The 126,293-nt window shown below is 42.0% G+C and overlaps 2 protein-coding genes across 4 annotated transcripts; one reads left to right on the top strand and one right to left on the bottom strand.

Moving 5' to 3' along the window:
• Positions 1–28,208: 28,208 nt before the first annotated feature.
• Positions 28,209–45,461, top strand: mthfs (5,10-methenyltetrahydrofolate synthetase (5-formyltetrahydrofolate cyclo-ligase)). Of its 2 annotated transcripts, none has more exons than XM_038693634.1 (3): positions 28,209–28,337; positions 33,284–33,548; positions 44,876–45,461. In XM_038693634.1, the coding sequence occupies exons 2-3, from the start codon at positions 33,338–33,340 to the stop codon at positions 45,100–45,102; spliced, it is 438 nt and encodes a 145-aa protein (XP_038549562.1). In that variant the 5' UTR covers positions 28,209–28,337; positions 33,284–33,337; the 3' UTR covers positions 45,103–45,461. The 2 variants fall into 2 exon arrangements, with proteins under 2 accessions (XP_038549562.1, XP_038549561.1); XM_038693633.1 differs by having other exon boundaries at positions 28,209–28,548.
• Positions 45,462–54,705: 9,244 nt separating this feature from the next.
• On the bottom strand, positions 54,706–118,125 carry minar1 (membrane integral NOTCH2 associated receptor 1). Of its 2 annotated transcripts, XM_038694295.1 has the most exons (6): positions 117,755–118,125; positions 117,518–117,668; positions 116,276–117,173; positions 104,708–106,153; positions 78,300–78,563; positions 54,706–58,325 (listed from the first exon to the last, which is right to left on the bottom strand). In XM_038694295.1, the coding sequence occupies exons 3-6, from the start codon at positions 117,110–117,112 to the stop codon at positions 58,128–58,130; spliced, it is 2,745 nt and encodes a 914-aa protein (XP_038550223.1). In that variant the 5' UTR covers positions 117,113–117,173; positions 117,518–117,668; positions 117,755–118,125; the 3' UTR covers positions 54,706–58,127. The 2 variants fall into 2 exon arrangements, with proteins under 2 accessions (XP_038550223.1, XP_038550221.1); XM_038694293.1 differs by having other exon boundaries at positions 117,518–118,125.
• Between the last annotated feature and the right edge of the window lie 8,168 nt (positions 118,126–126,293).

Below are 126,293 nucleotides of genomic sequence, written 5' to 3'. Positions count from 1 at the left end.
TTAGTAAACGGGGCGGCTGTGGCTCAGGATATAGAGCAGGTTGCACGTTAATTGGAAGATAAGCGGTTCAATCCCTGGCTCCTCCAGGTTACATGTCGAAGTGTCCTTGGGCAAGATACTGAACTCTGAATGCGATGTAGTGTAAGTGCTTTGAGTGGTCGCAAAGACTAGCAAGGCGCTATACAAATACAGAGCATTTGCATTGCATTAAAGGTGTGTGCGAAACATCACCAAATATAAATGAGTATACAAATTTAAAGCCTTACAGAATTTCATGTAGCTTATATCACATTTACGGCCATGACTCTGGGTTTCTCTTGTGTTTTCTCTGCGTCCCATGAGTTTGTCTTGTATTAAACATAGTTAAAATATTTACTGAAATGTGAAGGACCATGTTAATTGCCATTTGATATGTAAGAGAATCAGATTCAAATATCAGACTGTGTTTTCAGAGTGCAGACTGCAGCATACGGCATGACATTCTTACAAAGGACACATTGATGGAACACACACACGCGAGGACTTGCAGCTGGGCATTTGGGGCTAATAATGCCCATTTCTAAAGGAACACCTTCTAATAAGTAGTATGTCTGTTTACACAAGATAGTCTGTTGTGTGACTGCAATAAAGTTCAGTTTTTTATAGTGTGATACAGGGAACATGGCGCCCAGGTTGTTAGCGATGTAAACAATGATGTCAAACAGACAATTTATGTAAATGATGGTGTCAAAGGTAGGACAGATGAAGAACAGAAAGGTGGGCCTTGTAATAAGGTCAACATAAGGTGGAGAGGATATAGAAATTAGAAGACCAACAGACATCTGGACAAGCTGAGGGTCTTTCTCAAACATGGTCTCTCTCGGGTATGGCACTGCCCCCTTTCTTCTGGCTTATGGCTGACACACCTGCCTCATCAGATCAGCAGCAGCAGTATATTAACGGTCCTTCAGCCACTCAACACCAGATTGTTCAGTCTACTACGCCAGTAGTATCTGTCAGGATAACTCTTGCTTACTACTTCTGTTTCACTTGTTGCATGATACCTGTAATTAAACTCTGCTCTTCTGTGCTCCAGAATCATGCTTACCTGCCTGCCTGTTTCTGAATAGTTATGGTTTAAGTTTTAATTGGACTTTAATTTACTTTAATATTTGTAACCCACAGAAGACAATCTACAAATGTGTACAACGATGCGCAAATATTTCACTATCTGCAAATGTGTATTTTTACATTTGTGATGTGTAAAATCATATCCACAAAAATGAGTGATGTGTACACACAAAACTGTTTTTACACATTTGTAGATTACTTCCTGTGAATTTGTGGGTCATGTTACATTTGTAACTTCCTTTTTACACATTTGTGTTATTATGTACAATGTGTACTGCAGAGATCTGTAAATAAATATATACACAAATATCACACGATTTGCAAATACACACAATTAAATCTGTTCAAAGATCTTTTTATTTCATATACAAAGTGTGATTTATGCATTTGTGGATCCATTTCTACACACAAAACTGTTTTTTCACATTTGTAGATTACTTCCTGTCAATTTGTGTTTCACATTACATTTGTAAGTTCCTTTTTACACATTTGTGGAATTTTGTCCACTCTGTCCCGCTGAGATCTGTAAACAGAGATTTGGAAATTTGACAGTAATTGAATAGCTACACCAGCAGGTGGAAACAGCACATTCTCTCCCATGAACTGACAGGAGATTCACGGCACTAGCTAGCATCATCCTCATCGGTAGAGACAACAAGGAAAAAGACAGTAGCCTTGTTTCAACCAGCAGCAGAAAAATAAAGTAGAGATATAGAGTAGAGTCTTCTTTTAACTCAACACTCGTGATTCGGGATCGGGTTCATCCTTGTCCTCTCAAGGTAAGTCTTGTGCAGTTTGCTAACTTTGAGTCTCCTGTGGTAAATTAGCTGTGTAATGTTAGCAAACGTTACATGAAACAAGCTCATATTGAATCATTTAGTTCACCTGGAGAGATTTTATGATTTTCACAATAATTGGTTATTCCCTCTACAACTGGAGTTAGCATACCAATCACTTATATAGCCCCCATTTACCGCAGTCCGGTGATCAGTTAACATTTAGGTATATAGTGATAAAATCAGTAGCCTAGGATAGTTTGACAGATGTGCAGAATGATTATTATCTTAGTGACAGTAAACCATGATGTCACCAGTGTTGGGCAGTAACGCGTTACTGTAATAAAATTACTTTTCCCAGTAACTAGTAGTGTAACTAATTACTTTTCTAAAACAGTAATAGTATTACTAGTTACTAAGGCAAGTAACGCTGCATTACTGTTACTGAATGCACCATCTTTGACGTAAATCCACGACTGTGCTGCAGCTCAGCGGCACCAGACTTTGTTGTTAATGTCCAGTGTTCAAAGGAGAACGAGGGGTAGTGGCAAAGAACATAGTCCTCTATTGTAAACTGTGACCAGCAGAAACGTTAGGCCTAGGCTATATGCTTTGTAAAAACCATAGGTCTACTCTGCTGCTGTTATTCATATATTAGTTAAAAAGTCTTGAGACTTCTTTGTTTGTGGGTGAAGGGGGCTGGTAGTGAAAGCACGAGGGATTCGGACTCCGTTGAAGGACAGAAGCTGGCTTATTTTTGGAAAATCCTCCCTGTTGTGAGAAGCTGTGTTCAGCGGAGCCCTGATCTTTGCTCCGTTCCAGAAAGAAAAGGAAAAGAACTTACACGGTGAGAAATGAGTAGATAATTGAGTGAAAAGATAAAGAGAGTGAGACTGAACAGAGTGAAGGAAGTGTCTTAATTCTCGCGCCTGAGTGATTTGCATGACCCTCTGCCCGCTTGCAAACTGACAAGGGGGTGCAGAGTGGGACTGGATCAAAGTGGCCTGCGGACAGATGTTTCCTGTTTTTTTTTGTCCGAGGGTTTTTGGGGTTTCCAGCTCATAAGTTAGGTTTGCAGCGCGTAGCCTCAGACTTAACCAAACTCAATGGACCCAAATATTGCTATGGACCCGAGTACTGACTTACTAGAGAGAGTAGACTATGGCAAGTGTCAGAGTAAAGCGAGGACTGTGTCTGAATCCACTCCAAGATTACCTTTAGCAGTTATGAAATTGATGAGTAAAATATTAGACATTAATGGGACAGTTTGATAAGTGGGTTGAAACGGGTTTCCTGCAAAATGGAAGCTTTTGCTGAAACTTTTGAACAAGCTAAAGACATGTTTGGAGAGAAAGGAGAGCAGAAATGCAATAGAGCATGCAGTCCTGTCCAGAGGAAAGGAAAAAGTAAATTACCCTGCAATTCAGGTGGGTAGGCTATAAGAAGACAAACATTGAGGCTAAGGGCCCGTGTCCACCAAAGCGTTTTTCAGCAGCTGAAAACGCCAGCTGCTCTTCTGAAAACACCCAACAGGGAGCGCTAGCGGGCGTTTTTTGAGGCGCAGCGTTTTTTCCGACTGCTTTTGTTGCTATGATACATAAAATCCATGGAAGTGATGTTGCAAGTAGTTCTACCATTCATTAGACATTGGTCTACGTATTCCATAGCTAGTTGGAGCTCGTTCTGTCTGTCACGTTGTCTGCAGTCAGCCGTAGCTCCCAACCAGACTTCCAGCACACCCCAGCTGGAACCACCTGATTTATCCCTAGTTCCTATCATGACCTCGGAGAGGTTTTCAGCAAGCAGAGAGCATTGTCCCTACCCCCTCACTGTCCCTACGACTGTGCAATAGAACTTCTTCCTGGCTCTCCTCTGCCCTCTAGTTGGCTGTACAACCTTTCTAGACCTGAGAGAGAAGCAATGGAAAATTATATCACTGACTCTTTAGCTGCAGGCGTCATTCGCCCATCTTCCTCTCCAGTGGGTGCTGGGTTTTTCTTTGTTAAGAAAAAAGACTCAAAGCTCTGTCCCTGCATTGATTAACGGGGCCTGAATGATATAACTGTGAAAAATATGTATCCTCTACCCCTGATTGAGTCCGCCTTTGAGCCCTTGGGCCACGCCACGGTGTTCACCAAGTTGGACCTCAGAAATGCATATCACCTTGTTCGCACCTAGTTATGCCTTTTGGACTCACCAATCCCCCAGCTGTGTTTCAGGCTCTCGGGAACGACATTCTCAGGGACATGTTGAACCATTTCGTCTTCGTTTACCTGGACGACATTTTGATTTTCTCTCGGAACATGGAGGACCATGTACGGCATATAAGGTTTTTGTTGCAGCAATTATTGGAGAATAAGTTGTTTGTGGAAACAGAAAAATGCGAGTTCCATGTCCCCTCTGTGAGCTTTCTGGGATTCATCATTGAGCAGGGACAGCTTAGACCGGATCCATGCAAGATCAAAGCTGTAACTGAGTGGCCTATCCCTTCCTCCCAGAAACAACTTCAGCGTTTTCTCGGATTTGCCAACTTCTACTGGAGATTCATCAGAGATTACAGTAAAGTGGCTGCACCTCTCACTCAACTCACCTCTCCCGCGGTCCCCTTCCACTGGATTCGTGAGGTGAGCTCAGCATTCAATAAGCTTAGGCAATTATTCTCCTCAGCCCCTGTGTTGGTGAACCCTGACCCTTCTCTCCAGTTTATTGTGGAAGTTGATGCATCTGGTACTGGTGTGGGAGCGATACTTTCTCAGAGGTCCCCTCTAAGGATTAAATTACACCCCTGCGCTTACTTCTCCCGTCCCACCTGTGTTGTGGCTGCTGCCTCATGGGATATTGAGGCAGTTGTGAGGAACGCTCCACGTGCACACCCAGTCCCAGGTAATGCTCTTCCTAATCTGTTGTTTGTGCCCGATCCTGTCAGGTCTCAAGTCCTTCAGTGGGGACTGTGGCTCAGGAGGTAGAGGGGGTTGGCCATTAATCGGAAGGTTCAATCCTGGCTCCCCCTGGTTGCATGTTGAAGTGTCCTTGGGCAAGATACTGAACCCCAAATTGCCCCTGGTGGCTGTTCCGCTGGATGGATGTGTGTGAATGTTAGTTTCTGTTTGAGCACTTAGGCTCAGTGTATGACTAAAAGCGCTTTGAGTGGTCAAAAAGACTAGAAAGGCGCTATACAAATACGGATCATTTACACTCTTCCAGACTCACCTGTCTAGAAGACCAGGTTTCCATCGCACCCTCTCTTTCCTCCGTCAAAGATTCTGGTGGCCTACTATGACTACTGATACCAGAGCTTTTGTGTCTGCATGCCCCATCTGCGCTCGGAGCAAATCCTCTCACCTGCCACCTTCTGGATTGTTACGGCCTGTCCCTGTCCCCAGCAGACCGTGGTCCCATATTGCTGTAGATTTTGTCACCGGCTTACCTCCATCTGAAGGTAATACAGTCATACTCACCATAGTCGATAGGTTCTCTAAGGCCGTACACTTCATTCCCCTCATTAAGTTACCTTCTGCTTCAGAAACTGCTGAACTCATGATTCAACATGTTTTCAGATTGCATGGTATACCCCAGGACATTGTTTCTGATCGTGGTCCCCAGTTTGCATCTCAGGTGTGGAAGGCTTTCTGTAAGGCATTGAGTGCTTCTGCCAGCCTTTCCTCAGGATATCACCCACAGACTAATGGTCAGATGGAGCGGACTAACTAAGACCTGGAGACAGCTCTGAGATGTGTTACGACATGCAATCCCGTGTCCTGGGCCAAACAACTAGCCTGGGTGGAATATACGCACAATTCCCTATCTAGCTCAGCCACAGGTATGTCCTCCTTTATGGTGATGTTGGGCTACCAACCCCCTCTCTTCCCAGAACAGGAACAAGAGGTTGCCATCCCATCGGTCCAGGCTAACATTCGTCGGTGCCGGCAAGTGTGGAGAGAGGCCCAAGCGGTTCTGGAACGGACTAGGACCCGTAATCAATGTTTGGCTGCCACCGGATCCCTACACCTACATACACCCCCGGACAGATGGTTTGGTTGTCCTCTTCCACTAGAGGTGAAGTCTCAGAAGCTGGCACCCCCGGTATGTTGGATCTCTGTTTGCTACACCATTTGCCACTCCGCCTGCCACGCCAAGGCCACCACTACTGGACCTCTATTCAACCACGCTACCTTTGCTCCCGCAGACCAGCTCCAGATCGTTCGCCGACACTATTCCACTCATTGTCTATATTATCATTAAAACCCTCTTCCGAACCTCACTCGCTGTCTCTGTCTGCTCCTGAGTCCTAACTGCACCGATGTAACATCAGTGATATAAAAAGAATTTACACATCTAAATTACATCTACACATTTTTAATTGTTAAATGAAGTATTTAACAATTAAAACAATCAGATTTTTTATAATGTATTTAGAATCGATGATTATTGACCCACTGTAGCTTTTTCTGTATTTATTCTTAATACTAGGTCTAATTAGTAATCTAATAATTATTTATTAATTATTATATATATGTATATATTATAATATTAATAATTACTTATTTATGTATTATTTATTTCAGGTATCTATCAACAGGAGATTCATTCAGATTGATAGCTTATGGTTACAGAGTGGGTTACTGTACAGTGGCAAGAATAGTGAAAGATGTGTGTGAGGCAATATGGTCTGTCATGGTCCAGGAGTACATCCCTTTCCCTGACCAACACTTCAATAGACTGTGGAACTTTCCCAACTGCCTGGGAGCAATCGATGGAAAGCATGTTGCAATACAGGCCCCATCTTCAACAGGGTCCATGTATTACAACTACAAAGGAAACGTCTCCATCGTGCTCCTAGCAGTGGTTGATGCGCGCTACCTTTTCCGGATGGTGGATGTTGGGGCTTACGGGAAAAGCAGCGATGGTGGGACTCTCTCTACCTCCGTGTTTGGCAAAGCCCTCAACCAGGGGATGCTTGATCTGCCAGAGGATGCACCTTTACCAGGTGCAGAAAACCTCCAGCCTGTGCCACATGTATTTGTGGGTGATGAGGCTTTTCCTCTGAAAAGGCACCTTCTCCGACCCTACCCAGGAAAACAGCTTGACAAGGAGAAGCATGTGTTTAACTACCGTCTCTCACATGCCAGGAGGATGATGGAGTGCACATTTGGGATCCTTGCTGCCCAGTAGAGACTCTACCACAGAGTGCTTGGTGTCTCACCAAAGGTGGCAGATGCAGTGGTGAGGGCTACTTGTATCCTCCACAATTTCCTATGCTGGGAAGAGGCTGATGATGACTTGGAAAGAAGGCATGCCCCCCTGCCATCAGAGCCTCAGCATCCCATGCAGCCCATTCAGCAAGTAGGCAGCAACAATGTCTCTAGGGAAGCAATGGAAGTTAGACTGAGGTTCACCACTTACTTATCCTCTCCTGTAGGCGAAGTTGCATGGCAGCATTCTTTAGTCTAATGCCTCCAATGTCCAACACCACCTTCAGGACTAGCATCAGGACCACCACCAGGGACGTGCACAGGGGGGTTGCTCTGGTTGCCCGGGCAACTGCCCGTTTGCCTTTCCTGACTCAAGTTGCCCTTCCGACTCGCCCTTCCGAGAAAAAAAAATAAAATAAAAAAATAATCGCGATCGCAAAGCCTCATTCACTTCCATTCGGGCACCGAAAGTGAAAGTCAGTAGGGGAAGGGCAAACTCTGTTTAAGTGGCTGCACTGCTGCAGCGCTGCCTGCACGTCAGTCGATTCTGTTCCCTACCGGAATTCCTGTTTCCTTCCTTTATGCAATCATACTACAACAAATCATGCGTAGTTTTGCCCAGTTACCATACGTGATACGTACCAACAGAAGTGAATACGAGCTAGAAGCGCAACTGAATGTACGGGAAGCCAAAAGGTTAAAAAAGGATTGTATTTTTTTCCGAAATCTAAGCGTTTTTTTATTTAATATTTTATTAGAAGCGAGTTTTCCCCATCTGTCAATTCAATCTAGATTATTTATTTTCAAATAAATAAAAAAAAGGAAAAAAAAATAAAAAATAATAATGATTAAAAAAACAATAAACAATAATATAAGGAACTCTTTTTCTCATATGTATTTTGGTGACATTTATATTGTTAATACATTTTGGATACTGTGTTTAGTGCCTTTTTTCAGGTCAGAGCAACTGCCCTTCAAAATTCCTGTGCACGTCCCTGACCACCACCATGAAAACTATCAAAAAGGCTCTTTTAAGAGCCACCCATAACCTCAGAAAGATTTGCGGATTTAGTGGAAAAGTTTTCATAATCGAATAAACAAATAAATATATTGATAATAAATAATACCAAATCAATTATTTAAAATCATTATTTATTTAAGTCGTGTGTATAAGGTATGTAAGTGTTTTACTGATGACCAAATTCTGCTTCAGGTAAAATTTGTCTGTGTGCAAAAGAAAAGAGTGGAGGAGAGTACCAACAAATGCACACCAAATGTCTACAGAGAATGTATATTAAAATATCTATAAAGTCGTTTTTTCCCATTTTGAGTGTCATTTACCAAATTCTGAGTGCGAAATAAATCACGAGTCCATATAAATCATAAGGCTTTAAAAGTTAACTGCAGATAATTTAAATAATAATAAGTAAGCAGATTTCCACATATATTAAAATGGTGCATAAACAGAAAAATACATTAATAGCTAAAAGCAGTAAGTGTCTCATGCTTTTTTCTTGTACTTGGTAAATACATTAAATAATAAAAAAAAAAAAAGTATTCTTATTTTACAAATCAGAGTAGCTGAAGTGCAGTATATTTTAAACTTTGTCCAATATCCAAATTTTAAATGTATGTGAGTGTTTTACTGATGGCCAAATTCTGCTTCATGTAATTGTTGAAATTTTACTTTAACCTCTGATTGGCTGCGGGGAGGAAGGCGTCTCAAAGCCCCAGCTAAACTTAAAAGAAAATGCTCCTCATCATCGGGCTTATTTTCCAGGGCATTCAGGACACAGCGCTGATACTCAGACACAACTGGCTCAGCCCTTCTCTTTGGAGTATAACGTGCAGGTCTTCTGGGTGTGCAGAGTGGCAGTTCATCAGGGGAGTCAGGAGATCTGGGCTGTGTGGCGTTGGGTCTGGGTTTGGGTCTGGGACAGGGGCTCTGATGAAAGTGTGCTGTCATCTGTTGTCTGTTATGGAGGACCGATCCTGACATATTCAGAAATAAATACAGAAATAAATAAATGCTGTTTCAACAAAAACGATATTCAGGGTTAAAATTCAACCGTGGTGTTGTGTCGGGAGATGCAGTGACTTCACCAGCGGTGAGTATTATGAATAATACATGTAATCTGTTAAACTATGAGGAGATTAAATGTCTGTTAGCCGCTAGGCTAATTTATGTAGTGCTAACATCATATAGGCTAAAGCTCTTAAGCTGGTGGTGGTGACTAACAAATAAACTAATCTTAACAGCTAACAAACTAATCTTAGCTATTAAGCCGTGTTTTATGTGTGGTGGTGAAGTCAATTTAAAGTTAACTTTACTGCACTTCACCAGTTGAAATGATTTAATGAAGGCTAACGTTAGTTACTGTACTTCTATGTTACACAGAAAACACAGGAGGAGGCATGCGGAGAACATAACCATATTCTTCAGAGGAAAAGAAGAAGGAGAAGAAGGAGAGCAACAAAGAAAACAATCCTCAAACAATAAAATAAATTCCTTTTATATTTCTCTGCCTTGTTGTTTATGTGTACATACAGAGGAAGAATGTGAGAACAGCACACATTTCATCGTTACTGTGTGTTAGAGCATGGGAGAACAGTGGATACTTTTAATACAGCCCACACCCCTAATACTGTGTAACTATAACAAGTAGAGAACGATGTTCTTTCTTTACAACTGTCTGCATAGCTTATTCATATTGTGTAATGAATGAAAATAAATAGGCCTACTAGGCTCCTCTCTACTTTGACATTTAAGATTAGCTTGTTTGATCCACCTTCATACACATGTGACATTACTGTACAACTTGAGGAAGGTGAGTTGTTTTCTGCTCCAGCCTGCCTAAAAGAAAAGCGTTTTTGGGATTAAATGGACTTTATTAGCTGCTGCAGTGCAGGATGAACTCAGAACAGACCCATTTCTCACCTTATTATTCTAAATCATGCAACGAAGAAGAAGAAATGCATAATAAATCCTGGGACAAAATCTGTCCACAAATACTGTACAGCATGTAGTCTAATGAACAAGACTTGTGTTATAGCTGACTTGGGCAGTGAAATGTTTAATTTTTTAATTCATGTGGTCATAGTTGTCCACAACTCAATTCAGAATATAAGAAGAAATGTTTTATACCACCTCAAGAGAACTTCCTATCAGAAAGGTAGGAAGGTATTTCAAATGTACAACTGCAGTACTTAAATCTAAGTAAAGTAATTTCCCTGACATTTTTGTGTTACTTTACTTTTAATAGACGCATGTAACAGGTTTTATACTTCCTGTGAGTATAATCCAATCAATCTTATTTTCATACTGTATATCCGTTGTGTAATTTGATAAATTGTGTTGTATGTCGTGCTCGCATCTCAGAGAAGACTCTGACTGCAACATGCGTCTTTGTAAATAGAGAAACAGACTGAATTTACCATACAGAATTGAATACGAGTGCACTCCAGATTTAGCTGCAGCCAGCTGACCATGTGCTTCTCCCTATACCGCAGTTCTGTGTCCATGCATGCAGCAAACTGAAAGCACTGTCTGTCGGAGCGTCTACGTGAAAAGAGAAGGAAGACATGGCTGGTAGTATTGTCTTCAGAGTTGTTAAACACCTCAGCGCACTGAAGGAAGCCATCTGACTGTATGAGGAGCAGCTTGTTGATGTCTGCAGGCAGAGAAGGCCTAGAGCTCTCCCATCTGACTGGTCCACCAATAGGAGAGAAGATGACCCCTTGAGACACAGCCCCTCCTCATTTGCATAATGAGGCAGAAATGCATACAGAAATGTAAAAAGGACAGGCAGAAATAAATACCATGGGTGAAAATAAATAGAGTAGAAAATGCAACGCAAGAATAAAACAGACAAAAATATTAAAACACACACATAAATAAATACATTTAAAAAAGAAGTAATTAATAATAATAGCAATATCAACTTCTCCTCCATTGTTGATGAGCAGTCGATGAACAAAAGACACTGGCGTCAGAAAAAAACGCTTTGGTGGACACGGGCCCCAAGGAAAGCTCGGAACTGACAATTACAATATTCATTTAGGATCTGATTAAACTGATTAATGATGACTGATGAAAGAAATCACAAGAACAAATCAACTGATTATTTCTTATTTAACTGAGGTACACAAGTCACGGAATCCATTCCAGCTGATCCAGTCCTGGATTCCGCTCCTCCTCCTCCAGTATGCTCCAGTCCCAGATCCAGTCCAGTAAGAAGAGCATGCCATGGGTGAAGCTGCTGCTGAAATATGACCGGGCAGCAACAGAGAGATGAGAAACCAAGAATTAAAGACCCACTGCTGGTGCAGAGAAGGAAATGTGCTCCGGTCCAGTAAAAGTCAGATAAAGAGACATTGGCTCTCCCTCCAGTTACCCAGAGAAAGAAATGCCAGGAAAAAGAGGAATATTGACATTTAGGACATTGTTGAAGCCACGGCTCACGTGACCAGCTGACTGAAACATTTGACAGCTCCACAGACACAGCTGGAGCAGTTTGGATAAGGTTGTCAAAGAGTACGGCCCACAATGACTGAGATAAACACAGCGATGAAAAAAAAATCAGATCAAGCTGGACTTCCTCAAGATCAGCATAAAGATAAGATAAAATGTTCCTTCTTAATCACCATCATTATCATCATATGTCACTCCAGCTAGACAAGAAAGAAAGCAGTTTGTAGTATGCTGAGTACAGCAAAGGACAATGCACAGTCCAGAATTAAAACTGGACTAAGTTCTGCCCGTATGATACAGGCCAGCATCTGAACAGCAAGACCAGGCTGAATCATGTAGGACTCTCCTAGTCCGCATGACCATATCCTTAGGACTACAGCGGTCTGAAACGAGATGCAATGAGACCCTAAATGTTCTGAGTGTTTGTGTAGTCCAGAAACTGCTGCTGGAGAAAGGAAGAGTTGTATGTCACAGCATGGAAGACAGACAGCACAACAGAGTATGCTTAACATACAAAAGATCAACACGAAAACAACTGTCAAAAGAAAATGATTGGTGCTGTATCAAGCCATCCTGGTACGAAGAAACGGACAGTACAGGGGGAGAGGGCGAAGATAAGGGCAAAAGTGGACATTGGAAAAGAGATTGTGCACAATTTCTAAAACAGACTGGCAAGAAAAAAAAAGGGAAACAAATGGACTGAGCTGGAGGGGGAAGGACGGACGCTAGTGACAGGATCCAGCAAACACACACTGGGTGAGTTACAACCTCTCACAGATGAAGTAAACATCTTAAACACATTGAAACTAAAATGAATACCATATTAAGATCTTAGTAAGTAATACTAAACTTGAACATCCTGTTTGTAATGAATACTGAGCACAAAGGGGTTGGGAAATTATTAGAGCAACTGTTAATTTGTTCAAACCTAGCAGGTGACATTGTTTAAAACTGCCCAAGAAGAGGGGCAGATATGGTACAATGTGGTGTGTGATATTCCGATTTTGATGAAACATGACAAAACACTTTTGGTAATCACTGGGAATGGGGAGAGAGGGTGAACTCTAAGGCAAACACACACATGCATACAGACAGCCCTGCTGCTGCATGCAAGGGGTAGGCAGAAACACACACACAGACTTTTGAATAGATTTCACTGCACAGTAGTCTACACAGGTCTGGGGGACACATGAGATTATAGACAAATAAATTATTGGCCAATAATTTAGGGACAGTTAAAGAGAAATAGACAGAGAACAAGGGCTATTTTCCTTATTATTGCAACATATTATCTGGATACAGGGAGCTGCCGCTGTTGTGTTGTTTCTCTTTTTTCCCTAATTTGAGCTGTTTCAAAGGGTAGTGACATGGGTAAATCAAGTGATTTGGAGCTGGAAGGATGGGGGGAGATGGGTTCTTACCCGGAGTCGGCTGACTGATGAGGCACAGTGGTTGTGTCCGAGAAACGGGACAGCAAGGGTGGTGATGTAAACAAGCTTGTTTTGACACACGTTGCTGTGGTTCTGAGTACCGGTGAACTAGTTCCAGTAAGATCTTTTCCATACACCATGGGTAGACATTCAAATCCATGACAACCCAGAGTTGAGACCAGGAGGCAGAGTCGCAGTCTAACACACTTCTCTTCCCTTCTAATTCAGCAGTTACCCACCCAAAACCCTACGCAGAGTCACAGTCTAACACACTTCTCTGCTCCTCCATTTCAGGAGTTACTTTGCTAAAAATCCTTTAGTGACGGTGTCTGTCCCCCGACCATCGAAATTATTTAAATCAAAGGTAAACAGAAGAGGAGCTGTGCATAAAAACCTCATAAAAATTAAAACCACAAGAGCAATAGTGCACGAATAGGAGAGTTAAATGTGGACTCTTAAACATCAGATCTCTCTCTTCTAAAGGTGTACTAGTAAATGAACTAATATCAGATTATGATTTTGATTTATTTTGTCTTACTGAAACCTGGCTGGGTGATGGAGAATATGTTAGCCTAAATGAATCCACCCCTCCCAGTCATATTAATACTCACATTCCTCGAGGCACAGGCCGAGGAGGTGGAGTTGCAGCTATCTTCGACTCTAGCCTACTAATCAGCTCTAAACCTAAACCAAACTATAACTCATTTGAAAGTCTTGTTCTTAGTCTTTCACACCCAAGTTCGAAATCACTGCAACCAATTCTTTTTGTTATAGTGTACCGAGCACCTGGTCCGTACTCTGAATTCTTATCTGAATTTGCAGAGTTTTTGTCAACTTTAGTCCTTAAAACGGACAAAGTTATTATTGTAGGGGATTTTAATATTCATGTGGACGTTGAGAATGACAGCTTTAGTACTGCGTTTATCTCTCCGTTAGATTCCATTGGCTTCTCTCAGAGTGTTCATGAACCGACTCACTGTTTTAACCACACCCTCAACCTTGTTCTGGTATATGGCATTGAAAATGAACATTTAATAGTGTTCCCACAGAATCCCTCTTTGTCCGACCACTGTTTGATAACTTTTGAGTTTGTATTGGTGAACTACACGCCATTGGGCAAAAATTTCTATAAAAGATGTCTGTCTGATAGTGCTGTAGCTAAATTTAAGGATGCGATTCCATCAGCTCTAAATTCATTATCAAGTCACAAAGTAACGGAGGACTCCTATGCTAATTTCAGTCCCTCCCAAATCGATCATCTTGTTGATAGTGCTGCAGGCTCGCTGCGAATGACACTCGACTCTGTAGCCCCTCTAAAAAAGACAATAATAAAACAAAGACGGTTAGGTCCATGGTATAATACTGAAACTCGCAAATTAAAGCAAATATCGCGGAAACTTGAGAGGAATTGGCGTTCCACTGTTGAATATAGGCCTGGTATACATAAGGCCTAAATGCCTAAATACACATAAGGCCTAAATCCATAAGGCCTAAATCCTAGATTGATTGCATAAGGCCTAAATCCTAGATTGATTGTTAGGTTCTTTTTTATATTTATACACATTATCAATGGTTTGCAATATGTTATAACTACTGAGTGTTTCACTACTGAGTATTCTTTTAGTGTGAAGTCTGACTGCTGAGTGTTTAAACTACTGAGTGTTTTACTACTGAGTGCTTACTACTGAGTGTATACCTACTGAGTGTTTAAAGAGTGAGTTTAAACTCATATTTTATTCTTATATTCTGTGTGTTTATCATACATTATTCCTATACTCTGTGTATTCATGAACGTGTGCTTTTTTAATGAGCAGAGGAGCTGCTCAGGCCGCGCAGGCAAAACCTAGCCAACCGTAACCCGCTCATTAGAAGCAAGGCACATGCAGAAAGTCACGTACGCCAGGGCTGAGATCATCGCGAACTGAAGCCAAGAATGAGATCATGACATGTTGTGATTTATGGCGCCTGGTACGGCTAGGTACTGCATGCAACCAAGCTCTGCGCTGCTGAAAGTTAACTTGTATGAGACGAAGCACCCTCATGGTTGGCATTGCTAAATCATGTAATTGTTCATTGAATCACGTTATACATGTATGAAATATGTTATTCCTTATTAATTCTTTTAAAAAATACGATTGTAAGTGTTTAAGTTTTAATGGTGTCAAACTATGCCTGTATAACTTTTAAAAAAATACGGTGGGACTGAAGTTGAAACATATTGGTGGATTTTCTAATCCAGTAATGTAAAAAATATAAAGAGAGATAAATGGTAACAATAATTACATATAATAACAGCTAAAAAGTGGAAATTGTAACATTAATGAAAGGGTTAATTTGGTAAAACAGTACAAGAAAAAGGCCACTAGATGGCAGTAGAGGATAAGAAATCCACCAAAGGGGAGGAATGGTCAGCGAACACCATAGGTGGAGTTAAGGAGTAACGCCCACCTAGAAGGAGGAGATAAGGAGGAGTTAAGATGTAACGCCCACCTGAAGGGAGGGACAAGGTGGAGCTTAAGGTGAATATAAGGCGATGTTCGCTGACCACCAACTCGGTTCCATCCTGAGACCTGCAGGGATGTTGCTCGGGTTTATCTGTCCTTTATTGGAATAAACTCTTTTGCACCGACTCTTGACCGTCTCCAGTGAAGTTTTTGACTACGCAGTTTTTTGACTAAAGAAGAAATCTAATAGAGTAATTTTATTGAGTTTATTACGTTGGTTAGGGTAGGGACCAGGTCTTTTACTGGCCCGGCCGGTCCTTATTTCCGACCCGACAATTGGCGAGGCCAGCCAGGAGATTGAGTCCAGAGGCCGAGAGTTTCTGACCGGGACGGACAGCCTGTATCTGAGACACGTGGCCACATAGAAAAGGTAAGCAGAATACCTGTTTAACCAAAATTCTGCATTTTAACTGTGTCTGAATACGGGATTTTCCGCCCAGGTGTGAATCTTAAAGTCTCCTCAATCTTGAACCTAGAATAAATTTTGAGTGCAAAAAGCAGTAAATTAAGTATAAAATATTTTACTAAAAGACGAAATTTGGATTTTAATGGTGAATTGAAACTAAATAAAGAAAGAAAGTAAACGCTGGGGGGTAAGAGTCGGTGCAAATCTAAATGCAGGCAAAATGCAATAGCAGCTAAATTTGCATGTGTGTGTGAACCATGGTGCGGAATATGTCTATGTCAAAGTGTGTAAAGCTAGTAGAATAGATGCGCTTTTTGTGTTTAATTGTTTGCTTTTAAGGGTAAGTAAAATAAGTGTTTTCCAGCCATCATTGTGAATACCGCTGTTTTTAAAAATCGCAGCACTTCGACTTAGTGTCGGGGAGCTTCGATCCAATCAGAACAGGACTGCATAGGCGTAGTGAGCTGATGAAGAGATAAGAATTTAAAGCCATTGCGGATACCGCTGACTTGGAGAAGTGCAGAATCACAGCTGAGTGCTGGGGTGCTTCACTCACTAGGTCAGGGCTGACATGGGCAAGTTGGCTAATAAATAGTCATCACATGGCTACCGCGAGCTTATATCGCAGGATTTCAACTGAGTGTTGGGGCTCTTCGATGGTAGGTTCGGACTGAACGGGCAGATGTACTATAGCACGTTACCGCTAGGAGCCTAAATAGGACTGCGGCAGGATAGGAGAATAAAGCGTGCTTAAAGAAGTGTTACGCGCTCATGTTGAGGAAGTGAATTGAGTAGCGATTTATAAAGACAGATTTTGTGTTGAGGAAGTGAATCATTTCTGTCTAAGCCCTCATGTTGAGGAAGTGAATTGAGAGGCTATATTTATGTGTAAATTGGGCCTGTGTTGAGGAAGTGAATCAGGTCCACCAATTTGGAAATAAACCTAGGCAGAGTAAATTGAGTCTGTGTTGAGGAAGTGAATCAGGCTAATTAATTTGGAAATAAACCTAGGCAGTGTAAATTAAGTCTGTGTTGAGGAAGTGGATCAGACTATTCAGCTGAAAGCCTAGGTAATGTACATAAAAATCAGAAGCCGGCAGGAGATAGGAGTCAGAAGGCGCACGTGCATGTAAATACTGCTGAAATAGAATAGGTAGAGTGAAAAGGGTAAAATATATACTTGAAAATATTTAATCAATGTAAAATTAAAATTGAGTGTCTGAGAGTAGTGAAAGGCGTGTAAAATAAATGATGTCTATATATTAATTTGATTAACTAGTGTGAAAAAGTTGTTGTGAGTTAACAATTAAAACTTTGTAAATATTATTAAAGGCTTCTGAAGCAGCGATACTGATTAAATATTTGTGAAGAGAGGAATGCTGATAGCTAAAATATCTGTGGAGGAGAGATAAAGTGTATGGAAGAGGGAAATAGCAGTGAAGACGAGCTATTTTTGCCAGAACACTACACACAGGAAGGAGATATAGGAACACAAGGAATAAGAACACATTTTTGGTTGGAACGAACCTGTAAGGATGAGGATGGTGTAGAGCAATGGCAAACTGAACAAGAGATAAATCAGAAATTGTGGCAGTTGACAAAATTCATTAATTTGGCACAAGTGCAGGACGAGTTTCCTGACGTGCCGTGGAAAGAGGTGATACGCAGGTGGTGGACACCAAAGACACTTGCACTGGTGTTGGAGCGATTGTGCAATAACCCTAGTGCTACTGTAGCCATACCTTTAGGTCCAGCATTGGGACTGCCCGCAGGGTATGGTATACCAGGGCGCAATAGAGTGACCTCAAATCCACGACTGAGCTTCACAATAGTCCCTAGGAGAGTTAACTGGGAAACAGGCAAATTTGGGTGCATTACAAAAACACCAGCAGGAGACGGAACGGATAGATTAGAATACAATCCCACAAGGGAAAGGAAATATAAGCCAGGAGCTACAGTAGATAAGATATGGTAACGATAAAAACTAAAGACACAGACGAGGAACCAGAGATACGTAGAACAGCACATAGTGTAAGACAGGGCTATATGGGGGCAGGAATGGTGAAGGAACAAGGGAACGCAACTCCAATGGGAGTGGTGATAAACAATCACCCAGATCAAAAAGAATTTATTGAAAAATGCATGAAAAAGTGGCATGGGAGAACGAAAGGAAAACTAAAGTGGCCTTTACAAGGCACCTTCATGGAAGCATACTGTGATGAAGTGGCAACAAATATAAAACACCATAAGTCCAGAGACACAAGTGAGAAAAGAGAAGGAAAGCGTGCAAGGGAAAGAGAGGTGTTAGGTTGGTTTAAATTTGAGGGGTATCGACACATGCATAAAGATCAACCCCCCAAACCTCCACCAGCAGTTAAGAAAGTAATGATAGAACAGGAAGTGAAAACAAACCAGGGACAGCAGAAGGCCACTGCACCTGAGTGGTCAGCCAAACCACCACCGCCTTATGCCCCAGATAGTCGCACACCTAGGACAGGTATTTATCCAGTACTAGAGACACTTGAGGGAGGGAGAGACAAGAAGTAGAGGGAGAGCTGCAGGGAAAGTTTACAATGACCCTTACCAAGCAGACTCACAACAAAGAAAAAGACAGAGGATGGACTGCTAATGCTGAAGAAGATCAACAAGAGAGAATGACAGCAGAAGAGATGGAGAATGAAGAGGGAGGAGAGATGGACTGGTGCCAAAGAGAGCGCACGCCTAACCCTGCAACGCTTCATCTATTGGGCAAGGAGTCCCGAGGAACAAAACCTCAAGTTTCTCTGAGCATGAGTGGAGATTCACAAGGAAGAAGAGACAGAGAAAACTACTACCAAGAGGTGAGAAGAGAATTCAAGCCTGAAGTAATGAACAGAGTGGATTACTGGCTAAAGGAAGTAAGTGCTCAGACATCACCAAAGAAAGAAAAATGGGAACCAGATGACAGCAGCAGAAGACACACCAGCAGAGATACAGCTGGAGGAGAAGAATACACCCCACTCAAGCTGTCAGATTTGCCAATCACAACAAAGCAACAACAACAGGAAAGGCTGAAAAGACAACAAGAATGGGAACAGGCCAGCCCCAAGACACGAGAAGAACGCATGAAGGAAATGAAGACACTGGATGAGACCATCCGTAGAGAGGAGGAGGAGTTGCGCAGGCTGGAAGCAGAAGAAAAGAGGCTGCTAGCACAGTGGGACAAAATCCGCAAAGATTCAGACAGAGTACTAACAAGCACTCCACACACTGTGAGAATGGAGCTGAGTGGCATCATGACAACCGAGAGTCCGACACATGCAGAAGCACAAAAAGTGTTGGAGAACGTGGAAACCAGAGTGCATGAAATGACCAATCGACAACTGCAACAGATTAATGGCACTAATGATTATGTAAAAGTGCTAAGGAATGGAAGAAGAATTGTACCCACAGTTCCCAAGAAGAAGCGATCACGTGCTACACATATTCCTCTGCTAGAAGAAGAAGAAGAGGAGGAAGAAGAATATGAGGAGGAAGAGGAGCATCATCGTGGACTCATGTGCCCACTGATAACAAAGGCTCAAGGACAAACGGCATATGTAGCCTGGGGATTCGCTGACATGGTGGGATTAGCCAGCAGACTGCCAGATCTAACTGAAGGTGCCAATAAGTGGATCACAGCACTGGAAGAGAGTACAGCAGGAGTGACACTGGCTTTAGGAGACATCAAAGCCCTATTGATGCATGTCGTGGGGAAAAATGCCACGGAAGACATCATGATTGCAGCAAAACTACCTTTGGTAGTGAAAGGAAACATGGCAGATGGCATAGGCTTCAGTGGACATCGGACTAGAGTGTGGGCTGAGCTGAGAAGAATGTATCCGGAGAAAATGGATCCATCCAAACTGGATGGTGAAAGGCTGAAGGACGATGAATGTCCAACTAAGTTCCTGATAAACTTCCAGAAGAAGTGGAGAGATGAAACTGGAAGTGCTTGGAACCCCAATGACACCACGAAAAGCCTGTTTAAGGTGATGATAAAGAAAACCATGCCTCCAGAGGTCCAGAAGCGACTGGATAATGTGGTTGGGCTCATGAAAATGGAATGGCCATTGTTCTCTGAACACATTGTACATCATGTGGAAAATTGGAGAAAAGAAAAACAAAGAGAAGAAGAAGCCAACAAAAACTTGGCTACCAAATTGACCCAATTACAACTGAATGAATTAACTAAAGCAAAGAAGGAGAAGAGCAAGACACAAGCTCCAATGGTGACCGCAGAGTTATCTCAGCCAACTCCTCCTGTAGTTGTGGCACCGCAGGCACCTGCAACGACGCAACCAATGACACTAGCACAGCCACCACAGGTACCCCCAATGATGACACAAGGAGGTGTGCACCCTGTGCCACCTCAACAAGGGTACACGCCACAACAAGGCTACCCACAGCAGGGTTACCCACAACAGAGCTATCAGCAGCGAGGAAACTACCAGCCGCAAGGAGGCTATCCACCCCAAGGAAGCACAGGAGGATACCGACCGACCGATACAACCGATACCAGACACAGCAGAGACCCAGAGGTGGCCCAAATAGACGTGGAGGATGGAGAGGCCCAATGGGACCATCACCGATGCGTCGCACACAATCCAATCCACAGCTGAACCAACCACAAGGGGCGTTAAACACTTGCTGGGGATGTGGAGAATCTGGACACCAGCGACGAGACTGCGAAACCCATCCTTGGGAAGGGCCAACGTACGGATGGCAATAGGGGAGCCCAGAGGAGCCTGAGGGGGAATTAATAGGAATAGCCATCTCATCACGACCACAAGAAGAGCCTACCATGACAGTTACGATTTATGATGAAGATCACCAATTTATGGTAGACTCTGGAGCCACATACTCTTGTATTGGAAAATCCGGCTCAAACCTCCCCCTCTCAGAGTCATCAGTAAAAACAGTAGGCTTCTCTGGGAAAACACAAATAATACCTTTAACACAGCCGGTACCAATGAAGATTGCAGGAAAAACTATTGTGTCACCATTATTATACTCTGACAACACTCCAATGTGCCTGATGGGACGAGATTTACTCTGTCAATTAAAGGCTCAAATAATGTGCACCCCAACTGGATTGCACATAGAGTTTCCAGAAGATCACACAACCTGCAGAGTGGCAGAACACACTGCAGGGATGATGCCCCTAACCAAATTACCAGAAGAACCACACCAAGAAGAAGTAAAAGAAAAATACAGAGTCATGCCCAAGGTATATTGGATTAAACTTCAGCTGCGTTCCCGGCAGCAGCAACTATGGGAAGCACAGACGACAAAAGCACATCTAGGAGAAATTGGCAGAAAGCCCCAGCTGCCACTACATTGCACCCTCCATTATGATGAAAGACAGCAACACCAAGATTATGAAACCTTATGGGATGAAGTGATCAACAAGACTCTGCACTATCTGACAGTCCAGAATGTGTACATAGGACCTCAAGGAGCAGCGGCTGCTGTTATCCTCCCACCAGAACTGCAAGATTGGTTCGCAGTTTCGGACTCTGTCCCACATGTGACCTTGCTTGTGTCAGAAGGTTATGAGTCGCATGATTTAGGACCTATGGTTAAGGGAGCATTACAGATACCAAACTGGACACAAACACATGATGCAAACACACACATTTCCTCAGATAGACAGTGCATGAGAATAACACTGACAGCAGTCGATGAGGGAATAGCAGAAAAAGTGATAGTTGATAGGGGACCACAGGATAAGAAACTGCCTCTATTAATGATGGTAACAGACAGGCACAGAGCATTATTAAATCAAGTATCTCAGGAACTATGGTCAAAACACAAAACAGATGTAGGACTAGTCAAGTCAGCACAGCCAGTAAAAATAAAACTTAGAAAAGACATCACATTGCCATACCAAAGACAATATCCACTGAAACAGCATGCTTTGGAAGGAATCAGACCTACAATTGAGGGTCTGATGAAGGCAGGGGTCCTGGTCAAAACACAGAGTCCCTGTAACACGCCGATCTTCCCAATTAAAAAGCCACATTCAAATGATTACCGATTGGTTCATGACCTAAGACAAATAAATGCCATTGTAGATGCGGAAGTACCTGTCGTTCCGGACCCACATACCTTGCTCTCTAACATCCCACCAAACACGCAATGGTACTCAGTGATAGATTTGTGCTCAGCATTTTTCAGTGTGCCACTACACCCAGAGTCACAGTACTTGTTTGCTTTCACATTTGACGGTCACCAGATAACTTATAGCCGTCTACCACAGGGTTTTGTTTCGAGTCCGTCAATCTTCAACAGAGTACTGGCACAAGATTTACAACATCTAGAGGTAGAAAGCACTGTGATTCAATACGTGGACGACATTCTCATATGTAGTTCATCAGAACAACAATGTGAGGAGGATACCATGACGATATTGTCAGCATTGGCCAAAGGAGGGCAAAAAGTTAGCAAGGACAAACTTCAATTCTGTCAGATGGAAGTAGAGTATTTAGGTAGAAAACTGAGTGGAGACAAGAGACTGATAGCCAACTCACAGATAGAGGCTATAGCTAAGATACCAAAACCACAACAGTAGGACAAATGCTCTCATTTCTAGGCATGGCAGGGTATAGTCGCTCGTGGATTTGCGATTACGCAATAAAAACAGCTCCATTACGAGCTATGATAAAGCAGCAGGTCAGGCAGTCAAATCAGCCCAGTTATACTGGACTGAGGAAGCCGAAGGAGCCTTCCAAGCACTAAAACAGGATTTGCGTTCTGCTCCAGCACTGGGCAATCCAGACTATTCTAAACCATTCCACCTGTATGTAGCTGAGAGATCAGGGTTTGCGAGTGCCGTGCTAATGCAAGACACACCAACAGGTAAACAACCACTGGCATATTACAGTACAAAACTGGATAACATAGAGATGGGACTGCCACCGTGTTATCAGGGATTGGCAGCAGCAGTTTTTGCATTCCAAAAAGCTTCTTCCTTGACAATGGGACATCCAGTGATTTTGTATACGTCTCATCAATTGCATGCTCTGCTCACCAGTCCTCGATTTGTTCTAACCCAAGCTAGGAAAACAGGATACGAAGTCATCCTATCTGCACCAGAACTCACTATCCAACGGTGCAACATAGTGAATCCAGCAACACGTATGGTGCTGCCAGTAGATGGAACACCACATGACTGCATACAGGTAACAGACACGTTCATGAGAATACGCGAGGATTTGCATAATCAACCAATCCCAGCTGATTTGACATTCTTTGTTGATGGCTCTTGTTTCAGAGACGCCACAGGTAATCATGCAGGATATGCAGTGGTACAGCTAAACAAAGATAATACCTTACAGACGTTCAAACCACCAGTGTACCTCAACCATGTTCAGCACAGTTAGCAGAAATCAAGGCTCTAACAGCAGCCTGTAAGCTGGCAAAGGGAAAGCGTTGAATGTATACACAGACTCAGCTTATGCATATGGAGTGTGTCATGTACATGGCAACACTTGGAAACAGAGAGGGTTCTGCAGAGCAGATGGAACTCCGGTGATACATGGAGAAGCCGTCTCTGCATTATTAGAAGCAATCCATGAACCAACCGCAGTAGCAATTATAAAGTGTCCAGCACATCAAAAAACAGACACTCTGATAGCTCGAGGTAACAACCAGGCAGATGAAGCTGCTAAACGAGCCGCAGTAGGAGAAGTTATGGGTCCAATGGTAGCAGTTGAGGATTGTGAACCACTTACAAATTTGTCATCTCTCATTGCAGCACAAGAAGCAGCTGACGTGTATGAGAAGTCCATGTGGCTAAAGAAAGGGGCCAGACAAGTAACTGAGGATGGACCCCAGAAAGGATTATGGAGGGGTCCACATGGCCATTTTGTGCTGCCTATTTGTTTAACACGCTTTGCTATAAGGAACGCTCACGGACCAGATCATTGTTCCAGGGGACAGGTACTTAGGCGCATACAGGCAGTATGGTGGTCACCTTATCTGGCAGCCACCGTAGATAGAACATTGAACGAATGTCAGGGTTGCGCTCTTTTCAACACAAGAAAGTCATTCTCAGCCCCTCTGGCTCACATACCAGCGCCAGATGGTCCGTTTAGACATCTTATAATAGACTATGTAGACATGACAGAGAGGGTAAACAGAATGAGGTATATCCTAGTAGTGGTTGACAGATTCAGTAGATGGATTGAAGCAACACCAACCGCCAGCCCGGACTATAAGTCAGTGGCAAAGTTCTTATGCAGGGAAGTTTTTCCACGATTCGGCTTACCAGACAAGATCAGTTCAGACAACGGACCACACTTCGTAGCACAGGTCATAAAGACAATGCTCCAAATGTTGGGCATTAAACAAAGATTTGGGTGTGTATATCATCCACAATCACAAGGGACAGTGGAACGAGCTAACGGAACTTTGAAAGCAAAACTAGCTAAGATAATAGAGGACAGCAGAGGTAAGTTAAAATGGGTAGATGCTCTTCCGCTAGCACTAATGGCAATGAGATCGCAAACTAACAGAATAACGCATCTAACACCGCATGAAATGTGCACTGGGAGGCCAATGCCTGTCCCATACTTGAGAGGTCCATATGAAGGGCCATCTCTTGAACAGTTAGAAAATGAGTTTTCAAGTTATGTCCAGCATTTAACTAGAATCCACAGAACTATCTTCCAACAGGTCAAAGGAGCCACTGAGGAAAGAGACGCTGCCATACCAGAGCGCCAACAAACAATACGCCCTGGTGAGTGGGTGTACGTCAAGGTGTTCAAAAGAAAGTGGAACCAACCCAGACGAGAAGGCCCATTTAAAGTTGTCCTTGCCACACCATCAGCCTTAAAAGTAGAAGGTAAGAACGTTTGGTTCCATCTAAACCACTGCTGCAGAGCAAATGAGCCAGAAGGAGCAACTGAGGCAGTCAGAGGAGGAAGGCACACGGGATCCGATGGGGACGGTGACACCGCCCCGCAGGGAGCTAGACGATCCCAGAGCCCAGAGGGAGACAGACAAAGGAGCGGTGAGCCCGCCCTGCAGGGGGAGAGACGATCCGACAGACTGGCCGCCAGACGGACCAGCATTAGACGAACCAGTGACAGCGCAACCAGTAGTGGATCCTTACCTCCAAGAGAAGATGTCACAGATGCAGATAGTACACCCCTTGATTCAGCAGGACAGTCAGGATCAGATAGAGACATCCATGAATCAGAAGAATCAGGTGACTCAGGTTCAGAAGGAGATAGAGCAGAACAAGGAACTGCAGAAACCCAGCCAAGCTTATTACCAAGTCCCTACGCAGACACAATCCCAAGACCAACACCAAGCCCAATCACAGAGTCAGGACCAGGGTCAGATTCAGGTTCCAGTACAAGAGCAACCCCAAGGTCATGTACAGGTTCGGGTACATACGCAAGTCCGACAGAAAGCGGCCCAGAACAGGACATGAAACAGGAGCAGAAGGAGAATCAGGTTCAGAGCGAGACAGTCCCTATGCGAGATCAGAAACAGAACCCGAAGAAACAGACCCAGAAGAGGGACAGACAGAAACTCCAGGACAGACAGCTGGTGATGTGGATAGCAGTGACAGCAGTCCTAGTGCTACTAGCATGTCAGATTCCAGATATGATTCCTCAGAAAGAGAACGGTCCCCCGAGACAGGGACAGATGATTGAATGTGCACTAGCAGTAGCAACAGTAGCGGTGCAGGAAGGTAAATGGCCAAAAAGTGACAAACTAAATTTGACTTATGTAAGAACAACCACGCTAAAAAAGATTCTGACTCAAGGACCAGGAGGTCACATATTAGAAAACCAGCCAGCTAATAAACAGTGCGAAGCTGAAGGAGTGGTGGCGATAACGGCAAGCTGTAGTTCCAACAGGTGTACAGATGAAGTAACAGGAACAACTGTAGATAGGCAACTAGCCCGAAAGCTGATTAAGTCCCAGCCACGCCAGCAACGAAGGGGACTGACAGATGATCAGCCAAAAGCAACGTTGAGGCCTAACAGACGACAACCCAGGGTATTACAGAAGACCAAGTCCAGTATACAACAGACTAGAACCACACCGAGAGTAAAACCCATGATACAGGGAGAAAATATGTTTCGTCAATGGCTACAATATTCTGCTCAGCAGGTTAGCTCTCAGTCCTGCATAGCCTGTTACAATGGCAGGAGAGTCCCTCAAATATTGCCCATAAGTTTTGATGCGTGCCAACACCGTAATGATTGTTTTGCTTATTGCATGCTAAGAATGATGGCAAAGAAACTTGATGGATGGTCACAGAATAGAACTAATTGTCCATCCTACATGGACCCTTTATTGGAACATTGGGTACCACAGACGGCCGTCAGAAATGAAAGCACAGTATTCCCATTTTGCATAGTAGATACTAAGACTATGATGGTTAACGGACCAGACGCTAAAGTACAATGTCACCGCAAGCGAAAAGTAGAGAATGGCAGATCAGTACTTGCACACGATAAATGCGATACAACTGCTAAAGCTAAGTTTCAATGCCAACAGGTGGTGACAGATTATGCTCCATTTAGAGTTCAGCGAAATCAGAGTGATGCTGACATCCCCATACCGTTCCTAGGTGGAGGCACGTATACAATGGCAGACGTTTTCTGGTTATGTGATGACAGCGATCGCTTGAAAGTAAAGCTGCCACCACATTGGACTGGACAAAGGACTTGTCTCTGTACTGGTTTTATTAGATCTTAGTGCTGCATTTGATACCATTGACCATGAGATCCTATTGCAGAGACTGGAACATTTCATTGGCATTAAAGGAACCGCTCTAAGCTGGTTTAAGTCCTATTTATCAGATCGATTTCAGTTTGTACATGTTAACGATGAGTCCTCCATGCACTTGTAGGGTGCCTCCCTCCCCTCTCTCTCTCCTTCCATCCCTCTCACTCTTTCTCTGTTCCTCTCTTGCCCCCCCTCTCCCCCCAACCGGTCGAGGCAGATGGCCGCCCACCCTGAGCCATGGTTCTGCTCGAGGTTTCTGCATCTTAAAAGGAAGTTTTTCCTTGCCTCTGTCGCCTAGTGCTGCTCTTGGTGGGAACTGTTGGGCTTCTGTAAATAGCATCATAGAGTACGGTCTAGACCTGCTCTTGTGGACTTGAAGCTTCTAGAGAAGAAGAAAGAATGGAGTGAAAGTAATGTGGATAATATTGGATATTTGGTTCAAGATTATGTGAAAAGGAATTATTATAATTATATGCTATTATTTACTGATGGATCAAAAGATCCAGGGACTGAACATGTAGGATCAGGAGCATACACACCTGAGTTTGATGTAGTTAAAGAATTAATGATAATTTATCTGTATATACAGCAGAAATGGTTGCTATTATTTTAGGGTTACAGTGGATAGAAGAGGTGAGGCCTGAGAGAGTTGACATTTGTTCAGACTCCACTGCAGCCCTGTATAGTTTGAATTCCAAAAAGACAGTAAGAGATGATCTGTTGATTGAAATATGTACAATAATGCTGAGAATACAAAGAGCTGGAGTTGATGTGCAATTTGTTTGGGTCCCTGCTCATGTTGGTGTTCATGGGAATGAGAAAGCAGATGAGACTGCAAAGACAGCGTGGAAATTAAAAAATGATGAAATAATGCAAGTTCCCTTTGGAAAAGGAGAGGCCAAATCATTAATTAGAACAGCAGTGAGTGACGTATGGCAGATAAAGTGGGACACAGACACTAAAGGGAGACACTATTACAGCATACAGAAATCAATTAAGGTGAAGGGTTTCAAAGGGAAATGTAGAAGAGATGTAGTGGCTTTTTCAAGATTAAGGTTTGGACATACTGGGTTAAAATCAACGCTTTATTTAATGGCAAAATGTGTGTCTGATAAATATGTAGTTTGTAATGTTCCTGAAAATGTCGAGCATGTCATCATGAAGTGTAATAAATACAATTCTGAGAGAAACATCTTACGTGACAAGACATATGAATAAGGACGGGGATGGAATTTAGAAGGGATTTTAGGGATGAGTGAGGAAACAAAGGAGTGCTGCAAAGCTCTCTTTAATTTTCTCAAATCTACAGGATTAGATCATAACATATAGCCTTTTGTTTTGTTTGTTTGTTTGATTTAATTTTGTTTGTTTTGTTTTGAGTTTTGTTTTCTATTTATTTATTTACCTTTTGGTGCACTGAACCCCCTGAAGTAAACCTTGATATTACACACTCCGGTACAGTAGGTGGCGGTATGCATCTGAACATGTTGGTTGCGACCCGCCATAAAACCCAGAGAAGAAGAAGAATAACCGCTGGCTTTTTTTTTTTGTATCGATGTCAACACCTTTCATGTGCTGACATAACTTACGTGTTAATGTTTAGCTCCTGGAAAGTTGCATGATGACATAAAAACCCTCAAAACGCTATAACATTAGAGTCGAAATCGCTTCTTCCACAGTAAGTTAGCCTACGGACAACCAGCACAACACACGCCACAGAGCTCGGTAACTTAAATCAGATGACAACGTTAGCTTGATTCAAAGTTTTTAAAGGCAGAATGGCAGCCTTGCGTACAGCAAAGACAGCTTTGAGGAAAGAAATAAAGCGACGGGTTGCTGCACTGAGTGACGAGGAGAAACAACGACAGTCTCTAGTCATTTCACAGAAGGTAAGGAGAAGATAAAGCCAGTTTGAAGATTTTGAAACAATTACTTGTACAGAGTAGGCTGTTGCCTTTGCTAGCTTTGCCGATGTTATGCAAAAAACATAGATTTTTGTTCCTACCGCCACGTTTCCAAATAGAACGCCAAATTCCAATATAACGTTTTACAGTTCCCTGCCTTGGATATGGTTAAAGACACATTTGAATGTGACAAAATACTTTTTATAAATTCATAGGTTAAGTTTGATAAGTCGGCGTACACCTAGTGCTGCATGAAGCTCTTACTTAAGTTAGATAAAGTTTGCTTTCCTGCGGTCTTCCAATAACGTATCGGGAAGCACTGAAAGTTGGACGTTTATTTAAATAAAGTGATTTTGGTGTTTATAGACAATGCCGAATAGATACGTTTGTCCAACTATCCTTACCAAAATTTAAAGTTATTCCCTAGTAGTTACATAACTGCTGATAATCAAAATCATACTTAATATGGCGGTTTTTTAAATGGAGCTTGGCCTACTGACACTCAACATGCTCCTTATCGCCACTAATTGGTGTGGGCTGCCTTTATTCAGGACATGCCAAGAAACGGCCCTGGCCAAGACATTTGGTTCCAGTGGAGTCGGTGTTGCGCAGAGTCGATTGCCCGCAAAGCATGCCTGTCTATGTAGATGTCGTCATTGGCAGCAGAGACAAAACGTTGGGGTTTTTTGATAACCGCCACTAGATGGCGCTGCGCTAGCGAGACACAGGCCAAAAAAGTAGTCACATCAAATTAGAGGAGCTGAATGAAATGTTATGCTGTAAAAAGAGATACAGCTGTGATTGTGTGTTCATTTTGTTTGCTGTCTTGTAAGTATTACTGATACAGAAAATACTGGGTACGTACGGGGTACAGTGCTGATCAACAGAGCTGAATAGTTGACGGTGTTGGGATTACGGTGTTTTTCTCAACTGTGATGTGCTACCAAAAATATAATATTAATGGATATTAATGGATGGATGCAATAAAAACATAAACAAGGATTTATTATGCATGTCTTCTACTTCATTGTATGACTTAACGGGTCTATTCTACGCTAATTCAGCACTGCATCAGCTAAGAAGTGGTACACTGGAATAGAAAACAACCTTACTGTTCTCAAGTAATAGAGTTATGTATGATTTATTGTCATTCTTTTAATTATACAAGATGAAAGAAATGCAGGCAGGTATAAAAATATTGAATGTTCTCCACTTGTTACTCTGTATTTACACAGAAACAACAAGGCAGTGTCAAGAATTTCATTATCGCAGAAATACCCTGAAATATTGTTTTATGAATAGGGGCAGGTCGCCCACCCAGGGGCAGACTGGAACAAAAATTCAGTCCTGGCACTGTAGCCACACGCATCCCCACTCACGAACACACATTGACTACTTAGGCTACATTTGTGTACAGATGGTGAAATAATATAAACAGTAGGCCTACCATATGTAACATTTAATGTATGTGACTAGCACATAGGGCTGGGCAATAAATCAATAATTATTGCAATACAATTTTCAACCTATAACAATATAACAAATGTTCAATATATCAACACTAAAAAGTTAGATTTTATTCATTTGAATCATGAACAAATTAGCACTACATTTTTCTATTAAGATGTTTATTTTATTGAGGAAAAGGGATTGAAAAAAGATTTTACTTATTTTTACTCAAGCGTATAAAGAAAAGATTTTGTCTTAATTGTTTCGAATGTTCTTCCTCAGATTTGTTAAGTGATCCAATGTTTGGCAAGTTTTTGTCATGTTCTGATCATAAAGAACAGTTTAAAACCACAATTAACCATCTGGTTTCTACAAAAAGCAAAAATCACCCTTTTAACTTGAAAGAAATAATGATTTGACATTAATCGTGATAATTATCGATTGAATGCTTTGAAATTTTTTATCGCGATAAAATCTTTGGCCATATCGCCCAGCCCTACTGGCACATAAGTGCACACGTTTAACAAGTTTATACATATCGTTAAAATAATGGCTGTCCATCTGAGTATGGTATGGCATCTGTGTGCTGTCTGTCTAAGCAGTTTGTCATTCTCTACTGTAGAGTTAATTACAAACCCAACATTTGTGTGTCACTGTTTTCTACAACTACCACACTCCTGCCTCTGCTAGGCCTACAGTAGCATCCTTACTAGAAGATCTGGGCCCTGTTTCAGAAAGCAGGCTTAACAAACTCTGAGTTTGTCCCTGAGCTCTGGGTTGACTTAGCCTGAGGTGGGAAACTCTGAATTTTCGGTTCCAGAATGGCTGATCACAATCAGTTCAATCAACTCTGAGTATGTTGAGCCTGATTGAAGCGTGTGCATGGGGATGAAAAAAATCCATCATCAGTGGAGCGATACTACGATTCACCATGACAACGGGTAAATAAAGGCAGAGCCTCTATTTTAATCGGGTGGAGCTAGAAATATGAATGCGCGCCAACGCGGACCCTGATTGGCTCTAAAACAAAGGAGTGGAGGATCAGTGCGTTAACATTTTAGGCTACTATCCAGCGTTGCTCATTCATCATTTACCAGACTGGAATTTCCTTAATGAATGATAAAGTGCAACAGCCCATTACATTCTTTTTAAATAGGAAGGCTATATTTATTAGGCTGTAACCCGATGGGATAAAATGCCGGTGGTAATCGGCTACCTGATTATATAATAGGTAGGCTATAGATCAAATATATGACACAGTTTACTCGTGAACCTGTGATTGTAAAGTCACAGTCACACCCAGCAAGTTAGCCTATTAATTATTTTTTGCAGTGGAAAATGTGTCAATAGGTTTTTAAAAGTTTTAGACGTCTATTTTAAATTAATAAAATCTTGCTCATTTTGTATTTTATTAATGCTGTCAAAACACATGATAATTACGAATGTTTCAATCAGTGTGACTACAATATGAAAGATTACTGTTCATTGATCAGTTTTATAGGTTAGCCTGCATATTAAACAGTGATTACTGCAGTAATGTAGCTCACAGTAAGTGTTTTCAGTGCGACTGTCTACAGAGTCACAGCGTTAAAGATGGACAGATTTTATCCACGATGTGCGAAGATCTGTCCGACATCGATGACAGATTGATCATAAAAGCGTCATGTTCAAGATCATGTTTGGGTAAAAAACTAATAGCCGATCTAACTGAGATTTAAAGTTTTTAAAGATGTAAATGCGTTCAGATATGTGCTTTGATATCGACAGAATGAATGAGGAAATGAAACGGCGTGTCAGACAGCCACCTCAGGCTCCGCAGGAGGGGAGGAGTCAGAGAGAAACTGACGGTTTTCCAACTCATCCTGTGAACCTGTGAACCTTCACAGCATCAGTTGCCAGAGTTACTAATCTAGGGATTATCTGATCTCGCTCTGTGTTTCCCTCATCTCAGGTTTAACATACTCAGAATTTTCACATACAAAGAATTTACGCTTTCTCAAACGGGGCCCTGGGGCCTGTGACTGTACTGATTCCAGAAACATCCTAGTTAATGAACACAGTATAGGATTTAAGCATAGCAGCAAAATCTTTTCTCGCACACTGCTCTCAACATTGGACACATGAATAAAAACAAGTCTGGTAAATGGCAGAAGTAACATGAAAATAATTTCAGCTACCTGTATTTTCCATGTTTTCTTCTTACCTCTGCGGCACTAGGCTGTTCTGTCCTCAGCTGCAGCTTCAGCAGCCGAATTTTTAAACCTTTCGAAAAGAGGTAGTTTAATTTCAGCACCGTCCTACGGTCCATTGGGGTTTTCTGTTCTGACAAAACTTTACTGACAATCAGCTTGTGTTGCACTTTCTTTGATGAGGTGTTTAATATTGACTGAAGTTCCCAATTTAAGTAGCTTAACCTCTTGTTGGGTTGGTCAGCCCATCTCGGGACCAGGTCAGCTGTTGCCAACTGGGCCCAATGCTTTATATTTATTATTATTAGACATATTGTAATTATTAGGCATATTTTTATTATAACCGTAGTAAATGTGAGAGAACCTCATCTTATGCACCATCAGCCTGTAAAAACAATTTATTTATATAAATTCAGTGTATCAATTTCTATTTCTAGTAGCTTAGGTTATGTATTATTTAAGCATTTTAATTCTACTTAATTTTCTACGTTTATTTTAACATTTACCCACTAGCCTACTTGAATCTGCGCTCTTTATTTTAGGATTTATGATTGGGCATTTGGCATTTAGGATTTAAGAAAGGCCATATAGGATTTGGCATTGGGAATTTAGGATTACGGATTGGGGATTGTATGCAAATGAGGAGGCTTGACCCAAAGGCTTGATAGGGTTTGAAAGGGCAGGGGTGCAGAGGCACCTTATGGACATCAAGGGAAGTGACTGCCGAAGTGCACACTGCAATGAAGCCAAACAGAGCAACTGAGCAGGGTTGGAGGGAGGAATATAATGTATAAAGCCATAACTTCCACTTAATGAAAGCCTTAAATCAAAAGTGTGAAATTCTGAATATCAAATGCCGTAATTATCTTTATTTCTGACCCAATAATTCCTCTATACGGCACAGCAGCAAAAATCACATGCAAAATTACAATTCCCACTAATAACACGATTCATATCGCAATTGCAATATCTACCAAAATAATTACAATGTGATTTTCCTTTATTGTTTTTTTTTTTGCATATCATTCAGCCCTTTTTTTACAGCTGCTTCTGGCCTCTGATTATGTATGCATTTGTTTTAGCTCTTCAGACACCCCAAGTATGCGTCCTGTAAGCGGATTGCAGTGTTTCTCAACATGGATGATGAGGTGCGCACTGAGGAAATCATCAAAGACGTGTTTAAATGGGGTAAAAGCTGCTTCATTCCCAGATATAAGAGCAGAAGCAGCCATATGGACATGTTGAAGCTCAGCAGTCTGCAGGACATAGAGATGCTTCCTCTAACATCTTGGAACATCCGACAGCCTGCTGAAGAGGACAACAGCAGAGAGGAAGCACTGGCTACAGGTAAGCATGTAGACTCTCTCTCACACACGCACACGCCATCATCTACAGCAGGGGTGCCCAACCTTATTTGAATCAAGATCCACCAGTTTTATTTAATATGCACACAATGAACAGAAAATAATCCAGATGAAAAAATAAATTAATAATAAATGAATCTGCTCAGCCAAATGAATAAATGTAATGTAGTTCTCTGAGTTGTATCTTAGTGGGACCGCTGGCACTGGGAGTAGGCAACTAGTTTCTCATAGTCAGGCCAAAAGGAGCTGGTTGCAAACCTCAGGCAGGCCACAAGGTGGTCATCTGTCATTGTGAAGCTGTACTTTGACTTAGTGATCTTGAGCAAGTTCAAAGTATCTTATCAGAGTTTGAGAAGCGATTTACTGACTTTGCATCTGTTGAGCCTATTGCTAGCTATCTGTATTTTCCATTTGGTACAGGTATTGATAGATGTAGATTGCACTGCCTCCAAAGTAGTATTACTGTTCCACCTGGACAGCTCTGCTGTGGAGAATTGAGATTCTGACACTTCAAAATGACTTTGAAATAAAATCCAGAGCAACACCTGGCATGAATGCAATAAAGCAGACCCACCCACCAAACGCCCTGCAGCCTGCCTGCCCCCCAGAGTCCTAGAACTGTATGTAGTGAGACATGATCGAAGGGGGGAAGGTGAAAGAGGTCATAGGGAGGCTAGAATGGTCCAGCATTCAGCCCTGTCCCCCACCCCCCTAGGCAAGAGGATGCCAGGTCCCTCCAAGCCCAGGGTTTGGAGCAAGAGCTCCTCCCCAGCGCACAGACCCGCCCCAGATCCAGAGATCCAAACCCCCGAACCACAGGCCCACACACATCCCCGAGGCAGCTCAGCACAGCCCCGACCCGCAGCCCACCAACCCCCCCCCCCGAAAGCCTCACCACCACCCCATCTCCCCTTCCCCTATCGGAGCAGGCACAAGCCCCCCCCCCCCCCCCCCCCCCCCAGAACGGCCCAATAGCCCCTAGGGCCCAGACCCACAGCCCCACCCACACCCAGGAAGCAAGGCCGCCCAGGCCAGAAGCCCACCAACCCCAAGTCCGTCCCTCCCCAGCAGCAAAGCACCCTTCACACACACACCCACTGTCCCCAAAGAAAAGAGACAGCAGTCACCCCGCGACAGCAGCAACAGGCGCTCAGCCCCAGGAGGCCACCAGATGCACACAGCCTCTAGGACCTACCTAGGGGTGTGAATCTCACGGCACCCTATGACTCGACCCGACCACGATCCAGAGGGCTGCGACGCGACCAAAAAACAACCCTCGATGCACCCCAACGCACAATCCTCCCCCACACAGGATCTCCGGACAACCACCAAGCATCCAATCAGAGCACCAAAATCCAAAAGATCCACTCCGCAGTGGTGGCGCACCGAATACAGGGAAAACACCGGTCCTCCCGTCACGCGCATGCCCCAGACGGCCCTGGCACCACATAGTTTTCTTGGCGATGGATAAGGCAGTGAGAAGCATGTATGATGTGTCAACTTCTATACCAATGTCACTTTGGTCCCCCAGCACGCAGAGCGATGGGGAAAATGGGCCGGGTACCTTTGCCATATTGATAGGTTTTCACATGTGTCTTCTGCCAGAACTTTTGAACAGGTGAACATTGTCACATAGCATGCATGTAACTATCAGATATGTTACCTGAGCAGTTCCGGCAGATGTTTGACTGCATAAGACCCATTCTGAACATCCTTTGTCCTGTATAGTATGTTCTATGGAGAGTTTTATACTATAAGTTGTAGATTGGGATTTGTAGCTTTAAATGTATTTAAACATATCTGCATTCAGAAGTTTTGGTCTGGACTAATGGATAGATCGGTCTCCCACTTTGAGAATGGGAGAAAGATTGAACCGTCTGTTTTCAACAGTAACATATTTATTTTTGATAATAGTTTTGGGGGCAGGAGTTTAAGAAAGTCTGTTATCATTGAAGGTAGATCTCAGTCCATTATGTTATCCTTAAATCTTGCCTGCATTATGGATTTAAACTGTTGATATTCAAAAATGTATTATTGCTTATTCCATATTGTGCCACTAGATCCTGGAATGGAATAAAGTTACTGCCCTGCATTACATGCTCTAGATGTCTTATCCCTTTTATCATACCACACTGGGGAATTTAGTGTTATCTTGTTTTGCAGGATGTCAGGATTATTCCAGATTGGAGTAAGTCTGCATGGGATAGTTGAAGACCTAGATATTTTGAGAAATTCCCACCAGGCTGCTTATATTAATGCTTTTAAAGCAGGTATGAGGTTTGATGCTGGAACTGATGAATGGCACATCAGAAATTTTTATTTCTTTACAGAATGTTTGTTCTATGCCCATCCATGAGTGGTCCGGGGGGCTTTGATTCATCCATTTTGAGATAGATTTTGGTCTATTGGACAGGAAGTAATTAGAAAAATTTGGCAGTTCTAAACCACCACAATCTTTCTTATTTTTCACAAAAATGTAGAGATGTTTGAGTCCACTGATTTAAACCAGACAGCAGAGGGTTGGGTGGGTAACATTGAAAACAGGTAATTGATTTAGGTAGGACCATCATTTTTATGGTGGAGACTCTTCCCATGAGTCATCCTCTGTTGATTTTAAGTAGAGGCGTGTAGTTTAGCCATGTCAGTTCTGACAGCCTGCAGGAAATATTGACACCCAGATATTTAATATTCCCAGACTTTAGCGGTGTGGTAGATATACTCTGGAAATCACACATTACAGGTAAACTATGGATTTACTCCAGTTAATGGAGTAGTCTGAGATGGATGAGAATTTATCTTTAAGTGTGATTGTTTCAGAAAGAGAAGTTTGTGAGTTTAGGAAGAAAAGTAATACATCATCTGCATAAAGGCTCATCTTGTAGTGTACATTTTCTGTTTGAATTCCTTTTAATATTTTTATTTTGTCTGATGGCTCTATAAAAATAGTGAGGGAGACAGTGGGCAACCCTGCCTGGTACCCCTCTGAAGACTAAAGCTTGGAGAAGTATGATTATTTGTCCTGACAGAATCTCTTGGGAACTGTATAAGAATTTAATCCAGTTAATGAAAGAGTTTCCAAATCCAAATTTATGTAAACTAGGGAATAGAAATTTCCTATTTACCCTATCAAATGCTTTCTCTGCATCTAAAGAAACAACTGTAGTTTCCAGGTTATGAATAGTGGCATAGTCTATTAAATTAAGTAGCCTGTATTGTTGGTGGAGTGCCTGTCCTTAATAGATCCTGTGGTGTATTATACCAAGAGTGACCTTCTCTAGCCATCTTGCTAGGGTTTTGCAGATGTTTTACTTTTTAAATTCGATCAAAAATAACTCCAGCAATGCCGTGTTCTATTTTCTATTTTGTGTTGTCCATGGGCTGATTAATCAGCCTGTGCCATCTTCCCCGAACCAGTTATCAGCCAGTAAATGCAATGAGATTGTTGAGTTTTGTTGAGACAAAATCAAAACAATAAGTAGCTCTATAAATCAGCATGCACAAAACATAGTTTTTTATCCAGTTGAAATGAATGAATATCTGAATTTGAGAATATTGTCCTGCATCTACTTGCTGTCTAGACCCTTTACCTACAGTGCTATTCAAATAGTGCTCCAATTATTTAGGTAAAAACTACTCTATTTCATCTGGCCTTTTCCCTCAGGGTCTAAAAACAGCAGTTATTAAACCTGTACTAAAAAAGGGCAATCTAGATTCCTCTGTAGTCAATACAGATCAATATCAAACATGCCGTTTGTATGTTAGGTCACTGAGAAGATTGTTTATCAGCAGCATAGTTTTTTCCTAAGACTAATGGTTGGTTTGATATCTTTCAGTCTGGATTTTGCCCCAACCACAGTACTGAGACAGCATTAATCAAAGTGGTTAATGACATTCGTCTTAACTCTGACTCAGGTAATTTATCAGTTGTAGTTCTTTTAGATTTAAGTGCCGCATTTGATACTGTTGACTATTCAGTTTTATTAGAAAGACTAGAAAATTGGATCAGGCTATCTGATACAGTACTTTGCTGGTTTAGGTACATCTACATGACAATGATTGCTTTGTCTCTATTGGCAATTTAGTCTCCCAGAAAGATGACATGTGGAGTTTCTCAAGGATCAGTCCTTGCCCTTTCTTGTATACACTTGCTACCTTTAGGAAAACTTTGGCGGGAAAACAACATGCCCTCTCACCCTACAGCCCTATTAATTCCCTATGCCACTGCATCTCTGTTAAATGACTGGATGTGCCAGAACTTTCTCCAGTTAAACACAGACAAAGCAGAAGTAGTTGTTTTTGGTTCCAACAAAAATTAGAGAATTAAAGAGGTGGTATTATGCTCATTTTCAGGTTCAAAATCTTAATTAGGGGTTGTACCAGAACAGGTTTAATTTTCAAAATACACCATATTTTTGTCATACTGCACATTGCTGCAGCTCCTCTTTTCACCCTATGTGTTGTACGCTCCGCTCTTGAGCTACAGAGTGATGCATCTTACTTGTACAAAATCTTTGTTGGGAGTTGCACATGCGCAGTTCCCAGGTAAGGACTACTAGCCAATCAGAAGCAGAGACGGGCGGGTCGTAAGAAACAAGGTAGTGTAATCCAAATCAAAGCCGCTTCAGACTGCGACGGTAATAGCAGATGGTATAAGTTACTCACAAGTCCACAATAACACAACATCATTGTTCCACATCTTACCACAAACCACTACAAAAATCACCATATTTCAACTAAATTTTACATAAAAATTGGCCAAACAATTTGAATGTTTGCTCAGTAGCTTTCACATCAGGTGTAACATTAGCATTATAGTTATAACTTTAGCTGTGTTAGCCAACATTTACAACAACTCCGCACTTGAACTTGTCTGTGAAGTTCCATTGCCGTGTTTATTTTAAATACAATTCACAACCAATAAAGCATACTTACAGGTTTTGATTGTGAATTTCCAGGCCCAAACAGAGTCGGAGTTGCATCGTCTTTTAGGACTAAACATTGAACTGTTGCCAGTGTTCTGACGATCTATCGCAAATCGATAGACTCGACTCTACTCGGCCCTGCTCTGTTTTCCATTGCAGATAGTACCCAGAGATAGTATGTAACTTGTCGTCATAGCGATGCCACACACAACTGCCGTGACGTAATGTTCAATGCGACAAACACCAGCGATCCACACAGCTTTCTCTTTTTTAAGTTAAAACATTTCAACACTCCTCAGAATGTAAAGACAGATAAGCGGTATGAAGCTGTGTTTTCCTCTGCCGTTGTTGCTGCAGCGGTCTGTGTGACGGCGGGAGCAGAGGGCTCTGTGAGCGGGCGGCTGGCCGGCTCGCCAGCTCCTCCCGCAGGTTGACACAGGCTTCCCCCGCAGCCACTTGCAGAGCTCCTCAACTACTGAAATATTCAAGCACATTTTTGTTCCGCCATCACTTCTCGTAAAACTGTCAATATTCGAAATCTACACAGCTGATCTCTTCTCACCTCAAAACTTCTGGATTTAGTGACTGGAAAGTGGATTTAGTGATGAAATTACATATGAAAACTGTAAAATATAAAACTTTCTGTTGCTGGACTGTCTGGTGCAGCAATGATGATGCAGTGAATAGTGAATATTCTCTCTGACCAATCAGCAGTCCGTCGCGTTTTCACGTTACATTTTAGTATCCCTCAGCTCGGACCTTTGGAACCTCAACCGAGGTAAGGTGATACAAAAAAAAGTACCTGGAAGCAGGTACAGGTACAACATTTCTACAATGGAAAACCAAACAAAGGCGAGTCGAGCCAAGTCGAGTTGGTACTGTGCAGTGGAAAAGGGGCTTAACTAAAATCAAAGGGCCTCCTCAGACTAACTTGGTTTGAGGGCGTGCCTGACCCCGCTAGCCACTTGGCAAGCTTTATGACGCGTTTTCATTGTGATGTCACATTGTAGGAAGGGAAACGGCTGGGCTACAAACAAGCTGTTTTCAAGCAGTTCAGAGCAGAGCTTTCTGTGGGAGATGGGAACCCCTTTGGGCTGGACTTTGGGCTTTTTCACTTTGCAAACCTGTTACATGCACAAAAAAGAGATAACTCAATAAAAGAGAGGGGAAAAGCCAAAAAGCAGAATACCATCTCTTTAAGGCCATCGACATCTATGCAGCCTTAACGTCTTATCTTTTATTGTTTTATTTAGTTTCTTTATTTAGCTGCTTATTTTATTTCTTATATTTTATTAAATTTTAACTAGGCTACTTCTGTTGCTCCCTTAATTTTTATTAATTTTAATTCTTTCCATCATATTATTTAAACATGTAATGTTTATTTTTATGTAAAGCACATTGATTTGCGCATGTGCCTTGCCTTGCCTTCCTTGATAGAGGTTTTTAGCCAGTTGGCTAAAACCCCCGGATCAAGGTTGGGCTTTTTAAGAAGAGGTTTAATTACAGCTACTTTAAAGGGCTGTGGCACATATCCTGTTAATAAAGACTGAATAAAGATTGATCATATCTGTTAAAACAGTGCTGACTAAGGATAAAGCAGCCTAGTGAGGATGGGGTCTAAGAGGCAGGTTGATGGTTTAGATGAAGAAATTATTGAAGTTAATTGGTAAAGATTGAGGGAAGCAAAGCAGTCTAAACATATATCTGGTTTTACAGTTGTTTCTAAGGTTCCTGAGTTTGCGCAGGGCCTTCCTGTAAGTTTTAAGACTATCTTGCCTAATTAAACAAGAATTTTCAAGTTTGGTGGAAAACCAGTTCCTCTCAAGTTTCCGTGATATTTGATTTAATTTGCGAGTTTCAGTATTATACCATGGAGCTAACCGTCTTTGTTTTATTATTTTCTTTTTTTAGAGGGGCTACAGAGTCGAGTGTCATTTGCAGCGAGCCTGCAGCACTATCAACAAGATGATTGATTTGGGAGGGACTGAAATTAGCATAGGAGTCCTCCGTTACTTTGTGACTTGATAATGAATTTAGAACTGATGGAATCGCATCCTTAAATTTAGCTACAGCACTATCAGACAGACATCTTGTATAGAAATTTTTGCCCAATGGCGTGTAGTTCAGCAATACAAACTCAAAAGTTATCAAACAGTGGTCGGATAAAGAGGGATTCTGTGGGAACACCACTAAATGTTCAATTTCAATACCATACACCAAAACAAGGTCGAGGGTGTGGTTAAAACAGTGAGTCGGTTCATGAACACTCTGAGAGAAGCCAATGGAATCTAACAGAGAGATAAACGCAGTACTAAAGCTGTCATTCTCAACGTCCACATGAATATTAAAATCCCCTATAATAATAACTTTGTCCATTTTAAGGACTAAAGTTGACAAAAACTCTGCAAATTCAGATAAGAATTCAGAGTACGGACCAGGTGCTCGGTACACTATAACGAAGAGAATTGGTTGCTCTCTCCTTACATCCCTCTCTCTCTCTCTCTCTCTTCTCTCTCTCTCTCTCTTTCACTCTCTTCTCTCTCTCTTTCTCTCTCTCTCTCTCTCTCACCCCAACCGGTCGAGGCAGATGGCCGCCCACCCTGAGCCATGGTTCTGCTCGAGGTTTCTGCCTCTTAAAAGGAAGTTTTTCCTTGCCTCTGTCGCCTAGTGCTTGCTCTTGGTGGGAACTGTTGGGCTTCTGTAAATATCATCACAGAGTACGGTCTAGACCTGCTCTTTTATGAAAAGCGCTGTGAGATAACTGTTGTTGTGATTTGGCGCTATATAAATAAAATTGAATTGAATTGAATTGCAGTGATTTCCAACTTGGGTGCAAAAGAACAAGGCTTTCAAATGAGTTATAATTTAGTTTAGATTTAGAGCTGATTAGTAGGCTAGAGTCGAAGATAGCTGCAACTCCACCTCCTCGGCCTGTGCCTCGAGGAATGTGAGTATTAATATGACTGGGAGGGGTGGATTCATTTAGGCTACAACTGCAGGCCAATGTGACCCAAATCTGTATTTTTATGCCCATATGTGACTCAGATCTGATCTTTTTATGACAGTGTGAACAGGCCAAGTCACATGGAATCTGATCTTTTCCAGTTCAGAATTGAGCTACTTCCATACAGAGGTGGGACCAAGTCATCGTTTTTCAAGTCCGAGTCCAGTCTCAAGTCAAGGACCAGCAAGTCAAGCCCAAGTCTTAAATTTTTGAGTTTCGAGTCCTAAAAAAGTCATAATGTGCTCTTCACCAAATTTAAAACCATTTAAAAAGTTTTTTCAAGTTAAAAATAAAACAATGTATTGAATGAAGCATTAGTGTTCATGTAGGGCTGCTAATTATTTTAGTCAATATTGAGATCACAATTATTTAACAGGATTAATCATTGCCTTAGGAAACAGTAAACTATTGAAATGTAATACTTTCTTTTTAAAAACTAGGCATTACTCCAAAATCCCAAATAGCCCATGAAATAAGAACAATTATCCAACATTATTAACTTGAAGCAGCATCTAGTGTGCAAGAGGACAACAGCAGCACAGTTTCCCCCAAGTTGACAGATTTGGGTGAGGGATGGGTCACTGAGGGGGCTGTGTGTGTGTGTGTGTGTGTGTGTGTGTGTGTGTGTGTGTGTGTGTGTGTGTGTGTGTGTGTGTGTGTGTGTGTGTGTGTGTGTGTGTGTGTGTGTGTGTGTGTGTGTGTACACGGAGGGGAGCAGAGCAGGTGAATTATTCGAGTTGACGAAGTTACGTTACAGAACGCTGAAATAAAACCGTGGTGTTTTGTTGGGAGATGCAGTGACATAAACCAACGGTGAGAAAACTATAAATTGCTCTGACGTTAGAAGACGCAGACACAGTGGAAACCGATCAGGTAAAGCAACACTGAACACACCTTTTAGGGAGGGCCTCAGCTGTGAAGGAAAGGGGTGCGTTGGATTTATAAAACAAAATGAGTGTCGCTATTATTGTTTTATCTTAATTAACTTGTTTTTTAATTGGTGGAAGCAGCTTCACTGAACAGCTGCAGCAGTCTCTCTACACTGTTTTGACCTGACCTTTCTTTTCTCCGTGAGGTGGAGAAATTTAGAAAGTTGCGTAGCGCTGCGTCAGGCCCCCAGCTGTTGTGCATGGATTAGCCTGTGCGTAAAATTCATCCAGCCAGAGGGAACGATCACGAACCGTTCACAGCGCGCCAGTAGTAGGCCTACTACACAACCCATTGTAGATACCGGAGATGGAGTGGGTTGCTGGGGGGGACAGGGCCAGGAGATCGCACAACGGCCAGGTGCGCTTCGGACGGTCGGTGATTTTTCCCTCTTGCTGGATGAAGCCACACGCTCCAGTCTAATTGAGCACCGCGCTATGTTGATGCGCTGCGCAGTTTTTTATATCATCATTTATATTCGGGCATGGGGAGTGTCAAGTCACGAGTCATTGCTGTTCAAGTCAAAGTTGAGTTGCAAGTCTTCTTTGATTTTGTCAATCCACCAGACACGGAACTCTCTTCTGAGTTACGTGCTTGCTACTTGTCTGTGGGGACACAGTGGGGAGAGAGAGAGAGGGAGGGTGTGAGTTGTGGGGCAGTTGCATTGTCCAGCGCCAGAAACGTAAAGAAAAGAACAGAAAGTTGTGAAAAAATCAGATCTGGGGAAAAAATCGGAATTGAGCATTAAGGCCTGCAGTCTGAACGTAGCCTTAGGCTAACATATTCTCTATCACCCAGCCAGGTTTCAATAAGACAAAATAAATCAATATCATAATCTGATATCCAACGAAGGTTAAAATCAAGGGCAACTGGACTTGGTTGAAGATACTGGAAGACGTTTCGTCCCTCATCCAAAGGACTTCTTCAGTTCTGACTGACTGGCAGGGAAACTCAGCTATTTAACCTCAGTGGGGTCGTTGGCCCGGGTCATCGATACCGCTGGTTCGTTAGTGTTCCTGGTTGATGTGATGACAGTCGTTACGGTCGTTAAGACTACCTTTGGCCAAGACTGAACGACCATCGTTGGTATCTTCACCTGAGGCCAATAGGTTACGCTTGTTGAGTTTCCTGGGAAGTGATGAAAGGACAGCATTGTAAGTGGGGGATAAGTGGTGGCGTAGACCCCCTCCCCTGTTTAATAACGGCTTCTCGACCCTGGTGTAGATGGCTTCCTTGACACCTCTTTCAAACCATCCATCTTCTCTGTCTAAAATGTGCACCTGGTGGTCCTCAAACGAGTGTCCTCTGTCCTTCAGATGTAAGTAGACTGCAGAGTCTTGACCTGAGGAGTTGGCCCTTCTGTGTTGAGCCATGCGTTTGTGTAGTGGTTGTTTAGTCTCCCCAATATACAGGTCTGTGCATTCCTCACTGCATTGAACCGCATACACTAGATTGCTTTTCTTGTGTTTGGATGTGCGGTCTTTGGGGTGTACCAGCATCTGTCTTAGTGTGTTCTTGGGTTTAAAAAACACAGGAATGTTGTGTTTGTTGAAAATCCTCCTGAGTTTCTCTGATACTCCAGACACGTATGGAATCACAATGTTGTTGCGTTTGACCTTCTTTTCCTCCTCCCCTGTAGTTTTGTTCTTGGATCTTGTGGCTGTTTTCACAAAGGTCCATTTAGGGTATCCACAGGCTGTAAGTGCCCCCTTCGGGTGGTTCTGTTCCTTCTCTCTGGCTTGGGCGCTTGTTGGTATGTTTTCCGCTCTGTGGTGCAGTGTTCTCATGACCCCTAGCTTGTGCTCCAGTGGGTGGTGTGAATCGAACAGTAGGTATTGGTCTGTGTGTGTGGGTTTTCTGTAAACACCAATCTGCAGGCTCCTGTCCTCTTCAATGTGCACAGCGCAGTCCAGGAAGATCAAACTGTTGTTGTGAACATCTTCTCGTGTTGTTACTGTCCACAGAGTTGATGTGTTCTGTGAAGGCTCGCACTGCTTGACTTTTAATTTTGACCCAGGTGTCGTCCACATATCTGTACCAGTGGCTCGGTGCTGTTCCTCTGAAGGAGTTCAGGGCTTTGTTCTCCACTTCTTCCATGTAGATGTTTGCCACAATCGGGGCTACCGGTGAGCCCATGGCACAGCCATGCATCAATAAGCCATCAATTAAAATTTTGAAAATCGATTTGTGAATCAATTCACAAAGTCCCAGATATATATCTGAACTCTATGGAATTTATCTGGTCAGCCTGGAGTACATGTTCTCCTTAACCCTGACACATCTGCACACCAACCTTTGATTATGTCAAAACAGACTTCCTCCCTCCAGAGATATCTTTAGACATCAAATATATAGGTCATAGTATCTTGGAAAAGGTATAGCTGTCCATATTTACAGGCAAAGGCAAGGATTTCCAAACCTTCATCACTAATTTCACCATCTGCTCTCATTTTCCAGGAGGTCTGGACCTGATCCTGGTGCCAGGCCTGGGTTTTGACCGGCTGGGGAAACGTTTGGGAAGAGGGAAGGGCTTCTATGACACCTACTTGGGGCGCTGCATCAGACAACCCAAGGGAAAGCCCTACACCATTGCCTTGGCCTTCAAAGAGCAGCTGTGTCAGGAAATCCCTATCGACAATAATGATGTGCTTGTAGATGAAGTACTGTATGAGGATGAAGAGTAGATAATCAGTCACTAGTCATGCTTCAGGCATTCAGAACTGGCTATATTTAAATGGCAAGGTCAGCCATAGGTTTATCCTTGTCTTTCCATTGAAAGATAATCAACTCTTTTTCACTGCAGACAGCAGAAATAGCCACATGGAACCAATAAGACTAATGGTGGTCCATTGAAATGGCATATTGGACTATTGCCGGTATTATTTCCATCTGGGGTTTTCCTGCTTTGACTTGATGATGTGAGAGCTATTAAAGGCAGGTTTTGCAAACCGCTAAATACCTGAAATGAAGAATTCACTTACAAAAAATATTAATGGACAGTTAAATGAAAATAAGTGTAAATAAAGTTATACTGGGAAATGCAGTGTTTTATTCCTGACAATACTGTATGTGGAGCAAACTTGTGACTTGAACAGGGGAAACCTCAGCCCAGAACTCCCCAAATACAGATACAAAGGCAAAAGACCTTAACTTGCCAGTGCAGAACTGACAAAAAGGAAGGAAAAATTTAATGTTTTTTTGTTGTCCAGCCAACTAAATTGTAGGCGGAATATTGGAATTGCGTGACTTCTTTATTTTTTTAATTAACTTATTTATCTCTACAAGTTTGAGCTTAAAAATTACCTTTGACCCTTATTCTGAAGTTAAGGTACCCTGCCTTTGCACTGTCTGCAGAATAAGGGTTCATGCCAAGGCAAAAGGCATTAACTTACATTTGATTGATCACTGATACTGTAAAGAATCAGTATAATGATAATATCTATATAAAATCTATAGATATTATACTGATTCTTTACAGGCTTAATTTAATACAAACATGAATATAATATAGCCTAATGTAAATAAGAATTAATTAGTGTACTTTAAGGTCACAAAGGTGCATTACCATTTCACATATCATTAAGACTTATTTTATAATCCCATTGTCTTATAGAATTGAAACAAAACACTATTTCTCTTCCTATTTAGGGCCCAAGCACGAACCGTGCGAGGTCCCTATTAAAACTGAAGGGATTATATATACACTGCTCAAAAAAAACAAAGGGAACACTAAAATAACACATCTAGAATGAATGAATTAAATAATCTCATTAAATACTCCTTTCTTTACATAGTTTAATGTGCTGACAACAAAATCACACACATGGAGGTCTGGATTTGGAGTCACTTAAAATCAAAGTGGAAAACCACACTACAGGCCGATCCAACTTTGATGTAATGTCCTTAAAACAAGTCAAAATGAGGCTCAGTAGTGTTTGCGGCCTCCACGTGCCTGTATGACCTCCCTACAATGCCTGGGCATGTTCATGATGAGGTGGCGGATGGTCCTGAGGGATCCCCTTCCAGACCTGGACTAAAGCTGGACAGTCTGTGGAGCAACGTGGTGTTGGTGGATGGAGCGAAACATGATGTCCCAGATGTGCTCAATTGGATTCAGGTCTGGGGAAAAGGGCGGTCCAGTCCATAGCATCAATGCCTTCCTCTTGCAGGAACTGCTGACACACTCCAGCCACATGAGGTTTAGCATTGTGTTGCATTAGGAGGAACCCAGGGCCAACCGCACCAGCATATGGTCTCACAAGGGGTCTGAGGATCTCATCTCGGTACCTAATGGCAGTCAGGCTACCTCTGGTGAGCACATGGAGGGCTGTGCTGCCCCCCAAAGAAATGCCACCCCACAGCATTACTGACCCACCGCCAAACCGGTCATGCTGGAGGATGTTGCAGGCAGCAGAACGTTCTCCACGGCGTCTCCAGACTCTGTCACGTCTGTCACATGTGCTCAGTGTGAACCTGCTTTCATCTGTGAAGAGCACAGGGCGCCAGTGGCGAATTTGCCAATCTTGGTGTTCTCTGGCAAATGACAAACGTACACAACCCCCACCTGTGGACGTCGGGCCCTCATACCACCCTCATGGAGTCTGTTTCTGACCGTTTGAGCAGACACATGCACATGGCCTGCTGGAGGTCATTTTGCAGGGCTCTGGCAGTGCTCCTCCTGCTCCTCCTTGCACAAAGGCAGAGGTAGCGGTCCTGCTGTTGGGTTGTTGCCCTCCTACAGCCTCCTCCACCTCTCCTGATGTGATGGCCTGTCTCCTGGTAGCGCCTCCATGCTCTGGAAAATTTTCGTATTTTATGGGTTTCACACATGGGCATTTAAAAATGGCTTGCTTTGAATTTTATGGTAATTTTTGGATGATTTACACACTCCATACTTTAACGAACTCCTCCTAGAGAATTAGTCTGACCAACTTCAGATTTTCGCTGTCTAGTCTAATCCCACTTACTATTAAAAGTTGTATAAAAGGTGAATTTTCGTGAAACCGTGTGCCCGTGGCATGGCATCCAAAATCAATGATTCGCCATGAAAGAGGAATTTGTTGTAAATTTAGTGTATATGCTCATATCTACATGCCAATAGTCAGTTATAGTCATAGCACCAAGTGCTATGTTGCACCACAAAGGGGACACAGGAAGTGATTAACACCTTTGTGCAGCATCCGAAGCGACTGGCAAATTCACAGCCACACCAGCAAAGCTTTAGAATCTGCAACACGGCCGCCTCTACCTGCTTGCAGCTTTAATTCTTTTTAGTCATACTGCGGCCTAGACGGTAAGTGCTACAGATACAAAACTTACAGGGTAGGTCCAAACCACTGCACGTACCTCAGGACTATTTCCTATTGGACTTTTTATCCCACAAAATCGTGAAAACTAAAAAATCTATTTAAATGAACTCCGAAACGGCAAGTTCGATTGGCTCCAAACTATGCACAGACAATCTCTGGACTAAGCTGATAAAGTTTTGTAGAGGAAATTTTGATCCGACACAAAATGTCCCAATTCACATTGACATGAAACTTTAGCTGAACGCTAAAAACAGGAAAGGATGTCATATCTTGGGTTTGGAATGGCCGATCAACACCAAACTTGGTGACCTTATGTGCCATGACTTGCTGAGGGGCTGTGCAAAACTTGATGCAATCAGCCCCTAGGTGGTGTTTTTTTACACAAAATATCTGTTCCTCTATAACCAAAAGTCGCATTGACATGAAACTTAAGCTGAATTGTTCAGGACGGTCTCCTGACTCCAGGCACAAAAGTTGACCCAAATATGCCCATAGGTGGCGCTGTTATTGCAGATTAAAGATGTTTTAAAAAGCCCATTGACTTAGATTAATTTTAAATCTCCATAACCACAAGTCCAATTGATACCAAATTTGGGTCATTTGATCCCCATGGGAGCCTGATGACACCTGAAAAATGTGGTGCAATGCACCCTAAAGGTGGCGCTATAATAGAAGCTGAAATACCATGGGAAAATCCTATTCATTTGAAAGGGATTTTGAACCATTCACATTTTGCCTCTTAACTACGCGCCATTACATCACACATTCATAAACCTTATGTCTACGTGTTTGGAGGATACTGTCTATTCCTATGGTATAGGACACGCCTCTGTGCGATAATGTTTTCATTTTGCAAAGTCGCGAAAACTCAGAAACCTATTTTAATTAACTCCTCCAAAGCGCTAAGTCCGATCAGCAGCAAACTTGGAATGGACAATCTCTGGATCAAGCTGATGAAAGTTTGTAGAGGAAATTTTGATCGCCTCAAAATGTCCCAATTATAAGCCAAGAAATGTTTGTGAGAAACGCTAAAAACAGGATGTGATGTCATATATTAGGTGGCCGATCTACACCAAACTTGGGGATCTTATCTGGCACGCCTTCCCGAGGGGATGAGGACCGCAGGTACTGTAACTGAGTGTAGGGATGGAGTAGATCTGTGAGGTACTGAGGTACAAGTCCATAGAGAGATTTGTACGTCAGTAGGAGGATTTTATATTTGATCCGGGACTTACCTGGCAGCCAGTGAAGCTTCTTCAGGATGGGAGTGATGTGAAGTCCAAGTTTTGTTTGGGTGAGCATCCTAGCCACAGAGTTCTGGACATACTGGAGTCTGTCAGTAGCCTTGCTGGGCAGAGGATACCGTTACAATAGTCAATTCGGGAGGTGATGAAGGAGTGGATGAGAGTCTCAGCTACAGAGTTGGAGAGGCACTGTCAGAGTCTGGAGATGTTCTTAAGATGGCAGTTTTGGTAGTGTTTTTGATGTGCTGTTGGAAGGAGAGAATGGAGTCCATGATGACGCCCAGGTTGCGTACTTGAGGGGATGCAGAGATTGAGCAGCCATCCACATCCAGTGTGATGTCCAACCATTTTGAGAAGTGACTGTGGGGCAAACAAACATCAGTGTAGCAGTGGAAGAGGAGTCCATGTTTCTGGATGATCATCCCAAGAGGTAGCATGTAGATATTGAATAGTAGCGGGCCAAGCACCGATCCTTGAGGCACGCTGTGTGAGACTGGCGCCAATTCAGAGCAGATGCCCTTAAAGTTGATGTATTGTTGCCTGTTGGTGAGATAGGATTGAAACCAGGAATACACAGTACCAGTGAGGCCAATGAGTTCAGAGAGGCGAGTGAGAAGAATGGAGTGGGAGACTGTATCTAAGGCTGAAGAGAGGTCGAGAAGAATTAAGATGCTGACATGGCCAGAGTCAGCTGCCATGAGAAGGTCATTTGTGATTTTGATGAGGGCAGTTTCTGTGCTATGATGTGTCCCTGAAACCAAATTGAAATGGCTCGTAGAGGTTGTGATTTAGCATATGATGGTTGAGTTGGGCAGCCACAGCTCTTTCCAATAACTTGCATAAGACAGCGAGGAGTTGATGACGTTGACATGCCTTGACCAAGGCAGTCGGCATTGGATCCTGTTTGCCGGTCGTGGCCTTAGCTTTTGACACTAGGTCAAGAACTTGAGCTGTTTTGAGCGGGGAGAAAGAGGAGATGCAGTCCTGTGATGTGGAGACAGTTGAAGAGTTCATGTCCAGCAGCGGTAGTGTGGTTGGGTGTGAGTAGCTGGACAGCTGCAGTTCCTGGTGGATGGTTTCTACCTTTTTCTTGAAGTATTCCAGGAACACTGGATCATAGGCCAGCAGCGTCAGATGGTTGAGGAGGGTCAGGTGGGCAGAGTAGGCGGTTGATAGTGGAAAAATTTGTTTAGGTTGATGTTGTTGGTTGCCAATGAGTGTCGAGTAATAGTTAGTTTTCGCTCTGGACAGAGCATCTTTGTAGGCTCTTAACATGGTCGTTGTAGGCTTCCTGGTGGACAGTGAAGCCAGATTTTTTATAGTACCTCTCCAGCCTCCGCCCTGTGGCCTTCATGAGGCGGAGTTCAGCAGTGAACCAGGGAGCGGGACAGGAGAAGGAGACAGATCAAGTGATGAGGGGGGCAAAAGGGTCCAGACTACGTGACAGGGCCAGGTTGTTGTGATTAACCAAGTCATCAACTGTGCAGTTTAGGGGATAGCTGATAAGATGGCCTGCAAGGGTACAGGATAGTTTAGGTATGCACACTTGTTTGATTGCAATATGCAATGGTCCTTTTCACACACTTCCTGTGTGTGTGCACAGAAACAGAGAACATGACGGCAAGGTGATCAGAAATAACCAGGTCAGCAGTTTGTAGATGGGTGGGGGTTGTACCTGTGGAGCATACCGGGTTCAGTGTATGACCTTTACCATGTGTAGGGCCGTTGACGTGTTGTATAAAATTAAAGCAGTAGTGACAAAAATTCAGCAGTGTAAACATCACTGGAATCAACAAGGATGTTAAAGTCACCAAGTAGGATGGTAGCTGGAGATGTGGGGCAAATCAGAGCAAGAAAGTCATAAAGCTCAGGCAGGTAGCAGATGACTTAAGCGGGCGATAGATGAGGACCACTTGTAGCTGCAGAGGCCCAGACACTCAAATGAAGAGGCGTGTACTGGAAATTCTTTTATCTGGATATCTGCATGATGTATAACAGCCAGTCCCCCACCATGTCCAGAAGTACGGGGCTTTTGAATGTAACTATAGCCTTGGGGGGTAGCTTGGTTAAGCACATGAAAGTCCATTTGGTTCTGCCAAGTTTCAGTCAGACACAGAAAATCCAGTGTCCTGTAAGTTATGATGTCGTGTATGAGTGGCGCTTTATTATTTAGTGAGTGAGTTTTCAGCAGCATAAATGAGGCAGACTTATGGACAGATGTATTGGCATGGGGGATGACATCAACAGCCTGTTTCAAGGGCCATAGGTTAAATGAATGAAGGTGCGGCTCACTCTGATGACATCATCGCTGAGTAGTGATACACCAAATCACAGGAGTAGCCTGGGATGTCTACTTGTAAACAAACTTATATCGGGCATTCCTGTGCACATGACTGAGAACCTTCACAGGCTCTGTGTGTATATTGTGTAGGCTGACCCCCCAACTATCTCCCTCTTAATGGCTATTTTTCTCTCTCTCTCTCTCTATCCCTCACCCCCAACCGCTCGAGGCAGATGACCGCCCACCCTGAGTCATGGTTCTGCTTGAGGTTTCTGCCTCTTAAAAGGAAGTTTTTGCGCCTCAAGGTTGGAATTGTTGGGTTTCTGTAAATAATATCTCAGGGCCAGACCTGCCTGTTTTATGAGCGCTATGAGATAAATGTTGTCGTGATTTGGCGCTATATAAATAATTATAATTGATAATTGATGCATTAAAACTATCTGCAGCTAAACAATAGCAAATCAGAGGTATTACTAATCTGTCCACCTTGCGCAACTGAAGTGCTCAGATACAAGCTGGGTTTCTTAATTCCCACACACCTCGCAGAAACGTAGGCGTTATATTTGACTCTAATCTTACATTTGAAGAGCAGGTCAAGAGCAGGCATGCAAACTGGTCAGGGGTAAAAAAGGTGAGAAGGATACGCAAGCAGAGAAACGTACAGAGACAGAGGCAAAAGGGGTCTTCTTTTAAGCTTACATGTTAAAATAACGTGCACTCGTCTATGGCAACAAGAGAAAGATACCGACACACATGGGCGTCACTTTGTGTTGTAAAGTAGTGGGGACATAAGGGCTCAGATTAGGGATGTGATTATACACTTAATTTATGACATTTGGCGATCCACCATCATAACTGGTGTCACAAGAGCGAGATGTGATGAAAATATTGAGCATTAAACACTTTTTCGTGCATTCTGGTGACATTTCCTGTCCTGCCTTTCCGACATCAATTTATGATGAAAACGTATTAGTATTACAGAATATAATGCAGTGCAGCTCTCAGGCATTCTGTGTTGCTTCCACATATGTTTTTCCTGTAGATCAACTTTTCTCATGTAATATCTTCCCTGCTGAATTAGCACACATGTAGGCATGATTTAGTCTTTCCTCCTCTTTTGTCTTGTTCACAGGGAGAGAACGGAAAATTTGGCCTAATAGAAACTGTGACAAGAAGTTACTGACTGGTGCTGCACGTTTTGGGGTCATTTTATAATTAGTAGCTTGTTTATTCTTACTTGAAAATTCAAATAAACCATTCTCAAAGCACTTTCATTGGTTCTTTGCCGTTTCATTGTAAGTTATTTTTCAAATTTTTTTTTTAACAAACCCTTTCAAAAAGTGACAGGGACATGTCCCCAGCGTCCCCAGTGTAAACCACACAGATGCCGACAAGTTTTATCCTGTTGATGTTAGCCTACATTAAATCTAGGTTGCTGTCACTGCTCTGAACAACTAACATTACTGGTTAATAACAGTGGGCAAAGTTTATTAGCTTTAGCTTAGCAACATTACTGGATCTGACAGGACAGTTAACATTGTAAGCTAGTTTACTTCTGTCTTAAATCATGCTTGCTTTCCGACGGACAGCTCGTTTGGCAGTCTTTTACTGTCCTCACGCAGTGTAGCGGACTAGAAAAAAGACCCGCCATATGCTGCCTCTGATTGGCTGTTGGGTGCTAGAGAGGAGAGGACTCGATAAATAAAAATAAATTAGGGCAGGCCTAAACCCTGTCTTAGCAATGACCGAACCTCCTGGATCAGAATTCTGCTGCCATGTTTTTAATGGGAATTAACAAAAGGGCAGAAGAACATTTTCCACAAATAGTTCATGAGACAGGTGCCAAAGAGATGGCCTGTATGGAGCTGCAAATGAACTCCCACACACTGTCTAATTTGCAATAATACATTTATTTATGACATTTCAGTGATAGTGATGACCTTGATCAGGCAAATGGTTTTTGACAGCCATCTTAAATAGGGAGTGGCTGTAAGTCTGCAGCCACTCACTTTCCCCACGTGCAACAGGAAGGCATAAATACCAAACATCAATTTAATATATGATAGTCTCCAGTGTCATACGTATGGAGCTAGAAAAGTCAAACATTTGTATAGTAATAATCATAAATGTACCCCAAAAGGCTTCCATTAAATGGGTAGAGTACTATAAAATCAATGGTTAAAGGCCACCCAAAGGCTAAACGATAAGATACATTCCCAAATATTGCAGGTGAACCTGTAGGGATACATTTAGATAGCAAGTGAAAGTCAGCATCAATAAATAAATAGAACCCTTCATGATAAATACAGCAAGGCCTCACAAAAATGTAAATGAGCAAATGCTACATCAATCTATACATATGTTAAGTAACAATGATCTAATTTATCTCAACCCTATCAAGACTACATACATTAAATTATGTAGGTAGATTCTACACGCTCCAAGAGGTAATTGCATAAAAAAGCATATTCAGCAGGTTACATTTGTGGATGAACTTAACATAGCATATAGAAAAAGTCAACACCCATAATAAATGTACTTAGAACCCTCCACAATACTACATGCGACAGATAAATATAACAGTCATTAAGGCCTCAAAAAATTCATGCATCAATGCATACATATATAAATGGACACAATCAACAGGTCACATTGGTAAATGAACTTGATAATATATGCACATATTCATATGTATCCAGGACTTTCTGGAGTGGGACAAAGAATCCCTCTGATTAATCTTTAATACAAAAAAGACATACAGAAATCAATCTATCAATAAAATATACAAAAAATCTTCAGTATAAGGGATCGAAGGAAAATGCTAAGAAGTCTTTCATTGTTCAGTCCCCTAGGATCCCATGTTTGAAGAGTATGACTCCAGTAAGCCTCATGCTGTTTGAGTAGTTTGTCATGGTCACCAGCCCTAGGTTGGTAACCTGTTTTGTACCACAGAAGTGATGTGAGCATCATTTAAAGTCATATCTGCAGGACAATCCAGATAGTTTCTGCGTATTGTGCTTTTGTGCTCACTGATCCACTGTTCAAGTTTTCTGGTGGTTTTCCATCCCAGGGTGTCAAATAACGATGGTGTGAGAAAGCCTGAAAAAGCATCAGTATTTGACACACAATGTACTCTTCAGCATCCATATGAAATGCCCTGGGCTTACTTACTCCAATGTAACTCATTTGTCATCTGAAACAAAAAGTCAGGGTTGAGTTGTAAGCTACATAACGTGACATATGTGACTTATGCCACGTTATTTAAACCCAAATCACAATCTTTATCTAAACCTGACCAAGTAGTTTTGGTGTCTAAACCTGACCAAAACCATGACCTTTTCCTAACCCTAATCAAGTAGTTTTGGTGTCTAAACCTACCCAAAACCATGATCTTTTCCTAACCCTAATCAAGTAGTTTTGGTGTCTAAACCTACCCAAAACCATGATCTTTTCCTAACCCTAATCAAGTAGTTTTGGTGTCTAAACCTACCCAAAACCATGATCTTTTCCTAACCCTAATCAAGTAGTTTTGGTGTCTAAACCTACCCAAAACCATGATCTTTTCCTAACCCTAATCAAGTAGTTTTGGTATCTAAACCTACCCAAAACCATGATCTTTTCCTAACCCTAATCAAGTAGTTTTGGTATCTAAACCTACCCAAAACCATGATCTTTTCCTAACCCTAATCAAGTAGTTTTGGTGTCTAAACCTACCCAAAAACATGATCTTTTCCTAACCCTAATCAAGTAGTTTTGGTATCTAAACTTGACAAAAACCATGATCTTTTCCTAACCCTAATCAAATTGTTTTGGTGTCTAAACCTGACCAAAACCATGACCTTTTCCTAACCCTAATCAAGTAGTTTTGGTATCTAAACCTACCCAAAACCATGGCTGATGTAGGCTGGTATGGTCTAGACAAAGGGCTTAATGAAGTCCACAAATTTTGACAATGCAAGTATTAATTACAGTGTGCACTCCAGGGAGGATCTATCAAACAGATGTTTGTTTATTCATTTTAATGGCTTTTATCCATTTTTGCAAATTAGTTCTAAGTAGTATGATATGTGAGAGGTAATGTTTTGATTTGTTTTACACAATGGTATGAATTTCAAGTCGAGTTTCATCCTTCTGCCATCTGAGTCACAATTTCTCATTTCTCTCATCCAGTTAATGTGCATACACATGGGTCAAAGTTTCTGTGGAGGGCTGCACATTTTCCTGTTTGTTTTTTATAAATCCCAAAGTTTGCTTAGATAGTGGCTTCTGCCTTCTCTTTGTGCCTACCCAATGTTTATAAATGACCCTCCCCTCCACCCGATGGAGTGTAGACAGGGGAATGAAGTGGAATTCTGCTGGGCTTGAACTGGACCTGAATCTGGAGGTGAACGTGGTGGAGGAGCAGCAACTTCGCACTAAAATGACAGCTGATAGCTGCAGAGAGGAGATCCGATCTAAAGTTTGACACCGACTACATAATTGGCTGATGGAGATCATTGCAAAATCTGGTTGGTTTAACTAAAGAGTGAATGCCTGTAGTAAGCTGATTAGAGAAGTGGGAATAGAGAAAGAGTTGTGAATGAATGAAGCATAAAGATAGTCCTCCTTGTTCCGAAACAATGATCTTGTCCCTTACCTACAGATTCATTCATATGCAGATATCTGTTTATAGACATAACTGAGTTGCTGCGTGTCCACGGCTGGTGTCCTGTGCTTCTCAGTCTGGTTTCTTGCGGTTGTATGATAAAGAGGGATTGCTCAGTGCTTCGTCACTGGTGAATGTGAAATCACTTTCCGCAGACAAATTGTTGACATGGCTGACATGTTCTCTATGGCGGTTGGATGTTTGTCAGTGCGCAACGCTAGTCCTCCTTAGTCCTAATTGTTGGGGCCTTCTGAATGCATAGGCCCCTAGGATTGTTTTGTTTCTCCACTTAACTTTCAAATCTTCAGAAGGCTCCATGCCCACCATTCAGACAGCAGGGAGTAAAATTCTTTGTATCTTTGTCTTCGCTGGAGAATTCAAATGTAGCTGCACAGTTATGCAGTATTTTGTTGATCTTTCAAAAGGAATTTATGATGATGTAAGTTTAAAAAGGAAAACATTGCTAATAATTTATTTACATTTGTCTGTCTTTCTTCTCTCCCTCTTCTCCCACTTCTTTGTAATCAGTATGAGCATTTACTCTTCAGTAAACCAAACAGATTTCGCTACAGTCTCCATCAGCCAATCATATCGTTGCTGTCAAACTTTAAATCTGTTCTCCTCTCTGCTGCTGTCAGCTGTCATGTGATGATGGGATATGATTGCCAAAGACTCTCTACATTTCTCATCTTTATTATGCACATGTCAATAAATATTGTTCACTCTTAATGAAGTCTCTCCTAATTGAAGTCTCTTGTATATGCAAGTAAATAGTGCTGAAGAAAAATGACAGATCTGCTGTGAGTCAAAACAGAGGAACACTTCTATTTCATAAGACAGGTGCGTAGCAGGACGAGTGGATCAAAAGCTGCAGTTTGATTATTGTTACTCGACATATGTATACATTGGTGTAGTGTTTGGACATTGGAATTTTGGTGAGGCCTTGTTTTATTTATTATGAAGGGTTCTATGTATTTATTGATGCAGATTTTTCACTCGCCATGTAAATATATCCCTACAGGTTCACCTGCAGTGTTTGGGAATTCTTTCTAAAAATGCAGTTTAACCTTTGATGCTTTGAGCATATATTTTGTAGTACAATCAGGGTAGGGAAGTCAGAAAGTGTTGAGAGATTGACTACCCCATCACTGTGATTTGTTGACAGTAAGAAAAATATAGAAAGACACGAGCCTTATCTTTTAATCTAACGTGCGCAGGGTTCTATGTATGTTAACCAAGGGGCTACTATTCTATAGTGAGGCTAAACTAGGGGTTGCTAGGCTATGGCATGGAAATGGATGGGCTACGGAAATGTTTGAACTTTAAGGCATTTAAGGAGACTGCAGCAGTGAATGGATGGACAAACCCACTCTGTTGCTCTATTTAGTTTGTGCTACCTAGCTCAATCAATAGTGCTGAGCCCATACAATTCTCCCAGGTTAGCCTCACTTGTCTACGGTGATGCAGAACTCCAAGTATTCACTGAGCAAACACAAAAAGCAAATCCACTGTTTCAGGAACAGCAGGTATGTGCTGTTGGCTGGTTATAATTCAAATCATTCCTTTCCAAGTAGGCTAACATAATGAATACATTCAGTTTGGCTGTGTAGTCATACTGTGTCTGCAATCTATGTACAAGTATACCTCTATTTCAACTTAAGTACTTCAATATATTTCTACTTAGAAAAGTATGTTGCACAAATTTCATTACTTAAAATGCTTGCTGTTATTAAAGAAAGATAATAAAATAAAGATAAATTTTCACATTCAACCAGATAATTCATCAAAAATAACTTTGATTAAAATACACTGTACAGAAATATTACGAAAAATAAAAATATCACACTGTGGCTACAATAACAAATCCAATTTCATTCAATGGTCATCTGCTACAGACAGATAATTAAATCAATGAGCTTCCAACTGTCAGTTTTGATTTTTATAACAATACAATAATCTACACCTGTTAAACCAACACATATACAGTATATATTATGCACTTGCTGAATTAATTTCTATTGTACAATAGCTGTCCTAATCATTCTTATATTGGCAAGAAAGACCACCAAAAGTACATACTGCTTTTAAAACAAACAAAAAAAACTCCAACTGAGTCCCACTACGTTCGTATTGTCGGTAAATCTGCTGTACACTTACCTAGTTCACAAACAGAAAAGAATGCAGTATAAGTGTACCATTCATTAGGCAGGGCCACTCCATCCTGGTTCGCTCATGTTTTCATGGTGCAAATAGGAACCACGATGACCAGGATCACAGTGCAGGTAGCGGCTGCGATCAAGGCCATGATCTTACACACCTTAGCCCTCCTGAACTCTGCTTCTTTCTTCTTGAGCAATGAGTCAAAGCCTGGTGTGTAGATGTCCTCCATCCAGTAATCCAGGTTGTTGGGGTTTTGGGACTCCTGGGTCTGATAAAACAAACACTATGTAAAAATGATGCACAGGTCTGAGAAAGGTTGCATTTCATCAAGACAAGACAGTTGGCTACTAAGAAACAGTAACAGATGCACTGCCTGATTTCATGATATTGTTCAAGAATATAACATTTTGACCAGAGGAACCAGGGTGAAAACATAGGACCCAGGTGAAAATTTTACTTGACACTACATTAGTTATTGGGGGTTTTGAATTAATGTGGGAATTAGACCATTTTGATATAGGTAAATCCAGGGTTGGGCAGTAACGCATTACAGTAATAATATTACTTTTCCCAGTAACTAGTAGTGTAATGGATTAGTATTTCCAAAACAGTAATATTATTACAGTCACTAATCCGAGTAACCATGACTGCACGGCAGCTCAGCTGCACCGGGCCTTATGTAGTTCAAGTCAGCTATTAGCCAAAAACTTAAGAATGGAGAACGAGGGAGAGAGGTGTTCTTTCCATGTTGTTGTTTTTCAAGTTCCTAAGTTTTCACATTAAAAGTGCAGCTGTAAGGGAAAAAACCCTCCTCTACTGTAGGTAGTAACAGCATGAAGTCTTAACTTTCAATGACAATAGCTTAACAGCACTAGAAAAAATGGCAAAGTAATAGCAACTTGAATTAGCGAATGTAAACAGTTTCTGTTAGAAAGCGACAGTTAAAGCAACAGATTAGTGAGTATGACATGTTTTTCTGATGGAATTAGTGCAGTGTAAATATACCGAGTAATCCCAGGCTTCATTAGCAACCTCCCTTTATTCATTTATTAATTACTTTACTTTTGCCAATGGATATCAATAACAACAAGGGGATTCACTGAATGACAGTAAATATAAACAAGAAATGATAAATGCTTTGAAAGGAGTAAGTTATCTATCATTTTTAAACACAAAAAGTGCTAACGAGAAGAGTCAGCAGAGGCATGAGAGGAGTCAATGAGTGACCACTAATTCAACCAAGGATAACATATGATGCTGGATTCTTCCTAATCTCCCCCGTCTCACACCACCAACTCTCTCTCTGTGCACTCTGTATTGTATTGACTGCACTTTGCACTCTGCATTTTGATGAAAAACTAGTGACAGGACACAGGAGCTCTTTTTTGTTGTTGTGTTGTTGGGGTGGGAGCATTTTGCCTTAATTAGTCTGGGACAGGAGAGAACTGATGAGGGACAATATACAACAAAAGTCCCTAGAAGGAACAGAGCCTGGCACATTGCTGACTACACCGTCTGCATCTTAAATGCCTAGGCCACCAGGATCCACAAGTGGGCTCTTTTTCAAACTAAAATTAAGGCTGACTGAGTTATAGAATTTCAGTGAGCTATACATAGGCTATATCTCCAAGTCAATAAAGTGTAGCTACCATTTTATTCTTTAGCAGAAGAGTGTAGAAACCTTCTTTGGAGCCTGGTTGTGATGAGAACATAGTTACAAGAGTCTAAACCCACAAAAGAACCCGGCTCTGCAACAGAGATATTAAATGATGTTTTCCAATCTGCTCTGTAATGGCTTTGTTGAATACAGTGCAGAAAAAAAACATTCTTCTTTATAAGGCATCCAGCTATATATGTCGGAGGTCACACGCCTCTGCAGCAAGTAGAGGTTAAGTATCTTGCTCAGAGACACATTGATGGCTGTATTGCAGTAGGAATCGAGCCCATGTCTCCCACACCATTGGGGTGCCGATGGTGCAGTGACTATTTTGCACTCGCTGTCTACTCCCCTCCTGGAGGTGTCATGGTTCTGACTGTTTTTTGGAACTGTATTACAATATCACCTTCAAAACAAAGCTATTTGCTGTTGTTTTTGGCTGTTTGTACTTGTGTCCTGTGCTTTTGCAACCTCTATGGATTGAATAAGCTCCTGGTGTAAACCTTCCTCCCACAGTACAAAAAATTATTGGAAACATCTGAAAAGTTTGCACTGCTTGCAATAATTAAAACAAAAGATATCACAGGTAACAGGAACCAGGAGAGATGGGATGTAACACTATAGAACTCACCCCCCCAACCCCCACAACAAAACAATACCATAATGTATTGAAGTTTCTGTAGGACCCCTCCTCCCTGCAGCTCTGGCTGACATGTCTTGGTTTGAAATCTCACGTTCATTATGCATCAATCAACAGTGGTCATCAATGGATGCTCTCATTGTTAATAAGTAACATTTTTTCTCTTTACTTGTAAATAAATTTTGGGATACGTAAGGGGAGAGGCAGCACTTGCATTACATTTCCTCCTTAATGTACTCGAGCCATTAGCTGTACCTACTTAACCTTTAAAGAGTCGCAGAGGGCTGAAGCCTATCCCAGCTGACACTGGGTGAGAGGCGTGGGCATTGCAAATCAGTTGTATTTCTGTGTAAATTGTTGGAGCCGATATGATGGTTCACTTTCTGTGTGCCAGATTTCCTAACAGTGTTGGATGTCATTTGTTTTGTTACTGCCCCACTTTCTGATTTGCACTAACAGGATGGGCATATTTCTACATCAAATTATTGCCTGGCACAGGTGTTGTTTGTTTACATTTGTCTTTTAGACATGTTTCCAGCTGGTTTGGTCCAGTCTGTCCTTGATTTTCATCCATTGTCAGTTTGTTGTTGACACAAGACAAGCAGGGCTTAGCATGTTTCTACAACACAGTGTGTCTTTAGATACTGGTCTGGTCTTATGCAAGTGGACTGTTTTTTGCTGCTGAGCTTTATTTACACTCAGTGGTCCAGTGTGTCCACACAAACAGCAGCTTGTCACAGCCAGAACATAGCCTGTGTTGAGTATGAATGTATTCAGGATACTGGCCCCCCTCCTGAGGAATACACTTCTACACAATGTACATCCAGTGTCCAATGCCAATATAGGTAGTAGTATGTGGTTTAATGGGAGGTCTGATTTTTACCCTGAAGATGAGAGTTTAGTGTTTTTTGTTGTTTTTTAAAAAAATGTGACTGCCATTTTTGTCATTATTTTGTTGCCTAACCTTAAAGAATGGCATGGCACCATCATGGTTTGGTATCTAATACCAAATGCTGTAGAAGATACTCATGCAGCTTAAAATATTGACATTGGTTATAATCTAAATTTTTCCAACAACAATCCAGAGTCTTTAAAATAAGCTTAAAGCCCCCCTCCTGCCGTTTTTGGTTAACGTTCGTTCTCAAACAGAGCACACGCTACCCACTACGTTTTATGGTGCGCTTACTTTACCATGGGGGTGTGGTGGGTTACCCAGAGGTAAAATGCGCAATAAATAGAATAAATAAATAAGTCCTTAGTGAAATAAATATGCAATAAATATAGGTTATTATATACAAGTGATTAGATAATACATGTGAAATGAATAAATGAAATGAAAGTATAAATGAATGCTTTTATGTTGAAAAGATCGCTTGTAAACATTGATATCATCCAATACAAGGGCATATTGTTATTGTGGCATTAGCCTATTGTGTTACTGTGAGTGTTACTACACCGTAGCCAATAGAATGTTTAGACCCCCGTCTCAGCCGTTTTGCCAGTTAGGGAGACCGGAAGTGACGCCAATGTAGCTGAATCATCGTAGCGGTACATTAATTATAAACTTTGTGTTAATATTTAATTCTGTGACTTATGACTGTAACCAATACAAAGAAATACTAGAGAGAGTCTAATTCGGAGGGCATGTTCAAGCTTATGTGCCGAACCATTGCACTGGTGAGTTTGTTTTGTTCTGCTAGCCTAAATGCTAATGTCCGCCATTGTGTGCCCATTGTTCTCAATGTAAACAGCGCTTGTAACCGTGGCTGCTGCTAACTCGAAGCTAACGGCTAAAGTGTATTATCCTTGTTAACTTACTAAAATGTCTTTAACGATAAAACGGAATATTTTTATTGTGTTCCGGACTACTACCAGTGGTGAGTGGAGTAGCTCCGTCAAGTTGTATGTTTTGAAACGGTGTTTTATGTCGAGTTTGAAATTGCTGTATTAACCGTTGTGGCCTTACGGCCCAGTCCCTAGGACCCCGCTTAACAGCCGTTAGTGGCTGTTGAGACATTTAATACTAGTGAATGCTATTGAGGTTGGATTTTCATACATTTCATTCATTCATTCAGGGCTGTTAAGTGTATTTTGAATGTACATCTGTGTATTTGTTACATCTTTGTATTGTTATTTTGCACCTTAGTGATAACTATGTATTATGGTTATGCACTTTATTTCAAAATGATAGTTGATATATTGAGAAATTTAATATGTTGTACAACTGAACTAGAAACATGATACTGTGATTTAGTGATATTGAGTTTATTGATAACAGCCTTAGCCTATGACAATGTCAACAGTGTTAGCTCTAAGGTTGACCTGTTCCGTATAGGTCAGGTTTTTTTGGGAGATTGCGGTCTGGTGGAGTCTAGACTGGCGGTGGAAATCCTCAGAGAACTTGGAGAACTTGGAGAAACTGTTCCAGTACTGGATGGCGAGCCAACCCCCACTTGATAAAGAGCCCGGTTGTAGCCAGAAGGTTGCAGTCTAGAGACCTTACGCCGGAGAACCTTGATCTATTACCCCTTGGCCCAAGGGGTCAGGTAGAACCTTGTGCACATTTGCTTTCCTTGGAAGAGGACCATTACCTTGCGCATTGATCCACTATCAGTGACTGTGAACTTTATTCTATTTTATTTTGAGTGCACTCGCAATCTTTTTATTATTTTGATACTTTTTAATTTTCTACTTTTATATATAAATATATATAAAATATATACAAATTTGGTAGTTATCCCCTTATAGACGTGGCCAGCCACTGAGTAGTTGGTTACAGGTGCCTCCGCCAATGCATTGGTAAAACGGCCATCAGTAAAATGCTTGTTGCAGACTGTATATAAGACGGTGCCAGGTGAAAGTGTGACGCATTTTCTGTCATCTGTCCTCCAACACCGCACACACAAATGCCATAATGAAAATGAACAGCACACTAAACCAAGATGAGGAAACTAAAAAATAAAATGAAGACCCTATGTTAGCTAACTTTATGATCTCACCTCCACCTTGAGGTGAGATTCTGCCAAGATTCTGCCAAGATGAGGAAACTAAAAAATAAAATGAAGACCCTATGTTAGCTAACTTTCTGATCTCACCTCCACCTTGAGGTGAGATTCTGCCAAGGGGGGTTTTTCCTCCCCTGGAGGTGGCTTTGATATACAGACTAGAGACATTCCTTGGTACTTGGGTAAGGACCTGCATAGACTCAATCAGACATGCATCGCTTAAGGATTGTGTATTCAAGAACTATCCAAAACACTCGTCGTAAAGGTGTCACTGAAGACACTCTGCAGGACAGCAAAAGGGCCAACCCTTTCCAACCACAAATTACCGTTTAACATCAAAAGTACCATGCAGCCCTATCTCACCCTGATTCCTTTCCCACAGAATGATTGGAGCCATAAAACACCACTCTCTTCTTTCTCTAGCTGATGTGAACATGATAAGCCACAGGAATGTGAAAAGAGGGGCAAGATACCGAGCCCAATTCGGGGCTCGGTATCTTGGTTCCGCATGTGTGTGAATGGTGAATGCAGATGTAGTGTAAAAGCGTTTTGAGTGGTCGAAAAGACTAGAAAGGCGCTATACAAGTACAGAGCATCTACTAACAAGTCATGGTTTTGTGAGCTAAGAGAATGTTTCATTATAAACTGTGTTGTTCTGCTTAAATAATAGTCCTTGTTAAGTTAGTAGTGGCGTTTGCCTCTTAGTTTAGTAGTAATTACCCTGTTGTTATCCTTTAGTGATGTTTGAAAACTAGAGAATCATTATTAAGTAATCTTTAAGAGTTTCCTAATTTCCTTTTGTTTTTTTTCTCTCTATTAATCACTGTCTGTTTAGTTTAACTAATGCTTTAGCTAAATGTTTCCGTATATAATTTCTTATTAAAACGTGCATCCGCATGTTCCTCTTGTGTATAATCCGCTTCCCAGTTCCGAGTTTGAGTAGTGAGTTTAAAAGTTGAATATCCACTGTCTGTTCATAGAACCAGAGCTCCACCAAGAGGACAGAAAAGGTATAACACCCAAGGGTTAGAATTTTTCTCAACATCAGAAGAAGTGTCGAATATCTCTCACAATTTAACTGTATAACTTAAAACTTCGAGACCCATAAGTTACTCCCCCAGTGAAACCCCACTCCAAAATGACGTCACAACATCCCAAAAAGAGGACAGATAAAAGACCCAGTCATCCTTTGTCTCACTCTCTTCTTGTAATTCCAGAAAGTTCTTTCAATCCTCATCTCGGGTTGAACTAAGCCACTGCTCCAACGACAGAGGTGGAGTGTGTTCCACTGAGCTGTAGCGACACCAACTGAACTCAGAGCGCCAAGCCAGGGTGGACAGCCCGTCACTGCGAGCGTCTTTTCCACCACTCCAGTCAGTCAAGGACTCTGTACAAATCCATCGGTTAAAAGCTGCTCGAGGAGTCGGGTCGCGTGCCAAGCACCCGAAGGCTTGATCACCACACGAGCTCAGCCGACTGTGAAACTTGACCACAGAGGCCGAAAACGACAAAAGTAAGGCTTAAACAAACTACATTCTGTGACTGGTTGGTGTCCTATAGTTGGTCCTAACCTTTAGTTTAGAAATCCCTGGTTTATTTAAACTCCATTTGCAACATCACTCACAATCTTTCGTTCCCTCACTCCCTTAGAATTGCTCTCCATCCACAACACCAAACTGAAATTCCATTGAGCCTATTATCCTGATTTTGGTCTTACTCCATATTCTGTTCATTACATCCTGGTTTGTTCCATGTTCGACTGTTATTGTTGTAATATTCCCATATTTACTCACTGTTGTATTCCCTTTAGTTAGTCAATAAATTTCACCTTGATTATAGTGATTTGTGTGTGTGTACTGTTTAGCGTCCTCGGTCCCTGTACAAAGGATTCGTCCTCAGATTTGAGACTGACTAATTGAAACGATTGCTTAATTATTAAGCTATACTTAAGGTCCCTAAAACCTTGAGCGGACAGCAAATCTTTAGGTGGAGCCCCTGGAAACAAGAGTATTGAATTAAAATTTCTAATATTAATATTCATAATTTATTAACAGTAGCCCACGTAGGTATGCTACAAAATATATGATAAATTGGTTAGCTCACAACGATGTTTATCAGTTTGATGCTCTGGCTTAACGAGGCGTGACGGCGTGACAGTTTTTTAAGGAGGCATGACAGTGCCCCTGCGCAAGCTTGGAGAATGACGTATGACTTATGGAATTACTATAGTCATACGTCACCACCCTGTTTTAACAACTAAGCAACTTTTTTAGCTAACACTGATGCTTAAAAAATATTTGGCAAACTAAGAGGGTAATCAACATTGTAAGGAAATATTAAATATCATAGAAATGTTAAAATACATGGAACATGGAAACCTGGCACAGATCCATTCTCATTATACCTTTGTGAAGATACAAAAAAAACACCTACAGAAGGGTAACGTTAAAGTGTAATAGTCAGGCAACACAATTGACTCAGTGACACCATCACATCTAATGAAGTTAACAAGTTAACTTAGGTTCAGGAGCAGGGCCACGCCTCAACCACACCTCTAATCACCTGTCAAGCCAACTTATACCTGGTCAACCCATCCTGTCCAGTTTGTCTCAGTTTTCTCGACAACAGGTTGTGCTTCATCCTTAATTGCATGCTTAAATCTAAAAAAGGCTCATCATGGATTCCAAACTGCAGCTTAATAAGTCCGATTCGGGTGAACATTTATTTGAAAACAACTCTCCTCAAGCAATCATTTTCAAGCAGCAGTCCGACGACAGCCAAACTTCCAGGCAGAGCCGTTTGTGCTCCGTGGTGCACGTACCTTGGCTTCCAACCCTGGATCAATCTTGAAGAACTATGGTCGTCATCGACATAGCTGCAGTTCTTGGCCCATGCACAGTTCCTAGCAATTCACCACGGCACACTGTACTAATGTAATGAAATAATATTTTAAGAGACCCAACAATTCTCATCATTAGCGAGCACTCTGTGACAGAAAAAATTACAAAAGAAAGCCGGCTCCGTTCTGTTTGAGGTAGAAACCTTAAACAGAATGTAGTTTTAGGGTAAGACAGCTATCTGCCTTGACCGGTTGTGGGTGATGGCATACGCATAATCCTTCAAGGGAAATCCTTCCTGTCCAACGTTCTCACCAAAGCAGCAGCCGTCCACACCAGGGGAGTTGCCAGGCTCTTGAAACATTGGGGACTTAGCCCAGCCCCGAAATCAACTGACTCATTTGCTGTTGCTACTTTGTTATGCCATTTGTGAAACTGAACCTTGTCTTTCCATTTCTCCTATAAATCATTAAGCTACTTTTAATTACTAACTATCATAGGCTACATTTATTATGATTAATACAATTACTACTGATAATAATTAACTAATATTAATAATTAACTGGGGAGGGGTTTGGGGGTCCTCCCCCTAAAAAATGTGCCCTTGAAACACTTATTTCCTGCATTCTGATGAATTTTTCTGCACCAATTTATTGAGGAAATGCCTTTATTTATATAAAGCAGGGATCAACGTTAAACTGTTTTGCAACTGTCCCCATCAGGCCAGCAGCAAATGCTTGAGCAGTTCAACTCCATATATCAGCTACCAAGTAGAAACTATTTCATGTACACAAAGATCCCCAAAATCTACACTGAAACTAGAGACCTCATTACCCAGCATCTCAGAGAGAAGCCATTTTATGCCTGCACAACTGATCTATGGACAAGCAGAACTGCGGAAACCTTCACGTCTACTACTATGCAGTACATAACCAAGTCTGCTGGTGTTTAGGCTGTAGCAACCTGAACACAGAACACACCTGTAAGAATTTCAAGAACGCCAGGCATCACAACAGACAATGCCTCAAACAACCAGAAGGCCTTTAAAGATGAATACATATGGATCCCATGTTTTGGTGACAATTTGTACCTTGCAGTCAACAAAGCCATCAATGTTGACAAGGTATCTGTAGCGCTGTTGACTGTTTGTCATTAATACATGGCTACACGCCACTGTTATTATTATCACTGTTATTAGTGATGTTGAGATGTTTTTATTAAAGGAGTGAATGTTGAAAATCTTGTTTTTTTTTACCATTTTTACTGTGAATTTTGTAAATGAGAATTTCATTGGTATCTGTGTTGACTACTAAATTTAATGACATCTCTACTCAACACATTGACTAAATACATCAGTTCCAGCTACACCACCAAGGCCTCGTCCAGATGCTTACCGCATCGGCACAGCTTCTACTGTATCTATATCTATACGATAAATGTCAAAAGCTGCAAAATGACACAAAAGGCAAACATGAACAATCCATCTATAATGATTCTGAGGTCATATTAACAGGGTTTTCTTGCCGTTCGGGTTAAGGGCAGTGGTCGGCAATAGGAGGCCTGTGGGCCAGCACCGGCCCCTTTGAAAGCAGAAATATATAAAATAAATACATTGATAGCTGCTGGTGCTGAAATAGATTTGTTATGACAGATTTGGTTACTCACATAATAACTTCCTCTTAAGTGATTGTGACTCCAAAATACTTTACTTTGAAAAGTTCTGAAGGACATTCAAAAGAGTCTCTGGCCTGCTTGACGCACCTCTGAAAAAGCCGTCATTAAACCTGTGATTGGATTCTTCTGAATTTTCTCAGGGAAATGAAAATAAGCGTCCATTGGTTTATGAATGCGGATGAAACGACGGAACGCACACACACATTTTTGCACATGCTTTATTGTGAGCAATCTAATGGTTGTAGTTCCTCCCCAGTAGAATGATCTTTGGGTGTTGTTTATTTATTATCTGCTCTAGCTTTTCCAACTATTTGTTTAGAGATATGATGAAAATAATGGCCCAAGATGATGTGAAATTACATATTTTTCATTGGAAACATAAAATTTTCTTGGGGGAGGACCCTCAACCCCCCCCCCCCCAGTCATGGAGTTCCACAAGGATCTGTCCTTGGACCAATCCTCTTCACTTTATATATGCTTCCTTTAGGCAATATTATCAGGAAATATTCCATAAGCTTTCATTGTTATGCAGATGATACTCAATCAAACCAGATGAAACTCATCAGTTAGCTGAACTTCAAATGTGCCTTCAGGATGTTAACACCTGGATGACCTGTAATTTTCTAATGTTAAACTCAGATAAAACTGAAGTTATTGTTCTGGGGCCTAAGCACCTCTGTGACGCATTATCTAAAGATAACGTTAATAAAGTTTCCCTTGATGGCATCGTCCTGGCCTCTAGCACCACTGTGAGGAATCTTGGAGTTATCTTTGATCAGGACATGTCGTTTAAGTCTCACATTAAGCTAATTTCAAGGACCGCCTTTTGTCACCTATGTAATATTACGAAAATCAGGAACATCCTGTCTAAAAATGATGCAGAAAAACTAGTCCATGCATTTGTTACTTCTAGGCTGGATTACTGCAATTCCTTATTATCAGGCTGCTCGAAAAAGTCCATTAAGGCTCTTCAGCTGATTCAGAATGCTGCAGCACGTGTTCTGACAGGAACCAGGAAAAGAGATCGTATTTCTCCTGTTTTAGCTTCTCTGCATTGGCTTCCAGTAAAATCCAGAATAGAATTTAAAATCATTCTTCTTACCTACAAAGCTCTTAATGGTCAGGCACCATCTTATCTTAAAGAGCTCATAGTACCTTACTACCCCACCACACTGCGCTCCTAGAATGCAGGGTTACTTGTGGTTCCTAGAGTCTCCAAAAGTAGACTAGGAGCCAGAGCATTCAGCTATCAAGCTCCTCTCCTGTGGAACCAGGTTCCAGTTTGGGTTCAGGAGGCAGACACCATCTCCACATTTAAGAGTAGGCTTAAGACTTTCCTCTTTGATAAAGCTTATAGTTAGGGCTGGCTCAGGTGAGTCCTGAACCATCCCTTAGTTATGCTGCTATAGGCCTAGACTGCCGGGGGATTTCCCATGATGCACTGAGCTCCTCTCTCCTCTACTTTCTCTCCCTCTGTGTGCAACCTCATCCCATTATTGCATGTTACTAACACAACTTCTCCCCTTTCTGGTAGTCTTGTGCTTTCTCGTCCCTCTCCTCTCTCCTCCTATGACTTCCTGCAGGTGTTTCTGGAGCTGTGGAGTCTGGATCTGTGGTTGCGGGTCACCTGCTGCTCCCGTGTTCCTGCTCGACGCCCTCTGCTACAACGACTATTGTTACTAGTCCTATTGTTATTATTGTTATTATAATCAATAACATTACGATTGTTATTATTAACACTACTATAAATATCTGTACCATTTTTCATTTAGTCTATAGCAACATCACCTTTACTGTCTGTACCTCTGTGTGTGTATATTGTGTAGGCTGCCCCCCCCCCTTCCATCCCTCTCTTTTCTTTTTCTCTCTGTTCCTCTCTTGCCCTCCCCCTGCTGAGACATCATGTGTTGGGGTTTTATATTCAGACATACTACGTGCTAGGGTTAATCAAGATTAGTTGAATATTTTACCTCGATTATGATTATTGAATGATAATTTTGTTTTTGAATGTTATTTTTTTCACTGACAAGGTTTCTACTGTAAATATGATCTAGTATTAACACTGAGTTTATTTATTCACAGATTTCACAAATCCATTATCTAAATGTTAATAAATAAGGTAATGTGCACATTACAGAGACATGATTCCCCTATATTCGGCGCATCGCCGCTGCTGAATTATGACCACTGCTACTAAACTTTAACTCAGTTATTTAATATAAATGCGGAACAAGTTATTTTCACCCACAGACTGTGTCCGCACGGTAACACGCTTTGCTACCTTCCTCCCGATGGTTCGAATTATGGGGGGGCTTGGAACCCCCAAAAGAGGCAAAAACAACAGTTCAGGGGGAACTTCTTACCTGTCATTGTAAATATTTCTTTTTTTTTTTTTTTTCTTTTTTTTTTAAACCTGTCCTGCCCAGCAGCCTGGTATAGAGTATAATGATCTGGATACCATATTGTGCCAGACAGATTTTACTTTAACAAGAGAGTATTAAAATACTCCTTTGTCTGTTTTATTATTTATTTAATTATGTATTGATTTGTCACCGGGCCGGACAGGGGGGCAGACACGGGGATGGGGGGGGCACAAACAGACAGCACAGAGAAAGGACAACACCTGCAAGAGAAGGGGGAAAGGGGGATGGAGGGTGGGGACAACAGGGAAAAGCTGTGGGAAACACCAATTGCAGAAAGCAACGAAACCTGCAATAGAACAGAGAGGGGGGCTTGGGGAGGAGAAAAACAACAACAAACAAACACAAACAAAAAAAACAATAAAAATAATAATAATAGGAAAAGACAACCAGCCGAACAGCAGTAATGAACAGCTGACATAATAATGACATATTAAGACAACTAAGAGAACAATGAAAACAAGAAACAGTCACACACACTAAATAAGCAACACAACACAGCCACGAGAGCTGGAATAATAATTTATTTAAATAAGTAACTGAAAGAAAGGCATCAGGAATAGTTCTACCAGGGACAACCTAAGTTTGTTTGTGTCTGTGTGTGTCTGTGTGCGTGTGGGTGAATGTGTCTGTATGTGTGTGTGTGTACATGTGTGTGCGCATAAGCCTGTTAAAGAATGTAGTTGTTAGTGAGAGTGGGACGCCACGACTGTAACAGGCAGGCAAGAACCCCAGTAGCCAATAGGGGTGGAAGAAAGAAAAAGAATAAATCAAATCAAAAAAAAACAAAGACTCCCAGATGCACCGCGATGCAAACGCAGAAGACCCCGACCCAAATGGCAGTTGACAACGTAATGCCGACGGAACGCAAAAGAGGAAGAGCAGCGCCCGGACCGACCGCGGCGCGGACACAACATAGACCAGTGGCACCCCACCGCCGCGCAGCAAACAACCACAATGCCCAAATGCCACGCAATCATCAACACCAATGCACAAGTGACGAGCCCAACGCGCACATTGCGCGAGCACGGCGACACCCATGCCCAGCAGCCCCCCGCGAATCCCGCGTGCGAGGTCGGGCAAATGAGAGAGAGCAAATGGAACAACACGACAGCGAAAGCCAGCGGAGAGAAACACCAGCAGCAAGTCCCAGCCCGGCAGCACAGGTCACCGTGCACCCGCCAATAAAAGTCCACCGTCCCCCCAACCGCCAGAAAAAACTAAGGCCGCCGGCGCCAGCCGACATCCCCCATGCCCAGCGCGCCCCCCGGCCGCCATGCAACACCAGCCAAACCAGCAACGAGGCAAAATCAACTAGCTCAGCTGCATGCCACCAACAACCCACCCACCCATCAAGGGCCGAGAACTCCAGGCACAAACCCAGAACAAACCGGAGCACAGCCCTGCCCCGCACCCACACTGCACATCCCGAAAACTAACTATATACCTCAGTATCCAGAGGGGTCCAACAACTGGCCGACAGAGAAATGGGCAAGCACGGATCCGAGGCCAACGAAGCAAAACAGGAACGCAAACAGGTCCCTCCAAGCCAACGAGGAGATGCCTCCCCCGGACTCCAATGCACAAACTAAACGCCCAGCAGCCATCCAGAGACCCTGCCCAGGGAAAAAGTATAATGCATCAAGATGCATCGACAATCGCCCCACAATCCCACCGCAGCCCACCAAACTGCAATTGGATCAACCCGCGCAGAGACCCCCACCCCCAGAAGCCAGGACATCCGGCGACCCCCCAAAGCGCAAAGGACCCCAGACCGCATGTCCAGGGGGAAGCTGTACCCCGCCCCAAGGAAGAACAGCAGAAAGCCGTGCCGGGAAGCTCGCTACCGCCAGGGAGCGATAACGCGGGAGAACCAGGCCAACGGTCCCCCAGCCCAGCCAGAGGCATCCCTCCCTACAGTGCAGGCAGTGACAGCAGCCGAGGCCGATCTCATCCCCGGACAGGGGCCCAGCCCCACCCAGTCAAGCACCCCCAAGGAGGAGCACCAAAACCTACCCCGACAACACCGGTCATGCGCCCCAGAGACTCCCGAATGCCCCCACCGTGAGAGAGCTGGCAGGGGGAAGCAGCGGGAGCCTCACCTCTGCCGAAGAGGGCCCAGGCGAGGAGAGGAGACAACGGGCCCCCAGGCCCAGGGACACACCACCCGCCCAGAAATGAGCAAAGGCCACAAGCCCGAGTCCGCAGAACCCTAGGCCAAGGGCGGGCCCCCACGCCAGGGGAGCCCCGACCCCCCCCAGCCCACCCCAGATCAGGCAAGGCCATCACCAACCCCACAGCACCCCCAACGCCCGGGGCTCCAGGGGTAGGACACGAGGCCAATGAGAATCTCTCCCACTCCTTCAACCCCTCTGCCTGCCTCTGTAAATGTATTGTTTTGTGTTGGATGCATGTCATGGATTGTGAAGTGTTGTATGGTGGAGTAAAGATAAGGTGTGTGGTAACTAAGGTGCAACTAAAATTGGAGGGTAGTTGTGACACAGGCACCCCACAACTGTCAGGTAGTGGAGCCTCCCATCGTGCCCCTCCCACCCCCCAAGCCCTCTGTGTCTAATGTGTAATTAAAATTGAGGGGCAGGCAGTGAGGGAGGAAGAAGTGCGAGGCCGCAATAAAGCAGCCCCACCCCCCAAACGCCCTGCAGGCTGCCCGCCCCCCAGGATCCTAAGGGTGTATGTTGTGAGACATGACCAAAGGGGGAAAGGTGAAGGAGGTCATAGGGAGGCTAGAAGACCAGATTCCTGACTGGCCCCATCATTTATTCAGTCCCGTCCCCCAACCCCTAAGCAGGAGGACGCCAGGTCCCTCCAGCCCAGGGCTTATAGCAAGAGCCCCTCTAGCACCGGCAGCACCCCAGAGTCAGCGACAACCCCGCCCATCCCCAGGACGGGCCCAGGGGGGCCCAACCCCCCCAGCGCGCAGACCTGCCCCAGACCCAGAGGCTCCAAAGCCCCGTGCCTCAGGCCCCCACACACTCCCGAGGCAGGTCAGTGCAGCCCCAACCCAAAGTCCAACAATCCCCCGTCCTCGCCGGGGCCCCTCCGGCAGCCCCACTGCCAACCCCCCACCTCACCGCTCCCCCACAATCAGCAGCACTCCGAGCACCACCAGCCCCCCCTATTTAAATATTTCAATATATTTCCCATACTCATGTCTTATTTTCAAGAATCTTGAAATACGATTTCTGACATCCCTAAAATGGACCGTACCATTTCCTAACCTTGACGTTAGTTGAACGTCTTGTCTACCCACATCACTCACAGCCGCAGCTGCAGGTTAATGTCAGTAGTTAGCTATCTAGCTTTTTTAATACAATTAACTTTCCTACCTTCAGAGTTTTGTTATTAGCATTTATTTTACTTTAAATGAGTAATGTGATGTTAGTTAACTGATAGCCCACCCTGTGATTTCATATGTAATACATCATTATTATTAATAATTATGTATATAATATTATAAAATAATAAACATATTATTATATATTCATATTTCAAGTATTTTGTGAGTCTTTGTACAATAAGCATGATATTTGTTTTCACTCTGGAATTCAGGAGTTTTACCTGACGAGGTAAATGTTAAAATCCAGGTTTGTTATTTCAAATTTTATCAATATAGCCCCAATTCATAAGAAAAGTCATCTCATTGCACTTTTTATATAGAGCAGGTCTAGACAGTACCAACTCTGTTTAATATTATTTACAGAGACCCAAAAATTCCCAATTCCCCAACAGTGTATAACAACTGCTCTATTGAACGCAGATTACATTTCCTTCACAATCAACATGAGTGAGATAATGGTGTAATAAATTTGATCTATCATGATCTACAGACTGCACACATTAGTTAAATAGCCTAAGTAAGGATATTGTAAGCATTGTAAGATTTTAGTTTACTGAAGCCCGCGCCTGTGCTCTACTGGGTTTTCTTTTTGACCTGGAAAAAAGTTGACCCCCCCGTTTTTCACTGTATAATTCGCACCCTGTTCCTCTCCTCATTCATCAAAATCTATGTGACCAGTGCTGTTATAAGAGCAGCAGGAGTTAGGTCTTTTAAATGCAGTGCAATGTGTTTGCGTAGCGAGTGAGTGGACGAGCCAATGAGAGAGAGAGAACAGCAGAAAGTGATACTGAAAGCGAACGAGTAATAAGCTGTCAGTCTGGCAGTAAATGTACAGTGTAGGTCACAATGTGTCCGTTATTAAAAGTCTGTCTGTTGTTTCCACAACTGCTGGAAAGTGAAGTCAGTTAGTGCTAACTAACATCTCCCTGTGCTTCAGACCGGAGGGTCTGAAAGGCTGAGCAGGACTGGACGAGGCAGAGTCACGTGACTACACACACAGTGTTTCAAGGGGAAAGTACATGAACACACACATTATTTTCAGGATTAAAAAAACGAAATAACCTACATGGGGAAATTACGTCTGTTAGATGCTCTGAATTTCGGTTTGGATTACTTTTCAATTAATTGTCCAGCCCCACTACATGCATAAAAAAAAATTGCTTCACCTCCACTGCTACAACTCAATCCTAACACTGGGGAAAGACTGTGGTCATTGTGAGTGCAGTTCAGCAGTGACACATAGTGCCTTTTGAACTTGCCTAGTTTTCGTTCTATTTTTAGTAACCTGTAATTTGACTTTTCAGCCAACTACCCTTCCTCCTCTGTCTCTCACTCTTTCTTTCTCCTGATTATCAGTTGGCATCTCTTATTACGTGTGTCCTGCTACCAGTGTTTAAGTGGACTTGCCATTTGGCAGTGGTTTTCTTCAAGGATAAATCCTCCCACAGATTGTCTAGCTATCAGTTACTATATGTACGATGAATTTCAGGAGTTATTTTGTTAAAGAAGCATTTCATTCATTAATAATTACCTACACAACCCCTGGAGCTAGGGAACCATTTTGTTGCTTTCATTCCATGGTGGAATAAAAGGTGTATGAATAATTCTGGTTTACTACAACTTATTTGTGGTCAACACTGTACTAAAAACTGATGATATAAACTGATATTTACAACAACTTGTGAACTAATTTTAGCTTTTGCCTTCATTTTCTCTTTAATATAAGTTTGGCAAGCCTGGAGATTTGTTTCCAATCTGTCTGATCATACAATATCTCATGTTTCTTGACCTGTTGGACTTTGCTGTAGTGATGTCAATGTCTTCCCAGATCTCAGAAACTAACTTGGTGATACCGATGTTCTTATTACACTATGAGTTGCAACCTTCACTAAAATCACAGCTAGCATCCATGAAGATATTGTGTCTTTATAGCCCCCAGCCACCTTACAATTGTTACTACAAAAACTTACAATGACACACAATGATCTTTACTATAATTACTCCAACCCATTCATTATTACATTGATAGTTATACATCAAAACCTCATGTTGTAACTTCTGTCTGTCTGTCTGGACCTATTTGCACATTAACTGTGCATGCTAAGGTTGCATGATATATTGTTTCAGCATCAACATCGCCATGTGCACATGTGCAGCAGCCTCATTCCAGGATGCACAATGTCACGTAAGTAAGATAACAAATAAGTAGGGCAAATTAGCTTAAACAAACTTCGTTGCTGCTTGATACAAAAGGAAAACTCACAATGTTCTTATTTACCATGACTAATCTAAACGACCATCTGAAATTATATAATTTAGTCAGATTTAAGGGTTCTTACACAGATCAGTTCCCAGTGTGCTTTGGTGAAGAGATGCACTTCATCAATTTATCCAACAACCATAGCAGGCTCCTCTGATAAACTGATCATGTGCACCGCTTCATCAGAGCACATAGTGAACTGATGGCTGTGCATGCAGAGTCTGCTCATTGCCTGCCTGTCCACAGATATTTTCACCTGGAAGCAGTTGCGCAAGGTGGCTTTTGAATCAGCGGCACTTCGTCCGGGTGCTGGTTGAGAGTTAAAAAGTCACTGTCACAGGATGTCTTCGCCCTAATGTAAGATACCCACACAGCACACACACACAACTTGCAGTATCTAGTATCCATCTATCTGCAGATCTTGCTTGAATATAGATAAATCTGTTTGTTGTTTGAGTTTGAGAGTGCACATTGTATGTATCTGGATCATTTTCTTGTATTTTTTCATATCTCAATACTCAATAGATATCGTAGAAAAAAGAAAACACCCTAACTAAAATGACTGTTTTTATCAATGGCGTTTGGTGGCTTCAACGAGAGTGTGATAGTGATTGTTTCTGATTAAACACGAAGGATGTTACTCAGAGTTAGCTGCTTGGCCTACTTGCTGGTTTTCAGGGATCTGCTGCGTGTCTGCTCTGAGCAGGACACGCAGGGAGACAGCTGCTGCTGTCGGTAGCTTTAGTGGCCAAGTCCAGAGAATAGAGAGAGAGCAGAAGTTGCGTTGGGGTTTTGTTGATCAGGTGACATCATGGGTCACAGGTCAATGATCAATCATAGCTGAAACCTACCAAGGTGTGACCTCCTGCAGGATTGTGGGAAACGGAATTCAGTGGCTCAGAGGTTTAGAACAAATTCATCTGTGAATATCCCCCGGTCCCAACACCAGTTTACATAAAATAAAATTACCATTATATAACATACACAACACCAGCATCAGGTAGAGGTATACACATTTACAAATTGTACTAAATAACATAAACAGAATAAAATAAGCTTTAAGATATATCTCTCCAACTATACCTGTAAAAATGGGTGTAGTCTCCAGTGCCGTCCCCAGCACAGAACTAGCCCTCTTAATCAGCTTGTTCAACTTCTCAGTGTCACTGGCTCTGATGCTGCTGCCTCAACAGATGGCTGCACAGAAAATTGTACTTGCAACAAGAGACGTCTTGGTGACACTGCTAACGTCAGGGACCTCCAGAAGATTTTTTATTATAAAGGTGCTATTACTTCCTTCAAACTGAAAGGTCATATATCTGGCACAAGAGTACATCCTTGATAACACACGTGAATGTTATTTTCTGTTTGAGCACTTAGGCTCAGTGTGTGAATGGTGAATGCAGATGTAGTGTAATAAAGTGCTTTGAGTGGTCGAAAAGACTAGAAAGGCGCTATACAAATACGGAGCATTTACAAAACCGAGGTTCTTCTCGTTGGCACCAAATCCACATTGACAAAACTTGACAGTTTCCCTTCAGAGCTTTCAGCTGCTCTGTTACATTCAATGTTCATTTTATTTAGTTATTTTTTTATTCTAGAGTCTTGTAATGTGACCCTGAGTGTTTTGAAAAGCACATCTATTATTATTATTATTATTTTGATTATTGTTTTCTCCTCCAGCACCGTGATGGGAGGCCAGTGTACTTTACAACTACTATTATATACAGTATGTAGTTAATATACTGTAGTAAAAAGTACAGGCACTGGTTTATGTAATAACTGTCCTTTTATTCCAAAAGTTGTAAAGAAAGCAAAGGAAGCATATAATAAAACTGAGAGTGGATAAACCGCCAGTGCAAAGTAGTAAAGGGAAGTAAAGGGAACTCGAAAAAATAATAATCCCATTTGAACCTCCCCATGCAGCATCCCACTCTACTCGTTATAATTTATTTACTTATCTTTTATTTTTTATTCTGCTGCATTTTATTCTATTATGTTAAATTCATCGCTCCATCCCAACTGTTGACCTGATGCACAAAACAAGGACATGGATTTTGGATCATTTAAAGCACATTAAAAGAGATCTTTTACCGGCCAGTCTGAACTGCATGATTACAGTAAAACCTAAATATTGTTTTATGGCCGACTTGAAATACAGTCAACTTATCCCTGTCCCTGTTCAGGTATTACCTTTAAAGACCCTGGTCACTGATCTGCTGAAATGCAGCTAAGTTTCATTACATCTATAATGAGACCTCATTGGGGTTCGCCTAAAGGATCGGAGAAGCCTCTAATCTTGCATAGAGCAGTAACGTCAGCATTCTATCATAGGCATAGCATAGATAAAGGCCTCCTGTGATTGTGCTGGGAGTCCGCAGAGTGCAATACCTGCAAGTCCAGAGCTGTGAGCTGCTTTCCCTTCTCTCCTGAGTTGCGTTTATATTCCTGGATGGTCCAGGATGGCCGACCATGCTTGCCATCTGACGGACCGGTGAGCCTCAGGTCGGTGTATAGGGGGCTGCCTTTCACATGGGCCTTAATGGAGGGTGTGAAAGTGTGTGGTGAGAAGACCTGTTCGATCAAGTAGGAGTCCTTCGGCGGTTTAGGAGGGCGGTGGGCAAGCGGGAGCTCGTACTGAAGCTCTCGCTCTGCCTGGAAATGGAGAGAAGATTAAAGAAGAACAGAAAGGTCAGTGAAGTGCACCTCTTCAACCTTGTGAGCTTTTTCTCTGAGCATTAAGATACTTTTTAAACTTCACAACTTAGCTAGTATAACAGGTAATCTGTAAAACAAGGAGCACAGGATATAGTGGATCTAGAGTTGGCTTAAAGTTTGGCTTAGCTTCACTAAAAAAAGACTGACAGAAAAATGCAACACCTGTAGTAAGGAGATTTGGTGCAAGGGTGGAAGCAGCTCCAATATGACAAAGCATTTACTTCAACACAATGTGAATCTGATTATTATTGAATCTCAGTTCAGATTCCAGCCCCTTCACCACAAATCTGAGCGTCATAATGACGCTCAGATAAGTAGAATCGGAATGATTAAATGACTTTTAAAGATTGGCTATATTTGACTTGAAATTAAACCTATCCCTATCCCTTTTCAGGTATCACCTTTAAACAACCTGGTCACTGATCTGCTGGAATGCAGCTAAGTTTCATTACATCTCTAATGAGACCTCATCGGTGTTCCCCTAAAGGGTCAGAGAAGCCTCTAATAATCACCCCCATTATAAGGTTATAGAGTTTTGGATTTTTCATAAATTTTTATTTTGACTTTTTGTTTTCAATTTCAGTTTAGTTTTAATGTGGGTTTGCTAGTTTAGTTTAGTGTTTAATAGTTTCAGTGTTAGTTTTAGTCTTTGTTGCTGAACAATGCCGAGTCACAATGCCGTCACTTCAGGTTACTTCAGTTCAGTTTATTTTATTTTATTCACAAAACATTAATATCATAAGAAATATTGCAGATTTGTAAAAAGGGACACCCTTTTTTAATCTATCTAACGCTTTTATATAGGGGCCCAAACACTAAGCAAAAGCCTAATTAACAGTTAACTCTATGCAGTTGTTGCATTTATATTATTTTGTACAATTGTATTAGAAAACATAATAGAACACCGAAGGTTGAGGTCAAAACGGTGGCTGTAACACAGTGAATTTATATATTTGACTGTCGCAACCCGAGCGAAATGACTCGGTTCGCTATCAGAATGTGATCCATTCGGTGGATAACATTTGAAAAAGCTACACCAGCCGCACATTTCCTATTTTACGACCATTTACGTTAGCGGAGCGCTAAACCGGAAGTTAGTTACGCTGTAGTGCTACTGCCGACTAGCATTTGGGGGTGTACAGCGCATGTAATTGCACGCGGGGCAGCTGTGGCTCAGGAGGTAGAGCGGGTTGGCTGTTAATCAGAAGGTCGGCGGTTCAATCCCTGTCCCCCCAGGCTGAATGTCGAAGTGTCCTTGTAATTGCAGAATGAGACAGATATGTAGATACACAAGTATCAATACGCTCCTACTCCACAGGAGTATAAATGGATGTAGCCATGTATTTATACTTGTGCGTAGGTGTGTTTATACTCCTACTCCGCAGGAGTATAAATGGGCCTTTAGGCTAACTTAAGTTAACCCCCCAAGTTACATGGGCTCTCCTCGTAATAGCAGTGCGCCACCTGCTATGCTCCGTTCAGACGGCGCTCTGACCCAGTCTCTCCTGATGAATAAAGCAATCTTAGCTGGACAGCCATTCGACATGCAGTGTGCCAGTTCTTCATGTGGAGGACAAAAGCATAATACATCTGCAGCTCACCAACACGTGCCTATTGTCTAATCACTGCGCGCACCGCTGAACTGCCGATCCGACCAGCAACCTACAACTGCCCCGCAAAGTCTGTTCCAGCCTGCTCCACATCCAACCAATATATAGGTCATATAAAATAAACTGACGATAACTGAGGACATTTACTCTTTCATTTTAGTTTATTTTTACAAACACCAACAGTCACAGGTAAGTGGTGTTTAAATACACAGTTACAGAGCAGCTATGCTTAGTTCACTGCCCTACAGCCTTCCTGTGATTGTGCTGGGAGTCTGCAGTTTTGATGACTAACTAATTAAATCTTGCATAGAGCAGTAACGTCAGCGTTCTATCATAGGCATAGCAGACATCACACTGAGCCACACAGCAGCTCGCAGGTGTCAATTAGAAGATCATGCATCAAGTGTTTAAACTTTTGTCAATATAGACATGCTGCACATTGTTAGATCGGTCAGATTCTTCACAATTAAATAGTTTGGTTCATTTTACGGAAACAATGAGCACCAATAGTTCATTCAGATTTATAGGCATGACAAAGTTATTAAAGGCCTGTCCCATGTACACGCCTGTCCCAAATATAGGCAGGTTGAGTTCAGTGACCTAAGCAAATAAAAGCTTGGCCTATTAAATAAAGTTTTACAGTATTCTACATTCAAATATAATCTATTCATTGTGAGTTGGTTGACTGAACTTTTGTCTTCCTTTGTCTTTTTACTTCTATTCATTATGACTATGTCATGAGTTTTGGCCCTGCAATTCCCATCATACTTTTGGTGATGTATACAGAATGCATATATATATATTTTAAAACATATTTGGTGAATCTGCACCATGAAAAGCCATGCTGCATTTACAGCAATTACTGTTACCATGGATGTATAGGCAACATGCACGTAATTACTTTTACCACTCAAGTAAAAGTCTACATTGAAGTTATAAGATGTGCTATGTGATTGTATTGATTATATGATTTCTTAAAGGATTTAAAGGTTCAGTAGGTAGTTTTATAAAATTAACTTTTGTCATATTCGCTAAAACTCTCCATATCCTGACGTTAGTACATGAGGCAGATAATCTTTAAAAAAATCCACCTCTCTCTGAAGAAAACAACCAATCAGAGCCAGGAGCAGTCTCTTCAGCAAACACAATGTCTGAAAAACAACCAGCAGCAATGAAAGAACTGCCCATCCATCCTTTGTCAACAACAGTGTATGTGATCATGTCCCAAATCTACAAGGAGCTTCGGGCTCATTGTGGTCAATGCAATCGTATCGATGAGTCGTAAAGAGGCATGATGACAAACAGTGGGAAATAACTTTTTAGGAGGAGCACTGGTGTACTAGCCTCTCATCCTGCTGTTAGAAGTTCTTGCAGTAGCCTATGAAGCCTGCACGCTCTTTGAGAAGACCAGTCCTGGCAAGAGGGACCGGTGTCTTGGTGAGACTCTCGCGTGCCCTACGCGGGATGAGGTTGCAAGTGCAATTGTAGGTTTGGTTGGAGGGGCTTAGCAGAGCAAGACAATGTTCAATTGTTATGGACTGCTGCTTTAAGGACATTTATCTGCAATCAACATCATATATACATCTACATTGGGCTGCATATGTGTTGTATAGTAGTATATAGTAATAAAACTCAATTCAATTATTTTTCCTAATAGCAAAGTCTTTCTCATGAAGTATCAATTCCTACAAAGCAACAAACAAAATAAAGAAGATAACATTCCCAAATACCAAGTATTGATTGCATTGATCCCAAAGAACTGACAACTAGCTGCCATCAATACCAAAATCAATGAAGGTGATATACTTGTGTGAGTGTGTGTATGTGTGTGTGTGTTAGTCTTTATTAAGCAGGAAAGATAAAGTGGCTATTGGGTTGCAGTCAGCAGCTTGTGTTTATTGAATGGCTGTGCAATGTGTGTGAGTCTTTAGAGAAATTATAGTGTGATAAAGTCAGACCGTTTTCATTCCCAGGGCGTCAGTTTGTCACGACCTTTGGTTTATGGTACCAACGCACATGGCAGCATTTAGCATTACAGTTGAACGCATAGGGGGAAGCCCTTTAGCGTCATTGTGCAAAGCTGAAAGTAGGCCTATTATAAATTACAGAAAAATCGTAGAAAGGAGGTCGTTGGGGTAGATGGGCAGTTCAGAAACCGGACTTTCACCCAGGAGAAAGTTTGTCAACATTGATTGCTTTTAATTGAGTTACGCATGTTACGTAAGGTAATTATGTAAGTTAAATCATGTAAGTAACATAGTTTTTTTAACCCAAACTACGATCTTTTCCTAAAACCAACCTAAGTTTTGGTGCCAAAATCTAACCAAACTGCAATGTTTCACAACATTAACTAATTAGCAGAGTTTCAGGAGCTGGACCACACATCAACCACGTCATCGCCAGCATTTACATAAATACCCACGCGTCCTAACTCCTCCCCTTCGCTCTCGTATCCTGCACGGCTCTCGCATTCAGCACCCGAACCAAGACCAAGCAACAGCTTGTCGAGCATGCTACGCTAACGCTGCTACCCCATAATACAAATCATCACAAGCTATCCACTTACCTGACTGCCAGCGCCCCTGGCTGCCTACCATCGAACGGCTTCAGTTGGGGCTCCGGGCACCGGGATGCTAGCGCCCCCGGCTGCCCACCTTCAACCACAGTAACCAATATCAATTACACCTCAAGCAACCTCAGCAGCTGCCTGCAGCAGGAGTTTGGCACTGAGATGCCAGCATCCCCGCCGCACCCTACCACTGTCTCTAGCTAACATGCGGCTAACAGTAATTTCGAGTTAATATCCGGCTTACAGTCATTTCGTGTTAATATCCGGCTTACAGTCGACTCTAGTTAATATCTGGCTTACAGTTGTCTCGGGCTCATAGTAATTTCGAGCAAATATCGGCTAACCGTTATTTCAACCAACATCCGGTCATGGCCACTTCGAGCTAACATCTGGCTCACAGTCATTCCGAGCTAACATACGGCTCACAGTTGTCTCAAGCTCACAGCCGTTTCAAGCCAATATCAGCTAACTGTTATTTCAACCAACATCCGGTCACGGCCACTCGAGCTAACATCTGGCTCACAGTCATTCCAAGCTAACATGCGGCTCACAGTTGTCTTGAGCTCACGGTCGTTTTGAGCGCACATCCGGCTCATGGTCATTTCGAGTGCACATCGGGCTCACGGTCGTTTTAAGCGCACATCGGGCTCACGGTCATTGCAATCGACCAAGTCGTTGTAAACCAAAATTGTTTCGAGCTCAGTCGCTTCAAACGTGCTTGTTCAAGCTCACATCGAGCTAACAGTCGTTTCGAGCTTAGGTCAAGCTAACAGTTGCCTTCACCAAAGTCAGCCTAAGCTAAGTCATTCACATCGCGCTAAAGTCACTTCGCATGCTCAGTCGCTTCGACCTCACGTCGAGCATACAGTTGTTTCGAGCAAACATCAAATTAACAGCTTTTTGAGCTATCACCGATGGGGGGCAGGCATGCTGCGGAGTGTTTGGTGGGCGGGGTATGGAAGATTTAATTGGACTTTAATATTTGGAACCAACAGAAGACAATCCACAAATGTGTACTATGATTAACAAATATTTCACTATTCACAAATGTGTGTTTTTACACTTGTGTTGTGTAAAATCATATCCACAAAAATACAGTGATGTGTACACACAAAACAGTTTTTACAGTTTTTGTGGGTCACATTACATTTTGAAGTTGCTTTTAACACATTTGTACACAAATATCACAATATTGACCAAAGTTTCACCATTTTTTTTCAACACCTTGTTGAAAGTATGACACGAAGAATCAAGGCATTTCTGAAGGCAAAAGGGGTCCAAACCGGTACTAGTGAGGTATATGTAATAAAGTGGCCAGTAAGTGTATATAACAAGTGTAAGTAACATTGGATAAAAGTTAAATGAATGAAGGTAATGTAATACAGATTGATTGAAGGGGTGAAGAGTATCTTTTTCTGCTAAGGACCAACACAAGAATTTATTCTGTAAAAACGAGTGAATTTACAATGTCTCAGTTAGTCATGATCTTCACAAATACAACCCCAGTGTAAGCAGCTTTAAATTAATGTCAAAGGACCCTACAAAGAGAAAAGGGAAGGTTAAGTGGTACAGAGGCAAATGTAAAAAAGAATTAGATAACACCCCGGGGTCAGTTTTATTGCAGGATAGTGAGATGATATACTGCTACTTAAGAGATGTGCTAAAACAGCAAAGGGCTGCATAAACACAAAAGGGTCAGGACCAATTTCAATTAACATCCGCTCCATTTAGCTTCCTGCAGAAAGGTCACAGAATTATTTAAAAACCTGTCTCCAGTCAGCAGGGCTTGTGTGAGGAGCAAGCGGGAACCTCTCAGTTTGAAATGTGAAAAAGACCTTAGACTTGCATTCTTTTCTCAAAACGGCCCTACTTCTCAGCTGATTTATTGCCTCAATAAACTCTTTCCTAATGAGTTTATGGTCTCAGTTGCTAGTTTAAGTCTTCAACACAGCATGATGTTCATTTAGGAAATTATTGTCCCAATATTTCTAATTATTATTAATATCGTAGTTAACATGAATTATGGATGCACCTTTCTAACCAAGCTAGATAGGGCCACCCTCTTGTCCAGTTCTGTCTGACTCCAAAAAAACAAGATGGCGACAAAATGCCAAACTTCAGGCTTCAAAATGGTAGTCCACAAACCAATGGGTAATGTCATGGTGGCTACGTCCAATTCTTGTGCTAAAAGCTGAAAATGTACCGAAAAAACAGAATTAGCAGGAAAGTTAAACATTTTCGCTAATATAATTGCGAAAATAATAGAAATGACGCCCATACCAACGCAAAAGTACAAATGCCTGGCTACTAGGGATAACCCAGAAAAGTCCGATGCTTCAATAGGAGGAGCCTGATTCAACTCCCATTGAATCTTCCCAGCAGCGTTATAAAGCGAGGATCACAGCATTCTGGGGGTGCTCAATGTCAGATTTTACATAGAACTACCGGTTTTCTCCCAATAAGTTAATATACAGCCTATTATATAAATATCACCATATAATGCTGTAAATAAACATGTGAAAAGAACGAAGCTTTTAAATCTTTTAAATGTGTGGCGTAGTGGAATAGGAGAGAGCACCGGTGCGCCGGTGTTGTGCCGAGTTGTGCTTGAACATCGGGGGTTATTCGAATCATTTATCACCACTGATGAACCTAACAAATAATAAATCGTTTTTAAACAGTAGCCTACTTAGAATAGACCCGCGAGGAACCACAGACAAGCAGAGCAAAGAGAAAAGGGTCATCAATAAGCCTGGGTTTAGCTGTAAATATATAAATACAGTGTAAGTTATAGTGACTAGTGATTAGAGACTGCAACTTCTCAAGATGAATGCAGAGTTACCATGCTGAGTGCTCAGTCTGATTGCTGTAAAAATATAAATACTGCGTGACACTTATGCGTAATGCTGCATGATAGTGTTGTGTAATATTTGCTATCTTAATGTTTTAAGCTATAGGATGAAGTTACTATACAGTGCAGTGTAAGCCACTTTTTTGCTCCAAGCAGTGACAATGATTCTCCTCTTTATGAGCATTTTTAAAAATGTAAATAGACAAAAACCCAGGTGTCGAGCAATGATACCCAGGCATGTGTGTGAGTATACAAGAAAGTATAAACAAACGAAAAATGAGTGTCAGCAAAAAAGATAAGAAGACGACTATTTTGGGAAAATCCCCGGAAGACATCCAGTTGTGAGCAATGTATTACAAAGAGTTGATTTACCATAATTATGTAATCAGAAAACGTTTTGATCTTTGCAATCTGTCCAGCTTTAATAGTCTTAATTTATGCATGCTTGTATATTTGGTAACTATATAGACAGCTAAAGTTAAGATCACAGTGTTAGCAAATGTGTGTGCTGTCAGGCAGAGACAAGACACACAGTAGAGTGAGGAAGCAGCCACTTGGCTATCTGGGAATTTCCCCAGAACCAGATGCAGCAGAAAGAGAGCCGAGAGATGACTTAATGCTTTGAAACAGCAATAAAAAGAGGTCCAAAAGAAGTTAAAAATCAATTGCCGGTCTCTGTTGCCTGCTGCACTGGCGCTGCAGAGATGTAAGCAAATGGGATAAATAGGATGGAAGATTTCCACAATGATGACTGGCTAATATGCCAATTTAGATTTCCTTTAATCTTTGTGCTGAACTATGTCCAGAATTCTAGACAGACCATGGACGACCCTTCATGGTCCTAAGGCCCCCCAAATAATAATCCATCCATCCATCGTCAACCGCTTATCCTGTGTACAGGGTCGTGTCAAATAATAATAAGAAAACTAATTATTAGATTTTGATGGGTTTTTTTTTTACAGTGCAGACATGTACTTGACAAAGAAAAGCAAGAATATTGATAAATACTATAGAAATATACAAATATAATTTGCATTTATTGGCTTAATATAATCCTTCTGGTTGTTTCCTCTGCTTCACAATTTCAATCCCTGCTGTGGTCGGACACTAGGACCCCGAGGGAGGGTGCGTTTCATCCCTGCTTTGCCAAGCTTCCCAGCAATGATACTACACAGAGAGACAGATGCACACAGAGACACACAGACATGGTGAAGGAAGATTGATTCAGCGTAGTGAGTGATACAGAGTGAAACTGTAACTTGCTGAACTTAAGCTACGTTTAAAGGGATATTTTAGTCGGCTACGGAAAACACTAATGTTGGTAGAGTGAATGCCATTAATATTACCTATCTATAGTACTATTTCTAAACAGTATCAGTCCCCATAGAATGTTGTTGTCAGTGAAAACTAACTCTCATAGTGTCCCTGTTAATGCAGTTGTATATCCTTCCATTCATTGAGAGAGAGAGAAGCGGGAGATTGGCAGGGCAGCTGATTCTGACCTCATTAGTGGTCTACAGGTCTAAGGAAATGTGAGATGTTTTGTTTTCTTCTAACAACAGACATTTGTTGGCAGGTCTAGGCACCAAGGCAGAGCCTAAACTAAATTTCTTCATGATATTTATTATATTTGCTATATTATGACCAACTTAACTTTCTGCATTTATTGGCTGTAATAAATGAAATAAATACTGTATGTGGATGTTGCCTAAATGGCTAGGCTATACATGAGCATATATCCACAGATATACACACAGGAAAATACAAAAAAAGCAATCATATATACAAGAGGGGCGTTTCTAGGCTCTTGAAACATTGGGGACTTTCATGTTTTTTAAATTTGAATGTTTGAATGTTTCTAAACCAATTTATTGAGGAAATGTCTTTATTTATATAAAAGAAAACACAATATTCAGTTGACAATTCAAATATAAATAAAAATATATTGTAATATAATACAGTAAGGCTCTTAGGCATTCTGTGTTGCTGTTGGATGTGTTTCTCCAGTAGAAACTTTTCTCATATAATTTCTTCCCAAACACACATGTAGGCATGACTGAAGTAAAGTCTTTAAATGTGTAAGTGGCACCTTTTTACCTTAATGATAAATCAATTAATATTAATTCAGTAATAAACTCCTGGACTTTAACAGCTCCTGTGTTTCAGCAGGTTTTCTGCTCATGTTTAAAAGTTTCTGCACATTAACAATCTCTCCCAGATGTGTTCCCCTTCGAGGGAACTCGAACTGCGTCGGTTACGACACTATGGGAACGCCTCTAGGCGAAGCAGGTCTGAACGTGAATGAAATCACTCCAATCCTATTGGCCTGTTGCTAGAACGGTAAGGTGTGACGGAATAACCGGAGGAGTATAAAGCACACCTGTACACACTCATCATTAGCTTTTTTCTATTCAGCAGGCGCTCTGTATGTTGTTTGAAGAAGCTCCAGTCCTACAAGCAGTGTGTCTTACCTGAAGAAGAAGTCTACCAGCATGTCCGGCAACCAGATGTACAGAAGGTGTGTTTTTTTTTTTCTTGCCCTCCGTACATCACGGATGGAGATTCTCATGAGATGTGTGTCTCATGTTTGGGGATGGAGCACGCCCGGGCAGCTCTCGAGGGGGCTGCCTGCGCCCGTTGCGAAGCCCTTTCCGTGCGGGTACTGAGGTACAGCATGGCTCTCTTTCCGAGGATGGTCGGATGTGTTTTCCCCATGGCGCGGGCCCTGCGGCCGCTGAGGCGGCCCGGCGGCTTCACTCATGGGTTCACAGCGTGATCTGTCGGAGGATTTCGGGACGGCTGAGGCTTTTTCCCGACCTTCATCCGCTGGCTCCGACGCTTCCTTTCCTCGTTCGGGAGCCCGTTCTCGGCTTCTCCCGCTCGCGGTTTGGATCCGGAGACGCGGCAGCAATCCGACTCCGAGGAGGCGGACGTGCTCAGCGCAGTGGACGATGACTTCCGGGTGTCGGGGCGGCGACATCTGGCCGCGCCCGACTATGACGTGCTGCTGGAGGTGGTGACTAGAGCCGTGGCTAAGCTCAACACCAAGAGACAGGAGGAGCAGACACCACAGGCTAGTGGTAAGCTTGATGAAAGGTTTCTTAAGCACCACGCACCACCTCCACGCCGATCTCTTCCTGATTTACATGATGAACTGAGTAAATCATGGGGCAGACCCTTCTCTACATGGCTTTCCACACCCCAATCACTGAACTACAGTAATGTGATGGGGGTTAGGAACCGTGGTTATGGGAGGATGCCTCGGGTGGAGGATGCGCTTGCGAGCTATCTCTCCCCTCGACTTGCGTCCTCCCTGGAGAAGCCGGCGTTACCATCCAAACCATGTCGCACCACATCCACGCTCGTGGGGAAGGCGTACATGGCAGCGGGCCAGGCAGGTGCGAGCTTGCACACCATGGCGGTGCTTCCAACCTACCAAGCCGACCTGCTACAGGAGATGGTTCAGAGGGGGGGGTCCCTCTAGGGAAGATCTGGCGGAGCCTCGCAGAACCACGGAGCGTTAGACGCAGGGCGATGCGTTCCGCCGGTACCTCCCTCGCCAGTCTGCACCCCAGGCAGCTGAGGCTGCCGGGCGTAGGTCCCTTCCCTCTACGAGCTCCTACCGAGAGGAGAGCAAGCAGAGTGTCGCTTCTCGGGGCCCCCCCCGAGGGGCTAGGGCAGCGAGGCGGCGCTCTCAACCTCAGCCTTCTGTGAGACGCGATCTGAGGACCGTCATCCAGTCCCGACGGAGCTCAGGGAAGAGGTCCTGAAGACCGGGGTAGGGGAGTTTTTTCTCCCCTCCCGCACCCCCCCCCCCCCCCCCGGAGGCCGACCGAGGTCCCCTCCGCCGTGGCAACAGGTGATGTTATCCCGCCGTTTACACGTTCAGGACGCACCTGCCACCAACGAGTCCGCGCCGTACTGCCTGCCCCGAGGGTCTGCAGGCGGACGGCATCCCGACTCACTCACCGTGGATCTTCGGCGGCTCCCCCCTGCCGTTCTGGGGCTTCAGGGGTCCACCAGAAGATCACACAAGACACCGACCACCAGCCCTGAGGGGCTGGTTCCGTTGGCAGACTTTGCAGAGGCTTGGCGGAGCCTGACAAACATTTCTCCGCGGGTCCTGCGCACTGCCATAGATGGGTATCGACTACAGTTCAAACCCGCCCTCCAATTCAACAGAACAGAGGGGGTGGTTTGGACTGTGGTCCGCCCGGAGCAAGGTCCGGTGTTGGGACAGGAAGTTCGTACTCTGCTGAGGAAAGGGGCCGTGGAACGTGTCTCCCCCCAGACAGAGACGCCGGTTCTACAGCCGTTACTTCATAGTCCCCCAAGAAGGACGGAGGGCTGCGTGCCCTATTTTTGGATCTGCGGGTTCTAACCGGTCTCTGAGGAGATTCAGGTTCACGATGCTCATCATCCCCGCCATCGTGACGCACATCCAATCTGAGGATTGGTTCGTCACGATAGATCTAAAGGACGCCTATTTCCAGGTCTCCATCCGTCCTTCTCACAGGAAGTTCCAGGAAGGACGTACGGCCTGAAGTGGAGTGTTTTCTCCACTTGGTGTAGGGAGCGGTCGGTGGACCCTGTTACCTGCCCGGTGGTTCAGGTACTTGAGTTCCTCCAGGACCGGTTCTCTGCTGGTCTTTCCCCTTTCACCCTCAAGGTGTACGTGGCAGCTATTTCATCTTTCCACACCCCTCTGAGGGAGGGGTTCTTGGGGAAACTTCCCTTGGTTGTACTTTTCCTCCGTGGTGCCCGGAGGATGAGACCTGCGACTCGGTCCAAGGTTCCCACTTGGGATCTGGCAGTGGTTCTTGGGGCGTTGGCTGAGGCCCCCTTCAAACCCCTGGAGTCAGCTAAGGCTAAGCACTTGACCCTCAAGATGGCCTTTCTCCTTGCTATCACCTCTCTGAGGAGGGTGGGGGAGCTCCAAGCGCTTTCGGTTTCCCCGCAAGCCTGGAGTTTGCCCCGGGGAATATTAGGGCTATCCTGCACCCTCGTTCAGGATACATCCCTAAAGTGCCTTCTTGTGCGGCAGGGTCCACAGTGCTGCAGGCATTTCATCCTCCACCTCATGTGACGGCGGAGGACGGGAGACTTCATCTGCTCTGCCCTGTCAGAGCACTGAGTATTTACACTCTGAGGTCCTCCCGTTGGAGGAAGGCTGACCAGCTGCTAGTGTGTTTTGGGTCTCCCAGGGCCGGGCTCCCTGCATCCAAACATACTATTAGCAACTGGATTGTTCAGACTATTTCCCTGGCCTATCAGGTGCGCGGTTTGCCTTCACCTGTGGCTGTGAGGGCTCATTCTACCAGAGGCAAGGCGGCCTCTCGAGCCCTCCTTTCCGGGGCCTCTTGCAGGATGTTGTTTAGCGGCTGGCTGGGCCACTCCGCACACATTCATTCGGTTTTACAGTCTTGACCTTCCTTCGGCACCTGGCACTCGTGCGCTCTCCTCTTAGTAGTGCCACTTTATTGCACACAGGGGCAGGCGGGGTTTTCGGCACGGTTTAGTGGGTATCTCGTTCCCATAGTGTCGTAACCGACGCAGTTCGAGTTCCCTCGAAGGGGAACGTCTCGGGTTACGTATGTAACCCTGGTTCCCCGAGAAGGGGAACGAGAGACTGCGTCGGTCCGCCGCACCTCTCTCCCCGCCTGAAGCGCCTGCTTCATAGTTTAAACTAATGATGAGTGTGTACAGGTGTGCTTTATACTCCTCCGGTTATTCCGTCACACCTTACCGTTCTAGCAACAGGCCAATAGGATTGGAGTGATTTCATTCACGTTCAGACCTGCTTCGCCTAGAGGCGTTCCCATAGTGTCGTAACCGACGCAGTCTCTCGTTCCCCTTCTCGGGGAACCAGGGTTACATACGTAACCCGAGACGTTCTCTGACATTTACAGAATAATATTTTGAGACAAAAATCGTAATATTATGTGAATAACATCATTATCTTATGAGAATGAAGTCATAATATTTTAACAAAATCTACCTGCCCCACTGGGACTCTTAGAGATGAGCTCACTGCTCTTCATCAGAGGTGGAAAAGTGAAAACACTTGTGATCAGACAGAAATAATACCACAAATCCACACAAATGTTAACTTCAGCACCTCTGATAAAGTGGGACACACCCTGGAGCAGAGACCCAAACAGAGCAAAGTGTCTCAGAGTGAGGGGGACAGAGACAGTAACGAGAGTGACAGGTGTCTGTGTCGCGGTCAGCTGTGTAATGTTATTCTCTCGCTACTTTGCGGCGGACCGTTTGTGTAGCAAATAGGCTATATTAATTAGACACTGACCAACAACATTTATATTTAAATGTTTTGATTAGGCTACAATTTTGCTAGGGACAACTCAGTAGGCCAAGTCACGGACAAGCCCTGAAGCTGTGTGCAATGCTCCCTCTCTCTCTAAATGCAGGCGGCACCTTATGCGCAGTTCAAACAAAATGTAGCAATATTATTGCGAGTAGCCTCTGCTCTTCCAAGAAATGCGGGACAGACTGCGTCATGGGGATTATTGCATATTAATACGGAAAATATTTTTATGTTGTTGTTGAGTTACATTCAGGGCTACAGTCAAAACATTTGGGGCTAAAGCCCCGGAGTAAATGATCTGGCGACGCAGATGACATACAGTACATGTATCTATACATATAGTAATTATTACTCCAAATCTTTTATTCCTTCCACCATCAGGTTATTAAATACAGACAGTAGCCACTTTAAATAGGATCCTTATCAACAGCTTACCCATGTGTGCTTGTACACTGCAAAAAAGGAATTTCAAGAAAGTAAAAAAGCCTTGTATCAAGGAAATCTGTCTTATTTTTTGTCCAGCATGTTCTGCATTGGAAAAATAATCTCATTTAAAAAGTAACTTTTTCTTAATAAGATATTCCAGCTAATTTTGAGCTGTAATGAACCAGTAACAGGGTATAAAAATGTTTTACAATAAAACCCAGCAGAGCAACAAGATTCTTTGCCTTATTTTAAGAGTAACACTTGTACAACTTCTCGATTTAAGAATTCCAAGAAACAAGAACAATGAAAGGTTGTTTATTTTCATTTTTTATGTTCTCAGGCCATCTGAACCTGGCAGAACCTGCTGCTTCATATCTAACATATTAAGATGACAACAGGCCTATACAACATGATACAAATAACCATGATGGACAAAACAACAAAATTACCAAAAATTACCAAAATTAAATAACCCTTGACTCAACTGCATTCTCAATCACAATGTTGCAATGAATATGGTTTATGCAGTAGGATCCTGCAAGCTTCATCATAACAACGGCTATTAATTAAGTGGTTGCTGATCTGTTTTATTATTCAGATTAAAGTTATTTTGATACATGAAAAGAAACTCTGTGTAGCCCAAGCAAATCTCCCAGATAATATTTTGTAGGAACATATGTCACTTCCTTGTGAGTATAACTGTAATTTGGAGTGAAATCTATCAGCCATTATTAGTTCAGCTGCTTGTGCCATGTTTGGAATCCCTATTATATATTCAATTCAATTCAATTTTATTTATATAGCGCCAAATCACAACAACAGTTATCTCACAGTGCTTTTCATAAAAAATCAGGTCTAGACCGTACTCTATGATGTTATTTACAGAAGCCCAACAATTCCCACCAAGAGCAAGCACTAGGTGTCAGAGGCAAGGAAAAACTTCCTTTTAAGAGGCAGAAACCTCGAGCAGAACCATGGCTCAGGGTGGGCGGCCATCTGCCTCGACCGGTTGGGGGTGAGAGAGAGAGAGAGAGAGAGAGAGAGACAGCGAGAGGGCAGGAGAGGAACAGAGAGAAAAAGAGAGGGATGGAAGGAGAGAGAGAGGAGAGGGAGGCAGCCTACACAATATACACACAGAGGTACAGACAGTAAAGGTGATGTTGCTATAGACTGAATGAATAATGGTACAGATATTTATAGTAGTGTTAATGGTAACAATCGTAATGTTAATGATTATAATAACAATAGGACTAGTAACAATAGTTGTTGCAGCAGAAGGTGTCGAGCAGGAACACCGGAGCAGCAGGTGACCCGCAGCCACAGATCCAGACTCCACAGCTCCAGAGCCAGAAAACCTGCAGGAAGTGATAGGAGGAGAGAGGAGAGGGACGAGAAAGCACAAGACTACCAGAAAGGGGAGAAGTTGTGTTAGTAACATGCAATAATGGGATGAGGTTGCACACAGAGGGAGAGAAAGTTGAGGAGAGAGGAGCTCAGTGCATCATGGGATATCCCCCGGCGGTCTAGGCCTATAGCAGCATAACTAAGGGATGGTTCAGGACTCACCTGAGCCAGTCCTAACTATAAGATTTATCAAAGAGGAAAGTCTTAAGCCTAGTCTTAAATGTGGAGATGGTGTCTGCCTCCTGAACCCAAACTGGAACCTGGTTCCACAGGAGAGGAGCTTGATAGCTGAACGCTCTGGCTCCTAGTCTACTTTTGGAGACTCTAGGAACCACAAGTAACCCTGCATTCTGGGAGCGCAGTGCTCTGGTGGGGTAGTAAGGTACTATGAGCTCTTTAAGATAAGATGGTGCCTGACCATTAAGAGCTTTGTAGGTAAGAAGAATGATTTTAAATTCTATTCTGGATTTTACTGGAAGCCAATGCAGAGAAGCTAAAACAGGAGAAATGTGATCTCTTTTCCTGGTTCCTGTCAGAACACGTGCTGCAGCATTCTGGATCAGCTGAAGAGTCTTAACGGACTTTTTCAAGCAGCCTGATAATAAGGAATTGCAATAATCCAGCCTAGAAGTAACAAATGCATGGACTAGTTTTTCTGCATCATTTTTAGACAGGATGTTCCTGATTTTCGCAATATTACGTAGGTGAAAAAAGGCGGTCCTTGAAATTTGCTTAATGTGAGACTTAAACGACATGTCCTGATCAAAGATAACTCCAAGATTCCTCACAGTGGTGCTGGAGGCCAGGGCGATGCCATCAAGGGAAACTATATCTTTAGAGAATGCTTCACAGAGGTGCTTGGGCCTCAGAACAATAACTTCAGTTTTATCTGAGTTTAACATGAGAAAATTACAGGTCATCCAGGTTTTAACATCCTGAAGGCACATTTGAAGTTTAGCTAGCAGTCATCTGCCGCGACCGGTTCAGAATGACTTACATTATGCCTTATTAAAGACCTGCAAACATTTCTAAAATTTAGAATTGTTAACAATGTTTTGATTCGAATCTCATGCACATGTTGTGATAGTTTGACTTATTTTTTTTTTCAGGGTGCCAGTCAGGTTTTTCTCCTGACACGTAAGATATTTTGTTTTTTACGCAGAATAATATGTTTTACTCACCAAACATCACAAAGGGTGCATATACTCTGTTATGGACCCTCATGCTGAATGCAACCAGTGAACAATAATGACAACCACAACTCAATATGAAATGCAACAGAGGCAACGTGTATTAACAAAAGCGTATCACAAAACAATAAAAAACACAACTCAAATTACCACAAGATTTTTCATATGTTTTAAATGCTGTTCAATTAGCGTTTTCAACTTGGTAATTGTTTGTAACAACTTCTATGAGTTCAAGAATTATTTTGTAGTGTTCATTATCTGTATTAACTGTATCAATAAGAAACTGCAATGTTTTTAGTAGAACAATCACTTGGCCTGAGGACTGCTTCAACTTATTATCACTTGAAGCTAATGTGCTGTAAGCTGTATGGTTGGTTTGTCTCTGACATCAAGTGGAGTGTAGGGAAATCCAGTTAATGCAGTATTGAGGACATCCAAGTCTAGTTGACCTAAAACAACAAAGTGTTTTATCACACACTTTATTTCTAATGGAGCAATGCCTTCAAGAATTATATGCATCATATCCTGGGGTGTTTGTTGGATCATGTTAAAGGCTGGAAATTCTACCAGCTTGCTCCGTCTGTTGACGCCAAATGTAGTTGTTAAACTGTTTCTACGATACTCAGTATTAGCCTTCTTAATGTCACCACACTGCTGAACATGTCTTTCCTGAGCTCAAAGTTGTCCTCTTCAAAATACAATTGCATGTCCTCAAACAAACATTCACACTTACTATATGCAAAGCCAACACCCTCTTTAAATCCACAAAGCTCATGTTGTGCTAAAGTGTCTCCACATATCGAAACCAATGATCCAAATAATGCACATTCAACATTCCCAGTTTGAATATTAACACCACCACATAGCATAACCAAGTGCTCATTCAACCTGCCCAAAATTCTATCAACTCCACATTCAGACAGCTCGCTCTTCTTTGCAATAGCAAGTAGACGGATTGCAGCTAGTTTTGATCTATCTAAACTTAGTCATTATAGATCTTTTTTGAAGAACGTTAGTCATCAGAATGTTTGGCAAAGACTAGCAGTGAACATAATTTTTTTTAGTGAATTTTCTTTCTGTATCTGAATCCATTTTCCAGGTGCTGGATGAGTCATCCAACCAACCAATTCCAAGTACCTCTTTGAGATGAAGAGCAGATGGGAAACCTTCTATTCAAAGGGTGATGAAGAAAGCCATGAAGCCTCCTAAATCTTTAAATGGAGGTGAAGTCACAATACACTGACTTGTTCATTTTATATAACGATGTGTCATGATAAGTTATTTATAGTACCACCTTGTCTTGTGTCTTTTCCATTAAACCAGTGGAGCATGTCACAGCTGTGTTCCAAGCCCTGCCACTGCTCTTCCCGTCCAGCACTCTCTCCACAATCGCCAATCCAGGACTCAACAATAAGGACTGTCTGACCTGCAGCCTCTCCCCTCCTCTCTGTCTCACACACACACACACACACACACAGAGTGCAGTCAGCCAGTAGATCAGCTGACTTTACCGAAGTTGACGACAACAACTTTTCGAGTAAAAAGAAAATTACTTTATCAATATACCTGTTTAGCATAAACATGCAGAATGCGATATTTTAATCTGCTCAGTCTCTTATCCACCGCAGTGGTGTTTTGTTTTACACAAGCATAGCGCTAATTTAGCTAATAGCTTATTGTTACAAACAAGCTAGAATGAAAGCTGTCTGTCTTAATAAACTATTAAGCTTAGTTTGCCATGTAGGCCTTAAAATATGGGACATATAGTCAGCTGCTGGCTGGGACAAACCAGCCCACCTCTCTACCAGCAGCTGCAGAGGGAGGAGGACAGGAGGAAAGACAGATAAGGACTGAGTTCATCATCATTTCTAAACTTCACTCAGTATTTTGATGTCAGGAATATGATTTATTTTACTGACATTTTAGATTTGTTCCAGTGAGATATTATGTCGTTTTTCCATTACCAGCTCAACTCGTCTCGCCACTACTCACCTCGGTGAGTCTGCCACCGAGGTCTGCCATTGCAGACAGTACCCAGAGATAGTACCCCTCAATGTAGCTGGTCATCATAGCGACGCCACACACCAGTGACCCACAAAGCTGTCTATTGATTTCAGTTAAAACGTTTCAACATTCCTCAGAATGTAAAGACAGATAAGCGGTATGAAAACCTTCCCTCTGCTGTTGTTGCTGCAGTGTTCTGTGTGACGGCGGGAGCAGAAATTCTATACGAAAACTGTAAAATATAAAACTTTCTGTTGCTGGCCTCTATCAGGCGCGCACAATGATGATGCAGTGAATAGTGACGATTCTCTCTGACCAATCAGCAGTCTGCAGTGTTTCCACGTCACATTTTAGTATCACCTCAGCTCGCTTGGAACCAAGGTTATTATAGTTTTGGTTTTTTCATTTCATTTGACTTTTTTTTTTCAATTTCAGTTTAGATTTAATTAGTTTTTAACGTGGGTTTGCTAGTTTACTTTAGTTGAAAATGCTTACTTTTAGTTTTGTCCTTGTCGCTGCAGGATGCCAAGCTCAGTTCACTTTAGTTCAGTCTAGTTTAGTTTTTTCACCAAACATTAAAATACAATCATTAGAAATAATGGGGATTTGTGAAAAGGGACACCTTTTTTAAGCTATCTGAAGCTTGTATGTAGGGGCCAAAACACTAAGGAAATATAAATATATTTGAAGTACTAACACATTGTCTAAATAAATACTACAAATAAATGAAGCACATGCAATTTATAGTATAATTTCTAACCTACACACAGAAAACCCTGAGAGCAAACTACCCTAATCCTACTACCCAGTGGTCCCAAGAAATTCATTATTCAGTCTCTAGCTCTATCATTCTTAAATAGGTTAAATAGGTGAAATACAACAAATGGAGGTGATGGACAACTAAGAAATTGGGGGATAGTGTAGGCCCCCCTTGGAGCCACAAACAACAGGTCCCTAGCACCCTGAATGCAAGTATGACTGGAAATCAGTTGCATTAAAATCTAAACCTTTATTAATTAAAAACTAGGTATTAAAACAATGTGAAGCACAAAGAGACAAGTTGGCTGAGATATCAATGAGCCCATAAACACACACTAGCTGACATGCAGTAAATATAATGACCAGCAGACACGTTAACCCAGCGCAAGGGGAGCTCACAGTCAGTGTACTAGGGGCAAGTTCATCACACATGCAGGATGAGCTCTACGCCAGACCATCAGAACAGAACAGAACAAAACAAGGAAAGTCCTTCACGCAGAGGACAAAATCATAACACACCCGCGGCTCACCAAAGGTTTCTATTGGCTAATCACCGTGCGCACCACTGAACTGCAGGTTCTGACCAAACCAACGTCAGTTGGAGCTTTAGTGACTTGGCTTTAGTGCTGTTAAAAATCCTATTGCTGCTCTAAAAACAACACTTAGTATATATAAATATAGTATTACATATGTTTTTTTATTAAAAAGAACTGATAAGAGTATCGATAAAGAACTGAACCAATAAGGTGTATTAATAAAATTCAAATGTTACCCATCCCAACTCGGAAGAAAATGTCTGGCCCATCTCCATGTTCTAGTTTTAAAATCTGGCCCGATTGAAATTGTAATTAAATAGCCCTGCAGTACAGCATCTTCTCCCTCTCAGGGTTAACATATTTTCAAGTATAATTATGAATTCCCAATGTCCTAGCCCAGGTCAAAGTGTGTGTTGTGATGTTTTTCTAATCCTCTACGTTGATTTGTGTCATATAGACTTCCGAGGATCCTGATGATTTCCTGCACCAGTGACCACCTTCAACATTGAGAGGTTTAATGAGGGACTGCTCTACATAATGGCATATTACTATGCTCTGCACCTCATTTACCCAAAGTGTTTTTCCACACTTCTGTCAGTACTGCAAACAGAAATTCTCCAAGATTCCATTCATGAGCAAGATTTGACCCCTTTCTACAAAGAAGGAGTGGAAGTCCTTCATTGAGTGAGTGAGTCTCTTGTTTCTTGACTCTGCCCCACTCTCTATCTCATGTAAGACTTTCAGAGAAAGTCTGTTTCAGAAAAGGTTAGTTAGCCACATTTATTGGTGAAACTGAAAACTTTTCCAGTTGGATATTGTGCAATAACAGTATGCTGCTACAACTATTTTATGTGGGTGGGACAAGACCCACCCACTTTTCAAGACCAATGTTACTGGACCCACTAACTTTCACTGTCTGAAATTCAGCGCATTTGTTTTCACTTTTCAGAGCGTTGTCAATCAAATATATTCCACTTGAGGAATGCACTAATATTAAACTCTTCATTCTGCAATCGTCACTTTCACACTGCTGCTTCTTCAAATCCATTCCACTCAGCTCATTTAGAGTCCATATAAGTTAAACTCCATTCCTTGTTTTTACTGCTTGTGCCTGCTGCACTGCTGCGAGGTAAAGAAAGCATTTTAGGATACCTGCTGTTCAGCTGTAGTGAACCAGCCAGTGTTGGTTTAATTATTTTATGCCAAAAAGGAAGAATCCAGAATCTCTCTTTGTTTCTCCCTGAGAGAAAGAGGGTGGGGGGGTTTGAGTTATCACCCCTCAAGTAGACTCCCTGACTTCAAGCTTTCACCCCAAAGAGGTGGGTGTGAAAGGTCTGCCACATCAAAAACACTTCTTAGCTCCACTCCAAATGCTTTTTGGGAAGTTTCGACCATAAACCCTACCACCACTGGTGAAGGTGAGACAACAGACTCTATGCATGACTGTTAAAATGACAATATTAACCTTGTCCAGAGACTAACCTCATCCTGAACTAGGCTGTCAGGACCTTTTCGGACCGAGGTTGGAAACTCTAAACTGCAGCCCCCCACGCAGACACTCCCCAGATTTCCAGATTACCTCAGACATCAAAGAATCCCTTTCTTCATTGCTGATTCTCTACCCCACCAAAGAGCCATTAATATGGACTCTAACATGCCCCCTCCATTTCACACCGATGTGCCGAACTGATAAGACACTAGAGAAAGAACAGATTCAAATTCCTTTGTGTGAACAAAGAAATGTTGTCTCCTTATAAACTTGCCTTATTACCTTGTTTGAATTAAATAATCTTTGTTAAGTTACTTAGTGGCATGCCACTTCAATTTGAGTAGTTTATTATCATGTTGTTGTTAGTCGAAAAGAAGGAACCTCAAAGAAAGTTTAATTTAAAATTCTCCTTAGGCTTATTTACATGTGCCTGTGTTCTTTGTTTAACTAATGCTTTGTTTCAGTCCTGTTTATATACTTTCTTAGAAATGATATGGTACAGAAAAAAACCCTTTTAGAGTGTCTGAATGAAGTGAAAACATGGATGGCTATGAATTTTTTGTATTTAAATGAGAGTAAAACTGAGCTCATGTTACTTACTCCAAATGACTCAGCTGCTGCGGGTCCTGTTGATCTGGGTTGGCTAACCCGAGATATTAGCTCTGTGGTCACAAATCTGGGAGTCAAGTTGGACGGTCGTTTAAAACTTGATGCCCAGATTGGTGCAGTGGTGAAAACCAGTTTTTTCCAGCTGAGGCAACTGGCCAAAGTAAAACCGTTTTTATCTCGACATAATTTTGAGATTTTAATCCATGCTTTTATCACCACTCGTTTAGATTATTGTAATGCACTCTATAGTGGTCTTAGCAAATCACTTATGGCACAATTACAACTAGTTCAAAATGCAGCTGCTCGTCTTTTAACTGGAACTCGAAAATTTGCCCATATTCCACCCATTCTCCGATCCTTACACTGGCTTCCAGTGCACTTTCTTATCGATTTTAAAATTCTTTTATTTGTTTTTAATTGCGTGCATGGCTTGGCCCCCCAGTATTTGTCTGATCTGCTTGTGCCCTACAGTCCATCTCGTTCGCTCCGATCGACTGATCTGGCACTGCTGGTAGTCCCTAAATCTAAACGTAAATCTAGAGGTGAACGTGCGTTTGCTGTGGCAGCTCCGAGACTCTGGAATGAGCTGCCTCTACATATTAGACTTAATCTCGTCTTAAAACTCATTTATTTTCTTTGGCTTTTAATACAGTTTGAGGGTTGTCCTTTCAGTTTTGTATTATTGTATTTAATTTGTTGTGCCTTTATTGTATGTTGGTAGGTTTACCAACATACAATAAAGGCACAACAAAGAAAATTAATAAAACAATAAATCACAAAATAAATACAATACCAACCGGTAGGTGACAAAATAAATACAATACCAACCGGTAGGTGCTATATAAATAAAGGTGGATGGGATTGGATTGGAAATATTATCTGTGTTAAATAATCAATTTTTCCAGCTCCTGAGGCAAGGATTGGGTTAACTACAAGTTAAATAGTCAGTGATTTTCAGGTCCTTTCATGAAACCAGGGTCCCCCCAGAGGACAAAAGAAGTATTACATGCCTTTGTTAAATGCCTCTCCTGTTTAATTTATCTTACTCTGTGTTTTATTGTTTGTAATCTGATGCCATGTTCTTATACCTTTCTTATATATTTTCTAAGTAAGAATGTTTAACAATCAGTATTCTCCTGGAAGTTAAGTTTACTTAAGATGTTCTTCCCAACTACTTTGAACACTATGAAAAATTCACCAGAATGCAGAAAATTAAGCGGTTAATGCTCAAAAAATCCTGGAGGCGGACCCACCCACATTTTTTTTGCTTCTGACGCCCATGTCACTTTTGTTCAACAGAGAAAAAATGGAAGAACAGAGTATGTCTGTCGCTTTTTATTTGTTAACATCTTGGCTTCTTCACTGGTTGTTCACATAAGTATAGTTCTAATAGAGTAACAAAAGATGTGAGTGCAAAGATTTTGCAAGTGCAAGTTACGCATACCCAGGGGGCTAAGCCCCCCTGTCTTTCAATTCCAGTGATGTGACAGACCAACCCATCAAAACCATGCCATCCAGGTACAGATACAAGTAGGCTACTAACTACTCTGGGATCTCTGGTAACTGGCTGTTAGCAGCGGGAGTTAGATCAACAATATATAAAGTTTATCTTTCTGCCTCATGCCCCTTTAGGGAATAATATAATTCTGCATTTTCTTTTGTTTGTGACCCCGCTGCTGTGACCATCAAACAATATGTGCTTTCTTCTCACAAGCACCACCATTTCCTTGTCAGAAAAATGTATTTGTTTCATCTTCCGCTTAGTTGCTGTTGCCTTGATTAACAGTAAGTAGGCTCATTTATATGCATCAATATTCATGATGCGCACATTTCCAGGTGGACTGCTATTTATAAAGGGCAAGTTGCCTCCAGGTGTGCATAGGCACAGTTTTAAAAACCTGGGGGTTTGTTTGCCACATGCCATGCACACGCACGCACACTTTTAGTCTGGATCCTATGCACTGTAACCTCTTGACCTCTGCCACTGTCTTACATTGACAGTAACCCACAGGATGCTGGTATGTCTAAAAGATGACCTCTAACAAGACACACAAATCTCTTTTTGAACAATCCTTTTTCCACTTTTTGCTTCAAAAGCATTTCTGGGTTCCAGGCCTCTGCAATAAAACCAAGTAACAGAGACTCCAAAATTGTTTCCGTTCAAAATCTGCACAAACTCTGCCTCTTAAGGGTCAGAATTTCATGTATAGGAATGTTTTGTGCATGTTCATTTCACAAAGTTTTGTCTATTAAAGCTGTATAAATCAGGAATGTCACTAGGATTGGGGTTTAGTCCCTAGGGAATGCGTAACTTGTACTTTTGTTACTGTATTAAAACTACACTTATGTCAAAAAACAGATGTTAACAGGTAAAAAGCGACAGACATACTCCCTTCTTCCATTTCTCCTCTGTTGAAGACACATCAAAGCTGCATTTAGGCCAGAGTGAGTTCTTCTGTAGGCTGTGACTTCAATGCTACCCAGCTGCTCATGTAAATGTGTCATAAAGTAATACCATATCTAATTCCTCTCTCTCTTAGATAAGTTCCAGGTCCAACGAATGCTATTTAATTACACTAATTACTGTTACTGCACTTTGCAGATTGGGTCAATCAGAGTGTGATTTTGCTCTGTGGTTTGGTTTGCATACAAGCATATAATAAATACTTTATCATGTAAGCTGTTATACTTGATAATGATCCTATTTAAGTGGCTACTGTCTGAATTTAATAACCTGATGGTGGAAGGAAAAAAAGATTTGGAGTAATGATTACTATATGTATGGATGTTTATGTGTATGATTGCTTTCATTGTATTATATTTTCCTGTGTACATATATGTGGGTATATGCTCGTGTATAGACTAGCCTTGTTTATTTATTACAGCCAATGAATGTAGAAAGTTAAGTGGCTCAGAATATAGCAAATATTGACCTGTACACCACTACTGACCTGAAACAGCTGCCCTGCCAATCTCCTGCTCCTTTCTCTCCTAAATATCTATTTGATCAATGAATGGAAGGATATACTGGTATAGGGACACTACCACATTTAGTTTTCACTGAAAATAACATTCTATGGGGACTGATATTGTTGTGAAATGCAATAGAGATAGATAATATTAATGGCGTCGCTCTACCAACACTAGTGTTTTCCATAGCCAACTAAAAGATCCCCTTTCCTTTACTTCAAATAAACGGAACTTAAGTTCAGGAAGTTACAGTCACTAACAACAACTTATAGTTTCACTCTGTATCACTCACTACGCTGAATCAATCTTCCTTCACCATGTCTGTGTCGCTGTGTGTGTGTGCTTCGCAGCTCTGCAGAGCAGCGATGAAACGCAGCCTCCCTCAGGGTTTGAAGGATCAGTTCGGCTGAACTCTCTGTCATGTGACATGGTTAAGCTCTGTTTGAGACTGAGAACACCGAATATCTTTAAAACTATTTGATTCTGATGGCAAAATATTATTTACCTAAATGTAAATCTCCTGAATAAAAAACAAATAAAAATAGACTACTACTACTTAGACTAACTTAGTTTATTTTACTTCCTAATTGAAATGATTTGATCAGTATTCAGTAGTCATGTTTTCAGATGTAGGTATTGTAATGAACTAATATCACAATCTACAGATGTGATGATGATGATGACACAGTGGGAAAAAAGTTCAGAATAAAAAAAAAAAATTACGGCTTTATTTCCTTTCATTTGAACGATGTAATAAAATGCACACCGGCTTAATAGTCGCTGTGCAAGACGGCATTTAGTCACAAAGGTAAAGATGCATAGAGCAGTGTTCACAAATGCTAATTGCAACGACATTTTTAAAGGCTAAACATTGCTCTTTTCTTCCTCTCTGGAAGTTTTGTCAGCGTCTTTACCGGCGCACTGAGCCGATTATGATACAACATCACCACATCAGCGTTATGACGCAACTGCAGTTACAGTACATTTACAGAATCCACAAAGTTCAACACTTGCTAGAAAATAGTATTTACCATGAAGACACCGTCAGAGTTTTGTTGAGAGCTGGAGCATTCTAAGATGTGCTAGATGTTGAGGTGGCAGCTTAATAGTGTTCATGTTCATAAGGTTCATGTTAACAGTATGAACGCTATCACAATGTCTCGCTACCATCCATCAACAGAGTTTGGACCGCTAGTTACCAGCTAGAGTCAGGCTAAATTAGTCTAACATGAGAGTGTCTGTTTTTGTGTGCATGGGGGCAATCAACAACCAATAAACTCCATTTACTGAATCCATGCTTTATGTTCTAAAAAACAATAATTTAAAACAGTGTCTGTACCTCTTTAGCTTTCTGGTGTCTGTCCTTGCTTTCGTCTCCAGGGTGGCAGGTGTAGGACACTGTCCTCCAGTCCCGCGGAGAATTGGTGACGCTAGTGACCTTAGACTCAGTGGCACCAGTGTCCTCGTTGAGCGAGCAGGATGACTTCCTAGTGAACATGCTCTTCTTCAGAGCTTTGACTCTGAGGCTATCGCTGTTACTCCCATCTGAGCAGCACCACTCCCCTGAGGAGCCATTGTCCATTTTGATATTGTGGCCAGTGGTGTGGCACTGGAAAACACAAGGTGAAAGGGTGGTGTCGGGCGGATGAGGGTGGGGTTTTGGCTTGTCTGGGGTGGCAATGGACCCGCATGCAGATGCCATCCCATTGGCCTCAGGCTCCTGGATCTTCTCATCCAGCTTGTTGAGTTTGGAGAGCACCTGGGAGATCTCACTGCGAACCCCCGACAGGGACTCCAGCTTCTTCTCAATCTCACCAATCCTCATCACCAGCTTGCACACACTCGATTTGAGCTCATCGTCTGTGTTTTCCAGCGAATGGAAGAGGCGGTCCAGCTTGGACTTGGCTAGTTTGACTGTGTTGCCTTCAGGAGAGCTGTCACCTTCAGACTTCAGCGTTACCTGAGAAAGAGACCCATTACTGTTGTAGCAGGACGGTTGGACAATGCCCAGAGAGTCACAAACACTCATATCATCCAGAAAACGAAAAATGTCACTTATGTCATCACTAATGAGCTCAGAGTCCTCATCAGAATGCTTAAAGGCATGCCTTTCTCTGTCACTGTACTTAGCTGGATATTCCTCCACTTTCTTCTGCTCAGCCTGTTCTGTTTGAGTTCCAACACTAGAGGAGCTGTCTCCTCCCTGAAAGGAGGGACTGTTCATCTTTTTCTCTCTAAACCTTTTGGCTACTTCTCTTTTGTCCAAACCCGCCAGCCCACTTGCCATTACTGCTACATCTTTGGTTTTTATTCCGTTAGTTTTCTTTGCAAAGCCAAATGTAGAAGTTACTGCCTTTTCCTTCGGGTTCTGAAAATACTGTTCATTGTCAGTGCTGATGATGCTGATATTTCGATGGTGGTTATCTTTGAGTGGTTTGCTCTTCAGAAATGACCTATCCAAGTCTGGAGGCCCCTCTTCTGTGTTGAGACTGAGACTCTTCACTGGCCACGGCGGCTGCTTCCCGGCTTTGGCACTGTGCTTCCTGCTGCTGACGCACTCAGAGACCGTGGTCGGGCCGAAGTATGTGGATGCTTGTAAGTCGTCCAGGCTCTCGTGCTTCACCCTCCGTTTGTCCTGAAGAGGGAAGTTGAGTGTTGGCTCAAAGTAGGGGTTACTGTAAGGTATTTCAAAGCTGTGGTTGAAGAAGGTGGCAGGTTTGTGCAGCTCCTTCCGGTGGTAGCCGCCAGCAGCCTTACTGCCCTGTTTGCTCTCAGTGGTGATGACCTACAACAGTTACCCAGACAGACAAGGACTGAGTCAGCACACAAAGACAGCAAATCCAGCACAGACAGTGTACTAATAGTAACTATGGAATCATAAGAATCGATTCACAAATATCAATTATCAATTATCTAGAGGTAAATTAAGAGAGAGGGTAACGTAACGTTGACTAGCGAAAGGGTGGAACTTGGAAATCCGGAAGTGCAGGTGCAGTGCACACAACAGAAACGTGTTCTCCCTGTTCAGCACAGACAGGCACCTGTTGAATGAAAGACTGCCAGTACTAAACTTTCGCATGATCAATAAAATCAATGTACAACTAACGTTAATGATTTTCAACTGCACACTGTAGCACGGTACCGCCTAGCAGCAGTAGGTGACGGTGAAAGCAGTGGAGCAGAGGAAAATGTGAGTGCAATGTTTCAGTCTGGCTGTAAATATACGGTGAAGGACACAGTGTGTCTGTCTGTTGTTTTCCAACTACTGGAAAAGTTAAGGCAGTTAGCGCTAGCTAACATCTCTTCTTCAGACTGCGGTCTGGAAGCTGAGCCGGACGTTGTTTGGCTACTAGTTCAAGATTGTTTGTTGTCATTCATCCACATATCAAGTACACAAATGATCGAAATGCTGTTTCTCAAGGCCCATGGTGCTCAGTACAAGATAATCAACTTAATAATCAAGATAATCAACTTAATAATCAACTTACAGGACAAACATGTCAATACCCTAGAAAACAACAGATCTATTAACGTGGTTTGGCTGGAGCATTGTAAAGTGCGTAATTCAACCCCCATCTTACTCTATACTAATAACAGCAGCATCAGAAATAAAAATAGCAGCAGCAGAGGTCAGTAATAACGATGTAATAATGTAATTATGCTATGCAATGTTAGCTAAATTTATGAACATTAAATATCTGCATTTCATTACTATCTGCTTGTTTGGATTGTTACAAATACTTTTACTATACTTGCTTTAAAGGTACCATGTAGTCACAAAGTGAGAAAAATACATCTTTATCCTGTTCATTTTACACATTGTAGCACTCATAATCGGAATGAGGTGCCTACCCTTGAGGTGATGCACCGTGATGCATCGAGATATCGAATCGAAGCGTTGACCTGATAATCGTAATTGAATCGTGAGACAATGAAGATGCACATCCCTAATAAAAACTGTGGAACCCTCCAGCGGTTATAAGTTAAAAACAAAATGCAAATGGTTTACTAACTGAGCAAAAGATACAATGAAAAATATTTGAAAGAGCTGTCAGTCAAGTTGTGTTAATGAGAAGATAAGATGCTGAAGACAGTACCTCTGACCTTCAAAATAAAAAGGGAGGGAGGTTATGGTGCAATTTGATATTTATACTCAGTAAACAAAAGCAGGAATTATTAATAGTAGACATATAGAATAGCTTAACACATGCCCTCTCCTGCGTGCTGTACATGACAGACTTTCAGCCAATTAGAGCTGTTTATAGGTGGGTCCTACTTAGTTAGAACCCACATTGTTAGGGGGTGTATTTTGAGAGATAACTTCCTTTTAACATTTAAAGAGGAATTGTACAATGACCAATACTCTGCCACTCTCTTCTTTTTGGTTTATTAAGTAAAGTATGAAAAATTCAACTCCACATTGGCCGGCTACAACATTTAAATGCTGCTTACATGTTAATTCATCAGTAGTGATACTTTTACTGTAATATATTTAATAGGATAACACTATAAAGACTTTATCACGATAAATGTCAAATCATTATTTCTTTCAAGATAAAAGGGTGATTTTTGCTTTTTGTAGAAACCAGATGGTTAACTGGGGTTTTAAACTGTTTATGAGCCTTTTCCTCAAGAAAATAAATATCTTAATAAAAAATTAAGTGCTAATTTGTTCATGATTCAAATGAATTAAATCTAACTTTTTAGTGGCAATATATTGAACTTTTGTTATATTGTTATTGAGGAAAATTATATTGCAATAATTATCATCATTGATTTATTGCCCAGCCCTAAATCAAACCTCTAATTAAAAATCCCACTCTTGATCCAGTGGTTTTAGCCAATTATATACCTATATCTAACCTTATTTTTTTATTTTATATTTTTTATTTAACGTTTATTTAACCAGGTGAGTCTCATTTAGATTAAAATCTCTTTTGCAGGAGAGACCTGGCCAAGACGCAGCATAAAAGAACATAAAGAACAGTTTCCAACATATAAAAGACATCAAGTACACATACATATAAGACAAGCCCCTGTGGTGAATAAGGCAGAATACAACTTTATAAACAGCAACATTGACCAATGTTCACCAGCTCTATATCCTTCAAAGTTGAAACAAAATGTCTATAAGGAAGAAAGGCAGTCAATTTCACAGAGTTCTGAAGAAGGTTCCAAGCAGAAGGAGTAGCAAACATGAAGGCTTTTTTACCTAATTCTGTTCGGACACGGGGGACCAACAACTGTATCGACGTAGTGTAGTATTAGTGTAGGACGTCCTTTAAACATAATCCATGATGGCCTTGAGTACTTGTTAAAAAGATACTCAAACAGGTAGAAGCTAGTCCAAGAAGTGCCTTATAGATGACACATAGCCAATGAGTGTACCTCCTTGCATAAAGAGAGAGCCATTTAACTTTATAATAAATTCAATTCAATTTCAATTAAATTTTTTTTTATAAAGCGCCAAATCAATACAACAGTTATCTCACAGCGCTTTTCATAAAAGAGCAGGTCTAGACCGTACTCTATGATGCTATTTACAGAAGCCCAACAGTTCCCACCAAGAGCAAGCACTAGGCGACAGAGGCAAGGAAAAACTTCCTTTTAAGAGGCAGAAACCTCGAGCAGAACCATGGCTCAGGGTGGGCGGCCATCTGCCTCCACCAGTTGGGGGTGAAGGAGAGAGAGAGAGAGAGAGAGAGAGAGAGAGAGAGAGGGGAGGGAGGCAGCCTACACAATAATCACACAGAGGTACAGACAGTAAAGGTAATGTTGCTATAGACTAAATGAAAAATGGTACAGATATTTACAGTAGTGTTAATTATAATAATCGTAATGTTAATGATTATAATAACAATAATAACAATAGGACTAGTAACAATAGTTGTAGCAGACGGTGTCGAGCAGGAACACAGGGACAGCAGGTGACCACAGATCCAGACTCCACAGCTCCAGAGCCAGAAACACCTGCAGGAAGTGATAGGAGGAGAGAGGAGAGGGACGAGAAAGCACAAGACTACCGGAAAGGGGAGAAGTTGAGTTAGTAACATGGATTAATGGTATGTGGTTGCTTAGAGAGGGAGAGAAAGTAGAGGAGAGAGGACCTCAGTGCATCATGGGAAATCCCCCGGCGGTCTAGGCCTATAGCAGCATAACTAAGGGATGGTTCAGGACTCACCTGAGCCAGCCCTAACTATAAGCTTTATCAAAGAGGAAAGTCTTAAGCCTAGTCTTAAATGTGGAGATGGTGTCTGCCTCCTGAACTCAAACTGGAACCTGGTTCCACAGGAGAGGAGCTTGATAGCTGAACGCTCTGGCTCCTAGTCTACTTTTGGAGACTCTAGGAACCACAAGTAACCCTGCATTCTGGGAGCGCAGTGCTCTGGTGGGGTAGTAAGGTACTATGAGCTCTTTAAGACAAGATGGTGCCTGACCATTAAGAGCTTTGTAGGTAAGAAGAATGATTTTAAATTCTTTTCTGGATTTTACTGGAAGCCAATGCAGAGAAGCTAAAACAGGAGAAATGTGATCTCTTTTCCTGGTTCCTGTCAGAACACGTGCTGCAGCATTCTGGATCAGCTGAAGAGTCTTAATGGACTTTTTCAAGCAGCCTGATAATAAGGAATTGCAGTAATCCAGCCTAGAAGTAACAAATGCATGAACTAGTTTTTCTGCATCATTTTTAGACAGGATGTTCCTGATTTTCGCAATATTACGTAGGTGAAAAAAGGCGGTCCTTGAAATTTGCTTAATGTGAGACTTAAACGACATGTCCTGATCAAAGGTAACTCCAAGATTCCTCACAGTGGTGCTGGAGGCCAGGGCGATGCCATCCAGGGAAACTATATCTTTAGATAATGCGTCACGGAGGTGCTTGGGCCCCAGAACAATAACTTCAGTTTTATCTGAGTTTAACATTAGAAAATTACAGGTCATCCATTAATATCCTGAAAGCACATTTGAAGTTTAGCTAACTGATTAGTTTCATCTTGCTTGATCGATAGATATAACTGAGTATCATCTGCATAACAATGAAAGTTTATGGAATATTTCCTGATAATATTGCCTAAAGGAAGCATATATAATGTGAACAGGATTGGTCAGAGGACAGATCCTTGAGGAACTCCTTGACTAACTTTGGCGTGCATGGAGGACTCATCATTAACATGTACAAACTGAAATCGATCTGATAAATAGGACTTAAACCAGTCTCTGCAATAGGATCTGATGGTCAATGGTATCAAATGCAGCACTAAGATCTAGTAAAACCAGTACAGAGACAAGTCCTTTGTCTGATGCAATTAGGAGGTCATCAGTAATTTTCACCAGTGCTGTCTCTGTGCTATGATGAGCTCTAAATCCTGACTGAAAATCCTCAAATAAACTATTGCTCTGTAGAAAGTCACACAGCTGTCTGGCAGCTGCTTTCTCCAGGATCTTAGAGAGAAATGGAAGGTTAGATATAGGTCTATAGTTGGCTAAAACATCCGGATCAAGTTTGGGCTTTTTCAGAAGAGGTTTAATTACAGCTAATTTAAAGTACTGTGGTACATAGCCTGTTGATAAAGATAGATTGATCATATCTAGTATAGAAGTGCTGACTAAGTGTAAAACCTCTTTAAGCAGCCTAGTCGGGATGGGGTCTAAGAGGCAGGTTGATGGTTTAGATGAAAAAATTATTGAAGTTAATTGGTAAAGATTGAGGGAAGCAAAGCAGTCTAAACATATATCTGGTTCTACAGCTGTTTCTAATGTTCCTGAGTTTAGAGATAAGTCGGTGCCAGTTGAGGGCAGGTCTTGGTGAATTTTGTTTCTAATAGTTATTTATAGTTATTTTATCATTAAAGAAGCTTATGAAGTCGTAACTGCTGTGACTCTCTGTCAGCCTGGCTACAGTGCTGAAAAGAAACCTGGGGTTGTAACTATTTTCCTCTATTAATGACGAGTAGTACGCTGCTCTGGCATTACAGAGGGCCTTCCTATAAGTTTGAAGACTATCTTGCCAAATAAAACAAGAATTTTCCTGTTTGGTGGAACGCCAATTCCTCTCAAGTTTCCGTGATATTTGATTTAATTTGTGAGTTTCAGTATTATACCATGGAGCTAATCGTCTTTGTTTTAGTATTTTCTTTTTTAGAGGGGCTACAGAGTCGAGTGTCATTCGCAGCGAGCCTGCAGCACTATCAACAAGATGATCGATTTGGGAGGGACTGAAATTAGCATAGGAGTCCTCCGTTACTTTGTGACTTGATAATTAATTTAGAGCTGATGGAATCGCATCCTTAAATTTAGCTACAGCACTATCAGACAGACATCTTGTATAGAAATTATTGCCCAATGGCGTGTAGTTCAGCAATACAAACTCAAAAGTTATCAAACAGTAGTGGTCGGATAAAGAGGGATTCTGTGGGAACACTATTAAATGTTCAATTTCAATACCGTATACCAAAAAAAGGTCAAGGGTGTGGTTAAAACAGTGAGTCGGTTCATGAACACTCCGAGAGAAGCCAATGGAATCTAACAGAGAGATAAACGCATTCTCAACGTCCACATGAATATTAAAATCCCCTACAATAATAACTTTACATTTATCCTTAGCCAGCAGTTTAAAAACAAGACTCAGTCGCCCGCTCTGGCCCCAGAGATGCACTTAACTATGGCCGCTGGCTTCGCTTACTTCAGGTTTCTCAAAATGGAGCTGCCAATGATCAGAGTTGGTTTCTCAGCGGGTGTGTCGCTGAGTGGGGAAAATCTATTAGAGACATGAACAGGTTGAGCCTCGCCTCCATGTCTACAAATAAACTACACTTATTACACGTAGGGCACAATGATGTGTCCTATAATTACAGCCAGTGAAAAAACGCAATGCACACCTTCCGTTTGTCTCTAACATCCTTGAGAAAGCAGTTGCCAATCAGTTGTGTTTCTACATAGCAATAGTTTATTTGAGGATTTAGAGTGCATCATAGCACAGAGACAGCACTGGTGAAAATTACTAATGATCTTCTAATTGCATCAGTCAAAGAGCATAGGTGGCTGACACTGAACAAAAGGTGTCGTCGTCTAAGACAGCAGAGAGTAGCCAAGAAATGAGGTTTGTTTAGATAGATTTATTAAGAAATTATATTTAATTAATTATATAGTAAAACCATATGTTATTGTGACTGGGTCACTGACAGATAATGTGGAAAATGTAAGCCAAGAATGTGAAACACTGTCACTATTTCTGCACCGCAGTCCATTATGAACCACATAATAGATGAAGTTTATACAAACATTGTCAAGGGAAACACGTTAATTCTGGCGCATGGCCAGATTATGGTGCCTTGATAGCGGCAAAAAATAAAAATAAAAAAATACTTTGATAGCAGTGCTGAAATAGATCTCAATCATGAAAGCAACAGTGACGCACATAATAACTTCCTCTTTAGTGGTTTTGCCAACAAAATAAAAGTGCAAGAAAATATTTGCAGCAATACTTTACTCTGAGTTTAATTGAGAGCTTTTACTTTAAAAAATTCTGAACAACATAGGTTGTTTGTCTATGTGTGGCCTTGCAATGGACTGGCGACCTGTCCAGGGTGTACCCCGCCTTTCGCCCAATGTCAGCTGGAATTGGCTCCAACCCCCCACGACCATGTACCTAGGATAAGCGGCTGACGATGGATGGATGGATGGTAGCCTACTTGACACACCTTTGAAATAGCTGTCAGGAAACATTATTCCCCTAAATTTTCTCTGCCTGGAGATACTGTGAAAATGAAAATTCTGGTTGATGTAAGTTGATGAATGCAATCAAAGCATGTGAAACTGTTGCTTCATGATCAATTTCTTGAACAGGGGAACAAAATTCTACCAACATGGGATCAAACACAACTTTCTAGGTGAGAGTCTTAACAACTGAACTAACCAAACACTGTAACATTCAACTTAAATATTATGTCTTATGTTCTCACCCCCATATAATGGATTAAAAAAATGCCTCGATGTAAAACTTATTTGCCAACCCCTGCTATATATTTTTCTTCTTCTTCTTCTTTGAACATACGTATTCAACGTAGTGATGAGCGTCTACACTGCCAGAATTCTACAAGAAGAAGTAGAAAAAGAACGGAATGAAAAACGCTCTCTGTAGAGCAGTTTGTCCATCTTGGGCTACTTAACCTGTGGTAATGTAGATAGAAATGGCTCATTCTAAAACATAAGGTTCATTATGTAAGGTCTTTATACACCACTGAAAACATAGTCTAGTTGTGGATCTTATATTGCATTTCAGTCAATAGATCCTCAGAAATATTACACACTGGACCTTTAAGTCCTATTTATCAGTGTCTTATCCATCACCACCCGTGACCTATGCAGGCCAAAGTTAGTCACGAGTTCCACAAGGTTCTGTGCTTGGACCACTCTGAAGCTTCCTTTAGGCAATATTATCAGGAAACACTACATAAACTTTCATTGTTATGCAGATGATACCAGACTATATCTGTCAATCAAGTCAAATGAAATTAATAGGTTTGCTAAACTTCATCCGTGCCTTCATGATATCAAAATCTGGATGACCTATTATTTTCTGCTTTTAAGCTCAGACAAACCTGAAGTTATTGTACACCTCCAAGATGCATTATCTGAAGATACAGCTACTCTGGATGGCATCGCCCTGGCCTCCAGCACCACTGTGAAGAATCCCTGAATTATCTTTGATTAGGACATGTCCTTTAACTCCGACATAAAACAAACTTCAAGGACCACCTTTTTCACCTACGTAACATTGCAAAAATCAGGAACATCCTGTCTCAAAATGATGCAGAAAAACTAGTCCATGCATTTGTTACTTCTAGGCTGGATTACTGCACTACCTTAATTATCAGGCTGCCCGATTAAGTTTTCCCCAGCTGATCCATAATGCTGCGGCATGTGTACTGAGAAGAACCAGGAAAAGAGAACATAACACAACACAACCTGTTTTAGCTTCTCTGCATGTGGTCCCTCTCCTCTTAAGCCCTGAGGACGCGAGGTACATGATTTCCAAACAGAATTACCCATTCTGACTCATCAGACTACAGGAGAGTTTTCCCCTTCTCCTCAGTCCATCTCATCAGGCGGCGCCGTTTCTGGATCTGGTTTATATATACGGTTTCCTCTTTGCATGGTGGATTTTCAGCTTGCATTTGTGGATGCAGCAACAAGCTGTGTTCATAGACAGTAATTGTTGGAATTGTTCCACAGCTTATGCAGTGATGTCCACTACAGATTTCTGTCTCTTTTGATGCAGACACACTTTTTTCTTTAAACACAATAGAAACACAAAATAGTAATAGGGAATATTATTCATCAGCTGATTGTCTCGACAATTTAAACGGCACATTTTTGCCCACGTAGCAAAGCCAAGACACAGCGCAGGAGAATAACTAACTTACCTGTCCAACAGAGAACAGAAAACTTCTGCACTGCTTTAAAAACATTTGTCCCGCATCAGCGCCTTACATCTGGGAAAATCCAGACCGATGTTTATATGCATAATTTCTGCCATCAGCTGTTGTCCTGACTTCATCTGGCTTCATCACGTCTTTGACAACGAAGATTTACGCTCCATCGGCCCGTGCTAGATTAATACGTATGCTCCTCTATTTGTCCAAATTTCACTTCACTTCTTACTTCTAATAAACCAGATAACTACTCAGAGACTGTATATTATTATTATTATTATTATTATTTCCTCTTCTTCTTTGTACGCATTCAACGTAGTGACGAGCATCTGTACTGCCGGAATTATACAAGCAGACGAAGAACAACGCAGTGACGGAACATGCTCTGTACAGTAGTTTGTCCATTTTCAGCAACTGTAAAAACATAACGGCGCAACATGGTGACCTCCATGTAAGGGGGACCCCGCGGTTATGTACATAAAAATGGCTCATTTTAAGGTAACACAACGACACAATATGTAAGGGCCACTGAAACATAGTTATGGATCTTCTATTGCATCTCTGTCAATAGATCCCCCAAAATATTACACTACACTGAATCTTTAAATTCACATTGCTATTTTCAGTAATGGCTGCTTTCACAACTGGGATATCCTAGAATATAATTAATTATCACGTTAAAGAGTTATTGTGTTAAACTTTTTCATGATTATTCATGATGATCTGACCAAAAATTACTTTATTCTACAACTTCATTCAAATTTTGAAAACTTCAAAATGAAACACAACATACTGTACAGCTGCAACGATTAGTTGATTAATCAATTAGTCAATCAGAAGAAATGAATTGGAAACTATTTTGATAATGGACCGATCAAAATGTTAAACATTAGCTGGTTTCATCTCCTTAAATGTAAGGACTTGCTGCTATTCTTTGTCATTTATGATAGTAAATGAAGAGTCTTTGGGGATGCAATCTGAAGTTGGGATCTGAAACTGATTACCATCTTTCACAATTTTTTGACATTTTATAGACTCAGCGATATAAATAATTGTCAGGTTAATCAATAATGAAAATAATCACTAGTTGCAGCCCTAATACACTGTAGATATTAACGGATTTCTGTCAACTCTGGTAAACTGGTGAAAATAGTCAATTAAAACAAATCAATGACTATTTTGATCATCAATTAGATGTTAAGTCACATAAAGCAAAAATATCAAATATTTGTTGGTTACACCTTTGCAAACATGCTTTACATGTGGATTTTGTTTATCTGATTAAAATAATGAGTAATGTCTTCTTTAGGACACACAGTTGTGTTTCAACACAACATATGCTAAAGAAAATGCTTTTTCTCTCATCTTTTTATGAGTTTTCCAAACACAGACCCTGAGAGCAGAGGTACATTAACATTGAATCTGAGTAGTCCCCCTCTCTTATGTCCTTCAACAGCATCCTAAAAAACACAAACCTGTGGTGAGAAGGCTGCGAAGTTGTGGAATTCCTCTTTAAAGATGTTCCTCTTCTGAATGCAGGGGTGAACAGAAAAGGGCTCAGGATGGCTGATGTGCTGCAGGGACTCCTGGTCGGTGGTGGACTCGCTATCTATGGGAAAGTAGGTGCTCTCCATTTCGCAGGGTGGAGAGGGCGGACTGCTGCTGGAGTACTGTGGCAGATGATGCAATTTGTCCAGGGAAGCTGCTCTACATTTCAAGTCCTTGCTAAGCCCCAGAAGGAAATTAGGGTCCGAGGTGGGAATAAACTGCTGGCAGTTGTTGCACTCAGGTGATTTAGGACAGAGAGGGGCATTCTGAGCCACAGGGTGCTGCTGCGGGTGGTTGAGGTGATGGTAGTGATAGTTTCCACCCACAGGGGGATTTATGTGCTCATAGCCAACCCCTTTGTCACAGTCCTGAAACGTATAGGCATCACTGTCAGACCTGCACTGCTCCACCGACTGGTTCTTGTGGATTTTAGCTCTGTGTACTATGGGGAGTTTGTCTTTGGCTATTCCTCCATTCATCTGGATCAAGTTGAACATGGTGACAATGTCTGCTGCCACCATGAGCTTCTTGGACTGTGGGTCCTCCATGGAGCAGCGCATCTTGTCCTTGAAGAGGGTAGCCGGAAAGGCGGGGTCCAGGCAGGCTGTGTAGAAGAGCAGGCTGCGCAGCCTGGCAAGGTGCACCAGGTCGAAGCGGCCGCACAGGGACTTGCACAGGTCCTGGTAGGACATGGTGTTGTGCTTGGTGTCCAGCTCCTCCAGGATCCGGGTCAGGAACAGAGAGTACTCTGGGAGGGGGTCCATGGCTGCTGGGTGTCAGGAACAGGCCTACAGAGAGGGTCCTACCTCAGGAGAAGCTTGGCACCTGGATAATAACAAATCTAAATGTTAATTCAGTGCTTATGTGTTGTTTTTTTGCCCTGCCAGGAGACAAACAGGCCTTCAGCAGCACAAAATCTAAGATTTTCACTTGTAAAAAACAGAATGAGGCAGTCACATTATTTAAAAAGACACATTGACACATTTGCTACTTTAATTTATTTATTTTACTGTGTGAAAACGAGTACTGAACCTTTCAGTTCATTCTGCTCCTCATAGCTGGGCCAGTCATCCTGCATTCCGACAGAACAGCAGCTGTAGAGCCTCTAACAGACCAGGGCGCGTGCACAGCGGGATTTCATTCAGCTGTACCTGAACACGGTCACTCACCCTGAGTTGTTGGGAAGGAGCGGAGAATCATTTGGTCAGCTCGGTGCAGCACAGCACGTCTCTCATCAGAGAGCCAACACTCGGATCAATCGAGCATCATCTGGCTCGTAATCGGCAACACGCGGCCATCCAAGACCAGCATCCACAACACCTCAGGGTTTAAAGAGACAAAGTTAAAATCAATCCAATTATCCGACAGTCTAAATGAGCCCAAATTAAAACGCAAACCAAACGCACAGTAGATCCTCATGTGCACGCGCACAGGCTAATGCTGATAAAAAACAAACAAACAAAAAAAAACATTTCCGTCCCGGCTGGTTTTGCTGTTAAACACAGATCCGTGGCCCGCTGAGACCCAGCAGGCTGGACAGTGTCCATTGTCCGACGTTTTCCTCTCCCTCCCGGACTCCCGCCTGGCGTAGCTGTGATGCTGTGGTGGAGCAGCTGTCCGGGGACTGAAACTGCACGCTGTGCTGAAAACCCGTCTAACGTCAAGGTCAAAAGAATGGACAGTAGCTCCGCCGGTTTCCGCTTTCAAAATAAGAGCCTAGAGGTGCGTTATTGAAAGTCAAGGTTATTTTTTCATCTACAGGCAGTGGAAGAAATATTCATACATTGTAGTTGTTATAATACCACAATGAACAAATACCCTTTACAAGAAAAATACTGCTTTGAAACTGTTTCTCAAATAAAAGCTCCATTGTAGGCCTAAGTTGTTGAAGAACTAAGTTGAGAAAATTGATGAAATGTGTGTGTAAACTGCTGTGTTTAAAGCCTTGGGGTAGGCTATCTCACTTTCCTGGCCACCCCGATGAAATCTTTTTTATTTGAAATCATTCTTTGTTGCAAGAACTAAATATGCAAGATTCTTCATCTGCAATACACTGAAATATTGTGTCATACTGATGGTTTGAAAGTATCAAGAATAACTAATTACAAGAATAACTAGCTCTCAGACGGGAGCCAACTTCCATCGCTCACTTAAAAGAGCCAGCTCATAGAACTGAAATTCATTTATGGCTTTGGTTTTGGTGTATCACCCCAGGTTTTTCCAGCGGCCCCATCTGGCCACCCCTATGAAAAATTTCTGGGTGTGCTACTGTGGAGACAGGATTCTGTTGTTCAGACCAGATAGCCAAACAGAGCCCTTGTTATGACCTTGTTTTCTTGAGTATATCTAGCTATTGGAAGTGTTTAGGTCAAGCAAAACCTATGCAGCTGCTGTGTTAAATTTGTTCCTACACAGTACTTATAAAATACTCTCATTAAGACAATGGAGGCTGACCAGAGTTTTCTTTATCTGACAGTACAATTTTATTCATCATAAATAAAAGTGGTCTTTTATGCAGAATGGCCCTTGTCAGAGGTTTATTATGATATTGGAATTTTTGATTCATTAACAAGCAAACAACATGTTTAACATTGTAACTCATTTTAACAATTTGATGTACTGTTTAGTAGTACACTCTAGGAATGCATCACATCCTATAAGCTCAATACATTTTATATATAAAATATGAATCTGTAAAGTAACTATATTATAACTATAATATATAGTTAATATATTTTTACTTGGCAAAATATTTATATTATCCTAAGAAATGAAGTAGAGTAGACATATGAAGTAATAGCTTATAAAACTTGAATAATCAATTGCAGGACAAGTAACTCAAAATTGTTACTTTACACCCTTCTAGATAATTCTACTTTAAAAACTAGTATCTTCTATTACTTTTCTTTTGCTTGCCACCCTGTATTTGAATCTGTGTAAATAATTAGCCTGCATAAAATCTATATCTGGAACAATTTAAAACAAAATGCTGCATAGTTATAGTTGAAATACACAAATAATAGCTTTCACTGGGTTGTAGGAACATACTGTTACATACTGTTTATTTCAGGGTATTACCTAGAAATAGGCTATAATTACACACAGGGCCACTATATTTACTGTTACAGTCTACAGACTACCATAACATAAAATAAACACAAGGCTTGAATAATTTCTTTTAGAGTAAAAACTTTGATTTGTTTTGCAGTAAAACCACACACGCATGGCAAATATAATACATCAATGTAAGTTGGTTAAATTACATGAAATTATGGCATATATTGTCAGTATATGCATGGATGCAGTGCACAAAGAGAGACACTGGGAATATAGAAAAATACAAATACATGAAGCTACAACCTGCGCTGCAAAATGTGGTTTGTGCTTTTATTATGAAGGCAACATATTATACTTCCGGTCATATACTTGTTGATTGTGTGACCGATGCAGTTCTTTGTTTCCACCGAGAATGACGTAACTATGCCTGTGGGGACACTAGTAATATCTATTAGCGTCTTTGCCACTTTTCCACTCATGGAAATATTTTGCATGATGGTGTGGTCCTGTCACATCCCTGCACTCTGAGCTGTTCATGCACGAGCTGACATTCTGCAGGGTCTATGGACACTCACCTAGGCTACTGGTGCAGTGCTTGTGAAGTGGACTTCATAGACCTTAATGGTTATTCAAGTTCAAGTGTATTCAAGTTCAAGGGGACATCAGGTCCATGCGGAATACCTGCAGAGTTAAAAAAACTGCGAATAGCCCAAAATCTAGAAAAACTAAGCACTAGGGAAAACAAAGCTGGAATGACAATATGGTACTGAGACGGACTGGTACAGACTGGGGGGAACATACAAACTCAAAATCCCCATTTAAATCATTATTGATAAATGGCAAAGCCCCGCTACTTTGTGTTTTTATCTACAGACCCCCAAAATAGTTTTATTGTGTTTTATTTTTAAAACACACCATTGGTCCAGGGTCTTACTTGAAGAAGAAACAAACGGCTGTGGCTCAGGAGGTAGAGCAGGTTGCCTGTTAATTGAAGGTCAGAGGTTCAATCTAGAGAATTGCACTTTACAAATATGGAGCATTACTTGGAAAATATTGGAGTTTTGATTTTAGGTGATTTTAAACATGTATGCTGCCCCTCTGGTTCCTCTTTTATAATAGATTTTATAGACATTGTGCATTCCTTTAATCCAGTGGTTCTAAAACTTTTTGTGTCATGCCCCCCTTTAGCCTCAAAAAGTTCAAGCCCCTCTGACTCCAGCAGAAGTGGATTTCATATTTATCAATCATTAACAACTCAGGCGATTGAAGTGAAACAAAAGATTCAGGTCAGCAAAATAACCTTGCTAGCATCGGAGCCTATTTGAGTGTTTATGCCACAACATGAATCATATTTATGCAACCTTAGGTCTGCTCAACATCCATGGAAATTAAACAAGGAAGTCTAAAACCAGAAACAGAGACAGTTTGCCTTCAAAGTAAAATGCAGGCGTTTTTAATGTTCAATTTAAGAAGAGCAAACCTTATTACAAAAACAAATTGCTTAGCCTAAATATTGAACATAATTCATAATTATCATATATCTGCCATTTTATAACATTTTACAACATTATTTTAGTTAAATATTCAATTGGCTCAAACACCGGATTATTAGCATATCTGCTATGATTCATGCCTTTGTAATTAATTTCTATGGCCTATTAATAAATGTTGTTTTGATTAGGCTACTTAATAAACTTCGGGTGAATGTTAAAGACTATAAAGTGTTGCAACTTGTGATGGGTTTGACTGTTTGAAAGAGTGGATTTATCTCGAACTTTGACTTTATCCCCGTAATGCATGGACATGATTAATAGAAGCGGGCATTCAGCAAAAGCACTGTATACTTCTAACTATATAATTAATTAATATATTTCATATTCATATTTAATGTGACTAGCCTTAATTTAAATAGCACTGTCAACCTGACTGTCTCTATGTGGTGCTTATGTGCAGTCTACTCACAACGGGTCTCATTAGCCAACAGTGGTCATTAACAATATTACATAAACACTCCTCTCCTCACTGGGGCCCTCTTTGACCCGTCCGGATGGGTACCCAGCCCGGGGTCTTGATCGGATGGGTGCCCAGGCTTACAAACATACAAACACACACGCGCGCATGCACACACACACACACAATTAAACAATTTAGTTTGTTAATTGTAAATTGTTAATGTTTGCCAACAGGTAGAACTATTCTTTATGCTTTTCATTTAGTTATTAATTTAAATTCATTTTTATTATTCCAGCTCTCATGGCTGTGCTGTGTTGTTGATTTATTTTGCGTGACTGTTTCTACTTATCATTCTCCCTCAGTTCTTTTCTTATGTCAGCTGTCTATTGCTGTTGCTCGGCAACTTGACTCTTTGTTTTTTTGTTTTTGATTGTTTGTTTGTTTTCCCCAAGCCTCCCTCCCTGTGCTCTTGCAGGTTTCGTTGCTTTCTGCAGTTGATATTTTCCTCTGCTGTTTCCTGTTGTCCACACCCCCTGTTGCAGGTGTTGTCCTTTCTCTGTGGTGTCTTTTTGTGTGGTGTTTGTGCCCCCATCCCCATTTCAAATCACATACAAATCAATACATTAAATAAATAAAAAATCAGACAAAGTAGTATATTAAAACTCTCTTGTTAAAGTAAAATTTGTCTGGCAAAACATGGTATCCAGCTCCTTATACTCTCTACCATGGCTGCTGGGCAGGACAGGTAAAAAAAACAAACAAAAAACCCCCCATTAAATATATCTAGTAGAAATGATTGAAATAAACATGGGTTTATTTTGTGCTGTTTACTTTATGGACACCAGTGGCTGAACTCAGTAAAAAAAAATATTTTTTTGTAGGTTATAGGAGTTCTTTTTGGACTTTTGCATTAGGCTATAGGCCTAGGCTTATAGACCTACTTACTTTTATTGTTGTATGTCATGTTCAAGTTCAGTATAGAGAACACATATACACACTGTAAACAAAAATAATATAGACCGATTGCGACAATAGTGCAATGAGCAGAGTGCAAAGGATGCAAGAGTAAAATTTGTACATGTCGGAGGTGGATGAGATATACAGGTACACATACATGCATACATGTACACATATACACAGTGTGATAGATCATAGTGCAAGGGATGCTGGAATAAATAAGTATTATGTGCAGGTGTTATGTGATTGAGGTAGGTGGATTTGGTATACAGTATATACAATATACAAAATGACAATATGAACAGTATGAACAGCTCTGAAATAGAGAATGATGATTAAATAAAAGTGGTAACCAGTAAACAGGTGCTGATTAGAGACAGAGTTACTGGGTTATTGCACAGGAATTGTTCCTGACACTGTGAGTCAGAGTCAGCTGTTCATCAGAGTGATGGCTTGTGGGAAGAAACTGTTCCTGAGTCTGTTGGTTTTGGCATACAGTGCTCTGTAGTGCGTACCAGAGGGGAGAAGCTGGAACAGGTTGTGTCCGGGGTGAGATGGATCTGCAGTGATGTTTCCTGCCTGTTTCCTGACTCTGGAAATGTATCATTCCTGAGTGGAGGGCAGGTTGGCAGCGATGATTTTTTCTGCAGTCCTGACTGTCCGTTGTAGTCTGCTCCTGTCCTTTTTGGTGGCAGATCCAAACCAGACAGTGATGGACGTGCAGAGGACAGACTGGATGATGGTTGTGTAGAAGTGTATCAGCAGCTGGCGCAGGAAGTACATCCTCTGCTGGGCCTTCTTGATGATGGTGTCAGTGTTGGGCTCCCACTTTAGATCCTGGGATATAGTGGATCCCAGAAACCGGAAGGATCCCACAGCAGACACAGGGCTGTTGAGTATGGTGATGGGGGGCAGAGTGGGGGGGCTCCTCCTGAAGTCCACGATCATCTCCACAGTTTTGAGCGTGTTAAGCTCTAGGTTGTTCTGACCGCACCAGAGAGCCAGCTGATCAACCTCCCATCTGTAGACCGACTTGTCACCGTCCCGTATGAGGCCAATGACCGTTGTGTCGTCAGTAAACTTCAGGAGTTTGACAGATGGGTCTCTTGACGTGCAGTCGTTGGTGTAGAGGGAGAGTAGTAAGGGGGAGAGCACACACCCCTGGGGGGCGCCAGTACTAATAGTCTGGGTGCTGGATGTGATGTTCCCCAGCCTCACCTGCTGACTCCTGTCAGTCAGGAAGTCTGTGATCCACTGACAGGTGGAGGCTGGCACAGTGAGCTGGGTGAGTTTGGTGCTGAGGATGTCCGGGATGATGGTGTTGAACGCCGAGCTGAAGTCCACGAACAGGATCCTTGCATATGTCCCTGGAGAGTCGAGGTGTTGCAGCATGTAATGCAGACCCAAGTTGACAGCATCATCCACTGACCTGTTAGCCCTGTAGGCATACTGCAGGGGGTCCAGCAAGGGGCCAGTAATGTCCTTCAGGTGGGCCAAAACCAGACTTTATTGCCAAGTAGTGTTTTACACATACGAGGAATTTGCTGTGGTGATAAGGTGCTACACACAGACAAACATACAGCATAAATAAATGTAGGAATATATAAAAATGAAATGGAAGAACAACATTGCAGATATATACATGTGCATTATTCTGGGTCTGTGCCGTGCAGAAGTAACGCAACGGAAGAGAATACTGTGTACATATAAATATATAAACTGACAACATAAAAATATACAACAACAAAGATCAACAATCAACAACAAATATGTACGACGTGCCAGCTCTGTGCCCGACACGAGATTAAACAGTATTTACATGTGCAGAGACATTTGTGTCATTTGCAAGGGGTAGTGTCAGTGGGGGGCCCGGGTCTTGTTAATGAGGGTAGCTGCAGACGGGAAAAAGCTGTTTTTGTGGTGAGACGTTTTGGTCCTGATGGACCGCAGCCTCCTGCCAGAGGAGAGAGTCTGAAAGTTTGTGTCCGGGGTGGGAGGAGTCAGCTGCAATCTTTCCTGCTCGCCTCAGAGTCCTGGTGGCGTACAGGTCCAGAAGAGAAGGAAGATTGCAGCCAATCACCTTCTCTGCAGAGTGGATGATACGCTGCAGCCTGCCCCTGGCAGTGGCAGCAGCGTACCAGATGGTGATGGAGGAGGTGAGGATGGACTCGTATTGGCGGTGTAGAAGTGCACCATCATTGTCTTTGGCAGGCTGAACTTCTTCAGCTGCCGCAGGAAGTACATCCTCTGCTGGGCCTTCTTGGTGAGGGAGGTGATGTTCAGCTCCCACTTGAGGTCCTGGGAGATGATGGTGCCCAGGAAGCGGAAGGAGTCCACAGTGGTGACTGAGGAGTCACACAGGATGATGGGGGTGGTGGCTGGGCTCTTTCTAAAATCCACAACCATCTCCACTGTCTTCTGAGCGTTGAGCTCCAGACTGTCCAATAATTCCACTGATGACGTGAGAAAAGTGGGAATTAAATCCGTGGGAGTTGTTCCCCTGATGTTCATGAGCTCCTCCCTGGTGAAAGAGCACCGGGAATCACAGCCGAAAACTGAATTAACACACAAAAACAAAACAAAACAAAGCGCACCTAACACCGAGGCAGCTATTCTCAGTGCCATCTTGAGAGGCAAGTCCTTTCAAAGGACTTCATGATGACATTTCTTTCTTAGCTCTTGTTCTGGTGCCAAGTAATAAGAGCAGCTGACGCCACCCACCTGCCTGACCCTCTGATGTAATCCAGCAGAGGTAGGCTCTGACATGCCACAGCCTGGATGTGGACAGAGCAGCCACACACACCAAAACTTCCAGGGCATCCACAGGAACTGCTTCAACGCTGGCATGGCACTAGAGGTCAGGGGTGGCTGTGGTGATACCAGCAAATTCTGTCCACCTTTGCATGGACCAGCTCTGGTCGATTAAAGCACGACCACCACTACTTATAGATCAGCAAGCTGATTTTGAGAATTGTTCATGACATAGTGGTTACTGACATTTGTTTGAAAAAATGGTACATGTACACTGCATGTACAATTATTAGGCAAACTGAATTCCTCAGGATTCATTTGATCATTGAACAAACGCAATGCTCTCAGTCAATCCAAAATATAATTGAACCTCAAACCTGCAGGTTAAACTAAGGGAAAGTGGGTTCTGTCTTGATCAGGAGAATATGTAAGTGTGCAGAATTTTTAGGCAACTAAATTACCAAAATAATTTCTATCAAGTTACTTATTTAGTTTTTAGAGTAAGTGTAACAACACAAAATGACAAATAACATTTTTGGCCTTTCAGAAATATTTAGTTATCATTATATTTAAAAACTGCCATGAGGCTTCCGTCCATGGTCTGTCAATTTCTTGATCTGTTCACTATCAACTTTCGCTGAAGCACACAACCACAGCCTCCCAAATGCTGTTCAAATAGGTGTATTGTCTTTCCTGAGTGTAAATCTGACGTTTGAGAAAGGCCACAAGCTCTCAATAGGATTCAAGGTGAGGTGAGGTTGGGGGCCAGGTCATTATTCAGGCATCTTTGTGGCCCTTGTTGGCAAGCCAAGCAGTGGAGTGCTTACATGCATGTGATGGAGCTCTGGCCTGCATAAAGATCATGGCCTTCTTGAAAACTGAGGACTGTCTTCAGATAGTTCTTTGCCCAGTCTTGACGCTTCAACTTACGAATCTTATTCGGTGGTGGTCATGTTTCAGCCTTCCTGACCTTGGCCATGTCTCTGAGCACTTGTACCTTGTACTTCTGGACACTCCAGGTAGGTTGCAGTTCTGGGATATGGTGGCACTGGAGGATAATGGGTTCCTGGTAGCTTCACGTTTAATTCTATTCAAGTCTTTTGCAGTTAATTTGCACCTTTTCTTCTCCATGTGTTTTTTGTGACTATTAGCAAGTTCCGGTGGTCACACCTCATTTCAAGAGTGTTGCATCGATCTGAAAGGCATTTTACAATGTTTTGACTTTTC

This window comes from Micropterus salmoides, unplaced genomic scaffold, assembly GCF_014851395.1.
Source record: "Micropterus salmoides isolate LMB-PRFRI ecotype aquatic unplaced genomic scaffold, ASM1485139v1 Ms_hic_scaffold_3, whole genome shotgun sequence".
Taxonomy (NCBI): Eukaryota; Metazoa; Chordata; class Actinopteri; order Centrarchiformes; family Centrarchidae; genus Micropterus; species Micropterus salmoides.
This window is presented reverse-complemented; position numbering and strand designations above follow the sequence as displayed.

Coding starts and splice junctions, on each gene's coding strand:
- mthfs (XM_038693633.1), top strand. CDS start 28,438: ATGGCAGCCTTGCGTACAGCAAAGACAGCTTTGAGGAAAGAAATAAAG. Junction 28,549..33,283: donor CTCTAGTCATTTCACAGAAG/GTAAGGAGAAGA, acceptor CATTTGTTTTAG/CTCTTCAGACACCCCAAGTA. Junction 33,549..44,875: donor AGAGGAAGCACTGGCTACAG/GTAAGCATGTAG, acceptor CTCATTTTCCAG/GAGGTCTGGACCTGATCCTG.
- minar1 (XM_038694293.1), bottom strand. CDS start 117,112: ATGGACCCCCTCCCAGAGTACTCTCTGTTCCTGACCCGGATCCTGGAG. Junction 106,154..116,275: donor TCGCAGCCTTCTCACCACAG/GTTTGTGTTTTT, acceptor TAACTGTTGTAG/GTCATCACCACTGAGAGCAA. Junction 78,564..104,707: donor GACACCAGAAAGCTAAAGAG/GTACAGACACTG, acceptor CTCCATTTCCAG/GCAGAGCGAGAGCTTCAGTA.